A 144,179-nucleotide genomic window follows, 5' to 3' on the forward strand; every position below is an offset into this window, starting at 1 on the left:
AGTTCCAACTGACGTTGCTAGTCAGCAAACCATGTTTTAAGTAGCATGGCCTTAGATGACATTAAAACGTCACAAAATAACCCTTTTGCTTATTGCTAAGGTTTGAATAATTTTTCTCAACCCTCCACTCAGAGTCCCCAAGAGAGAACTAAGCCTCCAGATGAAGAAAAGCAAAGTAAGGCAGATAGCACTTCGCTCTTAGCTGAAGATGTGAGTTCAAAACTGAATGGAGGACTTTGATGAACACAGCCGGGTCATAGGGAGGAGTCATTTTTTCCCCCTATACTAGGTAGGTCTCAGCAGCATTGAACCAACAAAGCAGGCACTTGGCCATTTTTCCCCAAGTTCCTATCTGGATCTTTGGTTTTATTACAATGCAAAGAAAAGCCTATTCAAGCCACACCAGCCGGTGACAGAGAAGAAGAAACTAAAGAAAAGGAGAAAGCAAATTCCTTCTGAAATCAGGAACGACGCTGTCTAGGCTGCCTTCCCAGGAGGCCTGTTTGGTGTCGCAGTAAGAAGACAGCTTCTTAATGTGGGAGGAGAGAAGACAATCAGGCCTTCTCCCAAGGCAACAGTCCTGACCTTACAATAGTCCTTTCTTACCATTCTGGCTCCAGGAGATAAGGTTGCTAGATAAATTGCAGGACACTTGACCAAATCTGAATTTCAAATAAATAATAATTTTTAAAGTAAGTATGTCTCAGATATTGCGTGGGATATATTTATAATACAAAAAGATATATTCTTTTTTTTAAATCTGATTTAACTGGGTATCCTGTATTTTTTTTTTTTAATATTTTATTTACTTATTTGACAGAGAAAAAGAGCACAAGCAGGGGGAGCAGCAGGCAGAGGCAGGGGGAGAAGGAAAAGCAGGCTTCCTGCTGAGCAGGGAGCCCAACTCAGGGCTCGATCCCAGGACCCTGGGATCATGACCTGAGCCAAAGGCAGACACTTAGCCAACTTGGGTATTATAATAATAATACCCACTTTATGGCTATTGTGAGGACGAAGTGAGATAATAAAGTATTTCAAACATAGAAAGCATTTGATACACGTTAGTTCCTAACAGCTTCCCAGTTGTACAGAAGCTAAGTCTTAGAGAAAGTAATCTGCCAACACCAGACAGCAGGTGTTACGGCTGAATTGTGCTGCAACCCCCTCCCCCGACAATTTATAGTATGTCAAAGCCCTAACTCCCAGTACCTCAGAATGTGGCTGTTTTGGAAGATAGCGCCTTTAAAGAGGTCATTAAGTTGAAATGAGGCTGTGAGGATGGACCCTAACGCCATCTGACTGATGTCTTTTGTAAGACGAAATTTGGACACAAAGGGAGGCCAAACTGTGAGAAAATTAATTTCTATCATTTAAGCCACCCAGTGTGTGGTGTTTTGTTCTGATGGCCCAGCAAACGAATAGAGCAGCTAAGAGGCCACGGTGGGGTTCAAACCCAGGTGGTTGGGCACCAATGGTTAGGAGGTGCTTAGCCACTAGACAAGACCACTAAAATGTGAAGTCAGCATGGGTTCATCCCAACATCTAGAGCAGACTGTCAATTGTGACAGTAAGTCCATCTTTTTCGCCGTCCCCACCCTCCACCCACCACCATCTCCTCCAAGATTCACGTTCACTGTCCTGACTGAGTCTCTACTCTAGACCATTCTCTATTTCACCTCCCACCTCCCTTAATGGTCCTGGCTACTGCAGATCCCTTACTGATAACACCTGGAGTTATCTTCTGATGCTTCCTGGTGCACAGGGTAGGACTCCATTACCAGTGGCCATGCTGTCATCACAGCCTGATGCGGGGGTGCCGAGTGAATGTGTGAGGGACTGCATGGATGGCAGCCACCTGGCCCTCGCTCCCAGACCCACTCGTACCTGCATATCCTCGTGCCCAGCCTGCCATGCTGTGTCCACCAGTCCCCATCAGAGGGAAAGCTTTGTGATTGCCCTTTGTTTCTTGTTTCTCTGAGCTTTATGACGGAGTGAGTGTGTGTGTGTGATAGAGAGATTGGGAAAGAGAGGAAGAGAAAGAAAATTGGAGGGAGTGCCCATATTCTCAACCAGCTACTCACTTTTTTATAAGATCAAGTACTGTAACAGGTAACAACCGTGGGCTGTTTTTTTCCCCTGACCTTACCAATATAAATATGTCTAAAGGCTGTGCAGGAAACATTTCCCGTTAAAGTCGTAAATAAATGTCTCACCAGAATGTTGAATGCTTGAATTACAAACTCAAGTAAACACTGAGACTGGACTAGAACACGACGAAGTATTTACCTCCACCGGAGGAAAACGTGGTCTCCAAGAGAACAGCCCCTTGGGCTGCCAGCTGACCAGTTACTTGTCCAAAGCTCCTGTTAGGGGTTGAATTGTGTTCCCCCTCCCAAAACATGTAGAAGTCCTGACCCCTAGTGCCTGAGAATGTGGCCTGATTTGGAAATGGAGTTGTCATAGATATAATTAGTTAAAATGAGATGAGGTCACACAGGTGTAGGGTGGCTCCTGAATCCAATACAATTTGTATCTTTACATGAAGAAGAGAGACACGCACACAGAGTGAAGGCCACGTGACAACAGAAAAAGATAGGGAAGGATGCGGCTGCAAGCCAGGAGACACCAAGGATCGACGGCCACCGCCAAGAACCAGGAGAGGCGAGGAAGGATTCTACCCAGAGTCTTGGAGGGACCATGACCCTCCTGACACCTGGGTGTAGACTTCTAGCCTCCAGAACTACACGACAGTAAATTCTTTTTTAAACCACCCAGTTTGTGGTCCTTTATTACGACAACCGTAGGATATGAGGACAGGACCCCTTTACTTTCCTGGGCTTGTCTGAATCAAAACATCTTCAGTGGTTCTGTAAAATTTTACGAACAGTTCCATCACGGTTATCTGTTGCTGCGTAACAAACAAAACCTTAGTAGCTTACCACAACAATTTTGGATTTTATCTCAAGATTCTACTGACCAGAATTCAGCAAGGACAGAGAAGGACCGCTCATTGCTGCCTCATACTGTCTCAGTCTCATCTGGAGTGACTTCAATGGCTGGGGCAGGCATTGTGAGAGAGAACCTTGTCCTCCTCGCCTCCCCACTCACGGACTCCCTCCACGTTACCAGCCTGGACTTCGTCACAGCACGGTGGCTTTGGGCTCATTGAAACACCCTTAATACAGCTCGGGACTCCAAGAGAGAGTATTCTAAGAGACCAAGGTAGAAACTGTCAGTTCCCATAAAAGCTAAACCCCAGAACGGACACAGCATCATCGTCTACTGGTCCAGCAGTCACAGGCCACCCTCAAACTCAAGAGGAGGAGAAATAGACCTCCCTTAAAGAGAACTGTCAAAGGCTTGGTAACCGTCTCGAATCTGCATACATTCTCTGTTTTACGTCATTCTAAAGCACATATGGACACAAACACAGTTTCTTCTTCTGACAGTGGAGTGTAACCCACTGTGTCTGACTTCAGAAACCCAGGGGGGGTCTGATGTGAGCAGGTGTTGGATCTGAGGGACCTCAGGTCTTTCTAATGGACCACTGCTGTCCTCCACTGCTCGGAACTTCCCGCAGCGCCGGAAAGAATCAAAACGATCTAGAAAATCAAAATGCAAACACAAAAAGGAAACGAGAAGTTTTTCTTGCAAACTTGTAAATTACAAGGCGCGAGCAAGCTCAATGAACACTGCACAGAACCTGAGCTGGGTGGTTGGGGGGGACTGACACTTCTTGCTTGGAGGAGGCTCGTGGCATCCCACCCAAGAGGTGAGAAACCTTCCAAAGCAGGGTCTGTTGTTGATCTTCACCCTGTTCTTTGTAAACGGAGAGGAAAGGAATCAGAGGTGGGAAGCAAGGTCAGGAAGAAGGAGACCCTTCCTAATCAACACTCTTGCCCTCAGACTATAGGGTCGGGTACACTTGGGTTTGAAGCCCGGCTCGGCCCCTTTCTAGCTGTGTCACTTTGGCAGGTCACTTCACATCTCTAAGGTCACTTCACCTGCAAAATAGGGATACTGGTACTGGCCCAGTGAGGTTGTTACGAGCAATAGATTAGATCATGTTGGAAAATGCATGTAAAGCAAATAGCCCGGGGTTTGAGGTGGGGAAATAACACCTGTTTGTTGTGATGGTCATCGTTCTCATCTTCATCATTATTATCACTAGGGCCTCGTGATGAAAGACGAAATTCTAGAAAGGACTGACCATGGGAGTAGTGGGTCACCTTGGGGGTTGGAATTACAAGTGCTCTTTCTTTTTGAACTCTATCTAAAATGAACATGTATTTATTTTTCTAATCTGACATGAATAGAGAAGTTATTTCTCGCTTATCAATGCCCTTTTGGGGTTCCCTTTAGGGGACTTTCACACTGGTGAAAGCTCTCCTTCTACTTCCCGCCTCTCCCTCCCCAGAGATGGAACGGCTGTACAGGTTGCAAGCACCCATAATAGTGGGTCTTTGGCAACCCCTGGGAGTCTGGCAGCGGCAGAGAATAAAACACGCCCCGCCCATCCTGACACATTCCAGATTTGGCCACAGCCTCTCCAGACACCAGACAGAAATGTGGGCTCCAGACTGCCTTGGTGACTACCAAATGTAGAGCAAAAATACTTGAGTCCAACCACAGCCAACACTAGGGTGGGAGAATCGAGGTGCAAAATACAAAGGGGTGTCGACCATGCGTTTTCCCAGTGGCCCTGAGAGTGAGGGCCTCTTTACATTTACACCCTGGGGACCTCACTCACACCATCCTAGTGCCAGTCATGATCCCATCATCACCATGCCCAGGAGGCCAGGAGCCCAAGAAGCTCCCATCCACCCTCCCCAATGCCTGGAAGGTACAAAGAGTCTATCAGACAGTTCTTGTGATGCGGCAGGGTGCTGCCTAGACGCCCACCGAGAAATCTGTGGTCCAGAAACCTGGGGTTTTAGGCACTGGAGGAAGCAAGTCAGCCTCAGGCTCCAAACAGTGGAGACGCAGTGGTCAACTCTTGTCCAGCTCCTGGGCTTATGGTGCCCTCTGGCACAGTCAGTCTGTCCCCCAGACAAAGCACAGCATGCCTTTTCTCTACTCCTGGCGTTTTGCAGGGGACTCCTGGGTCCAAACCAAACAGATCTCTCTGCCAGGAGCTGAGCTCATCAGTTACGTTCTTCACGAAGGGGTGCTGGGCCCCAGTCAGTGCTGACCTTCCCTTCCTGTTTATCTGCAAGAACCTCTCCTCTCTCAACTACTCCAAGATCTGTGATAGTACTATTTCTTCCAGAGCATCACAGACCAAGCCCTGCCCCCGTTGCCACTCTCCTCTGCCCAGCAGGACAGCAGCCCTCTTCGGGAACCCTCAGGCCCCAGAGCAGTCCCTCTGGCTTCTTCTATGGTCTTTTTGGTTGACGGTGGTCAGTATCATTTTTAGTGTTGAAAGCAGCAGATGATTAATTTCTGCTAATGATTTTCCACCTTGCCTCCTAACTCCTTTCAGGAACCCCAACCACAATTTCAGCATTAAATGATTCATGCTTCACTTGTTTGCCTAAGGAATTGCCTGCCCATTTATCTCTGTGACTCTCTGAGACCTCTCTTTGTCCCACCTCGTTTCCCTCTCTTCTTCTCTGACCCTTCGTATTGCTGAGCCTTCTTTTCTGGCCTCCAGCACTGTCCATGTCCCTGCACCGCGTGCCATCCCCACCTCCTGGAGCCAAAAAAGACTGGTAATAATAAAAAGAAAGTCTAATGCCATCCTTGGCATGCTTCATGAATCCCTGTCAATAACTAGCAATTTAACAGGTGTCACTTTTACTAAAGATCACCGTCACCAATTCTGCTTCCCCCAGTCAGGTTCCCCGAATGGCTCTTGCTAAGTACACGCAAGATGGCGCCATGCCTCTTGTCATATGTGCTCAGCTTATTTCCCTTACTCAGCAATGAATGACACCTGGGTCTCAATAAAACAGGTGTGTCCTGAAGCTTCTGGTGTCACGGCCAAACTGCGAAGGAGTCCCCCACCGTTTCCACTGATCACCAGGGTCAGCTCTACACAATACGGGCCTTTGCTTGAGTTCACTGATGTTTGTCTCGCTAACCACGAAACAACCCAACACAGTCCTGCTTCCTCCTCCTTTGACAGCTGCCATGTTTGGGGAGCCAGCATTATGGTCTGAAAAGCCCTCTCGTTCTCCCACGCTCAGGCCCCCAGATGCACGTAGCCGAGCTAAGAAAGGTAGAGAATCTCCATTAGTAAAAGTTACAGGAGACAGTTAGCACCTGGAACCCATACACTTTACTCTGACTTCCGGGCCAGCCTGAGTCAAAGTACTTTTTTCCACTTGTTTGTGTTTGTCCATCAAGTGAAAGGAAACCCGACAAGTAATGGAGAACATGAGCCTATGGTCAAAGCCTCAAGGATTACTATCTACCCATGGCACGAGAAAAGGGGGTTGGTGACGTAGCATGTCCAAAATTGGCATCCCAGCAAAGACTATCAATGTCACTGCGAGACGGTCATCCTTGGTAATGTAAGGTTGGCGGTGTGCTTGCTTTAACTCCCAATCAAGATGAGCAGTTTCTAAATTACTTTCCCTGGTAAACAACCTGTGTCTGTGGGGAAAATTAAAGAGGATTTCTGTGAAAGAACGTGTGACTGTCCTGGGCAGGAAAGTACAGACAGACCATGCTTATACGACCCTGAATAAATGGTTCAAAAGGACCAAACCTGTTGGGAACAATGACTCAGTAGAATCCACTGATGTCAGACTCTGCCTGAAGCAGCCGAAGGAAGTGGGATCTTCCCCCCCAACTGTTTGATTCTGGCCCATGAAAAACATGACCCATTTCTCCTGTCTATGCCCTCTTCTTTAAGGTCTGCTTATTTGGCCCACTCTAGATGATTCAACATTTATGATTCTATCTGCTTGTTCCAAAGACATTCATGGAGTGCCTGGGCCATTTCCAGCAAGACGCCAGGCCCAGCAGAAATGCAGAGTGAAGAAACTAGTCTGCCCTCGCAGAGATAATAAAACAAACAGGGAGATATGCAAGTAGACAAGTAACTAAAAGGCAAGAAAGAAGGGTATCACTGCTATTAAAGAGATAGAAGAAAGAATAGAGAAAGCAGTTGACTCTGACGCGACGGTGTTTATTTTGACCGAAGTCATGTTAAAGTTAGTCGCCTACAAGGGCATTGTGCTTTTCCAAGAGGCGGTTATAATGTGCTGTGTTTCCCTAACTCATGTCCGTGTCCCATGGTGCCTTCATTTATGGTAAACTGGTGAACCTGTCCCTGGATTTTATTTGTAAAATACTGTGGAAAGACATTTCTCAGGCAGAGGAGGCTGTTTGGAACGGGGGGTAGGGTGTGATGGGAAGGGGCCTGGATGGTACTTGCTTGAGGAAACTGACTTAGTCTTCTTGGCTACTTTGGGGTTTCTCTGAAGTGGGAACAGTTGTCTGGATAGGGCCTGAATACAGATGAGGGACACCTCTCAAGAGCCTTTGTCTTCCTTAGTTGGTGAGAGTACTTACCCCCATGCCGATGGACACAAATCAAATGTCTGGAGCCAAAATTTATCAACAACACATTGTAAAGACAAAACTACCATGTCCCTACCGCTAAAGGATTCATCTGTAAAAGACACACTTCCCACTTGCAAATCCAGACGTGCCCATCACAACGGTGAATGAAAAGAGTCAAAAGGAAAAACAAGGCTTTCTACTCCTTTGACAAAAAAGAATACATGTTCCAGATAATAAAAAAGTAAAACTTTGCCAGAATATTGCTCCTGATATTAAATTAGTCCATGAATTTTGTCCACAAACCAAACATATTTTCTAAATCTGAGTTGTGTCAAAATGGGCCTGATTGAGTAACAGGCCACTTGAAAAGCATTTCTGAACACTGATAGTTGTACCATGTTTGCCGTTTGCAAAGTGTTTTTACATCGGTGGCCTCGCTTAATCCTCACAGCCATCCTATTAGGAGGTGAGAACAACTGTGACTCCCATTTGACACATGAGGAAGCTGAGGCTCGCAGAGGTAGCGATGCGGGCAGCAAACACGCGGGGTGGGGGGCGGGGGTGGATCTGCTAATGAGCCTCAGAATTAGCCCCGACACTCCAGCTCCAACGTCCTTCCCACTCCCCCATGCTCTCTCCTGGGACAAGTGCCACCTGCTTGGAGTCCCAGACAGCCCAAAGGGGCAAGCCATCTCTCAGCCCTCTCATTAATTCAATTATTTCTTCACTCATTTAACAAACCTTCACTGAGCGTCACTAGGCACGGGGAATAGAGTGGGGACATGACATACATACCGTCATCCTCATCCAGTGCAAAGTCCACCGGAGAAGACACAATGGTACCAACATCAACGATAGACTGTGGTTTGCTATAAGGTGGCAACCAGGGAGGCATGAATCTAACTCAGTGCCCTGTTATGTGTCCCATTCAACTGTCCCTGGGCTTTGCTGCCTTTTAGATAATATTAACAACCATTTACTAAATGCCTACTATGTGCCAGGCACTGTATTTGGCTTAGATCCGTTCTCTCAGTGAATTCTTGCTGTAACTTCTGCACGCAGGGTTAGGATTCCATTTCATGGAGGAGGACACTGGAGCTCAGAGCGGTTGAGTAGTTGACACTCGTGACGTATCGCCACGTAAAAAATTCTCCCAACATTTAGTGGCTTCCGACAACATTTATTATCTCACGGTTTCTATGAGTCAGGAATCACGGCATGGCTTAGCTAGGTCCTCTGGCTTAGGATTTCTTTCGAGACTGCAGTTGAGGTATTAGCAGGAACCACAGTCATGTCAAGGCTCCAGTGAAAAGAACCTGCTTTCAAGTTCACTCACGTGCTATCTGGAGGATTCAGTTCCTCGTGGGCTTTTGGGCTGAGGGCCCCAGTTCCACACGTTGGCTGGAAGTTACCTTCGGTCACAGGACCCTCTTCATGGCCGCTGGCTTCATCAGTCAGAGAGAGAGTGAACAAAACAGAAATCACAGCCTTTTACGACCTACTCTCCAAAGGGACATCCCAGGAACTTGGCCAGACTCTACTCAGTCAAGTCACCAGGTCCAGTCCACACACACAAAGAAGCTCCGGTTGCGCAAGAGAGTAAATATCAGGAGGCGGGGATCCCTGGAAGCCACCTTCCCTACTGGCCTATGCTGATGTGTAGTCTCTCCAGGACACAAATCTCTATCTGTCGGACTTATAAAATCCATGCTCAACGCAGCACCTGGCACAGCCTCACAGGTTTCCAGCAGGCACACGGGTCATCATGCTACTGGTTTCAAAGCATTAGTACACATGTGGTTTATTGCACTCAAGATATGGATAGGAAGATGATGGGGTTTTGGATAGAAGTGAGGTTCAGTGGAGTGAGGTCCGGAGCTGATGGCCAAGAAAGAATTCTTGAGACGTCTTTGATGCAAAATGGCGGTTTAGTAAAGCACAGAGACAGGACCCGTGGGCAGAAAGAGCTGCTGCATAGGGTTGTGAAGGGTGGGTGATTATATACTATGGGATTGGAGGAGGTAAGGGAAAAGGGAGGTTTCGAAAGAACTTTCATATGCTAAAGGGGACCTACAGGACACTGAGACCAGAGGCCTTGCCGGTGTCAAGTTAAGGTTGTTTACCCCTCTGGTAAGGCATTAACTTAAGATAGTTGGGAGATTCCTGGAGGAACCTTATACTCTGCCCGCTTCAAGTATCTGTCAATGGGCTGCAGGTTAGAAGGACATTTAATTGTATCTACATTTCCTTCTGGAAGTTGGGTTATTGATGGTAGCAATGCTTTGTTCTTGTAGATTGCTAAGACGTTTGTAAACTGGGGGAGACGCCTGAGGAACGTCACATATATCCCAGGGGGGCGGGGTTGTGAGATGTCAGCTTTGTCCTCAGCTTGCTTTCTGTTCCCTCATCAGAAGATATTTCAATTCTCATTTTATAAAGAAGAAAATTGAAATTCATAGAGTGCAAGTGACTCATGGATTTGTATAAGTCGTTATAATTTTTAGTGTTGATGTTTAATGACATTTTAGTGTCGGAGCTTAATGATTTTCCCCAGGTCACCCCAAATGGAGACCAGATATAGGTTTTCTGCCTCCAAATCCCAAGAAGCCCAAAGCCACAATTATCTGATTCTCTGATTTCCATCTGTTTTCTCCTTCTGTGAAGCCGTCATAGGCAGGTCCTGACCCCCATTCATCCATGTGAGGCAGTGTCCAATGATCTTACAGCCTCCGAAATCCCATCAGAGGGGTCCTCGGGCTCCCACGGGTTCCCTGATTGTAGCTGCAAAGCCACCATGAAATGCCCCCATGATGGTGAGATTGGAAGGGAGGCAAGAAGAGGAGCTCCGACAGCTTTGGGGTGGCCCCCCACATGCTGGGTGCGCATCTCACTGTCCCGCCCACAGGTCACAAGGTGGCTTTGAAAAGAGAAGTGGGAAAATGTCCACCCAGTACTCAAAGGGAACATTGCTCTTACTTTCATTCCTTTGCAGATAGCTTTGGGTCTTCTCCCTCTTCGGTCCCCAGTCCCATCCAGTCACTAAGGACACCCAGCTATCTTTCAGATCCACCTTCTATTGCCTGGTCAGCATACCAGCCTCCTCACTCACTCGTCTCTGCCCCAAAATCCATTCTCCATGGCATCCAGGGTGAGCTTTCTAAATTCAGATCTGATCTTGAAACTCTCCTCCTTCAAACTTTCAATGCATATCCACTGCTGTCTGCATAAGGTGATAACCTTATCCTAGAAGGCAAGGTCCTGCTGAGCAGGCCCCTCTCCTTTCTTTGCCAGCGTGAGCTGTCTGTGGTCTTCTGTATTCTTTCTGCTCCAGCCACACTGACTCGGCGTGGGGGGGGGGGTGTCATGCACTCTCTCATTTTCTGACTATTCCTGCCTGCCCACCACCCCCCCCCCTTTTTACCTGATCAAGATTTCCAACTCAACCCTCATATGCCCATTCTTCGTGGAAGCTCTCCTAGTGTTTCTAAGTCTGGACTGAGTATCCTTCCTTGTCATCCCATAGAATGCCTTGTGCCTGTCACATGTGTTGTTACTGTGTGATCAGTGCCAGAGGACAGAGCCTGGATTTGCCTTGTCTTCTGTATCCACTAAGGAGGCCAGCATAGCATCAGGACCCTGACAGTGACTTAAAACAAAACTTTGTTGAATGAGTGAGTGAATGAATGCAACCCCTGCTCCTATGTTCCCAGCATTAAAGGCTTCCATCAACCCACAGGTCACCGAGCTTCCTTTAGTCCTGTTGCCTCCAGGGAGATTGTCCAGTGCTTGGCAGGCTTCTCATGACTTGGGGCAACCTATTCATTCCGTTGTTCTACCAAGAAATATTTGTGCCAGGCATGTGCCGGGTGCTGGAACAGAACCAAAGATGAGTTAAGCACATAAAAGTCCAGACTAAAATGAGTTCGTAGTGTGGCGTCTGGAGCTTATGCTATTTCGGAGAGTTCCTTGGGGGAAGGATAGGCTCATGTTTATAAAGCACCTTCATAAAGACACCACCTTGGTGTTACTATTCTTCCGCAAATACATCTGGTCTGTAGTCACTATAACATTACTAGCCTATTCTAGAATATTACTATCATCTACTGTTCCATTTCATTTTATTGTCTAAGTTGCAGGGTATGTGGCCAGAAGGTAGCAATTCCCCTCTGAATTAATGACAGCATACACAAAAGCCACAACATTATTATTTGGAATTGTTTTTGAGACTGTAATCATTTTTGGAGTTACTGTTAAAAAGTAATATAGGTCAATAATATAGTCGGTAATATACTTTAACATTTTTATGACCCTTTCTCTATTCCCTTCTAGTTAAAACATAAAAAAATAAAAATCTTTCTCAGAGGCTTCAGGGTTCGTGAGCTTCTATCAGATTTTAAGCCGTCATCATTGGAGTTTGTTCAGTTAATTCTCCAGGTGGCCTCAACCCACAGGAGCAGAGGAAACACCCCAGCAGGATGAGACTGACTTTTCTCCTCGGGTAGATAAATTAATTTATTCATGTATTTATTTATTCTCTCACTAGTTTTAATACTAACAGTAACAATAATTATATAACACTGATTTAGTACTTAATATATGCCAGGCATTATATTAAATCCTTTCTATTTATTGCCTACAACAGCCTTAAAAAACTTAGTACTCTTGTTATCCCATTTCACAGATGAGGATGCTGAGATTGAACGAAGTCAGGTAAGTTATCCGAGGTCGCACATGTCCTAAGTGGCAGGGCAGGAATTCAACCTCAGGTCATTCTAACATCAGAACTCGCATTTTTAACCACTGCATGCTCCTCAAATCCCTTCAATTCTGGAATATCTGAGGTGACTTAGGAAAACACATTCAGTGCACACAATAACACATCAGTGAAGTAAAAAGAGATAAAGAGGAAATGTAAGGTAGCCTCAAATAAGATGAAGTTGAATGAACACCCAGAGTCCTGTGTACTTCAGAGAAGCGAGCAGCAAATGTAGCTCTCTGTTTGTCAAAGAGGGGAATGTGCTCGTTCACATGCGTCACTGTATTCATAAAATGAAAAGCAAACTAGGTGCTCAGGGGAAAAAAAAACCCTCTATCCTGGTACTGAGACTTACAGAAAATGTCTCACTGAGGCTCTTAAAAAGGGCCGTGTGATGTAATGATAGACAGACCGTCACCCTCAACAGCGGCCCTGCAGCAAATCTGGCCAGAGCTCTGGGAGGCCGTGTCCTAGATGCATTTATCACACGTCGCAGCCTGGTGAAATGGCTCCACATCAAAGCTCCGGTGAAAAGGGCCAAATCCACATTTTACAGCTTTCCAATGGCCCGGCTGACTCCCAGGAGACAGAGCTCCGTAAACACATTTTCTAACACGGAGGGTGCAGGATTTCCGTGGCACCGGCCAAAGCAGACCTGTGTCCTTGCATGGGGTGTCCGCGTATTGACACACTGCTCTGAAGAACGAGAAGCATTTCAGGGATGGGCACCTGGTACGTGTGCCCCCCCCCCCCCCAGTGCGGAGCCAGACACGGGAGAACCCTCAGAGCAGGGCTCAGATTCCCTCAGAAAATGACTCTGGGTGCATCAGGGCGATGTGGGTGATGGAGCCCCTAAAACCTTACTCCATAGAGCATGGCTGTGGTCGTTTCAGCCTGGAAAAAATTAATCAGCTGTTACCAAACTCCAGGCGCAGTCATTTAAAAAAAAATCAATAAATACGCCAGTTATAGTAGATCTAAAGTATCTAACTTTAAGCAACGTCGCTTCCTGGCAAACCCTCCAACATAAACCAATAACGAAACACATTGACTTGTGGTAGAGGGTGGCTAGGACAAGTTAGCTAGATGTTGGAAGATATTTGAGATATGGTCAATGGGTCTCAACTGTAACATCTTGAACAATTTTTTCCCCACCCGTTTTGAAGGAAGTTTCCAGAATCCAGGCCTGGTATGCTAGGGTCTTAGAGCCAATTTGGCCACCTGACAAGACATCATTCCTGGACCCAACCAAGGGTCTAGCAATGTTCTCAATGGGAGTATGGGTCAGGCTGTGCTGCTGTGCTGTGTGGTCTTGCATCCACTCAGTAAAATGTTTTACATCTGTATAAATATTGTACATATATAAATATATCATATTATATATATCATATTCTGTGTACTAGATTATCTGTTTCAATTCCTGTAGATTATATGTATCAATTACCGTACTAATGTCTTACAAAAGCAACGCAAAACACTCATTAAAATAGACATTGGGAGAGAGAAGATATCAAATAAATATAGACAGAAGTTCTCTGGAAGTTCTACTGTTTTCTTCCCATCCCCATTACATCATCTTTGGAGGCCTCCATCCTCCTCTTTGGAGGCCACCAACATATAGTAAGGAGCTAGGTAGGCCTTCTCTGGACCACTTCTTGGCACCTCAGGTAGGGGTCCCCTGGTTCAGCCCTAGCTCATCTCCCCAGCCTAATCCCTGCTAAGGTTCTCCACCCACACCCAATTCTCCTCCACACTGGCATGCACCCCACCAGCAGCCACCAACTGGAAGAGGCAAGGAACAGATTCTCCCCGAGAGCCTCTGGAGGAAACACAGCCCTGCACATACCTTGATTTCAGCCCAGGGATCCTGATTGCAGACTCCTGGCCTCCAGGACTATGAGAGAATACATTTCTGCTGTTTTAAGGTACCCAGTTGGTGGCGATTTGTTACAGCCGCCCCAGGAAACTAAGACAACCATTTTGGTCTTAGAGTTTTCGGGGAAGGAGACAGGAGCTAACAATAGAAATAAAGTTGGAGAGCGTGGGCTCAGCACCCAGTTCCTCTCCGGTCTTAAGTGTGTCCAAAACCTTGACTGCCACTTTCCAGGGAAATCAGCGTCTCCCCACCACTAGAAACCCACCAGAAACACACACTTCTTGGAGAGCTCCATTCCCCCAGATGGAAAATGAGTTTTTTTTTTTTTAAGAGAGAGGAGGGGGGAGGGGTAGAGGGAGCGAGAATCTCAAGCAGGTTTCACGCCTCAGCGCAGAGCCCAATGTGGGGATTGATCTCCCCATCCTAAGATCATAACCTGAGCCGAAATCAAGAATCCGATGCTTAACTGAGCCACTCAGGTGCCCCGGAAGATGAGTATTTCCTAAGATGACCACATCCCCACCACTCACCGAGGTCCAACAAAAAATAATTCTTTGTGAGGCTTCTCAGCTAGCTGACCCCGTCATGACCTCTTGCTTGTTATTATCATTAAATATAAGTTCTTACGGATGCCATCCTCATTTTCATTCTCAGCCCCACGCCTCCTTGGGGTTTAGCTCCCTAGGCCCAAACTCCTCTCTTTTGGTCTTTCTTTTGTCTTTCTGCAGTCTGCAGAATTCTAAAGATGTCCCCTCCAAAATGCCCATGTCCCCATCATTCAGTCAAGCACTAATGTAGGTACTGCTGTGAAGAGACTGCAGGTGGGATTCAGGGAAGTCAGCGGCCGACTTTAAGATAGCGAGAGTGGCCTGGGTCATCCGTGTGGAACCAACATCATCACTTCTGCCCCTAAAAGCAGAACAGTTAGAGAGATGGGGCAGAAGGGAAGGTCAGAGAGATTCGAGAAGATGTAGGCCACCATTGCTGGCCTTGAAAGGGTCCGTGAACCAAGGAATGTGAGTAGCCTCTAGAATCGGAGAAGGACTCCCAGCCAGCAAGGAATCTGCCCACAACCTAAATGAGCCTGGAAATAGATTCTCCCCTAGAGCTTCCAACAAGGAAACTGGCGCTCAGACTTGTGAGACTCGAAGCAAAGCCATGCTGAGCCCGGACTCCTGACCCACAGAAACCGTGAGATCATAAATGGGTGTTTTTTTTTAAGATGATAAATTTGTGACAATTTGTACAGCAGTGGTAGAAAACTAATACACTCTAGAACTCCTCCTTCTCTGCCCCTTTGTGGACCTCTCTTCCTCTACGTATCTCTTACACACTGATTCCCATGCTCATTCTCCCTGAGTAATATAATTGGTTCCAAGTCTTCGGTGTCTATCCATATTCTACTCAGTCCCTAAGCCGTAACTCGATGTCACATTTCTGTGCCTGGTGGCAAACGCACAGATGCAGCTATCTGCTAGATATCTCCTTTCTCGTGTCTCAGAGGCATCTGAAACCAATGCGTCCTCGGACCAGCTCATTCTATGCCCCTGCACCTGCTTCTCCTTCTGAGAGCCCTACAAGGCATGCTGTCATGGTCATCCAGCTACCGAAGTCTAAACCTTAGCCTCATCCTTGTCTCCTCCCTCTTTTTCGATGGTAAATCCAAGCCCCAAGTCCTATCTATTCCAACTGCTCATTTTCCCTAATCCATCTCCTTGTCTCCCTTTCTCAGTACAAGTCCCCTTTGTCTCTCATTCACGCTGCTGCAAGAGCCGCTTACTCACCTCCTTGTCTGCAGCGGTACTCCCCAGCCCCTTCCCCTAGCTGCACTCAAAAGATCACTCCTGCAATAAAAACTCTTATCTGTGGGCAGAATATAATAAAATGAATAGGACTGGTGACCGGGTTATCATTCTGAAGGACAGGGTCAAGGAAATCATCCATAACTAGGGTAAGAGATAAGGAAGGAGAAAAGGGCAAGGGAAAAAATCAGAGACGTGAAGGACCACTTCATGAGGTCCGAGATCACCTATGACTTTTGGGCAGGAGGGAATGCCCATCAACATATGTATGGATAAAGAAGATGTGGAATACACATACAATGGAATGCTATTCAGCCTTGAAAAGAAAGAAATCCTACCACGAGCTACAACATCTGATGAACCTCGAGGACGTTATGCTAAAAAGAAGTACAGCAGGATTCCCTCTGTATGAAGAATCTCAGTCAAACCTGTAGAAGCAGAGAGTAGAACAGTGATTACCAGGGGCGGGGGCGAGGGGAAGATGGAGAGTTGTTGCTTAATGGGTAAAATTTCAGTTATACAAGATGAACAAGTTCTCGAGACCTGCTGTACAATACAGTGTCTGTAGTTAACACTACACTTTAAAATACATTAAGAGTACAGATCCTATATTAAGTATTCTCACCACCAAAAAACTAAAACAAAAAACAATATAAGGCAAAAGAACACAAGGAAATTTTGGAGGTGATGGCTATGTTTAGTGCTTTGGTTGTGGTGATGGTATTGTGACTATATGCATATATTGAAACTCATCAATGTATATGCATTAAATATATGAAATTATTTGAATATCAGTTACACCTCAATAAAATTTTTAAAAATAAAAATTAAAAGGTGAGAGTGGGAAGTAATATTTTTTAAATAGGAAAAAATATCCCCAAGTTCCATAAAGGAATTTCCAAGTGCCCAAGAGTATTGATGAAAAGGACCCATGCCCTACGAGACTCTTGATCTTGGGGTCATGAGTTCAAGCCCCATGTTGGGCATCGGTCTTACTTTAAAAAAAGAAAAAGACCTGGGGCACCTGGGTGTCTTCAGTCCGTTAAGCCTCTGACTAAGGCTCAGGTCATGATATCAGGGTTCTGGGATGGAGCCCTGCCTTGGGCTCCCCACTCATCCGGGAGCCCTCTGCCCCTCGCCCCTGCTTGTGCTTTCTCTGTCTCTCTCTCAAATAAATAAAATCTTTAAAAGGAAAAGAAAAAGACCCACGCCCAAACACATCCTAATAAAATTTCTCATTGGTAACGTTGGATGCCTAAAGACAAAGGAGAAATATATTGAACTTTTTAATGGAAAATCATTTTAAATTTACAATCGTATACTCGGCCACACTAACTTAATGTGAGAAGGCAAAATGAAGATATTTTTCAGGTATATATACAGAAAGGTTTCCACTTCTCTCAGTTGTCTGTGATGTAGACTGAGCCATTATTTCAACTGGCCTCCCAGGACTCTGGAAAGTCAAGTTGCTTCTGACAGATCTGATCCAAGCAGAACAAAATAGTTCGTTCTACCACAACTGCTAAGTGAAGAAACCAAGAGAACTTGTAGTTAAATATAAATAAGTTGGTACACATTGTACAGTTGACCGAATTTCAAAACGTTGCTATCTCTGGGATAAATTACACTTTGATTCTTTGAATCATGAGATACATTTCAGAACACCAAGAGAAAGGCTGGTCAAAGGTTTTCACAGCCCTCTCTTTATTCACCATCAAATGTAATGCTTAGATGATATTTAAATCCTGCCCACATTGATTTCAGCCCTCTGCCCAAACAATGGAAACACTAGCTTTGCAAACAGTGCCAGAGCCCAGATCTGGGATTGCTTGCACAGTGCTCAAGGATGGAGTATGCTGGGAAGAGCCTCATGCCAAGCCCTGTAGGGAGTTTCCAGGTTATAATTCCAGCAAGCCAATTACAGAGCTATGGTGAAATTTACTTAAAACCACCACCCATGGGGAGACCCATGATGCACTCTGGCCATGGCCAAATCCCTTACAACTTTCTTCTGATACAACATAACAAAAGATCTACAGAACAAAAGAGCAAGGCATCAGGAGTCCCAAACAAAAGGCTTCAAGCTGGGCCTTGCAAATATTTTTTCTCCCTTTTCAAAGATATTGCAAGATAGGGCCGAAAGCCTGCCAGCCCGTACTGCTGAGAACCAAGGGTCACAATCGGCACCCCCTGTCTAGTCCAGGATTTGTTTTATTATTGGCTGTAGGCACAGTTATACCGAAGGCTACCTAAGCCACCTTAGGGACCCCCTAGGAGCTTTCCTGAAGGTGTAAACTCATGCTGACGTTCCAATTTAACTCTCACCGTACTGTCTTTTCTTGTGACAATTTCAAAGTCTTCTGATTTTATATAAGCATTTCCTGATTCTTATTTTCCAAAATGCCAGCATTCCTCATATCTTCCATATAAAATATTCTTACCAGTTTTAACACCTTCTTACTATATAGTGTCACCAGGTATTTAAATGATAATATTCTTCAAAACTTAAAAAAAAATCTTTATTTTCCACAAAACAACAAATTCGCTAACGCAGAAATAAAACCTATCAGAAATTCGCAATTAAAGAAAAGCGTCTCCAAGATAGGGAGAATAATAGTCCCCTAAATTCACCACTTCTTAATCCCCAGGATCTCTAAATATGTTCCTGGATGTGGCTAAAAGGACTTCACAAATGTGCTGAAGTGAATAATCCTGAGATGGGGCGATTGTCTTGGGTTATCCAGAGAGGCCCAGTGATGCGACCACGAGCAACCTGAGAAGAGGAAAACAGGCAGATATAATCGAAAGAGAAGGCAATCTGATGACAAAAGCAGATTGGAATGGTGTGCTTGGAAAATGAAGGATGAGCCGTAAACCAAGGAATACAGGCAGCCAGTGGAAGGTGAAAAAGGCAAAAAACCAGATTCTCCCCTCAGAGCCGATGGAAGGAACCAGCCACATCAACACCTTGGCTTTAGCCCGTGAAACTGATTGCATACTCCTGACCTCCAGAAACGCAGGAGGAAAAGAAGTGGTGTTTTAAGTCACTAGATTTGTGGTAATCCACCAGCATCCATAGGAAACTAAAGCCACCTCTCTCTCTCTCTCTCTCTCTCTCTCTCTCTCTCTCTTTCTCTCTCTCACACACACAAACACATACACACATAGATTTACTTGGAAATTTAAATACATTCAAAATAACTAATTAAAGAGTGATTACAAACTAGAAAGGAATGAGTGTACGACATATCGGAGGCTAAGAGATTTGGCCGCAGAAGTAGTAAAAGCAAAAATGAATAACCTCTTAGGTATTCATACAGCACAAAAAAGAAAAACTAAAAGTAAATGTAGTATTCAATTCTGGAATCAAAATAAACAACAGAAGAATAAACCCAAAGAAAGAAATCACTAATAGCCAAAAGGCAAACATAAATGCATTAGAATACAAAATAGCACAACATAATAAAAAATTATTATAAAAAAAAGAATACAAAATAGCAGCTTTAAACTCTAAAGCTAAAATTTGGTTCTTTAGAAAGATCAATAAAATAAACTTTGGCAACTCTTGTTAAGAAAAAAAGATAAAAGGCGTGCCTGGGTGGCACAGCGGTTAAGCGTCTGCCTTCAGCTCAGGGCGTGATCCCGGCGTTATGGGATCGAGCCCCACATCAGGAGCCCCTGCTATGAGCCTGCTTCTTCCTCTCCCTCTCCCCCTGCTTGTGTTCCCTCTCTCGCTGGCTGTCTCTATCTCTGTCAAATAAATAAATAAAATCTTAAAAAAAAAAAGGAAAGAAAAAAAGAGAAAAGACAATGTTGGAAATTCAAAAGAGATTATAACGACAGATACAGAAAAGATTATTTTAAAAAAACATGAGAAATATCCCATACAACTTCATACCAAAATTTCGAAAGTTTACACAAATTGCATATTTCTCTGTGAATATCTGTGACTCAAGAAGAGACAGGAAAAACTTAGTGGACCCATGACCAGTTAATAATGTTTTTTAAATGTCAAAAATTTTATCAGATGAGTTCAATGGCAAGTTGTACCAAGCACACTAATCAATCCTTTTCCAGAATTAACCAATTAGAAAATTTCATAAAAAGAGGATCCCATTCACTATAGCAGGATATAAAGTATTTAGGGGAAAAGTAACAGGAAATACTAAGAAAAAAATACGAAGAAAGCTTTGAGAGAAAAAAAAAAAGAAAGATACACACATTGAAGGATTTTGTCAAAGACCAGACTACTAGAAATCCCATCCAGGTGCAGCCTGGCCACCCAGGAACCAGAGGCTGTGCCAAGAACCAGCAGCCAGGAAGACAACAGTTTCTGGAACAGGCTGCAAAAGGGATGTCACCAGAGAGCACAGTGAAACCTCAGGGAAGTTGCACAGCAGCCCCGGAGCCCAGGAGCAGAGCCCGCGTGACCTACTTTTCCTTTTTTCTTTATTAAACAGAAACAAATGATTCTGTGTCCATTTAGTAGAGGGCTTCCCACCTGTGCCTGAGGCCTCCGTTGGCCTGGCAGGCCCCTGCTCTCAGGGCAGAACACCTGGACAGGTCCTGAAGCGACAGGATGAAGCTGAGGCACAGTTGGGTTTGGGGGTTCGGCACCCATCCCCCCAGAGCCACATCAGACAAGGGGGAGGGCCGGGGGAAGTCCTCCCTGGCGGTATCCAGCCACACACACCATCCGGCCACACTGGGATACTCTGGGGCCAGACAGACACCAACAACCTGGTCTGATTCTCTCTGATTTGTCTTTAGCGTCATTGTTGTTAAGTCTGGAGCCTCGTTTCGGTATCTCCACCATCTCCAGAATGTGGGTGCCAGGAGCCTCCGCTCTGTGTCTTCAAAGCCTCCCCCAGAAGAAGCTTCTTTGATCCCTATAAAGGACTTTAATTATACAAAGATCTGAATCATTTGATTAATTTTCAATATGCATAAAAGCTATTAACCTCCATCAAGCAAAACTACTTTTCAGGAGCCCAACCGGCCCCTCTCTTTGTCATTTACCACCCATCGTTTTATTAGCGCCATCTTTGGGGACTCCAACTCCAAGCTTTAAGGTAGGAGTTTTTAAAAATAAGTGCCTTTTCCACATTTCTTTGGCTGCCATACCAAGATCCAACCTCCCTAATTCCCCACAGCCTGGCCCTCTGGCCCTCCCGCATGCGCTGGGAGGGGGCCAGACCACAGCTGGGGAAGGTTGGCTCCAGACGCCCGACCTTGGCAGCTAGGGATGCTGCGTGCTATTCAGGAGGCCTGTATTATAATAGCCTCGGTGTTGGAGTAGAAGATGCCAGCAGTGGGCTGAACAAACAGTCGCTTATACGAGCAGGACCGCATGCTTGCTGCTATTAACTATTCGCTCGCTCCTCTGACCATCAGACCCTCCGGCCCCCGCTTGGGAGGAAAGAAGGGAATAACCTTCTCTTTCCTCTGGAGGATGACTTTGGTGGTACCCCAGACACCAGTGCCTCTTCCAGACTCTTGCTTTTCCTACCTAGAATCGAGGACTGCCACGGCCGTGTAAATAGAGCAACTGGTATTTATGGAGCTCCTACTATGTGTGTGCCGGACACGGTTTGCTCGTGGAATCCTCGCCACAACCCCAGGAGGTAGGTCCCATAGTATTCACATGTTATAGGTGAGGAAACCGAGTCCTAGAGTTTGTGCTAAGTCCCTTAGCTTATGTAACATCGCATCACCAGTGCTAGGGCCTGGAGCCCAGGCTGCTGACTCCAGTCCCGCCGTGTGTAGCAGCCACTCTATGCTTCTGAGTTCATGGAGTTTCATGGGTATCCCTTCACATCCCTACTCTCAAGACAGGCAAAGGGAAAGCAAAAGCTACCCTCCTATTGCTATTGAGAACCCTTACATTCCGGCCAAGGCACAAATTTGGGAGAGCCCTAGAGTAGACTGACTCTCTGAGCCAGAGACCAGAATTAGCAGGTTAGAATCAGGCAGAGTCTAGATGGGAACTCACAAGGACAGAGCCCTACAGAGGAGTATGAAACACTACCTGGGAGAATCCGGTGACCAGAAGAACATCACAACACTGGTACTTGAAACCGTACAAATAATTATGGTACTCTTAGCTAACTTTGTTTGAATATGTGCTAGATACCAGTACTGTGCTTTCCTGGTATTAGCTAATTTAACTCCTATCTAAAACAAACAAGTAAACCTTATCAGGGTAGGGCCATTAGTATCCCCAGTTTACAGAGGAGAGACTGAGGCTCCAAAAGTTCTTGGGGCAATTTCCCACAATCCCCTCACCAGTAAGTGGCAGAGCTAGGGTCAGAATCCGTGCTGAGGTTAAATCCTGCTCTAGCAGGCTCTGAGCTTTACAGAAGTTCATTCAATAACCTGGTACAGCTGCAGACTGCGTGCACTCTAGTTTCTAGAATGAGGGGAGCGCATCCCACATCAGGCCACCCACAGAGCATTCCTGCACCCAGTCCAGGAGGCCATGGTTTAAAGCAAAGATGATCAAGCCAGGAGCTCACTCAGAGGGAAGTAGTCAGGATGGCAAAGGAGCCTGAACCACATCCCACGAGGGAGTTAAAGGAGTTGGCAGTAGTTCCCTGAAGACGATACTCCTTCAATTTCTTCAAATACCAGAAGGGCTTGTTAGCGGAAAGGGAATGGGCCCCAGGGGTTGGATTTAACAGGTGGAAGTTACAGGGAGACTGCCTCCAGCTCAGGAGTCTGTCAGCTCTGGTGAACCCCAGGAGGGACAGGGATGGCCCTTCCTTGGAGGGGTTCTCACAGGCTGGACCACCACGTGGCAAAGTGTGGTCACGGAGGCCCCAAGCACCAGAAGAGCAGCTTGAACAAGATCCAGAAGCGTGCCCCACACATGCTGGTTCCCTAATCTTCGAGGACAGTCTGCCCCCGCCTCTCTACTCCCAGAGACAGCACTCACACTGACATTCAGGAATCCCCCTCAGAGGGCTGTGTGGGACAGGCTCTCCGTCGCGGGCCAAGTGGTCTTTAATTCCAGGCATTGGAACCTGTTGAATTAGGTGGGGTCATTCGCCGACTTGGCAATTCCTGTAACACAGGCTGCCCGATGGGCCAGGGGATGCACGGGCTGCTGTCGAAGGAAGTCGCCAGAAATATACGCTTTCTGTACAGTCGGAGCCCTCTCTCAGCCCTTCCTGCCCCTACCCCTGCCCCAGAGGATCAGAATGGGGCAAATGCCTGATGCAAGCAAAGACATCAGACGTCCCATCCTGGGACTCTGAGCTTGGGAAAGGACAGTAGTGGGCAGCATCCAAGTGGCCGACCCTGTACAGCATTAGCTTGAGAGCCTTCGGGTGGCCGTGTTCTACCAAGCGGCCAGAGGAGCACAGAAATCAGGCTCTATGAACAAAGGAAAACACACAACAAGAAGAATCTCCCAGGTGCGTGGGCCAAGTGCTATCCGAGGCAGCTGCTCCCCTGCCCCTGCATACAGACACCTGGGTATCCAATTACAAAATACTTTCCACAGTCACTACCAGAAGAATCCTGATGAAGATAACGACTGGCCAGGCTGGTGGCTTCACACAGAGGACTCGTGACAGAGAGCCTGTCCCGGCGCAGCCCTTCGAGGTCGGTTCCTGAACAATAGCGCGTAGACTGAGATAGGATCCTAGAATACTCATCTTGGGGCTTTTTCTTTCTCCCCTCACTTGCGGACCTGGAAGGAAACAGGAGGCCCTCAGTGGAGCAGAACTTCAAGTCTGTACCATGACAAAGATTAGAGAGCCCCATCCCCTCATGCAACACAGGCATCTCAAGGTCCTTGAGCTTGGGGCTCAAGGGACACAGAAAAGAAAACAATTAATATTCTGACTATTGTATTTCCAAATTAGAATCAAAAGAGAAATCCTGAGTGGAAGAGAACATAAATATAAGTTGATGTTATAATAAAGACTTGAAAGTAATGAATGGGGAGGGGGCAAACTCCCCTCCCCAGGAGACAAGGTGAAGGTCACCAGGGCTGGAAGAGAGGACTGCCATGGTGGGGTCATGACCTTGGGGGGCTCTGTGGCCAGAGACAAGAGGACTAGCCCTGGCACGGGATATAGGAATTGCTCTCGGAGAGGGAAGTCTGTGTTCAGAGGCGTCCGAGCCCATAATGAGCCGATAGAGTGTCTGCAGATCATCCTAACCCTTCCGGGGAGCAGCTCCCACGCAGAGGCCATGTCCCCCAGCACTGTGCAGCCAGGGTCTTCCTTCGACAGCAGTCCATGCCTCCCCTGGCTCATCTGGCGGCCTGTATTACAGGACTTGCCAAGTCCCTATCAGAACTGCCCCATACAGCCCCTCCGGTACCCAGGACCCTAAATGCTCTAATGTCCCTAAAACAGAAGGTGGCTTAGCCCTGCAGGAGCCACAGTGGTATGTAAGCCAAAGCCCCAGCACCTAGGCTGGGTGGTAAAGCCAGTGGGGAGCCCCACCCCCACCCACCTAACTCATCACGTTCCAGTGCCTGGAATTAAAGACCATTTGGTGTCCGTCTCCAGAGGATCACAAATGAGGGACCTTGAAATGTGTGGGCACCTGCCCATTTCTGAGTTTATGAGTAGTGTACAAAAATCAGTCACCTTTCTCAGTTTGCGGTGTAACGAGGCTGAGTGAAAGGAAAGGAGGGAAGGAGGAAGGGAACAGGGCTTATTTAAAGCCTACACAGCAGCAGAGGCTGTGCTGGGCCTGCACCCCTGACCCTGACCCCGCAGACGTGGCTTGCTCAGGTCACGTCAGCTCATGTCCCCAGTTTCCGTATTCTTGGGACCTCCTAGACTGCAGCCCTCGTCATCCCCGGGCACTTCATCTCACCATCCCATGCGGCTCTCCACACTTGCCTCCGCCTGCCCCTCCCCTCCTTCGGAACCTGCTTGCTGCCATTAACAGACCGGTCCCCTCAGAGCGCCCTCGGCCATGCCCCCTCTCCAAAGGACCTCATTTCCTGATTTGTCTGCTCAAATTGGGCTGCTGGTCTCCCTGTGCCCCAGGACACCCCAGGCCAGGGGGCAGCATCAGGAGCCCCGTGTTGCCTCTGGATGTTTTCGATTCCATTTCCCACACCTCAGAAAACTGTCTCCTTAAAGCTCACAGCCCTCGCTGGCCTTCCCTGTCACTACTGCCCGCCACTTCCCAGGACCCCCTCCGTCACTTACTCTGACCTGATTACCATCTACGCTCCATTCACAGCCTGTGCACCTTTCCCAGTGGTCTCAGCCGCCTGCGGTGATCGATCCATCTGAGTCCCACACCTCGCATTTCTGAATGACCTCCACATCGGCGGCCTCCGCCTCTGCTCCATTTCCACATATTCACCCCATGAGCACACCCCGGCCCACCCCGAGCTGCCCCTCCGCTCACACCTTCACCTCTCTCATGCTGCTCACGGAGGAGGGTAGACTGACGTTGCCTGGTTTGACCCAGGCCCCTTGGTGAAATTGTACGACCCCAGCTACTGGACATAGACGTGCAGTCTCTGAACACACAGTCATACAAAAGGGGACAGACTCCCAGGGTGGGTCTGCTGGGGAATTACAGTGTCTCAAACTCACCTAACGTCAGGAAGAACCAGTCACCCAGAGAGGACACCTTCAGATAGACGTTTGCAGCGCCATTGAGAAGCTCCTTCAATGTCTACAGTTGGCCTGAGCGTGACTCCCCTTGAGAATTTAAATAAATAGATAAATAAAAAGAAAGAAAGAAGAGAAAAGAAAAGAAAAGCTAACTTTCCATGAATGCATCTCACACTCTAACCACTTTTATATTTTACACGTATGGTATATAGCAACTAATTTAACTCTCATCATAATCCTTTGAACTTAACACTCTTATTGTCCCCATTTTACAAATAAGAAAACTGAGCCACAAAAAGGTGAAGTAATCTGCATACAGCTGTTAAGTGGCGGAACCAAGATGCGGACTCAGCAGCCAAACCCCAAAGCTCACACACTTGACTACTTCATTCCACAGCTGCTGTGCCCAAGGAAATGGCATCTGGGGTCACCTTAAGCTAAGATCAGCTCATACTTCTATCCATACCCTGGGGAAGTTCCAATGCCTTCCTCAAGTTCCCGAGACTTTACAAGGGGTCAAAGATCTCGTGGTCACCTCTGACACTAACTCTATGGCTCTACTACACTTGCCATAATTCCCACTCTCGACTCCCCATCTCATGAGACTCATTTCTCTCCACCCTGACGTAGAACCAAAGGAGAAACTCAGTCTTTCATTACCTAAGTGTTTTCAAATTGCAGGTCCCATCCATTGGAGGATTATCAAATCAATGTGGTAGGTCACAACCTGCATTTTTTTAATTAACTAGAAAACATCAGAGTTCATGGGAGGAATCCTAGCCATGCAAATGCCGCCACACATACCGTGCTCCATTGCTCCCGCCATTTGCAAGACTCCGTGGTGGGCATATGATGAATACACACAGTGGGGAGGAATGGATCATTTGCTCTTTTGCTCGTTGATGTCTCATTCTATTTCTCAGCTTATGATGGTCAATTTGACCATTACCATAATGGGAGGGTTAATTTGGTGCCCTTTTATTTTATATTATGATAATTTGTATTTCCCCTGTCAGCAAAATTGTAGGCATTCAACCAAGTGTTGGTTTGTTGAGAGATTAGCTAAATTACTCCATAATATCGCTGCCTCAGCAGCCATTCCGTGTGGCCAAGCGGCCTGCAGGGGCCACGAACTGACACCAGCCCCTCCAACGAGCGCAGGCCCTAGATAACAGTCCAGAGAGTCATGAGGAAATGTAAGTTCCTCATATGACCTTCCCGGCAGCCTTTGGATCAACAGTCTTGCCTGCCTCCCAGGGCCTTCCCCTTGTGCCCCCCTTAGATAAAACCCTCGCAGAGCCTACCAAAACCTTGCTCTTTTTCCTTTGAATTGACCAATCCAGGCTTAGCCCAGAAACCCTGAAGCATTCTACCCACGAACCCTAAGAGAGGCACGTGTCCCAGGTCTGGCCATTCTCCCTGGCTGCACCCTGCCTTGACCTCCCAGTGCGGTCCCTCCAGGTGCACCACGTACCTCCTCCAGGACCTGTGAGTAACGAACTTCTCTATTTCAATTTTCTCGTGGTCTTTCGTTAAACGAAACTGTGGCTCCCCATCAGGCACCCCGGGACTCTGCTTAGTAAGACTTAATTTAACGAAGTCACAACCAGTTACAAATTTGGAAGATCTTTTTTGGAGAGGATGCTATCAGATATGTTTTTTAGTTTCTCAACAATTATTACCTTTTTGTTGAAATAGAATTAATTGTCCTTAAAATGGATAAAGATAAAGGAATGATGAGAGAAAAAAATCCAGAGGCATGGGCACAAGTTCAACTCCTGAATTTGGAAGTTAAAAACTAACAATACTGAGCAAATGCTGACTCTAATCAATAAACTGGGACTTAATTTGAATTTCATTCTAGAAAGTAAAGAGCAACTGTAAGATTTTATAATGAAGATTATTTAAAATGTGGGCTTTATCTAATATGCAGAATTCTTTGAAAATGACCAAACCCAGTGTATTATTTTGTAATTATATATTTTTCTGTTTTTTAATTTAAATTCAGTTAGCCAAAGTATAATACATCACTAGTTTTTGATGCAATGTTCAATGTTTCATTAGTTGCATATAACACCCAGTAAGTCCATCAAGTCTTTTCAAGTAAGAGGGGGGGGAAGGACAAAAATTATTGACACAATTTCCGATTTGAGAGGTAGTTCAATGTATTGGTTATGAACTAAATTCTGGAGTTAGTTGTCTGGTTTTGAATGCAACATCCTCCTCTTACCGGTTGTGATACTTGGGGCAAGTAACTTTGTCTCTCTGTGGCCTCATTTCCTTATCTGTAAAATAAAAATAATAACAGTGATTAGTCCATGGTGGTGTTGTAAAGTTGATACACGTAAGGCCCATAGAAAAGAGTCTGTGCATAGGGAGTGCTATGTAACAATGTCTGCTTTGGGTATTCTTAGTTATTCTGCAGCAGTTAACAAGAAAACCTTCATCATATATATATATTATATAATACATATATAATGGCATATTGAGTGGCAAAAGAGAAAATGGAATTTGCAGCTCCTAAAAATATTATTCTTTCAGCACATGTGGATATGGTGTATGTAACTTTTAATAATTAATCAGCAAATAGAATGAAAGCTCTTCCTCTTAATGAAAACACAGTATCACTGTGCGGAACACAGTGAGGAGTATAGATTCCAAACCCAACAAGAGGCACAGACTGGAAGAGAAGCGATGTTTCATGTATGTCAGGTATGTGTGGTACATAATTCATGGGGGATTTGTTATATGGTTTCAACTGAATCTCACGTAACAATAAAATACAGCCACAAAACTAGAAATAGACATTACTGGTTAATGTGAATTACACTAAAGCATTATCACGAGATTAAAGGGCACAGGACAGTAAATACAGCTAGAAAACACAGTGCAGTTACTAGAAAATGTTTGGATGTTACTAATAACAGTGCTGTTTGAAATCTGGCTTATACATCTTGGGGCTTGGACATCTCAAAGATATTGTACCAAATCTCGTGGGTGAGTTGAAAAATGCAGGCTAAGTTGTTAATTTTTTTAAAGGAAGCTCGTTGAATAGCTGACTTTTTGGAATGTTTTATTCAGAGATTAGAGCTAATCACATCCAAAGGGTATTGGTTGTTACAAATGAAAGTGTCAAGCAGGGTATATGAACTCCAGAATGAGATTCACGGGGTTCTAATGAGAAGGAGTAGCATTTGGCAAGTTTTTCAAAGATGATGTTTGTTTTAAAAAATGGCGTATTTCACTGATATTTTTAGTATTCTTAACAAACTACCTTTGCTATTATTATTATCATCAGTTAGCCAACATATAGTACATCATTAAAGCAAACTACATTTGAAACCATAGTGGAAAATCAACGAGACACTCCACATATCCAAGGGTTTCAAAAGATATTATTTGCCCCGGAAGCAAGATGTAAGTAATTGCCCGATCTAGTAAATATTCCCACTATTGTTACGACGTATCAAGGAGAACATTACTCATGAAAACAGCCCAAGTGAAATAGAACTAGAGATATTGTTACAACTCCCTTCTGATTCAAACTTTTCATTTTTAACTTCCTAAAAGGGAAATTGGAACATTAAAGAAAAATACTTGGATTACAAATCTATTGTCTTTTCCAAACCCTGATTCAATAATTGAGCTTAACTTGGTGTTGTCCAGAGAATAAGTTATTACAGCTTACTCATTCACACTGAGGAATGTTTAGAAGACTCCGTGTTTATGTTCATCATTTTGGATTCAGACTAAATAAGAATTTCTTAAGTTAAATATAAAAAGCATATTGGTAATATTATCACTCACAGTAACTCATTCGGGTAAACTAAATTTTCAAACTTGACTACATTAAAAACAGAACACTTGGGATCAACAGTCCAGCAGATATGCTTGGAGTCTTGTCCATGTGTGTCCTGGGATGAATTTATGATCCTAGGCAAGCACAGACAGCTATCTCATCATATCATCTTTATTTGATATTGAAAGTAATGATATCATATCATTATTTGAAATTATAATTTTTATTATTAAAAATTGTTTCCATGTTGCATTTAAGAATTAATAATACCATATTTGATATTTAACTGTATGTTTTTACCTTATCACACAAAGTAAGGATAAGTCTTGCTTCATGGAATAACGCGCGCGTGTGTGTGTGTGTGTGTGTGTGTGTGTGTGTGTGTATGTAGTACCGGGTTGAATGAAAATGCCTACCAAAAAGATTAGTCAATACTCTCAACCCTCCCCTAAACCATCCATGAAAACAAGAATGTTGCCAATATCAAAAGGGGGGGGAGGGTCTGCTCAGCATGGGGAAGGGTTACATGGCCACAATGTGTAGCCATCAGTTTGAAACTGCGATTTAATCATCCTTGTTCTTAAATCATTCTAGCCACCCTGGTCCTCTACCATGCGCCGGCTCCTCTCTTCCCTTTGCTATCCCTTCTCCTCACCATTCCCTCAACCCACCTCCCCAAGTGCACCCAGAAACTCCCCATACATTTCACTCCAGCAAACTCCATCTCCAGCTCTCCTCAGCAACTCCCCGCCCCCCTAGCGGATCCCAAACCACTCAAGTTCTCAGCTAAGTAAACACAGGCCCACTTCCCTCGGGCAGATCTCGGCCCCATTACGTTCTCAGGCTCCAAACCCATCAGTCCATCCCACCTTCCTTCATCCCTGGGATTCTCAAGCAAATCTCCTTGAGGCCACTTTATCTTATCCTCAGGTCTACTTGGCCCATCTTTCTCCTCACAGCCTTGCTTCTCTGTCTCCTTTCCCACCAGGCCCTGCTACAATGTCTCTTCATAATCCTCAATCTCTTAAAAACGAATCTGCCTATAGGCAGAACCACCGTGAGAAATCTTCCTTCTTCCACTGAGACCTGAAACTCTCCCTTGGGAGCTGTTCCCTCCTTCACCTCCCCTAAAAATGGCTCTACAAGTCACACTTCCGGAGCACTTAGCTCTCCCTGGATGGCAAGTGCTTTACATAAATTATCCTCACCACAGCCCAGCAAGGCAGATTTGATTCGTTCCAGGGTTTTACTGGAAAGACAAATGAGGTTCATAGAGACAAAGTAACTTTCCCATTCATGCAGCTGTCCTTGGGGCAGCTGGACGGGAAAATATCACTGCCCTCGCTGACATCCACGCCCCCTCTCTGCACCACGCTTCCGCTGTGTTAAAGATTCCACCTTCCGCCACGACCACACCCAAGTGAAATTGGAGCAAAGCAGAAAACAGGAAGAAATCTAATCTTCTAAGAACTCTTGCGTTCCAGGAGGACAAGGATTTTGTTTATTCGTCATGTATGCCCAGAACCTTGAATCCTGAATGTAGCACATATGAAGGACTCAGAAATAATTGTGCAACAAATGGGTAAATGAAATTCAAATTCCTATCTCTGCCAGTTAATTTCTTAGCAATAAAAGCAACAGTAAGAGTGTTTGCATACAGCTCCCACATACACCCATTACCTGATTTGAGACTTGCACCACGCTCAGGAGTTTAGCATTGTTATCATTCCCATTTAAGGAGCACCCAGTCTTAGTCAGCTCAGGCTGTTGTAACAGAATACCGTAGACTGGATGGCTTAAACAACAGACATTTATTTATCACAATCTAGAGTCTGAGAAGTCCAAGGTCAAGATGCCAGCAAATTCAGTTGTTGGTGAAGACTCCCTTCCTGGCTTGGAGACTGTCTCCTTCTTACTGTGTCTTCACATGATGGAGAGAGAGAGGAAGCAAGTTGTCTGTCAGCTCGTCTCATAAGGGCACTAATCCCTGTATGGTGACTAACATAATATAATAAAAAATCATTATTAATTAAAAAAAATAAATAAAAAATAAAAAATAAAAATAAAAAAAATAAGGGCACTAATCCCATCATGGAGGCTGTATCCTTCTGACCTCCTCTAAACCTGATTGCTTCCCAAATACCAACAAATACCATCCCATTGGAGGTTAAGGCTTCAACATGTGAATTTGGGGGGAACATAAACATCCAGTCCGTGATACCCACTATGGAATACCAGGATATAAACTAGTGACGAGAGGAAGTATAGCCATGCTACCCACTCATTCATTCACCTAACAGCAAGTATTTACTCTGTGCCAGACACTGTTCTAGATTCTGGGAATTCAACAGTGACCAAGACGACGCCCCTGCCCTCGTGGATTTCAAAGAGTAGTGGAGAAGGCAGAAAATATATTTATAATACAGTACAAAAGAGAGATGGGTGTCATTCAAGTACAGTGGGGGTGAACTAGGGACGGGGATTAACGAGTACACTTACCGTGATAGCACAGGGTGATGTACAGAACTGCTGAATCACTATATCGTATACCTGAAACTAATATAACACTGTATGTTAGCTATACTGGAGTTCAAATTTTAAAAACTTACTTTAAAAAATAAATCATTAAAAATATTTAAAAATAGTAAAGTAGGAGAGAAGTGAGGGCTGTTACTTTATCTAGGGTGGTAGTAGTTAAGGAAGAGCCGGAACGACGTGAGCAGACAGGGAAGCCAAGGACATCCCCGGGTGACGGGGTCGAGGCGGGGGGAGCAGTGTGCTGGTGCGGGGAGGTATACTCAGCTCCCCTAAACCAGAGTCACGAGGAAGGATGGCTGCTGCACAGCCTAGTGGAGGGAAAGTTGTAACCGCTCTGCCCACTAGCCCACAGGATGACTTGGTCCGAACCAGAAAACCCTTCATTGTCACTTTACTATCAACTGCCAGAAAAGTAAATGAATAAATACACTATTCCGTGATGATCACCGACACCAATGCTACTTCCTGCAGCTGTGCCAAGCCTACCCTGGCCAACGGCAGGTGCGGTCCCGGGCTGGGAGTAAGACTGCGGAGAGCTCCGAGCAAGAGCTGTCAATCTGAGAGTCTTCAGCCTACTATGGTCTTGAAAGCCAAGGGCCTGGATGAGATGACCAGGGAGGCGAGTGTGCGGCTGGAGAAGAGAAGAGGTTCAAGACAGGGCCCACACGTGGTCCAGCACCCGGAGTTCTGGAAGAGAAGGATCCAGCAAGTGCGGTTGGGAAGGGATGGCCAGTGATGCAGGAGGGAACCCAGGAGGGGGCAGTATTGCTAAGTCAAGCGGAGGGGCCTCAAGAAGAAAGAAGCGGCCTGTCCCATGAGGCCCATGAGTTGAGATAAAGAGTGTGGGTTTCCGCTGGATTGGTCAGTGTAGACACCCAGAGTGTGGTGGAGTGCTGAGGAAGGAAACCTGGTGGGAGCCGATTAAAGAGAGAACAAGTGAAGAAGTGGACATAGCCGACAGCTCTTTGAAGGAGTTTTGCTCTAGAGGGGACCACAGAACGACACTGCGGCCTGAGTAGGAGTGGGGGGGGGGGGGGGGGGGTTAGGATACGAGGCGCTGTGCGCAATTCGGTGCTCAACGGAAGGCTAGGTGAGAGGAGTGGGGTACGTCCCTGGAAGGAGGGGAAGGAACTGACGAGGTGAACGAAGCTGCCAGGCAGAGAGCCTGCTCAGGTCCACGGTCGTGAGTTTAATACACAGCTCGTCACCCGGTCCTGTGCTCTCTGCAGGCAGCAGGCGGCTGCTTGGTACAGGCTCAGAGGTCGGGGAGGGGGATTTAAGCAGGCTTGGCATGTTGCCGGCAAGTACAAAGAAGGGACAGACAAAGGAAGGAGTCCGGTGGCGTGCAAGACGTCCGTGAGATCTCAGCTGAGTGAGGAGGGAAGAGAGGGCCCGGCAAAGGCCGGAGATGGATGGGAGGTCTTGGAGAGGCCCAAGGATTCCTGGAGTTGGGCCACTGGGGGGAAGGGGCTAGAATAGAACGCGAGGGTGATCAGGGAGCACTGCAGCGACGTGGAGGCCTGTGGGGAGGGACTGGCGAAGGCAAAGTCAAGGCTGCGGCCGCGGGGCTTGGACGGTGACAGGGACACAGGGCCAGACCCTGGCAACCCAGCAGCTGGGTGTTGGGCCATTCACCTACTGAAGGTAATGACAAGGCGGTGGTGGCGGGATCCAGGAGCTAAAACTGCCAGTAAATGAGGGGGTGGGAGGAGGAAGGGTAGCCGGCACGAAAGGGGAGCAGGAAAATGTAGGGCCCCTGGGAGTGTCTCAAGTGCTCCGGACGCCGGAGAGAGCGGGAACCGCAGTGAGAAGCAAGGGCGAGACCCGGCCAGCCTCCACGCCCAGGCTACGAGAAGGTAGGAGAGGAAAAAGACAGGAACATCTCCTGACAGACCTTCAGGGGATTTCAGCGGGGGCTCTGGGAAGAGGAAGAAAATGTCCAAAGAATCACTTTCGGCTCTGGGGTTTTGCTGATGACAGACAGTGAGTCTGAAGGGCATAGTGGGAGGGCTTGGGGGGCGGAGGAGGCTCCAAGCTGTAGTCAGACAAGGGGCTGTAAACGAGAGCAGAGGGAGAGGGAGGCAGAATGGTCGAGAATGCTGAGCTTCTCCTGGCTTCCGAGGTAAAGGGGCCAGGCTGTGGGGAGGGCATGAGGGGAAGGGAGTCCTAACGGACTAATCTGTAATTGCTGCATCTTTTGGAACTGGCCTCTGAGTGCTGAGCTGGGGAGCATCGAGGGAAAGGAAGTGAGGATCTCTCCAGAAGCATGGGTTGAAGCCAAAGTGCTTCGTTTCTAAACTGAATTATTCAGGAGATTTCCTTATTCTCAATTTCTCTTTGCCGACAGGGTCCGGACTCCCTGTCCTAGTTAGGCCAATGTGAGCCTCTGAGCATTCTGCTTCTCGGACCAGCATTCAAACTTGAGCTCATCTCTGCAGTGAAATGCACCTCCTCCGATCCCCCTAGAATAAACAGGCTATGGAAATAAACATACTGGGGACAGTTCTGATAGCATTCTGCCCAACCTTGCCCAACACTAAGGGCTTTTCACAGCCTGAGCCGTAAATAAAATACCTGAGATTTATTTTCAGTGAAAACACTCAGACGTCCCTCTGCAGTAGACAAACACATGGGAAGGAAAACATGAAATAGGGAAATATAACCCAAGCTAGAGGCCATCATATTAATCATCTTTTTTTTTTCCTGAAGAATCACAGAAAAAAACTGGACCTCCCAGGTCATGTCTTTTCATATCTCTCTGCCTGCACCAAGCCATTTTGCTCCCTGAAATGTGCTTCTTTGCCTTTTCTGCCTGAAAATTCCTTTCTGGGCTTCAAGACCCAGTTCAAATGCCACCTCCTCCTAGAAGCCCTCTTAGCGTCAGCCTCTCACTCCTTGGCCCAGTCAGTTCCTCCTTCATACTTTCCCACGTGACTCTGTGGTTTGCTACAATCAGCCCTCGTGTCTCCACCTCATCCTGCACTTGGCCAGCTCCTTCCTCTGGCTCACCCGGACCTAACCCTTCACCTCCTGCTCCCCACTGCTCACCACCTTTCCCTAGGGCTCACGTCTCCTTATCCTTCAGCTTTCTGCTTATAAATCACTCCTTCAGGGAGGCTGCCCTGGCCCCATATTTAGAGTACATCCTCCCTGTTATTCCTTCTTAGTTTGCTGCGTTTCCTCCAAGCTCTGGTCACAGTTGGCCCTCAGGACACGCTGCCCCCTCCCGATGAGCACACAGCTCCTGCAGACACTTCCCCTGTCTCACCAATGAGCCCCGAGTTAGACACCATCTAGATATGAGAAGAACTACTGTCAATCTATCTTTTGTTACCCGGACTGCATTTGTTTTAACCTGAAATTGTGTTTTAACTTTTCTTTTTTCAGCATGAACAACTAAAAAAAAAAAAAAAAAATCAGGTCATCCATCACTCACTGTTGAAAGTAAGCCCTGTGTTTTGAGTGCATTTCCAGCCTACTGTGGAGGTGGGGAGGATAGGTCAGAGAGAGCCACAGCTGCCCCCTTCAGCCAGAGCTGAGGAGGGAAAAGGAGCTATTTCTGACCGTCTCCCCCATCAGAACCCAGAGGAAGAGGTCCAGCTCGGAGCAAGAATTTCCCATTCTGTTCTCTGTGGAGCAGCCAGAAGGAACTTCTCAAAATGCCCATCTGATCAGGTCCCTTTCCTGCCTGTAAACCCCTCCAAAACCTTTACTGCCCATGAGATGAATTCCACACCTTTTAACGAAAACTGCAGGGTTGGGTCTCTGATCGTCTCTGTATTTGCAACCCATGCCTCTCCGCGTCTTTGAGGGCCCCCTAAATAGCAGTCCTCTTTCCCAACTATGTTCTGGACAATAAAGAGACAGGACAAAGGAGCAAGCAGATGGAGACCATTACGGCACCTGTGGTCATGATGAAAGCAGCTTGCAGGATGTCGCCAGAATCTGTGGCTGGTGTGCTTCCGGGCTCTGCGCCCCCAAATTAGGCAGACTTCCCTGGCCTGGGGGAGGCAGTGCTGATGGGCAGGCCAGCCATGGACAGAGCCTCTGCCTGTGGACCGGCGGAAGCCCAGGCTCACTGCGGGCAGCTCCCTCCCTAGAGCCAAGGAAGACACTGAGCTGCCCCTGCCTGCCACCGAAGTCATCCCTACTCCATCCCCAGGAAGGTAAGTGAGTGAGGCCCAGAAGGCCACAGCGAATGAAGTTCCCTCCCAGAAGGCCACAGCGAATGGGAGGAAACATCAGGAGAGGCAAGGCACAGCCTGCTTCACACAGCCCTCGCTCACTTCCCCACGCCGGCCAGGTTGTCTGCCTCCAGGTCCTCACACGCACCTCCCCTCCACCATACGCCCTTTGAACGTAGTGTTCCTGTGCTGGAATGTTCTTTGTGGCCCTCATGGCCCAGTTAACTCCGGCCATCCCTCAACTCTCAGCTGGCGCATCATGTCCCCAAGAAAGTCTTTCCTGCCTCCCCACCCCAAGACCTTGCCGCTCTCCTCCACAGGAGAGTTGTCATCTTACACGGTGTGCGTCGTTGAGCTTATCGGCAAGACTATTCATGTAACCACCTTCCTTCACAGGAGACTAGAAAAGCAACTCGTTAGCTTTTTCTATGGGAGTACAGGCAAGGGGTCTGGAAACGGATGCAAAACTGACCCATCCACACCTGCCACAACTACCTCAATTATCAGTCTGTCTTATTAGTAGTCACTGTGTGTGTCAGTCTCCCTCACAAACAAGGCAAAGGCAGAAATGCCTTCTCACTCATGCTTGTGTCTCCAATGTTCCCGGCACACAATAAGTAGGAGTTCAATAAATAAATGTTTTACAGAATTAAATGTCTCATTCCCCAGCTCCTGTGCCAGGGCTGACCCCTAGGAAAGAAACCATTCTGTCTTTCCGATGGGCCTCTTGCCCAGTCCCACAGCCCCACTGCTGACAGGAATTGCCAAACATGTGTAGGCTTCTGGGCTCGCAGTCTTCACAGAACCCTCCAGAAGTGCTGGAGTAGAGAAGAAGGCAGGATAGGATAAATTACAGGAGTGCCTTAAAAATTTCAGTACAACCCCAGTCTTTATTTAGCCTTGTTAGTAGAAAGAAAATAGATTTTGAGTGAAGAGACTCCATTTTCATCCAGTATTTTCCAATAACTAAGTAGGGTCTTAGGAAGTTGCTTCGTACACCGCCAGGCCACAAGATCATCATCTGTAGAATGATGACCATCCAGGCACAGGTCCTTAGGAGTCAGCTTCTTAAAACTGGAAGGGACACTAGTCCCTCCTTTTAAGAGATTAGAAAATTGGATGCTAGGGAGGAAGAGTGATTTACACAAGGTTTTCCAGCTAGAATGCCATGGAGTTGTCTGAACGAACGTCCACACGAACACAAGAGACATGATGACAAACTACATGATCGTGAACTCCACCACATTCTGCTGTGGCTGCTTGGCGTGGCTGCTGCTGACCGGAAGAGTCTCAAAATACCTCCAGGCTGAGGCATCGCTGGCATCCTCACTGACTCACCTCAAGGATGCCATTTTCTGGTACCCGAGAGCCAGATTGTGTTGAGCCACATGTGTCCCGAAAGAGTCTTCTCATTCTTATGTACGTCAACAACAGCAGACAGGCCAGCAACGCTGAGGTCAGAGAATCACAGAGACTTTAATTCGTCCTGGTGGGAAGTCTGGGCTCTTCACACCTGCACCGTTTCATGCCCCTCTCAGGTCTGGGCCAGTGGTGCCCGACCCCAGCGTGGCAGGAACCAAGACAGTATGACCCATTGAGAAAGCACAAAAGGTCCGAAAGCTACCCTGAGTTCGGCAATGCTTCTCAATAGATTTGTATTTTACTCAATAAAATGAATTATTCATATGTTTGCAAAACAGTAATTTTAAGAAGATGACTACTTATCAGCCATTTAGTCTAGAAGTCAATGCTTGCTGCTCATAGGTTGAGAACAACTGTTCTAAAAGTGAGCAGACAAAACAATCAATATGCCATTATTCGAGTGTTTCTCTAAAGATATGTGATGAAGACACCATGGTGTGGTGAAGGGAAGAGTGGGTAGGAATTAGGAGACCTGGTGAATATCCTCTGCCTACGTCTATATGGCATTGGGGGGTCACATTACCTCTCAAGGCCCTTGTGTCCTTCGTCTACAAGAAAGTGATTCTCAACACGACAGGCACATGGGACTCACCAAGGCCCCATAGCCAGCTGTTCTGATTCCATTGGTCTGGGTATGTCGTAGATATTGGGGTGTTTTTTATGCCCCTTAAATGACTGCAAGATGCAGTGATGTTGAGAACCACCACTGCAAGAGGAAAGGGTTGGACTAGATAAAGCCCAACAAATACTGACCATCTTCTGCCACCGCCCTCCTTTCATACACCCACTGCAGACATTGCTGTTGACAGGGGCGTCCCTTCTGCTGAGCCCAGATGTTGTCTCAATCTCTCCGCACGACATCCCACACAACCACCAGCAACAGTCCAAAGTTGGCACAAGGGATGTGATCTTTCGGCCATTCAGCGTCAGGTAAGTCGTAGGTCCCATCTCTAAAATTCTGTGATTCTGAGACTCCCGCTAGTCCTGAGATATGAAAAATGAGCATGGAGTTCACAAGTTACCTCCTGGACTAACTGATGTGACCCAGAGCTGGCTCTTCTTGTTTCCTGCCTGATGCCCACCCTGACTGTGGTAATGATACTGATGAATTAACTCACATTAGGGTAACCAGCCCCTGCTCATCCAGATACTTGGACAATAAATTGTGTTCTGTCTTCTGCGATTGAGGGCTCATATATTCATTGTGTTTGTCTTAACAAACCAACTCCAGCATGAGCTTCTAAGAGATGATAGTACAGACACTGGCTATTTGAATAGCAGAAAATCTAATCTAATAACAATGGGAAATAATAATTAACATAGTTACATTAAAGTATATTGGAAGTTACCTAATGGAATAGAACTTTCTAAGCTTGAAATATCATTTAAGTTTTTTTGCTTTGTTTATTTTGTTTCTGGGGAGGAGGGGTATGGACTGTAAATGATTTGCAGCTAAGCACATGAATAAAGAAAAGGCTTTACCGTGTTTGCAGCATGATACTTTGTCTTTCAGTGTTCCCATGGTATTAAATATGAAGAAAGTATGCCCATAATAAGTTATAACAAACAATATAATGGCAAAATGCAAATTAATTAATAAACGGTGCTTTCTGAAGCAATTTCTAAGCAATACCCCATAACACCCCATAACTTACAACTATGGTTTTACATCCTTAATTGAGTGATGAAAACTGTTGGCTTTCTCATTTTAAAAGTCCGCAGCCCTTCTATGGCAGAAGTTTCAAAAGCAGAGATTCTGAATGTCCAAGTTTCAGAGACACCTCAGGTGGTAACTTCAGACCCAGTCTCTTCCAGGTTTGATTTATTTTAAGGCAATAAAAACAGAACCAGTCAATACCCTCTCACTAGGGTACACCAAGAAAGCATCAAAATCACTCAGATGCACTTAAGACAGTAGTTCTCAACTTTGGCTGCACTTAATGAATTATCCGAGAAGGTTTACAAAGTATTGACGCTTAGGTCCCACACTGAAGATTCAGATCTAATTGGTCTTGAGGGCAGCCTGGGCATCAGAAGTTTCAAAGTCCCCACCAGTGAGTGGCTCTAGGCGCACCCAGCGTCAAGCACCAGGGTCTCAGGAAAACAACATCCTTACAAGAAAGGGTCAGGAATGGGGGGTGAGGGGAAGAAGGGTGGAGGAAGGGGGGGAGGAGGGAAGGAGGGGGAAGGGGGAGGGGAGGAGGAGAAGGGGGAGGGAGGAGGGCGGAGGGGGGAGGGGGCAGGGGGGAGGGGGCAGGGGAGGGGGCAGGGGAGGGGCGGGGCGGCCTCGCGAATGAGGACACGCTCTTTATTCCCTTGTCCTGGGCCATCCGTGCCCCCTCTTTGGCCAAACTCAGAGCTAGGAACCAGAAGGTAGGGAACTCTGGGAGAAAGAATGATAAACCCAGAGACAATGCTCTAAAAGTTACAAAAGCCTACACAGCACGTCAGAGAGGCAACCCCCTTCCACTCTTCCTTGGGACGTTCTGGCAGGAAGCCAAGGTGCTGGGTTATAGCACTCGGGGACTAAGCTCCAGAAAAAGCAATATTTGGATCCAGCTGGGTCAGAAATCCTTAAAGAGAGAAAGAGAGAGACTTCTAGTCTTCACTTGCGCCCTCCGCTAACGAGGGTCCCCAGGCGGGACAGAGAACCGATTCCTGTAGTGAGAACGGGCAGCCGCACTGAAACAATAAAGGCAAAAATCTGGAAACTGGTGACGGGCATGTTTGTTTATATTTTGCCCCTGGAACAGGGAGACCTTTGAATGTCTCCTCTGCTCAAAGCGTCTGTTTTCCACATGTCCCAACAGTGCGTAAAGGGAAAAAGAAAAAAGAAAACGGGATTTTAAGAAGTATGGGCCATAAAGCCCTGTTGGTCAAACAACCCCTTTGCCAGGTGCCAGACATTTACCTTTCATGTAGTCACGGCAGCTTGGAATGAAAAACACTGACCTATAAAGATCACTTTATGGTTAGCAGTCCCAGAGGCAACCTCTTTGGAATAATTTTGCCATCATCTGGGAACTGTGTTTTCCAGCCCAGCACTGAGTTAATTTAAAATAAATGACCAGTTCAATGTATTCGCGCTATAAAAGATGGGGAGTAATTTCCAGGGAAAGGTAGATGCTTAACGGAGCAGCGAAACATATACTGAGCTGACACCTGTTTTATACAAAAATTCTGGGCGTTAGACAAACGTATCATTAACTTGCAAATAGTTGTTGGGAGCCCCGTTTTTGCTCTATTAACAATCCTAGCTTGTGAAGGCCTTCGAGAGTTTTCTTGATTTGAAAATGCATCTAATGATCTGTAAAGGGCAAAAGAAAAATGCCGAAATCTACTACAAATAATAATTCCCATGTTCAACATGGGAAAATAACGACGTATCGGTAATCATTAGGCTTTGGGTTTATCTAGGCTCTTTCCCCAGGGAGGCTGCGTGATTCTACAGCGACGACGTACAGAATCGCCTTTGAATAAACAGTTGCCCCCTAAGATAGCTGTTGAACAAACAGTGGGAGGAGGGGGAGACGTCTCTGACCACCTACACATCTCCCCCTCCTGACTCTTCACTCGCTCTTCTCTTTTCCTATTTTTCTGACATCTCCTGTTAGGTCCCAGTTTCAGCCCAATACGGCAAAGATGACATTTCTTTACTAGCTTTCTCTAAATTGAGTCTTTCTTTCATGTAACAAATGTGTACTGGCTCTCATTACTGTCAGAGAAAACTCCAGAATGAGCTCCGATTGAGTTCAGACACTCACTTCAAAATTACCAACAATGCCAAGATGCCATTGGTGAGTCTGACGTTGACCCCTTTGGTGTCCTGAGAGCAATGAGATCTCATCGAGTTTCCCCGCTCACCCTGAAAGGCCACATCTCTCAGGCAATCCAGTACAGCCACATGCAAATCAATGTCATAGGACTTCGCATTGTCTTCCTTTGTTTGATTTGTCACCAACTTTTGTCATTTCTTTCTTTGTGACATTGGCAAAAATCCATCCTTGCTTCCAAATTCACCTCTACCTCCAGTCAGGAAGGTAGGTAGACCTGGACCCACCTGGCCATGCGGGAGGCCTGAGCGATCAATAACTTGATGATCCTTCAAACCAATATTCTTAAAATATTCGTTGAACATTTATTTAACGGAAGTAAAGAGAAACTCGTTTTCCATTAATAAAAATTGTATATTTCCTATGTTCAAAAATAGAGAGATTAGTCAGTATGATCTTCAGAACCCAAAAACTTCTCAGAAGACAACTGAACCGTGGAAAGGTGCAGGCAACAAAGAGACCACTCTGAAAGAAATTTCTTATTCCCAATAAACAGTGCCCTATCGTGTCTTGCTGAGTTTGGAAAGACCCAATCACTATGAATGCCAGTCAACGGCAGCTAGAACCTCAAGGTCGACGGCACAGACGCAACGTACAGGTGCACATTGCAAACATGTTTCCGGCTGGCCGCGAGGCCCGGGTCTTCAGTTTCTACTCTAGAGCTTGCCTTAAGTGGGAGCAGGATCAATCCCCTTTGGCCAGTTACGGAAGGCGTCACCTGGAAACCTGGCTTACCCTTGCATATGTTTCCAGGATGTTCTCCTTTACAGACTGGCACCCGGGGAGCTTCCCAGCTGACACCTCCAAAATCCGGCCCTGCCCCTGGGGCCGAGTTCTGTTCATCTGACATGTCAACTGTTAGTGGTTTTTCTTCACTCCCTTCCACTAGTGAATGAAAGTTCTGCCCCCACGGTGGCTCCCTTCAGATAAATTCTAACTAATCTGGAATCACCTTGTCCTGACCATCATTCGGTCTGAAATCCAAAATGGGCTTGCCTGTGCTTCCTACAGGGTGTGAAGACGGAGGCGACAAGGGAAACCGAGCTCCCTGAACCGCTGGAGCCGCCCGCACCCATGTGGCCTTTCTGTGGGTGTGCAGCCCAGGGTCCCAGAGCAGCAGGAAGTGGAAAGTGGCCGCTACTGAGGGCCGCCTGCTGGCTCGGCTGCACCCCCTTCCAGGCCGGGGCGGGGGGGGGGGGGCATGGTCTTTGCCACCGCAAGGAAGCAGGGGCAGCTAAAACCCTCCACTCCAACATGGAGAGAGAGAGAATGAAGCTGATAAGAGAATCATTTCATCCATCCTGTGTGTATCTTGAGAGAGGGAGAAATGAGCTCCTCCTGAGAGGGTGGGAAATCCATTAAGGGCCTCTCTGTGATGAGCCTACTTAGAAATAGGTCACTTGCCTCAGAAACACAGGCAGAGTTTGTGCTGCATGAATCCCCAAGAGCCGACATGCTGGCCGGAACAACGAGAAGAGAACTGAAACCAGCTCTTGCCTCTGACAGCTGACTGATCACCCGCGGGCAGCCGGCTTGAGCCTCCTTGGGTCTGTGTCCTCATTTGTAACGTGGGGAGGCACTTGGAAAAAAGATACGTATCACATGCCAACCCTGTTTTCCACAAGCCACCACATTTCATACGGGGCCTCGCTAAGTGAACTAAATTAAGTCTCTTTGAATCTAATCCGTCTGAGGAAAAATAATGCACCTTTTCATATGAAGAGAAATACCTAAGCTGGCAGTTCTCCTGAAAAGAAGAAAAAATATTTTCACAATATCAAAATGCCTTTGCAGGAAAACAGTGACAAAGGCCTCAACTTTCTTGTTTGTTGACTTAAAATCTCTATACCCAATTCACTGCCGTATCCCTCGTTACGGGAAGTTCTGAAACTGCCCAGATGTGAAGCGGGTAAAACACCATGTCTCCACCAGGTCGCCTTCTTCCCGCTTTACTCGGGCATTGGCCTCACGGCCACCACGCCCTGCGGCCCAGACACCCCTCCTCCGGAGAGCCCCGCTCCCACCTCCTTCCCCACCCCTCTGCAGTCAAGGAAGGACAGACAGCCATGCAGCCTGCCTCTGTCCGCCTCCCACCCGGCTGCCCTCCCGGGGCCCAACACTGCAAAGAGAATTTCCCATCTGAGCGGTCTGACCAGAAGACATCCACTGGGCCGTGTTTCCTAGTTGGGGGCCAGGGGGTGGGGAATATTTGCTGTGCCTTAAAAGAAGAGCCCTTACCTTTGTTCCCTCTCCCAGGGGCCCCACCTCTGACCCCGGTGTGCCCATGGGCCTGAGCACAGGCTGGCCCCTCAGAGCACACCAGCCGTCTCCCCTCTCTTCCGAGCCCGGAGACTGGGTAGATAAGGAGACTCTGGAATCGTTCTCTCATTGTGTATATGTGTGTGTGTATGTGTATGTGTGTATATGTGTGTGTGTGTGTGTGCATGTGCACGTGTGTGCATGTATGTGTGTATATATCTGTATCTTTGTGTATGTGGGTATGTATGAGTGGGTGTGTGTGTGTGTGTGTGTATGTGAATGTGCGTGCATGTTTGTGTAGGTATGTGTGCATTTGTGTATATGTATGTGTGTATGTATGTGTGGCTGGTGCATAATTGGCAGGCATTCCAGAAGTTTCCCTGTGTCCTGGTTGGGGGGCAGAGAGGTGAAGAGAAGTAAGGACTCTTGAGACTCCCAAGGGCAGGGACCTTGAGACTGGAGGCAGAAGCTGGCCACGGATGCCAGGATGTGACCTAGAGACAGGCAGGACCGGTGTCACCAGCAGTGGGTTCAGTGAAGACAGAAGCTGGTACATAGAGACAAGCGGTCCAAGATGCTTCAACCAAAGCCAGCAAAGACCTTGAAAACATGAGCCACCAAACAGCACACCCATATGCCAGGAGCCATCTTGGAGTGAAGGGGGAAAGAGAGAAATGGTGAAGACCCAAGCATTTACATGGAAGACACCGAGCTAGCTGGAAAGAGGCAGGTTACACTGGAAAAGACTGAGGTATCAGCACGTCATAAATCGGGAGGCATAAGCACCCTTGCCTCACCTCCCACCCGCTTCACCAGGCAGCGCGGTGTCAAGAGCAAGATCAGTTTACAGCAGGGCTTCCCGATCTTCTTCACACCAAGGCACACACAGAAAATGCTGATGCTGATGTGGGACATCGAGGAAAGCAAACAGGGCCACTGGCTAGGGGGCTCCCGTGCAGCCCTGCTGCCCCGTGTGGACGGTTTCAATATCCAGGCACTCCTGTAACTCACTCCTGTGCACAGAACACCTGTGAGAAGTCCCACGTCACAGATAAAGAACCTATGTGTTTCCCTGTACATAAAAGTAATCACTTCTAAAATAGTAGATCCCAGCTACAGCATAAGTGAATGAATGAATGAATGAAATGAATCAGCAAATTAACCTACATCTACCACTTTCTGACCGATTAACTTCAGTCAAGATACTTAGCTACCCAGTTCCCTTGGAAAAGTAGAGACAATAATCGCTCCCTTGAAAAATTGTGTGAGGATTACATGAGGCAAGGCGTGCATAGCCGTCAGAGCACTCGCTTTTTGGACCACTTCTCTCTATCCACTGTTACACAGGCCATCCCAGGAGGATTCAATTAGCTAGATGACAAAGCTGTTTTTTGTCCCTGCCCAGTAGGACCATCCCTTGGTAGACCCTGGGATCCACGATTGACTCGGAGTGTTTTGCTTAACTGTTGAGCTATAAATCTCTATCGGACCCCATATGTATACCCATACGTTAAATTGCTTCTTCTCTTGATTTATTCTTCCTTTGTCCCCCAACCCAGACCTTGCCCTCCTTGCCTTTACAGCCAACTGGTCCCCGTTTTCTCTCTCAGAAACTGCACCCCACTCTTTCTTTAGGGGGAGTACAGAGGAAAGAGCAGTAATGGTACCTCCTGGTTGAAGGTTGGCAGTCTGGGGAGAGGCTGGTGTCAGGACTCTGCAAGAGGAGTCCTGGCAGATTCAAGGGCGCCTCAGTGACCTAGAAAAATGGGACAATTTGAGGTTGGCAATTTGTTTCCTAAAAAGTTCCACGTCCCTCCCTGAAGATCGGTTACAGCGCCAAATAAATCAGCGAGTCCATCACCCCATCTCCTTGTGGGACATGTTTTTCCCCCACGATCTGTGAGCGATCTCATCAAATCAGCACTCGGAAAGCTCTGAGACTGAATACCCCCATGCCGTAGCTGTTAACGAGTAGCAGAAATATAATTAAGGCTTTTCATTTAACAATGAATCACCCAAAGCACTTGGGAAAGATGTGACATTTGCAAGAACATTTACATTTTTTGTGCTAAAATATTATTTTAAAACTTCACACTATATCACCAAATACAGTCCTGGGTGGAATTAACACCCCATCTCATGTAACTCGGTATCATATGTTTTGTTAAACCCTGTGCTCTTGAAATGTCGGAGTTTGCACTGGAATTGAGGCAAGAAAGGTGGCTCAGGAGGGGGAAACATGTGCATACGTCGACTATGTCTGCCGTGCGTACATGTCTAGTAACCCAGAGCCAGTGTGAGCGGATCAGATGTCGCGAGCAACTCGACTGGATGCATGACCCTGAGGGTGACACACAAGTCCTAAGAGGAACTGAGAGGCATAAAAGCTCGCCTACCCGACAAGAACACAGCCGAGGATCCTGACTAGTCCGTAAATTGCTTCTAATCTGCCCTTCCTGACAGCTCATTACTTTCTCTCCTAAACATGCAATGTGCCTTTTCTGGGGCCAAGGAAGAATAAAGCAAACCTTATGAAATATAGAGTTGAGCCACTCCTCCCCAGAGATATCCAGAAGGATCATTAGTCAGGGAGCCCATACAGAGACAAATGGTGGCCAGACTCGGGAAGAACCGGTCTGGGACTCAGTGTTTGGGCTAGAAGTTCTCATTGGCTTTCAACACCTTCCACATCTCTCTCTTTCCTTTGAATTTATGACGCCAGCAAAGCCACTGAGGCACATAATTCAGAAATCCAACTTTTTTTCCCTAGGAGACACTTTGAACATGTAAATATAACTAATGTCTTATTTTAAATAAATCCTTCCCGGTGAATTGTGCGAGAAGCACGGGGATTGTCTCCATTTTGGAATCTGGCATCACGCAGAGTGTGGCTCTTATGTCATACCCGGCAGGACGGAGTTTGTTCCTGATGCGTTTACGTCTCACACTCAGTCGGGGTTTCCAGCGTGACCAAGGGTGAGGCTCACCTGGTACACCTATGCTCCCGTGACCCCTCCAAACTGTTGGGCTTCCCTGTGCTCCATTCCATCTTGGCTCCATGGTAACTGGAATCAGATGACTTTTAACAAAAAAGTGGGCAATGAAATCATTACGTTGCAAGTGAGGTTTTCTGCTCAGTCCTCCTTCCTGGAGCCAAGCACCTATGAAAGATTTTTGCAATGGTGCTTAAGACTCTGGGGAACTACGTATTAGCTTGGCTAGGAATTCAGTTGTGTGTGGTAGAGACCCAGAATAACACTGGTTTAAACAAGATAGAAATATATTCCTCTCTCACCCATGAAAGTTGCTCTCAAGTGCTATCCGCCAGTGACTACATGAAGTCCTCATTCCAGCCAGCAGGAAGAGGGAGAGAGGAGAGGACACTCCTTTCATCTCAGCTTTATGACCTGGAAGTGTTACATATCACTGTTGCTTGTCTCTCGTGAGCCAGAACTTAGTTGATGTGGCTATGCCTGGCCGAAAAGGGGTCTTTCAGTCGTTCATCTGGGATCTCTTGCCTGAAGACATACTCGAAGGCTATCGTTACATCAACATCATTTCCCGCATACCAACTATGAAGCCAAAACAATTTGTGACTTTAGACCAGATTCTTCCCAGGGGCTGGTGTTCAGGAAGAATTACTCCCCTCATTCTGTGCCTCCAGGGAGCAGCATGGGCATAAAATTTGATGCCCCGTGTTTTTGGATCTGGATTTTTTTTTTTTTTTGATCCAAAGAAAAGTGTGTATACAGAATGGAGTGCATGAAGTAATGACCCAGATAATTCAAGGCAGAAAACATCAAGTTCTTGGAAACGAGACTTCTTGCTTTGGGCGGGGGTGTGGGAAGGAGGCTTGAACCAGGTCTGTCTCTGTGGGAGGAGTCTGATGTGTTGAGAAGTGCTAAATAAAAGTCTCTCTTTGGGCAGAAAAATCTATCTCAAGGAGCTGGGGCAGCTCCCCCGATCGCCTGATCAGCACTTCGTGTTGGGAAAAGGAAGCACTGGTTACCTTGTGGATTCTGAAGATACGGTGCGGTAACACGACGTCTAGGGACAAAAGGCAATGGTCTACTTGTCCAAAGTCACAATCCTGACATTAGCCTGCCGGAGTCACTATGCTGGGCCAATGAGCTATCTCTGTCATTCCCTGCAGTAAGGCAGCTGGCTGTTACTTCTAGATAATACCAGGATGAGGACGTTGAGTGATCGCACTTCTGAATCGTGAATTCAGGAAAAAAATAACTAAAAGGGAAATATTAGGTTTCTTGACTGCTGGATTTGTGTTTCCTGCCACAAATTATCTAAATTAGTGATTCCTACCACTCTCTACATTGGAATCACCAGAGGGAGTTTCTAAAATCCCAATGTTTGGTGCCAACCCCAGGGATTCTAATTCCGTTATCCTGAGGTGGGGCCAAAGGATGGGAATTTTTTAAGCTGCGCTGAGTGACTCTAATGTATAGCCAGGGTTGAGAACCCACAATCTAAGGAGCCTCCTCCCTGTGCTTTGAAGTGAGCCCTGATCCATTCCATTCATTACAGGATTGTGCAACCAAGATGAAATGACTTCAAATGGACTGTGCAAGGAGTGCCTCGGCCTTCAGTCATTGCAGCCAATTATCACACAGCCACAGCTCTGATGCTGAGCCCTGGACACAGGGGAGTACACTAAATGGAGGGGAAGAAAAATAACAAAAAAAGATTAGTTCAGGTCGTGCTCTTTTTATACAGGAATCCACTCAAAGCACCCCACAAAAGATATGGGTTTCCTATAACTCTACTTGAGGACCTGAAATGGACATGGAAAACGAGATGATCCCAAAGACCAGCTCCCCTGTCAGTCTTCCTCCTGGGCGTAATACTGAAGACCGCCGCCTAAAATGTCACCTCCACGATTGACCTTTCCCTCTGGTTTCTCACTCCCTCCCTGCAGTAACTCAACATTCTAGCACAGCTGGACCACTCTTTGTTCCCAGTGTCCCAACTTCTTCATTTCCCCCAATAGAGTGGGGTCTAGGTCTCCTCTTCACCCCACACATGGTCTCTTCAATACGACACATGTTGTCATCTACCTTATTTCATACTTGTATTCCAGACTGGTCCTCCCAATAGCATCATGGCATCTTGCAAAGAAGCGCCATGTCTCCCTCACCTCTGTCGCCCCTAACATGGTACTTCCCGGGTGATTCACCCTCAGCAAATATTTACTGAATAGGTATGAATTTCCAGAAACTTCTTCAGATGGTGCTTTCAGTGTGCTGGTCCCCAGAGAAAATACTTTATACTTTATCCCCTGCTTCCCTGAGAGCCTTCACAACTCACTCAGACTCTTTGACTAGAGATTCTTCTTAGGCTTAAACATGACAAGAGAAATCACTCTAGACATGCCACCTATTATTTATTTATTTATTTAAGTAACAGTCTAGTATCCCAAATGACTCTCTTCCAGCCACCTTGAGTCATTTGACATTTCAGAATAAAGTAAATATCCCTCTTAAGAAAGAAAAAAAAAAAACCTAAAGTCCCTCTTTAAAAACTTCAGGATTCTTAGGGAAGAAAAAACAAGGGAAAAAAGGGGGGGCAGGTGGGGTTCAGTGGTCGAAACTGAAAGAAAGTTCTTTCAATGACAGTAGAGCTTTTAAATGGTAAGGATAAGAAAAAATGCTTTCCAGATGCCAAGTCGTTTCTCTGCGAAACAAAACTCTCCATCTCCAGGGAGGCATGGGCCTTCTGCTTTGAGCTGCAACAAGGAGAGGGAAGAAGAGGCAAAGGATCTTACTGCTAAACACATTCCTGTTTTTTAAACTTTGAAGAGCCAGCCAAACACTGTGCCTGCTTGGGAAAGAGGAATGTAAACGGTGTGCAGAGTTTGTAAAGATTGATAGATTAATATTATTATCACTATGAAATGAATATAATTGATATTTACAGCTATATGACTCCTTACAATTTACAAAACTTTTCTTATGCACTGTCTCACTCAAGAGTCACAAGAACCCTGGGAAGACTAGGAATTATGATTCCCATTTTACAGAGCGTGAAACTGAGGTGCTGGCTGCTAACGAGGAGGAGGGACCACGTGTTTTTCCAACCACACCACATCCTGTGAAGGGGGAAGGCACGGCTGATGGATCCCTAGACATACACCTGCGCACTCAGGACCCGGGGAGCGCAGTGATTGAGAGCACAGGCTCTGGAGTCAGACAGGGGGGACCAGGATCCCAGCTCCACCGCTCCATAACTTTGGGCAGGGTACTTTCTGACGTCACCTGGTACAGGCTCCTAATTTGTAAAATGGACGTAATAATACCCACAGAGTTTTCCTCAGGATTAAATGAGCTTGTGAGGTGCTTAACACAGGGCCAGGCACAAGACAAACCCTTAGCGAATGGTAGTTATTAATATTAGTACAAGCTTCATATGTGAGCAATAGCACATCACACATTACAAAGTGCTCTATAATTATGGCTTCTAGTTAAATACACAGCCTAATGGAAAAAACATCTGGGATTTTTCTCTGGCTGAGAGTAAACACTAATTTCAAATGAAAAATCTGTGCTAAACCATTGTACCTCAAAGGGGACTCCAATATTTTTCAAAGATTATGTATTCCGTTACCAAAAGTACACACACTAATCAAAGTTGGGTTTTATTTATTTTAAAACACCCTGTGTTTTAAAATTTCCACCGATAAACCATGTCCACTAGATTACCCCGTATTTCACTGCATACTTCAATAATCTTTACACGTTAATCAACCACCTTGGCTTTGCCCCTCTGTATTTATTATGCCTGTATTTTATTATTTCCTTGGTAAGCCTTGTGCTTCAAAGGCTTTCTAGAACAACTCAATCACAAAAAATATGCTTCTGGGTGACACTTAAGATATAAGGTTTTTAACCCAGTGGTGAAATAATTTTAATTATAAAAACAAAACCATGAAATGGAATCTTAGCGACAGTTAAACAAATCTGTAATTATCCAGCCAGCTTGTAAATCCCTGCTCTCTTCCTTCTCATTCAGTTTGCAGACCTGGATGTCATCTCATTAAATCAACAGCTCAGATGTGCACACAAATGTCTTACACTAAATACACATTTCTCTTTCCACCTCTCTCACAACCGCTAAGCCTCTCTTACAGAGTGGCAACATCAAATTAAATCGGGGGGGGGAAAGTAAATAAGGAAATCAGGTAGCCAAAGCAAAAACAAGCAACTACGGCTGGTGCTTCAGGCCAACAGTCCCCAGGTGTCAAAAGGAGATTATGTGAATGTGAATGATGTGTGTGTGTGTGTGCGTGTGCGCGCGTGTGTGCATGCACGCAATTCAATCATTCCTCCCACTTACTAGACATATTTCCAGCAGTCGGCTGCGTGCCTAGCACAAACACGTCCTAATAAATGTTTATCAAATGAATCAATGAGTTGCAAATACTCCACTGAATCACATACTGTAATAGCCCTGGCATGATGCTATGATCTCACTTACTCAGCATCTCTATTTAAGAATTTGTTTTGGTAATTAAGTCTTAACAATTATACTCTGTTCAAGCCCCAAATACCATTCCGATTAGATAGCATGTGCTTCCTGTAGCGGCTTCCATATGTCATCCCTCCACGCTAATCTTCCCCCTGCCCCAAAGTTTGGCCAGGGTTTTTGCAAGACATGGGAACGTGTGTCACGCATGGAAGGAAAGCGGAGAAGACCGTGCCAAATGATGTGCCATGTGCCGACAAGAACAAACCAACACCCTCACTGCCCTCAAATCCACGACTCTGTGGACTGAGTTGTCCGTGATCCCTGGCTGTAAGCCCTCCTTCTCCCGAGCTGGACCGGGAGAAAGCGGCCCGGAGCCTGCGTCCTTGGGAATGGCTTGCAGGGGCAGGAAGTAATGCGGAGAGTTTGCTTCGGGGCGTCCTGATTGCCGAAGCTCCTGGGAGACCTGGATATCACTGTGGGGCTGGACTCTCGGTGAGGAAAGAAGGAACTGGTCCCAAAGACATTTAAAAATACATCTGCTGTTGGAAAGAGAAGCGGATCTAACATCTTTCTGGAGGAACTGACCCGCAGGTAAGTGGTCACTTCCCGTGTCTTGCCTGGGGACGCCTCGCGCTACTCCGCAGCGGGAGCTGATCCTTCCACCCCCGGAGAGGCTCACTCAGAAACCCAAAGCCATCCCGTCCTCCGCTGGCCCACTGCATGATCAGGCTTTTTACCTTTAATAATCTCTCATCCTCGCCATCTGGAATTGGCACCTGAGTAAGGTTGGGATCTTTAATACCTTCCTCTGAGTTGGTAAAATTGGATGAATTTCTTTGGGATTGAAATTAATTTGGGGAGAGCTGTTTGCTCTAATTACAAACTCAAACATCCCAGAATTTGTAATGAGCAAGGGAATTATGTGCCAAATCAAAGTGCTTCAGCCAGACTTCAGCCAGAGTCCTTTTGACTCCCTGAGAAGAACGGAAATGAGTCTTTTCTTCATTTTCAGAGAACAGATGGGTGTTTGTTCTTCACAAAGGACTCCGGTTCATATCAATTTATTAACAAGCATTTTTGGGGTAAATCCTATGTGCTCTGTTCTCTGCATGTAAACTAAGAGGCCTCATCCTCACCCTGACGGACACTGGGATGGGACCTGCACATGCAGGGGATGACAGGAAGGTGGGTCCGTGAGATAGGGGCCGCTGGCCACAGACTAACAGGCAGAGAAGGGGTGTGGCAGGTGGGTAAGGAGTTCCAGGATGAGGCTGGGTTGTAGGAGAGTTACTCTGGCAACAATAAATGGGATAGGTGAGAGGAGGAAGGGATGGAACCCGCAGTGGATAGCCAGGCATCGATGTGTCAAGAGAAGTGGCAATAAGATGAGAAGGTAAATATCTCCCCCAAGAGATATTTTAAAGAAATACAATACTTGAGACGTGACTAGATTACTGACAAGATAAAGGTGGACCTAAGAACAGCCTGAGTCAATGCAGGAAACGGAAGAGTTAGGAAGTGGGTGGGTTTGAAGGGTTCTGGCGGGTTCCAGCAAGCTCCTGAGAAGTGGCAGAGCCTCAGTGCACCCAGCCTGCCCACGGCTGCCTCACATTCTTGCCAGGCTCCAGGGCAGTTGGCCAGCTGTGTTCTTCTGAGGTGCTTTGCATAAGCGATGGCATCCAAAAGGGCAACAGAGTTAAGTCCAGTGCTTTGAGGAAACAGTTTTGCATGTACAGCCCCTGAGCTCCTCAATTTCCTCAGACCTTCCAGTTCATGCATTTTAAGATAGATTTCTCAGACCACATGGCACTCACCAGGAAGAGGGTAAGCAACGTGGTAAAGTCCTTGAAGGTGGTGTCAAAAGAAGAAAGGCTACTTATAAGGAGCTGCCATGTGAAAGAAAGAGTAGATTATTTTCTGTTGCTTTAGAGGGGCCAAACAAGGAAAAGAGGATCGAGCTGCAGGGGTTAGAGGCCGATTCATTATAGATTTTTTTTCTAGTTTCAACTTGCAGTCTCACCTCTCAGAATAAGGCATTCTCTGGGTATATTCAAATGATCGCAGAATTGTTGAGTTGGTAGGGACTATAAAGCCCAACTTCTTCATTTTACAGAAAACAAAATTTCAGCCTGGAAATACTACAAGCACACCACTGTTCTGGAGATGGGAGTGTGGGCTCCTGCACTGAGGAAGGTGTGGATTGAAATGATCCTAAAAGCCCCATCCAACTCATGAACCCATGTCTCACAAAACGTAGCCCAAAATAGAAACAGAGTGTCAGAGTGTCATGGCGGCTAACAACCTTGGCTTTAGTCTCAGAAGTGGTGTGGAATTCTGGCTCCGTCATAGACCAGCTGCATGACCCTGGACCACCTGACATCTATCTTGCTTCTTTATCTGCAAAATGGCACAAATACCTGTACTTACCTCAGAGGACCACTGTGAGTGCTAGATAAGAGAATGGAGGTTATGGGGTGCCTGGGTGGCACAGCGATTAAGTGTCTGCCTTCGGCTCAGGGCGTGATCCCGGCGTTGTGGGATCGAGCCCCACATCAGGCTCCTCTGCTATGAGCCTGTTTCTTCCTCTCCCACTCCCCCTGCTTATGTTCCCTCTCTCGCTGGCTGTCTCTATCTCTGTCAAATAAATAAATAAAATCTTAAAAAAAAAAAAAAGAGAGAATGTAGGTTAGTTATATTATCCTAGCCTGGCCCCAATACCTGACTTAGGTAGGTTTTGCATTGGGTACAAAATATAATTTATCTTATCATTGCTAGACTGAAAAATGCTGCACTAAATGTTAGGCTGATTTGCACGAACCCACTTACCACTCTGTGCAATTCCATCCTCTGAGAGCCTTTGGAGTTTCCTGAGATGCCAAGTTTCTCTTGAGGAAAGTGGTATCTTAATAGGTATTTATGGCTAATCATTCACTTATTGAGCAACCACAGTGTGCCACACCCAGAGCCACATACTGGAGATAGAAAAATGAATCAGACACAGGCCTTGTCCTCAGGAAACTCAACCTAGAGAAGAAGATGGAAGATAGATGGGTGCTTTTTTTCACAAAAGGACTCCAGTTCATGTCGACTCATTAATGAGTATTTTTGGGGTAAATAGTTGTGATAGGTTGAATTATGTCCCCCCCCCAAAGATATGTTGGAGGCCTAACCCCCAGTACTTCAGAATATGACCTTATTCAGGGGTGGGGTGTATAAGATGTAATCAAGTTAAAATGAGGTCACTGGGGTGATCCCTAATCCAATATGACTGGTGTCCTTATAAAAAAAACGGGGGGATTTGGACACAGAGTAAGATACATAGGGAGGACGCCATATGAAGATGAAGGCCAAGGTTGGGGTGATGCTTCTAAAAGACAAGGAATGCCAAAGATTGGCAGCAAACCACTAGAAGCTGAAAGACAGGCATGGCACAGATTCTCTCTCTTGGCCCCCAGAAGGAACCAGCCCTGTGGACACCTTGCTCCCAGACTTAGAGCCTCCAGAGCCGTGAGACAGGCATTTCTGGTAAGGTTTCAGCTTGTGGAACTTTGTTGCAGCCCTAGCAAACCAATGCAGTCCGCTGCGCTAAGTTCTCGGCCAGGCATTTGGGGAGATATAAAATAAGAGACGCAAAGAAAAGACACACGTGGTTGTCGTACGATGTCATGCTATAACAGCAGGATGACCAAGGTGTCCGAGTGGCACAGAATAGGAAGTGATGCACTCTTATTAGGGAGGGAAGAAAGCAAAAGCAGCTTTATAAAGGAGGTGGCATTTGAGCTAGCTCTCAAAGGATGAATATGATCTCATGAGGTGAAGAAATGGAGAAGGAACTTGAGGCCAGGGGAACAGCATGAGTGGAGGAAAGGGGAGTCCAGAGTGGCTAGACAGCGGGCAGGGGCATGGAAGGAGTGATTGAAGTTGAGATCATGCCGGTCTGCAGGGTGATGTCAACCCAGTGGAGGAATGTACTTTTATTCTGTCACCAATAGGGCATCATCAACAGTTGAAGAGGTTGTGTTACAATTTTAGAAACTAGAATTTCTTTTTTCCAATGTGCCTGCAAATTGACACTGGCCTCATGGTGAATTCAAGAGTCTTGCTCACACAGAGAACCCGTTAGCTGGGAAGACCATTAGATGGGTCTGGATCCCCAAATTCTTGGCCAAAGCTGAGAGAACAAACAAGATGCATTCCTAGTTCGGTGCTGGACACACAGTAGGAGCTTGTTAAACAGAAGCTGGGCTTCATTCATCCATGCAATAACAATTTCAGGAGCACCTACTCTACCCAGGCCTACTGTTCCAGGCACTGCGTGGTAAAGATGAGAAACAAAATCTTTGCCCTTCATTACAGCAAAAGGAAACATAAAATAAGCACATAACAAATAAACACAATTTCCAACAGAGCAATGAGGAAACTAGGATAAGTTAAATGGGATAGAGAATACCAGAAGGTTGGAAGGGTGCTGGTCAAGAAAGGTCTCTCTTAAAGAGGTGACATTTTTGCTGACGCCAGAATGATGTGAGTGAGTTGGCCATGCAAAGATCTAGGGGAGACTTCCAAGCAGAGAGGACATCATTCCCAGGTGGGAATGAGTTTGGAATTTTAAGAAGCAGAGAGAACGAGAGTATGGCTGGAGACAAAGGCCAGTGTATTTAGGCTCTCACAGGCCACCTGAAGAAGTTTGGAGTTTTATTCTGGCTGCAGCTAAGCCAGTGGGAGTGAGCCTTATAATGAGAGGACATATTTGGCATAATTTATCCTTAATACCGCAGGAGTAGAAGCAAGAAGCTGGGTTAGAAGGTATCACAATAGAGCAGGCGATGGATGGAGGTGACTTCTCCCAATAGAAGCCATGGAGATGGTGAAGAGTGATAGAATCGGGGATACATTTTCAAGGGAGAATCACAGGCTTGATGAAGGGTCGTTCATGGGCATAGTGTGTTCTAAAGATGATAACTGAGGCTGCGTAAGCAGTAAATTGTGTCCATCAAGGGGGGAGGTTGGGAAAGAGCAAGTTTGGTGGGAGGGGAGTAAGATCGGAAGTTCTGTTTTGAATGGTTTCATTTGGGGGTACCTAGCAGACATCCAAGTGGAGATTTCTACTATATGCATCCAGGATTAGGAAGCATCCTATTGTATCAATTCAGTAATAATCAGTCTTACCTGAGGGCCACAGAAAACGAATTTATTCTTGACTTTAGAGCCTTCATTATCCCACGTGCTGATGTTCTCAGTGCAATAAACACAAGCCCCTGGGGTCCTTGCCCTGCCTGCGCATTCCTGCCTCTCACGCACAGCCTTGTTCTCATTCCTCCTTCAAGTCATCGGAGTTGGATGACTACCCAGAAAGTCTCCCACTGCTGCCGTGTCGGAAACGCAGGCTCTCCGCCTAACAGCTGGGATTGAATTCTGGGTCAGCAGCAGATCATTTCTTGCTTTCAGAATTCAGAGAAAAGGGCTGTGGAGCAGGACCTGACCCAGGAGTGAATTCAGAAGCTCCTCCAGGCAGGCGGAGGGAAGTGAGTCATCACCGGCCATCAGAGATGAGGGACTCCCTGCAGCTGGACCCCTCCACAGCCTACCATGCCTCCTAGGGGAGCCAAGTGCCCTGGAAAGCAGAATGGAAAATTACACTCATAGGTTACCCTTTTTTTTTTTAAGTTTATGAAATTGACCTGTATGTCGTGGAAAATTCTGCGCACACAGGACAGGGACAACATAAAATTGGGCTTTGTCAGGCTAGAAGCAAGGAAAAATCATTAAGGAACAATGTCAAACCTGCACCGTGCACCCAGCTATTCCAGTAAACTGAGTCACTAATTCAACTCCCCTCTTTCTGAGTCCTTGTTTTCTCTTGCTTTCCTCTTCCTTCTTTCCTGTTCACTTGCATTAGGTTCAGTTTTTGTGTGTTTTTTTTCAGGAGAGGCTTGGTTTATGCACTTGATGAGTTACTGAAGTGTTTGCTGATGAGCCAATCGCATTCTCTCCTGTTGTGTCAGACTCTCTGCTGCTCAGTGACAGGAGGGATGAGCAGAGCTCCTTCAACTACTAGGAGTGGCCTCACGCACACCTGTTGGCTTTTGAGGGACTGATAAATAGCATCTCCGCTCCCCACTGGAGTTCTGAAACAGCTCAGAGGTAAACACAGGAACCTAGCAGATGAGGATGGAAATAATCACCTTCAACACAAATGAAAGGCTCTCTTGGAGGGCATGGCTTAGGTCTGCTGGCACTGTCACCCACCAGCAACAGCTGCAGCTGGGAAATGACAAACTTCTCCTTAGAGACCAACCCTTAGGATTTTCCTCTTAACCAGGAACAAATGAGACACCATCCCTGTTTAAAGGCTTATCAATCGAGTATAAGCCTCCTTCTCTTCTGGGGAAGAGTGACATAGGGCAGAGGGAGTAGGGTGTCCCTGCACACAGAAGGAACCATCAAGAGTGGAGAATATGTGTTCCCTCTCACAGTGCCCCTGCAAGAAGAGGCTCAGCAAGGTTGACTCCCAATCTCCTTCCCAAGAGAACGACAGTAAAGGCAGAATTGTAAGCATCAGTGGAGATGTTTATGGAAGTTTTTGGACAGTTGCCTCCTCCTGTGTTAAAACTAGTGCTCCTTTGACATCATCTCACTATTGTCATAAATTAAAAAAGAGTATATCATCAACCTCAGAAACTGCTCGGGAGGCACTAGAAGGCATTTAGAACTGAGCTTGATCATTTCTTCCCCCAACTCTCACCAGGTCTCAATGTCCTATGAGCTGAAGTCTTAACACTTTAGACTGGTATGACATAACCTGCTTTTTCCCCCAATATTCATTTTCTCCTTCTTACTTTTTTTTATACAACCCTCACCCGCCCCAAACCCCCCACTAAGTTTTAGCTGGGCACAAGACTGCTCAGCTAACGACTATATTTCCCAACTTCCCATATGGCTACTTTCTAGCCAGTGGGATACGAGGAAGTGCAATGTGAGCAACATCTGGATCACCTCGTTCAAAGAAAACTGGTTGCTCTTTGCCTCTTCTTTCTTCCTTCCCATGCGCCAGAACAGAGATGTGGTGGTGGTAAGCCAGCTTCAACCCAGCAGACAATATCTCAGGGGATAGCAGCATAACGAGATGAAAGGTACATGGGTCCTTAGATAACTTTGTGGAGTAGAGGCGATCACTTCTCTGGGCCACCTACCAGCTTAGACATTTACATGATTTAGAACTAAATCTTCTACCTTGATTTCTTGAAGTGACCAATATACCAATACTGGCACATGAGGATCTATGAATTCTACTCATTGTCATCCTGTCTCCCCGTCCAGCCCTACATGAACCTACAGACGTTCTCCTGAACCTGACACATGCATCCTTCCTCTGTGCCCTTGAGAAGTTTGTACTGGGAACGGCTTCTTCACCTCTTCTTCCTCTGTCCAGGCTTCCCCATACATCAAAGCCCAATTCACACTCATTTCATTTCACTCATTTAATAAATACTTATTAAATTCCTACTCTGTGTCAAGCATTGGGTAATTCTCACCTATAATTTAAGGGCAGTTATTGCAAAACATCAGTTATTACATACAACTGTCTCTCAGATAGCAAGTCCCCATTTGGACTTCCTGCTATGGGCCCCGTTCACCATATTGAATTCCTAGGCATCAACTGTATCCAAATTAGGGTTGAAAACATTTCTTGTGCAACAAAGAATTTGACTGGCCTTTGTTCCCAGTTCCTGGAAGGTAGCCTCTAAATCCTTAAAACTTCCCCAGTGAGAGGGGTGTAACAGTTTATGCTATCAAAGTGACTCATGGTGGGCCCCCAAACACCTTGTGCTAACAGGGTGACTCTGGACACGGGCCAGCCACGCCAGAAGGACCAACAGTGTGATCAGAGGTTTGATGCTTTGAGTTGTGTGATATCAGCCTGGCCTCTAGAGAAGGAAGGGAGCAGAAAGTTGAGTTCAATCATGTGGCTAATGATTCAATCAATTATGCCTACATGACGAAACCCTGATAAAAACTCCAGACACCGAATCTCAGATAAGCTTGGTGGACGATGCTCTGTGCATTTCCTACATTGATGTACTTACTGGGAGGGCGATACCTTCTGATTCCACAAGGAGAGGACATGCAAGCTTTTCCTTTGGGACCCTCCCAGATCTCACCCTATGGGTTTCTTCTTTTGGCTTGTTCTAATTTGTATCCTTTTTGCTATCATAAAACCATAGTCACAAGCATAGCATTTCCTGGGTTCTCTAAGTAGTTCTAGCAAATTATCAAACCTGAAGGGATAGCGGGAACCCCTAAATTTGTAGCCAGTTGACCAGAATTGACTGTCTGGAGTCCTTCTCTTAGCAAGTCTGAATGCCAAACACAACAGAGAAGAAAACAGACAGAGGCAAGGGTAGCAGGAAAACTCACTTCGAAGAAAAAAAGCAATGCAGCCATGAATAAACCAAACCACTGAGGTAGAGAGCAGAGTGAGTCAGCAACACTAGACAGTGAAAGCTCGGGCAGAAAGAGATGAAATGCTGAAGCTACAGGCGCCAGCCAAGGGAGCCAATAATGAGATAAGCCATTTCTACTAGTTGCACCTGATACCTAAAGTGAGAACGGTCTTGTGGAGGACTGTGCCTTTAACCTCTAAAGTTTAGATTCGGGTGTAGTTAGTGTCAGAAGTCGTGGTAGCGTTCTTCCTGCCTGGGCTGGAATCTGAATTACCTGACTGTGTGCTGCATTCATTCAACCAATCAGCAAAACCATCTGGAGTGCCAGCTACATGCCAGGCACTGAATTGGGGGCTGAGTAAAGCGTAGATGAATTAATTACAATCCCTGCCTTCAAGGAGCCTGCAATCTAGTAGAAAAGGAAATTATAATTGTATGATAACTATTCATAGAATCATGTACAATGTGTACCATCAAAGGGAGGATCAATTATAACATGTGGAGAGACAGCAGTGAAAAGAATTTCATAAAAGACGGGGGGCGCCTGGGTGGCTCAGTCGTTAAGCGTCTGCCTTCGGCTCAGGTCATGATCCCAGGACCCTGAGATCGGGCCCTGCATTGGGCTCCCTGTTCAGCGGGAAGCCTGCTTCTCCCTCTCCCACTCCCCCTGCTTGTGTTCCCTCTCTCATTATGTCTCTCTCTGTCAAATAAAATCTTTAAAAACAACAGAAGGGGGAATGACCCATGAGAGACTATGGATTCTGGGAAACAAACTGAGGGCTTCAGAGGGGAGGGGGGTGGGGGAATGGGATAGGCTGGTGATGGGTAGTAAGGAGGGCACGTACTGCATGGTGCACTGGGTGTTATAAGCAAGTAATGAATCATGGAACTTTACATCAGAAACCAGGGATGTACTGTATGGTGACTAACATAATACAATAAAAAATATTATTATTTAAAAAAAAGAAAGAAAGAAAGAATTTCATAAAAGAGGGGACCTCTTAGCTGGCTTCTGAAAGATGGATAAGCATTTGCCTCAGGGACAAAGGGAAAAGGGTGCCCTATCCCACAGGAAGTATATGTGCAAAGGGCCAGTGGTGTGAAGAAGGGCGTAGAAGTTCGTAGGTCTGGGGAGGTAGGAAGCAACTTTGTGTTCCATGCCAAGCAGCTTGAACTCTATCTTGAAAGTTTCCCAAAGTGCAGCCAAGGTCCCAACTAGAAGTGAATAATTTTCAACAAGTAAGCTATTTTGAGAATGACCCTAGTAAGTGATAAGAAGAACTTGCATAGACTTGCATTTTGAAAGACCATCTTCCCGTTTCTAGAAAAAGGTAATCTAGTTTATTCAGATCAACTTGCCAGCTGAAAGCACAGAAAAATGATGGATAAAATGTAAAAATACGAACAATTTAAAAGCACTGAAGACTTGAAAAGACATGAGGAACTTCCTGGCGAATTTTTGGATGAAATCCTATAACTAGAAGGTTAGGCCAAAAATGAGACCTACAAAACCACTTGTGAATTGAGGGCCTTTCCCAGTAAAACTAGTGTCTACACTCAGGTCACCAGCAGCAGACCCAGAGAGACAGGAGTCCGGCTCACACCCACTGAGGGGGGGGGATCTTAGGAAACATTTCCCACACTGAGCTAAGGCCATACTTTCAATGGGAGAGCAATCAGATCTCATCCTGCCCCTCTCCTCAGAACCTCTGGGAACATCACAAAGGGCTGTTTTGGTAAAAGACAAAAGGGGAGAGAAAAAAAAGAGGAAAAACATCTATTCTTGGGTATTCATGGCTAGAGCCAGACCTCTTACAAATGTACGTCTCATTCTACAGAGTCTGGATTGCGAGCCACTGCCTCTCAAAACCTGAACTTGTTCTGAGGTGTTTGACTGATAGCTCATCTCAGGAGGGGGCACATCCACCCTAGGCCTCAGAGAACCTCACCAATAATTCTACAAGACCAGTGACCACCAAACCGTCAAAGCTTACCAGGCACGCAAGAGAACAAGACAACCTGAACATAAACAGGAACCATCCAAAATCACAGACCACGGAAACAGACCCACACAGATTTTAGGTAACGGAATTATCAGACCCAAATTTGTTTTTTAAAAACTGACAAACATGAAAATATACGAACGGAAAAGGATGCCATAGGAAGTGATACAGCACATTTGGAAAAGAAATGAACTTCCAAAATAAAAGAAACACGAGAATGAAAAACATAATAACTCAACAGTTGTATTTGACTGCATATTGGATACATCAGAAAAGAAAATTAGTGAACTGAAAGAAATTCTGGACATCTTTCTGGGTCAAGTGAATCTCATTTTCTAGGATTTTAGGGCAAAATCGTTTCCTGTTCTTTCAATTGCATTATGGCAAATTTCCACCGGTTGGGCTGTTCTTTACAAAGCCTGTTGGATAATTATTACCTCCATTTCCTCATAGAAGCTGTGATTCTTGAAATGTTTAACGTGGCGGTTGATTGCACACATATCTTTGCTCGGCAGCTCAAAGAATGCCGCAGTTCATTTTCCTATTAAGTAGACAAGCAGTCTTGCCACTCCACCCGGAACTCTGAGAGAGTGGAAATTCGCCATCTCTGGCAGATGGAACTATCAGTCGGTGCTTGATGCATGCCTACTAGGTCGATTTGATCAGTTTTCCCTTTTCGATTAAAAGCCAGCCTTCTTTTGTTGTTCCATATCACCAGCATCCTGTGTCTGGGGTGTCGCACGGTTACAGAAGTCAATGACCCTCTTCCCGGCTCCATATGGCACCTGGAAGGCTCGGGAGATTTATCTGAAGTTTCCATAAGCAAAATCACAGTAAAGACCTTTTTGTCCTTTGTAAATTAAAACTCGACGACTCTTTCTTGGAGAGGGATTCAACCCTCTGAGAGCTGCCATGGAAACCTACTCACAAGAGACTTCAGCAAGTGCTCAGACATTTCCTTTCCGCCAACAGCAACATAGAATCCAGGCAAAGCAGTATTCACAGTATAAAAACGTTTATTAGCAGGGGACTGCCTGTGCATCTTGCCAGGGACAGGCCCCACTTTCTTTCTCTTTGAGGATGCCCAGCCGGAGCGTCCTGGGAGAAAGACGTCTGAGGGGCTTCACCACAAACCAGCTGTGAAGGCGGACCAAGGAGAACATGGGCCATGCCTGCGGGGTGGGAAAAAAACCTAAATGGTTTGAGAAGCCACCTGCTTCTGCCTCTCAGAGACATGGGGAGGCTCAGGTCAGATAGGGCAACCAGAGGACTCCAGGAAAAAACTCATCTCTGATTCGCCTTCTGGTCGTGGAACCTTCCATCGATGGCTGAGATTTTGGAGTTGTTTGCCCAAAACAAAAGAAAACAGTGGTTTTTCCATTTCAGAGGGAGAAGAAATTAATACAACTAGAGGGGGTGGGAAAGTCTCTTTGAAGAGGAAAGCAAAGCTGGGGCATCTTTTATATTCTCCCGGTTGTCCAGAATCCAAACCTCCTGGCTCTATGGATAGAACATCTAGAACTGTTGGAAAAATGAACAATTGTTAGTCCAACATTTTTACATTCTAGGAAAGGCACAGAGATGTAGCCATGTGGATGAGTGATAGTTAGTGACAAAACCAGACCCAGAACCCAGGCTTCTGGACATTGCCACCCACATTGACCACTTGCTGACCCCGTCTCACCCCCGGGTTCCCAGCACCCATCAGTCAGCAAGTTCTCCTGAGCCTCATTTTCCTGTTCTTTCTCTTGCCGGTGCTATGACAGGTGCACAAGCCCTCATCACCTTGACCCAAAACAAAACAAGAACAAGGTCAGGTTCTGTGTTAAGCCCCTGGCAAACATGCATTTCATCCTTATAACAAACTGTGAGGTGAGTGATAATGCCTGTCTTATACATGAAGGATCAGAGGCTCGGAGATTGAGAGAGGTCACACAAGCTGGCAAGCAACAGCCTCAGGACTCCAACCCCACATTTGTCTCACTCCAGGTCCGCTGAGCTTCTCATTATACTGCCTCCCAAGACTATGTCTGGGGCTTCCTGCTTGGACCCTCTGTGCTTATTCTCTTTCCATTTTAAACCTCCGGTACTCTGAAGCCAGATTAATCTTAAAACTTCCTTTTCATCATGTCACTTCCTTCCTCAAAAACCCAACACCTTATCTTGTCATTTGATAGTGTCCACCATCTAGTCCAACCAACATGTCCAGCTTTGTCTCCCAAGACCACCCCTTGCTGTTCTGTGGATGTGTTTGGGCATGCCTCGTTTTCCTCTTCATAGTGCCTGCCCCCGCCTTTTCCTCTCCCTTAAAACACCTACATCGATTCCTTTATTTCCTAATTGAATACCTACTAATTCCTCCACAAGATTTATTGCCAAGAGGCAGTATGCTCAGTGGGCAAAGCATGGATTTGAATCCTGACTCCACCAATTATTAGCTACATGACCTTGGGCAAGTTTCTCAACCTGCCTGTGCCTCAATTTCCCAAAACATAGAATGAGGATCCTTATGGCTCCTATTTTAAAGGTTGTTGAGAGAGTTAAATTACTTAATACACATAAAACACTCGGAACAGTGCATGGAACAGAGTAATAACTCAATCAACAGGAGCCAGCCCTAGCAGTATGTAATAGGTACCAAGCCCTGGGCTTGTTGCTGGGATACAGAAATGAACACATCAGAGTCAGCCCCTTTCCCCACTGTCCAGTAAGCAAGGTGGGTATGTCAGCCAGGAATCGCAACCTAAAGCTCTAAGTGCTAGAATAGAGGCAGGTACAGAGGGCTGGAGAAGGGTGTTAGGTCCTGGAGAGAGGGCGAGGTTTCAGCAAAGAAATGATGCTTCATCTCAAAAGTAGAGAAGTATCGGTTCTTCCTTGTGGCATGGGAATAAATATGGCACAATCATCCAGGGACTGCAGGGAGATCCAGTGGCTGGAACATGACGCCTATGGGCTGGAAATGAGGCAGGGAAGGTAAGTCGGAGCCAGATGTCATAGAGGCCTTATGCCATCCTGAGAAGTTTATTCTCAAGAATGTAAGCAGAAGCATGTCTACCCCAGAGCATAATGGTCTCAGGCCCTCCTCACCTGGCCTAACACTCTCATTGCATATTTTACGAATACAACAGCTATTTGCTGTCTCATGGTATTTCTAAGTACCAAGCAGCCCACACAAGCATTTCTGAGAAGCTTTACTATGCTGACCCACCCTCTTTGATGCTTCTTGTCCTAGGTTGATATGTTTTCTACCAGGTAACTCTGCCACCTTGGCTACAGCTGATTGGACCAAGGTTTAGCATCTGTCCTAAAGGCAATTACCTCTTGGTTGGCCAGTGCCCCGGGAGGGGGCCCGGAACCAAAGCTCGGCTCAGTGGTTGCATTTCATCCAGGATGCCGACTGTCCGGAGTCCTTCTCTTAGCAAGTCTGAATGCCAAACATAACAGAGAGGAAAACAGACAGAGGCAAGTGAAGTAGGAAAACTCACTTCGAAAAAAAAAAGCAATGCAGCCATGAATAAACCAAACCACTGAGGTAGAGAGCGGAGTGAGTCAGCAACACTAGACAGTGAAAGCTCGGGCAGAAAGAGATGAAATGCTGAAGCTAGAGACGCCAGCCAAGGGAGCCAATAATGAGATAAGCCACGTTCTGTCCCGAACCATGACCCACGTCCCAAATAGCATTCCCGGTTTTTTCCATGCCTGGTTGGCACTGCGGTGATTAAGACAATTTTCTGCTCTTCTCCATTCCCTGAGCATCTTCAAAATAAATCCCAGAACACTCTGAGCAAGTCTCCTCCTTGCAACCTGAATGAGCCCAGCGTGACAGGGACATGTCTTTCTGCTCAGCGAGATGGCATGTTCCATGACTGTGTTCTCATGGAACAGCTCGCGCATCGGCAGCAAAGCCAGAATGAGCACGACGTATGCAGACAGACTCCCGGGATTCTCATGAAGGGGATGCAGGCAGCCTGTAGGTGAGTGGTGAGACACGAGGCAGAAGTAGGAAAGGACTGGATACTCAGGGCCAACTATAGCAAGGAATTGGGGTTCTTATCCTGAGATTATAGGCCTTCCTTTAAGAGATTAGGAAAAAATTGTATGATCAGGTATGAGAATGTTGGGTAATATGTATCTTCATCCAATAAACACTTATCTCCAATGGAGATAGCTACACAGTATTTGAGACTCAAAGGAACTCTCTGTAATAAAAATGACCAGAAAGGAAATTCAACTTTCCAGAAATAGTCACCCAGCCAAAAATGTAAAACAAAGAAATTGAGACAAATGACATATTCCAGTGCCCCGACAAAGGAAGGCCCCCAAAAGAACACCCTCTCCAGCAATTCTTTTCCTGAGACCAAACACAGCACACACGGAACACTCACACACCTGTGAAAGAGACCCAGAGCTGGTGGGGGCTTTTCTGAATGTGTTTGCGAAATGGGACACTCATTTCTCTAGGAAAAACAATCTCTAAAGAGTGATTTAATGGAAAAGTCATCCTCGGAGTATCTGATCTACTGTAGCCTGGTCTGTTTCAGGATTGGCTGTTTCTGCTTCACATAGCCAGGCCCTGGAAGTGTCCAGAAAGACTCAGGCTGCCAGAGATGCCCCAGAGGCCCAGGACACACAGAGCTGCAATGAGAACTCGGGGTGGAATGACCTTCCGGTCCCCTCCGTCTGCCGGGGCCCAGCCTCCATCTGCCAAAGCAGTTTCCTCTGCTTCCCGCTCGCTGTGTGTTCCCAAGAACGGTACTGATGCTGCTGGCAACGCGAAGAACTGCGACTTCAGAAGGATGAGATCTCGGGCGCCCCCACCCTCCTCCTGTGTTCCCGCCCGCTGTTTGTAGAAGGGCTTCCCAAGGAGGAGAGGAAAGGCCTTCCCGCGTGGTGCCCTGCGCGCACCCCCGTGCGGTTCATCAAGGCTTTCCTGCGCAGCTCCCCCCATCTGTTCCCTGCCTTCACCCCAGACTTGGCAGGGAAGCGCATGCTGGTTTTCATTCTAACTCAAAGACGGTGAGGTTTTTCATGCCTGCCCAGGAGCCTGCGCAGGTTGTGGTTCAAAGGAGCATCGTGGGCTGAAACAGAGAAAAGCAGTGAGGCCGCCAAGCTACGCAGCATAACCAGCGTCTGTGACCGTGCGGCAAGCGGCCGCTAAGCCACGGAGCTCCGTTTCCTTCTTTTCTTTACAGGTTAAATACTGCCAAAGTTGATCCAATTCCAACCCAAACTTCTCTGTAACAAAATGATTGTTTTCTAAGCTCCGGCCAATGGCAAACTCATTTGGAGACATATTCAATACACTGAACGGCACTGTAACAAAAGCCCCCGAGCATGGGTAACTTGGCCTCAATTTTCCTCTTGTTCTCTATTCCCTTCTTCTGTTCCTCTTCTGTCTCAGCTCTTTCCAGTTTTTAGCCTTTGTTAAGGTCACTGTTTGGGTCTCATTTCTGCTTCCTTTTCTTCATGTCTTTTCGCCCTTTCCTGCTACCCTTAGTTTCCCTACTTTGATCCAGAAGGTTCCCTACTTTGCTACCAACTAATGAGTTATGGGGAAGAGGTAGGGAGCAATAGAGAAGGGTCGTGAGATACCTCTCCGAAGACTCATGGAGATGGTGAATTACTATCACATTAGCATTCAGAACTCTTTCAATCTTTTAAGAGTCAATATGGCTATACAAGAGTATACCAGCTCGAGAGCAATAAAAAAAAGCAGCCCCAGACATGCAGGAACGGGCCTGGTTCGATCAGGGGGCTTTGGTGCTGCTAGCAGCTGGCACTGGCGCACACAGCAAGGCCTTGTGGAATATCAACAATTTCACAGAACACCAATATCAGACAAGGCCACTCTACATGTGATTGGATCAAAGCCAGACCAGCCCATAATCATGTCTGAGTCCACACCAAAATATGAACATTATCCAAAGCACAAAAATGACCCAACACCCCCCACCCCTGCAAATGAGTGACCCCTCTTCTTTACCAATTACAGCTCCTGCTTTGATTCATTTATCCCAGCTTTTAAAGAAGAGTGGTTAAGAGACCCAAGCATAGAATTACCCCCACTTCCTAGAAGTATCCAATCCTGATTTCTTGAACCCGCTTAAAAGTCATCAGACACAAGCTAAAATCCTACTATAGATTCTTCCTAACACCTTTGAACTGAGTCTCCCCACACTTCCCCATGGTGTGTGTCTCCCTCAATACAAGCAGCCGACCCAACTTGTTCAACCCACAAGTGTATCAGAGAGCAAGGTGCACAGTCTGGTATAGATGAATCCCTTCATCTGCTCGAGGGGAGATTGCCACCCACCTGGAAAGCTCTCTACATGTCCCAGAATAATCCTACAGCATCCGTATGAGTGTGCTTCCTCTCCTACCACAGCCCACTTTCACTCCAGAACTAGCCCTTCTTCCTCCCTATGATTAAGTTTTCAAGTTTGGTTCAGGAACTCCAGCAGGCATTATTTTCCCTTTCACTGTTACTTTTAACTAACACAAGGGAGAAAGCTTAAAGCAAACAGAAAACTTACCAACCCATCAATACTAATGTCAGGAGACAGGACCAACACCTGCCATTTGAACACACCTAGACCTGAAGATAAGCACCAGGTTTCCAGGAACCTGTCCGGCCACACACTAGGCCCAAGTTCAATGTAACAATGAGTCTCGTTATAAAGCAGCTCTCTCCTGCTTTCAGACACTTGAGCGAAATAGCTGCTTCAGAAGGATACGTAATTGCCGGACACCAAATTAGCCACAAACCAAGGGTTGCTCTTAAATTATTCAAGATGTTGGAAAAATACATACACAAAACAGATCAATCAAAGAAATCAAAAACGTACCCTGCAGTTTTGAGACAATTACTTGAGAAACATTCTGCAATTGAACACCGACAATTATTTTTCTCACTGAGTGGTATCAGAAAACTTAGAAAAATTAAATATGGTATCATATCACCAACCACAGAGTAGAAGGCATCATCCCGAGCACCAGATCTCAGCAAACAGAATTACAAAGACTAATAGAATCACAGGATAAATGCAAAGCTGAGGAAATCACCATCTTTCAAATAAAACAATGATTATCTCCATGTGAGCTTATCTCTGACAGGGGCGCTGTACCCGATTCAAAGTTCCCACAGTGGCCAGAGTAGCACCTGGGAATGCCCGAGCGGAGGACTGGCTCCGCACCCCACCCACACCCCAGTTGCCCCACTTGTGGGACAGTTAAATCCAACAAAACAAAGCAACCGGGAGGTGTTGGGAGAAAATCTTGGCGTGCGAAGGACGTATTCTCTCTGTGTTCATTAAAAAATATATATTAATTGGGATAACTGAGCTGTTTTAACATATAAACCTCAAATTCCCAGGGACTTCATAGAATAAAGGTTGCTTTCTCTTTTAAGGAACATTCCAATGTGGGTGTTCCTGGACGAGTGGGTAGCTTTCTCCCCATGACAATTTCCTTCTGATGGCTCCACGCCCCTCCAGAGCACCAGATCCGGGCCTCCCTTAGCCTCTAGAACGCCTTTTAAAACTCCTGCTGCTCATGCTACACCCCAGACCAATTTAATTAGCATCTCTGGGGGTGGGGTCTGGGCAGTGGTAGTTTTTAAAGCTTTCCAGATGATTCCACTGAAGAGCAAGGTTGAAGCCACTTCAGGAGAGTTCCAGAGTCCACGGTGAGCTGGTGGAAGTGGACAGAGGTGGTGGTGAAGGCACACTCTCTCTCCAAAGCCCATCCTGAAATGCAGACAGGTCTCTGCCCACACTCCATCCCTAGGAACTTGCTACACAACCACGCACGTGTGCAAGGAGGGCTGGAAAATGCAATCCCTGCCTGGCTTGCCTCCTCCCAGCAACACCCCCACATCAGGAAGGGGAAAGGACATAGTTTTGGTGGCTAGCTAACCATCTTGATAGCATGGTGAGTATATGAGAGGGGCTAAGCAGAAGTAGAAGGGAAAAAGGAGAAACCAGGTGAAGGGTAGGAGGAGAGAGACGAAAATAAAACCATGACAGTTCCAAAGTCGGATGTCATGCAGCCCTCCTGCTGCATTTGTCGCGATTGCTCACCTGGGAATGCAAGCTCCACCCCCTGTCATCTTCCTGTCCATCCCGGGCTCACCACCTGCCTCTTGGGACCAGAGTTTGGTTTTGGGTTTTGGGTTTGGTTTTGTAGTTTTCCAAAAGCAGAACCCTTCTGATCAAATCACTATTTCTGAAGCCAATATTCAGTAGAAAACACTGGGAGGCATTCTCACGTCAAGATCATATTATATGACCATCTATGACCATTTCCTCTCCCCACCAAGTAACCAGTGTTGTTTCGGAGCATAGTAGGTACCTCCAGTCCACTTGCCTAGCCCACACTGAGAGTGAAGATCTGAAAATGTGGACAGTAAAATGGAGAACTTCAGCAGCCAAGAAGAATGCTTCGTGGAGCCCCACCAGCTGGGAGATAGAATGGCCTCTGTCCCAAAGAAGATTCATCTTCTGCTTGGCTCCAATGCGGAAGTTATTCTTTTTAACAAATTAAGCCAAGTGGGGAGCCCTTTCCCCAAGTCACAGTATAGCAGAAAACACAGGGATAGAACTCAGAGGCAGCAGGGCAGAGCCCAGCTGCTTAGAACAGAGCTGAGAGCAAGCCCCAGGGTGTGGGAAAGAGAGACCCTCCCCAGGTGCGGTCCGCAGGAAGCTGACGTTTTTGCTGAGCGCCTTGAGGGACATCAGCCCCCTTTAAATACCATTAATGTAGAGCCGAGCTGAAAATGAACTTGGAGCAAGGGCAGAAGGGAACAGAATTCTCTAACAAAGGCCAAACATAAGCGATCAACACTGTCATGGAGTGGTTGAGGACAGGAACAGCGCAGGCCCCCTGAGAAAGGGTCGGCAGGATGGAAATATGTAAGGCAAGGTGACTGCATCCGACCAGGTCTGAGATGGCTCCTGGTCACACTTTGCTAAGGGTTTCACCAGGAGGTTAGGAAGTAGAAATGGATCTCACAACACCGATGGGTGGTGTTCATGATCATGGTATAGGATGAAGAGTAGTTACCCCTTCAGTCATCTACATGTGTTCTGATTCCATAGTGGGAGTTCAGTCATTGCCTGCCTCCTGTCCCCTGCGTTAGCTTTAAATAGTATAGTGCAGCATAATGCCCCTCCAGGGATTAGTATGAACAGATAGCTAGCCAGGACATGCCCCACCAGTCTCATTCAGTTGAGATTCCAGTATCCAGAGTGAGGTATCCAGGTAAGCAGTTTCTTCCACAGGGAACACAGCTGTCAGCAGTATCCAAAACCAAAAAAAAATAGAGGGGGGTGGGGGACAAAAGTAGAAAAGAGGAGGGAGGGAAGGGAGAAAAAAAAAACCCTCTCAGTTCTGAGAGGGATTGTACAGCAGACTGAAAGTTATAGACCCGGGCTCAAAGAAAGCATAGGATCCAGTGCAGGCTCTGGTAAAAACTAATTTTTGTGACCTTGGACAAGCACCTTCTCATCTCTGGGCTTCAGTGTCCTCCCGTACAATGAGGGAGTTGAACTAGAAAATTGTAAGGCCACTTCCTGCGCTGCAATACTACCATTCAATGATGAAGATGATTACGGAAAAATGAATTTACCCAAAGAAAATTGCTATCTCATACGAGAAAACTTCCTATCAATCTCTAGTTCTTTCTAAATGATTTTGAAAAGGATTCCATTTAGAAACTCTGCAGGGCTCTGCTCTCCCCCCTCCCTTTCTGCTCCTGCTTCCCTTAGCCGTTGTGTTGTTCATTAAGGTTGCCATTAGATGAACAGCAGGAAAAAAAAAAGAAAACGAGCTAAAATGCAATCATTTGGCTTTCCTTACTTAATAAAGAGCAAATCACAAGCAACAACATGTTAGTTGGTACCAGTGGGCACTTAGTACATCCAAGAGGAAAAGGAGGAGGAAGGAAGTGTAAGCCTTGCTTTACACACGCGTGATTTGCTTCTGTCCTTGACCTGCAAGGAGAGCTCGCGTGTAATGACCGTCTTCCCTTGCTGTCTGCCAAGGAGACCCAGGAATGTGTGTAAGCATCAGGCTGGATGATTTCTTATGATAACTCAGATCCACTGTGTTTTCCATTAAAGTTCCAATCCTCTCATTCTTCCAAATGTGTACTCTCGTTCTATCTCTGCTCTTGCGTCACACGGCGCATAACAATTGCTTCACACGGCGCATAACAAGGCAGCAATGATCGTGTGAATCTATCTCACAAGTACCGAGCTCAGTCAGTCAACATAGGATTAAGCAAATAATCAAGGTCCTTGCCTTCACTTTCAGTTCAACAAACTATAACAAGAAAACAAACCAGATGACTATAGAATGAGAGAAGCATATTCTGGTAACCTCTGAGTGCATCCATTTCCTCACTAATAAAATAAGTATTGTACAACCCGTCCTCAAAGATACCTAATGGTGCTTTGTAAGTGCGTATACCTAGGTAAGGAATTACTTTACTTATTCCGTGATTTGCTGAACTCTGATCCCCTGCGGAGGGATTGTGCTGGGACCAGGAGTCTAGTTAAGAACAAATCAAACCACCTTGTTACAAAGCAGCCTCGGTAGCGTTATGGGTTGAATTGTGTGTCCCAAAAAAAGATACAATGCAGTTCTAATTCCCAGCACCTCAGAAGGTGACCTTATTTAGAAAGAGAATCCTTGAAAATGTAATTAGCAAAGAGAAGGTCATCGGGGTGGGCTGCAGTCCAGGGAGACTTCTGCCCTTGTAAAAAAAAAAAAAAAAAATGGACACAGACGTGCACACAGGGAGAACACCGTGTGAGGATAAAGGCAGAGATCAAGGAGGCTCCTCTAACAGCCAGGGACTGACAGCAAACCACGAGAAGCTGGCGAGAAGCCTGAAGCAGATTCTCGCGCCCAGCCCCCAGGAGGAAGCAACGCCGCCCACACCTTGGGGCTTCCAGCCTCCAGAGCTGTGAGACCACTCAAGTTCTGTTGCGTAGGGCACCCGGTCTGTGGTCCTTTGTTAGGACAGTCCTGGGAAGCTAATATACCTGGAAACCGAAACCAAGGACAGCAACGCCGAGCCTAGACTATTCTGCAGCGGGACCTCAGGTCATTCCTTGATGGGTGGATTCTAGGGCCCGAGGCTTTCTGCTGAGTGGAAAAAGTCTGAAAATTAGGACCATTTCCATTCAAATGCTCCTCATTTTCTTTCTCCTTTTAGCATTTGCTGGAATAGAAAAGTCGTAAAATGGATACAATGCCATTATTAACATCATTATCAACAATTCACGTACACAAATCTCGGTGAGAATTAGATTTTAATGTTTCCTTACAATGAGTGCTGGTGCCGACTACACCCAGCTCATTCACGGAGACAAAACTGGTTAAGCCTATGCGTGATTTATTTTTGCTCCTATGGAAAGTTGACACTTTATTCATTAAACTACTCCCTTTAACACATTTCTAAATCATTGCTTTCCACTCTGATCGGGCCTCGTTTTCATATTTGAGTTTCAGCTGGAATGGCTTTCATAATGAATTCTTTTTTTTTTTTTTTTTTTTTTTACCTGACAGGAGAAGTGAAAACCTCCCCCTACTGAACATTTAAAAGGGAAATGCAGGCCCTTTTTTGTCAGGCTGTTTATCATACCTTGCAAATACTCAAATCCATTTCCTTTGGAAAAGGTTTGTCTTTCTATGACAGGCATATAAAAAGGTTTTATTACAGTTTTCTATTCATTGGAGCTGCTCTGTCTGAAGAGAAAAAGGAATTCATTTTCTGAATTTTCCTTGAATGTCAGCTCCATGGTTCTCTTCCATTATCAGAGCTCTTAACCCGAGAAGAAGGGAAGGGAGGGAGAATTCAAGTTAATACACAATATCGAGCTCCATTATGGACTAACATGAATATCAAAAATCCCAAAATAAAATCTGAGTTCAAATGAAAGAGGTTCGTAAAGACAGAAAAAAGTCTCTATAGATATTTAATAGCGAGCAATCATTGGATATCCTTGCAACGTTCAACGCTGCAGGGCTTCCCAAATCTGGAAAATCACATCAGCACCATTTCCTCCGAACAGTCTGATCTGTCAGTTATGATAGACAGCAGGACTTCTCGGGCTTGGATGTGCATGTAAATCACCTGGGGATCTGGTTAAGATGCAGATTTGCATCTAGAAGACCTGGGCTGGGGCCTGGGACTCCGCATGGCCAACAAGTTCCCCAGATATGCAGGTGTCTTGGGTCAGGGACCACCCTTCCAGCAGCCAGGAGACAGAGCCCAAAGCAGTGTGGTCCAGGCGTGGATGTAAACGTTACTTCACTTTAACCCTCGGGCTGGATCTGTCTGAAAATCATCTTGAAATTCCGTGAGAGGCCAGGGTCCCGATTTTACGCTAGCTGTACCCCAGTCCTGGGATTCCCTGCAGTCTGGGAGTGTCTGATGGGCTGGCGGAGAGTACACGGCGGATACTGACCTCAGCCAGCCCCGCGGGGCTCCTGTCTGAAGCATCTGGAGAAGGCTGCAGATGACGTCAAAGATGCTGTCTGCAGGAGGGACTCCAGGAAGCTCAGAGACCACGCAGGGGAGAAGGGGCGTGTGCCATAACACTGGGCATAGCCTCACCTCTGCAGGGTCCGTGGCTTAGGTGCAGGAAAAAATGTAGACGGGCCCGGCACCACGGGCATGCTAAGGTTTACGACTGGGGAGCATTGGGAGATTGTACAATGGGAGCAGTGAGCTGCTGCCCTCAAAGCCCCGATGCCGACAAGATGGTCCCAAGTGGTAACACGGCTTGGGAGCTCCCACGAGGCAGCCCCAGCGGCTCCTAGCAATACCTTGGTGGAAGTTTGAATGGAAACCCAAGTCATTCCTCACACAGCTGTGGCATAAGCCAGGGCACTCGAGTTCTCCTATCCGTGTAAACTCAGGGGGCTTGAGGAAATTGGGATTACCATCGCTTCTAGGGGCTGGGGGCTCAGGGCAATGAATGAATGATGAATCATTGCAAGTCTATGTCTGGACCAGGAAAATAACTCAAATACAAACAGTAAGGCTTCAAACAGTAAGCCATGTTTACACCTTTTGGTCAAAGCCATCTCTCATTTCATAAGCCACTGAGATGGCCAATCCCCATAAAAATTAAGTATTGTGTAGGGATAAAAGAAATTGGGGGAAGGAGCCATCAGTTTAATATCGGTAGCATCGTTTGAGGAGCACTGTAAGTTCAAGAGAAGTCCAATAAAGGATCAGTGATAGAAATCAGCCCTCGTTCTATCCTGCTAGGCCAAAGACACATTCAATAAACTTCTGTCCCTGAACCTGGCCACACAGGTCCAAGGTGTGAGCATCTCTGTTGTCTTGAAATGCTGCTTTTAGCAACTTTTCTATTCCATCAGTGTCTCATCTCCCTTTGCTTGCCTGATAAAGCTGGAGACTAATATTGGTAAGTGGAAACAAGTGACGTAGAGGCACCTGAAATTCCCTCCTTCTGTGTCTTGTTTCTTTATTACCGCAATCACACAAACCAAAGACACTGTCTGCCCACCCCCCTTTACCCACAGGCGGCACCCAAAGGCTTCCCATTCCATAGCACCAGAGGGCTTGGGCTTCAGGCAGTGAGACTCTCAGAGCAGCAAGAGACAGCTATGGCTTGGGAATGAGTTGTGGTGGGAGGCAGGTCAGCAGGGTGGCACAGATGAGTGAGAGAAATGGCACGTTTTTGCATGGTGTATACATGCTCATAACCCGTTATGTGAGACCCTAGGTTCGCCGTTATGAAAACAGGTATGTGTCCCTCGCTAGTGCTTTTAGTCACTCTGATGGTCACCTGGAGCAGCTCAAGCCCAGCTGATGCTTCATTACCACCACCACCCCAACTCCATCACCCTAATTGTGACCTGTGCCTCAATTTCCTCTTCTGTAAAATGGGAATAGAACAGAACCAACCTCACAGGGTTGTCAAGAAAGTAAATGCATAAAGCATGGAAGAGACTTAGTGCAGTTCCTGGCATATAGTAGGTGCTCAATAAATGCTGCTATTGCAGTTTGTGCCCTGCCTTCTACTGCTAGGAGACAAGGTAGTGTCCTGGTTAGAGGCACAGTCCAAGGCCTGGATGCATAATCCTACCTCCACTACTAACCATTGGCAAGTTTTTTAACTCTGTTTCTCAGTTTTCTTACCTGTAAAATGGGGATGATTATAGCAGTGACTACCCCACAGTTGATCAAAGACTAAGTGGGATAATGCTGGAAAGCACTTAGCTCACAGGACCCAACAACACACAGTGAGTATTCAATGCATTTGGGCGCACTTTTACCATCCCATTCTTATGGTTACCTGACACCTTTATGGAGAAAGTCGCTTCGCTTTGAGCTTTGTGCCGGTGTTACAAAGCATCACGCTGACACAAGCAGCTCGGTACAAGTCTCTCCTGCGCTGGCACCATTCCCCGGGTCATGTGATTTCAAAGGATACTACTTATTAGTCCCAATCCCAATGGGGATGAAAAGTAAAGTCACTTTCTCCAACTGCGTATTTAGCTCATGCTCTTCCCCAGACGGAGAGCTGTTGTCAAGGGAGGAGATGCAGTTTTCTGAAGTCTTGATGAAATCTTCATTTAAGCCTTATACACACTGCGAAACATTTCTGAGGATTTGAATTTTCCCCACCTGCCAGCTCCCTCACAGCTTGTCTAAGGAATAAAGACATACACGTAGGTAAATAAAAGAATTTTCATAGAAAGATTCTGCCTCTTGCTTTTTGATATAAACAAAATTACTTTCCAGAATCCTCTAACAGACTGTACACAAGCCTTCTTTGAGATTCCCTTTCAGTTTGGCCTTGCCTGCTCCCTGAAGCCTCGGGGGAGCGGGGAGTAGGAGGGGTCCTTGAAAGTAGATCATTCTCTGAGAAAGCTGAATCCAATAAACATAGGCCAACAGCACAGAACCTCAAATCTTGTCTGAGATGCTTGCCTACTACAAGTTTTCAGCAATTGCAAAACTTTGAGTGGAAGAAGACCGAACACAAATGGCAGTCAAGGCCGGCTTGAGGCCATGTTTGCCTCTGGGACACTCTGCTCTTCCCCCACCCCTCTGCCAGCACTGCCTAGGGGGCATCTTCCCCCAGCACACTCCGGCCCCCAGGATATGCCTACACTACTATTCCTAGTACCTTCCAAATGCCCAGGATGCCTGGTAGGGAAGATCTCCCCGACCCTAGACTTGTGCCTCTTCCCTCCCTTTATCAAAGCTGACCCCTGCCAACTCCTACCTCATCAGACCCCTGCTCTCTTTTGTCAAAAATCAGTCAGAACCTAGCTGATACTAAAGCAGTAAAGGCCATTACTTAATGTGGTATGATTTAAAGCATACCACCTAGAATGTTCTCTGTCCCCCACACCAAAATTTTCGCCCATACAGCCCCCACAGTACCTGATACACCATCATTGGGGGTTTTGCTTCTTTGGGTTCAATCTTTACTGTTTCTATGAGTCTTCTGGTGAATAACAATAGAACTTTGCCTAGAAAAACAGCTCAAGTCAAAGCCAGGAATAGCCGGGCTTATAGAGAAGGGGCTAAAGACAAGGAAGTTGTAACAGAAAAGCAGTGGGAGAGAAATAGTCCTAGAATAGGGGATGCTTTTCTTTAAAAAGACAGCGGGGCGCGCCCAGGTGGCTCAATCCATTAAGCGTCTGACTCTTGATTTGGGCTCAGGTCCTGATCTCAGGGTCATGATCTCCGGGTTGGAAGATTAAACCCGGCCTGGAGCCCCTGAGTCAGGCTCCCTGCCCGCTTAGGAGGGAGTCTGCTTGAGATTCTCTCCCTCTCCCTCTGCCCCTACCCCCGCTCATTCTCATGCACTCTCTCTCTCAAGTAAATAAATAAATCTTTTTTAAAAATAATATAAATAAATAAATAGATAGATAGATAAATACATCAATAAATGGAGCAGAGCTGTTCCTCCTGCAAACAAGGGATGATATGATGGCCCTGGCTTATAGAGAAAGGAAAGGTAGAAAGGATTAGGAATAAATCTCATCATTGTACAGTCCTGCTCAGCTCCCGCAGGGCTGGACCTTAGCGGAATAACAATTGGATAAACTAGTCCTCATTTCGGTGTGTTTTCTGGCTACTGTGTTTGCTCCCACCGTCTGGCTTCCTGTCAGTTTCCCCTTCTCTTGCTCCACCCAGGGAACTTCTCCCTAACACCAATCAGAATGTGCACTTTACTCTGCAAATACTATCACTACGGGAATCTACAGCCACAAAGCAGCAAGGGACAGGGACCCGTGGAGAGGTGGGGACCCTTCAACAGGCCTCTCAACTCACTACATTGTTGCGACAGCTTGTTTCATTTCCTACAAGGCCGGTTTGGTTGGTTTTATTCTATTCGGGTCCCTTCGTTCATTCATCAAATACGTGTTGAGGACCCGCTCTGTGCCAGGCTCTGGAGATCCAAGAAAGAAAGCCACTATCCTGACTACAAGGACTCCATGTACTGGTAACCCAACACTCCAGAAACTCATAGCCCTGATTTCATAGTGTTGGCCAAATTCCGTGATACCTAAAAATATTGTCACTATAGTCAGTAGCAGGTTACCCACAGTAAACAACTGGCCCCCAGCTCTGCTGAACGTGTAAGCCAACTCTCCCCATTTGATACCAGTGGGTCCGGTACAACCACTGGGCCTCACGGGTGAGCAAGGGAGACAAGTCAGCCGTCAGAACACACAGGCAGCTACGGGGTGCAATGGAGCCACAAAGGGAAGAGACAAATCCTACCTGCAGAGGGTCAAGAGAAACAGAAAGGAAAGATCATGAACATCGGTCACTGAAGGAGAGAGTTTAATTTTTTCAGTGCCCCGCTAGACTGTAAGCTCAGACAGCTTTTTTTTTTTACTCTATCTTTCTTGTAATGTCTTTGAGTGGACTTTTCAGGATAGGACATTCGTACACATTACAGCTACTAACTGAGATTTTGAAGCAAAAGGGGATTCAAATAAGTAGCTAGCTTGCCCCTTTTTCCTGGTGACTGTACGAGCGGTGTCCAGATTTTACAAAAGGAAACCTTGCCATTGCTAAGTGCACCCTGAAAATGCATTTTATTATTTTGACTTCCGTTTTAATTAACTGTACATATGGCTGCTTGCTCATTAGGGTCATATGGCCCAGCTGGGGATGGAGCTTCCTGGCATCTGGGCTGCGTTAGCGTGTGCCTTTGGGATTTGGGTTTCTGACAAGAGGTTGTGAAGGAGAAATTCGGGAAAGGTTACAAACTCAGGTGCCAAAAGCAACTGCATCGGCTTCTCCAAAGTGAGAGCGGAAGAACAAAGTACCGTAGAAAAATGGTCCAAGGTAACAAATCAGATTTGCTGTGAAGCAGAGTTTGATCAAGGACCAGTCAAGCTCGCTGGAGTGCTGGCTGGGAGCGAAAGCGTCTGCTGGTTTTAAGACTTGGCAATTTCCAAAATAAGAACTCAATGACATACCACTAAATCCAATAGCAGAGAGTGCCCAGTGACCTGGAAAGTACCACTCCACAGAGATGCAAGTTTTGTTTGTGTTACTGCTAACTCTCCTTTTTTTAACACAAGACCCAAAAAACACTTAGTGGAAAACAGGTTTGGAACCCTAGCAGGCCACATGGCTTGCTGCCTTCCAAAGAGCCTTCCTTTCTGGAAAGTGTAGGTTTCCAAGTATTTATTTAAAATTGTCTACACGATTTAAAATTGTGTCTACCACTGCTGAAAACAACTAGTCTGTTTGATTATTTAGTTGAGGGGAAAATCCATCAATCCGTTATTGATATTTTGTCTATAAACAAATTGTTGATTCGCTAAATTTTCAGCTCACTGCTAAGACATCTGGAATGAAGGCTTCGCTCCAGAATATACATAAGAGATGGGAAAATATTTTAAAGGAATTCACAAAAGCCTCTAGCATCCTAAAACATGGATTAGAAAAGGCCAATCAAGTTCTCTTTGATTCCATTATGGAAAACGAGTAATTCTTTACCAGTGGCTACTAACCTCAGCCCTTTCCTTTCAATAAAAATCTTCATGTGAACTCTCTTAAATTCCAGTTTCCTACAACATAAATACATCATCAGGTTGCTCCAGGGGCCCCACAGACATTTTCCTAGGAGCAAAAGCACCGTGGTAACAAACATCCCATTTACAATATGTTTGAGCATAAAAAGTCGCTAGCGTGGAGACCCCCTAAAGCACCACAAATTTCCCTGAGTTCATGTATATGAGCATGTTCTCTACTAAGCAGCAACATTGACAATACATAGTGAGTCATATGTATTACTGCATTCTAATTACTTCCAAAAGTATTTGAAATGGTTTAGACAACAGACACATATATACTTTGCAATCATTAAAATAAGGATAAAATATCAAAAGCATGTACTTGAGAGGAGGAAGATTGTTATACCAGAAACCAAGGCTAGGGCGAGTTACTATAATTGAGTCCTAAATTTTGCTTGATTTTTCTAGTGGCAACTAGGAAATTTGGTGAATTATGTAATTCTCACTCGTTAAAACAGAAATAAAGTTTTTTTCCTTGGCATTGAAATCTAAGAGAAAATTATTACATGAATGTTTATATAAAGCACATAAAATAATACAGGACTTTTCAAACGATTTTCAAGATCCAAATACATTCTTCATGTGAATGTTTCTTGCATGTAACCTCCAGGGTATGATATTAAACCATAATTTTAGGCAGGCATATCTCTAGAGAAGTAAACTAATGTAGTCCAGGTATGTGATTTTTCTCATTCTGTCATTTGATGCAGAGATAGAGCCTGGAAAAATCTAGAACATTCGATGATTAGAAATTCTGTTAGGTCACTTTTATCAAATATAAAATACCATGGCTGTGCTTTTGAGAGGCAACTCAGGACTGAGCTCTCTTGAGGGTATCTACAGTTCTATTGGTGCCAGAAATCAGACCCATATGCTTTCAGTAATAGAAGTGCAGGGAGCAAAATGCCGTTTGTATGAAATTCAAAGAGCAGTGCAATGGATCTCAATCACGGTACCTGCCCTGCCTATGGCTGCTGTGAGCACCTTTGCTGAAGGGGTTATAGTTATATCACACATACCTGGCCAAAGCAAACTGGACTAGGGGCAGTCACTTGACTTAAAGGCCAAGAAGCCACACGCTGATTAGAAACTTATGACCTGGCTTGGCTTGAACACATGAACTTGTTCATTCTTAGTCTCTCCCTTCATCATTTAAGCCAAGAAATTCTGAGATTAGGGCAGTTAACTGTAAAACAGTAGTTTATTTATTTTTTTAAAAAAGATTTTATTTATTTATTTAACACAGAGAGAGAGAGAGACAGCCAGCAAGAGAGGGAACACAAGCATGGGGAGTGGGAGAGGAAGAAGCAGGCTCCCAGGGGAGGAGCCTGATGTGGGGCTCGATCCCAGGACTCTGGGATCAAGCCCTGAGCCAAAGACAGATGCCCAACGACTGAGCCACCCAGGCACCCCTAGAAACAGTAGTTTAAAGCATATAACATAAATAGAAGCCAGGATTCATGTTGCTCTGTGTATAAAACAAAGATGAAAAAGAGAAATCTCAAGGAAGCAGTAGATATGAGGAAGAGACGTGCAAGTATATGGAGATAAAGATGAGAAAACTGAGCAGAGAGAGGTTCAAGGTGCAAATCTGCAGAGGGCGCCGAGGCACGTCAGCGTCAAAGCTCTCGAGTTCAGACCATCCCACCTATTTCTGGTCCACGGGCTCTGTCTTTTCCAGCCAGGCCTTCAGTTTGTCTAGGTTTCCTGCGTGCATGCAGCTTTATGAAATAAATGGTGAATTACTGGAGGTAATACTCTAAGTCACTCTTTCTGCCCCCAAGAGGATAAATTAAAGCATATTGCTTCATCTGTGGAAAGCACCGTGGACCTCTGCCGCAGGTCGGTAGCAGGAGTTCAATGGGCCAGAGGCGGGTTGTCCTCAAGCAGCATCTTCCTAGTGGTCTGGACAAACTGAAGTCAGCTGAAGCCCCCGAGCTCTCACCGTGAAGCACAAAATAAACAACTTTGACCTGAGAGACATATTTAAGAACAAGCATTACCAGGGTTCTTTCCTGGGAGGGGAGGAGGGGGCTGCCTGTACACCTCCCTTGAATACAAATCTGATTTTAAGCAGCGTGGCTCCCTGGCCAGGGCCAGCTGGGATGGTGAGCTGCAGATGGGTGGGTCCTAGACCTATTGTAGCTTAGTCCTTCTAAATACTGAAAACTGTCAACCCGAAGCAGCAATTGTGATTTGGAAGAACTAACAGAAGCTAAAAAGAAAAAGAGAAAGGTGATTAAAGACATCTTCTGGGAACAGGCAGCCTGGGTGTGAATCCTGGCTCCCAGAAAATCTGCCAGACAGTGGAACTTTCAAGTTTGTGCCTTTGTTTCCTCAGTTGTAAAACGGGGTGATTAGAGGACCTTCCTCATGGAGTGGTTATGAATTTTAAATGAAATGACCCATGGAGCTCAGTGAGCCCGGGGCCTGGCACATAGACCCTCTATGGATGGGGGGGTGGGGCCTTGTTACTGTCCCTCTTCTGGGAGCCTTGTTTCTGATATTCCGGTCGCTTTACTCTCAGACACTATACTTAGGAGTCACCTTTGGGAAAGCACCAAATGAGCAGAATCGAAAGGCAAAACATACTTAGGGAAGGGGGATGCTATTGACACGGTGACAGGAGGCTCTTTGGGGATTAAAGGCATGGTTGTGAAAAAATAAGTTAAAGAGGTTGGTTAAGGATGAGAAGCCATCTTATGATTGTAAAGATTCAAATGTCCATTCAAATATCTTGCATACTGTAGGAAAATACCTATTTTAAGAATACAAGCGAAGGGGGCGCCTGGGTGGCACAGCGGTTAAGCGTCTGCCTTTGGCTCAGGGTGTGATCCTGGCGTTATGGGATCGAGCCCCACATCAGGCTCCTCCGCTATGAGCCTGCTTCTTCCTCTCCCACTCCCCCTGCTTGTGTTCCCTCTCTCGCTGGCTGTCTCAATCTCTGTCGAGTAAATAAATAAAATCTTTAAAAAAAAAAAAAGAATACGAGCGAAGACAGTAGCAAAACCATTTTAAAACCACCTTCTGCTCTTTTATTATTTTCATAGTCACTACAAGTGGGGCTAGTTTCTTGTAAGCTTGCCTCCATGGAACTTCTTTAACTTTCCAAATAAAGTCTCCAGTCCCAGCGCCCGGCGCCAACACCTTCGGTGACCCACCCCAATCCCTTATCCCCGGGCTTCTGACCCCAGCTTCCTGGATCTCTGGGCCAGCACACTTCTATAGAGCCAAAGGGCCACCTGCCCCACATGGCAGAGCGGAAGTGCCAGGAAGAAGTACCCTTGGGAGCAGCCTTCCACCAAAGCCCCTTGAGAGTCAGTGTATAAATACCCCCAGCGTTCTCATTCCCCAGAGAGATAGCTCAGAGGCCAGTGTTTTCCCCCACTTCTCAGATTCCCTACAGAATGAAGCCCCAGTTGCCCACAGTGGTGGCAGAGCTCATAACACATCCTGGTTGCTTACTGGCTATCTTGTCTCCTCGCCATCAACTTTCCACCTCCCCTCCCCATTCCCCCACTGAGGTACCCCTGCACCTCCCCAATCAACTGCTTGCCCTTGAATCCTTGTCTCGGGGTCTGTCTCTGGGGGAACCTAAACGAAGACAGCATCTCTGCAGAAATCTCTTCCTTATGAAGCAATCTGAAGTGTCCAAGAGAGCACTTAACCCGCTTTCTGCATCGATTTGTTTTTTCCTTCTTCCCCGTGGATTTGCCGTACTGCAGAGACGACGTCTGGGAAGGACCCCCAGCCTAAGAACGGGGAAGCCTCCAGTGGGTGGGTGATGAAAACAGCTACGCCGCTCTGCAAGAGGCAGCCTCACTTTCGCGTGGGGACGGCCCTCGGGGAGACAGACACAGACCTCGGTGGCTGCAGTCCGTCTTCGCTCTCCAGGACAAAGGGGCCAGATCGCCTCTGCCCGAGGAGCAGTGTCCCGTGATGAGGACTGCCAGGGAGTTAGGTCCTTGCTCTTCCCAAATTTCAGCAGGAACACAGAAGTTTTATTTTTAACTGTGCGGGAAGGCATTGCCATGGCAACATAACGACCTCCAAGAGCAATTTGATTGATTGATGATGTTGTGGGGAAGGAGGATTGACATGAAAGACAGTGGGGGAAAAAAATCATCCAGCTTCATCACCCTGGGCTGAGTTTATAGATCTCAGTTATTAGATACTAACAGTATATGATATCTGTTTATCTCCATGCAAAAGGAAGCACAGATATTTTTCTACTCTGGTCCCCAAAGCAAAATGATAAAGAAGGAAACTAGTGAATTGACCATCAGAGAAGTGAGCTGGTCTCATTAATTTGAGGGACAGGTGATAAATGCAGCTGGAAGAAGATAGCACTTGCCAGGAAGCCTAGGCAGAGCAGAGCATCTAGCCCTCGCCCCCCAGCAGGCACCGAGGGGAACATTCTGCTACTCCCTGCCCCTAACACATTTCACTTTCCCCCATCCTCTCCTTTCAATTCATCTTCCTCTTAGTGGTGGGGATAACACATTTGAAATAATCCTGTAGGTATTTTCCCTCCTAAAAAATTCGACATCTTTCCTTACAGCCCAGACACTGTCCTTGGCCCAGGGTAGGGCAAGGAGAATGCCAGCAGAGAAGAGGGAGGATGTGACCCAGGAGCAATTCCCATCAGACAGGAAAGGGGTGTGGAAAGACTTTCTGGTAGTGCAGGGAGAAAGTTCTAGAGCAGCAATTCTCAGAATGATCTGGATCTTCCTGTGGGTCCTCAAGATCCTTCCAGGGGGCCGTAAGATCAAAGCTATTTTCATGGGGGCACCTGGTGGTTGTTTCTGACTATGGGTTTCAGCTCAGGTCATGATCTCAGGGTTGTGAGATCGAGCCCCACATTGGGTTCCATGTTCAATGGGAGTCTGCTTGAGATTCTCTCTCTCCCTCTCCCCCTTTGCCCCCTCTTTGCTCACACTTGCTCTCTGTCTCTAAAATAAATAACTTTTTTTTACAAAAAAGCTATTTTCATGATCCTGCTAAGACACTGCTTGCCTTTTCACTCGTACTCTGTCATGAAAGTACAGTGGAATTTTCTAGAGGCTGCATAGCATACAAATCACGATAGTTTGAATGCCAAAGTATATACCTTCTATTAGACATATGCTTACATACACGTGTCCTCTATGAAACCAGATGTTGGAGAAATTTGAAAAAAAAAAAAGTAAAACTACCTTTCTTACTAATTTTTCTGGAAAATATGGTTATCCTTCATTTTTAAATGTTATTTGTATTAATCTGCAATTTATTGTTTATTGCTATTTTTAAATGGATTAATAAAATTTTTAATTCTATTTTAATTTCTAATACAATAAATATCACTAGATCCAGATCTTCCTCCACTTACAATATGCTTCTGTCCCAATAAGCCCATTGAAAGTTGAAAATAGTGTAAGTCGAAAATACATTTAATACCCCTAACCTACTGAACATCACAGCCTGAGAAGAGAACAGAGGAGGGAAACATCTTGAGAAGCTGAAGGAAACCCTCTGGGAAGATCGAACTCCAAGTCAACTACGTGTTTACTCACAAAGGACTATTTCATGCTGAAGAGTACCAAGTTACTAGATTTGGGCAAACTTATTTTTTTTCACATCAACTGAAATTGTTGGTCCTAGCAACATGAGATCAACCTGGGGGGTGAGGGGAGGTTAAGGTTGGTTTTTTTTTTCCCTAGTCCTCTCCTACTAAAAACAAGCAAACATAAAAAACCTTTCTCCTTGTTTATGTTTTCCTTCCACTTTCTCTTTCTCCATCCCTCCCCCGCTCATCCGTCTGCCTCCCATCTCCCTCTTCTATCACTCTTTTTCCTAGCTCTCTGCCCTGGCTGAGTTTCTGGTAACCTAAACCCGCTGACCCAGCAGTACTGAAAGCTGTTTCCAAGAGTCGCCCCTCACCGTGGGCACACTAGAGTTCCCCAGGAACTTTGCCCAGAGTTCATGTCACCCTCACAATAACCCTACAAGGTGGATTTATGCTTGCCAGTTTACTGCTGCTCGGAGTAATTAGGAAGTTTGTCCAGGATCATACAACTGGGTATGTATGTGTCAAGGCCAGGATTCGAATCGATGTGGTGTGCTTTGGACTCGTTTGTCCATGGCGTAGTTATGGGTCACCAGAGGCCTCCCTGGTGATCCCTCACACAATCTCCTTAATTCCTGTGATGCTCTCTCCAATCGGCCACTTATTACCACCCTTCAGCAGTCCACTTCAAAGAGCCTGTCATCTAGGGTCCTGACACCCTCCAGGTTACCCGCTTAAGCAGAGTGTCTCCAAAATCTCTCCAGGCTGTGGGCTCCACAGGAACTGCTGGAAATACCCATCCTTCACCCCTACAAACTGACAGTGCAGGCCACTCCCTCGGCTGCCACTTTTCTTTGCTCTGTCATCAGATCAGCTGGCCACCAGAGTCTTCCGGCCTTTAGGTTTTTCTCTGTGGGTCCAGCACCAGCATTTGAACCCCACAATCTCCAGAGCTGTCATGCCCCCACCAAGTCTTCCCTTCTACAAAGGCAATATCATCAGTGGCTTTAACAATTCTTATAAGATGTGCTTTCAAGATTGTATCAGTGAGCTATTGCTGTGTAACAAACCAAAACCTACTGGTTTAAGAAACAGGCATTTACTAGAGTTCATAAGTCTACAGGTCAGCTAGGTTACTCTACTTATCTGGGCTAGGCTTAGCTGATGTCTGCTGAGCTCATATATGTTTCTGCAGCCGAATGTCAGGTGGTCTAAGATAGTCTCCTCTCTGGTATGGCCGTTGGCTGCCTGGGATGACAGGCATGACTAGGCCGTGCGTTTCTGAGTGTTGAGCAGACTAGCCTGAGTTTGTTCACATGGCAGAGGCAGGATTCTAAGAGGAAGTGTGAAAATGTCCAAGATCTCCTGAAGTCTGGGCTCAGTTCCACCAGCATTTCTGCAATGTTCTATATAGGCCAAAGCCATTCACAAAGCTTGAGTCAAGGCATGGAGAAATAGACTTCACTTGCCGATGGGAGGAGCTGCATGGTCAAATTGCAAAATGTATAGAAACAGGGAAGAGGTTGAAAGAGATTGGGAACATTTTTGTAATTAACCTACCACACAGGCAATTTTCTACCCCGGTCTTCACAACAAGCTCTAGCTCATATGGAACTCAGTACTATTTCTATTACCCTAGATTAAGATTATGTAAGCAAAGCCACAAAGAAAAGTTTTGACTAACACTGATGTTACTGTTGACGAGCTTCCTTGTCCCTTTGCTCCTAGTGCTGCTAAGTCACCTGAACTCATGTAGCAGATTAGTTCAGACCCTTGCATAGATAAGAAGGGAAAAACAAACTCTACCCTCTTAGATTCAGTAGCTGGGGACAGCGAATTAACAAAAGGCAGATTAATAGGAGAAAAGGAACACATATTTTTTAATGTTGATTTTTAATTTTACATGAATGGGGGGTTCATAGAAAAAAAGTGAATATCCCCAAAAAGTAATTAGACACAGAAGCTTATATACACTTTAAACAAAGGGTGATAAATTGCAGAAAAGTGACTAGACAAAGGGCTCCTAGGAGTGGCAGATTGTGGAAAGGTAAATAAATATATAGGAAACTAGTAACAGATAAGATTTTTTTTAGTAAAGTTTGTTATGAAGACTTGAGTTGGTGCCCTCTCTCCTGAGAATTTTCTAGAGTGATTAAGAATAATTCTCCTGGGGTGCCTGGGTGGCACAGCGGTTAAGCGTCTGCCTTCGGCTCAGGGCGTGATCCCGGCGTTATGGGATAGAGCCCCACATCAGGCTCTTCCGCTATGAGCCTGCTTCTTCCTCTCCCACTCCCCCTGCTTGTGTTCCTTCTCTCGCTGGCTGTCTCTATCTCTGTCGAATAAATAAATAAAATCTTCAAAAAAAAAAAAAGAATAATTCTCCTCTTCCTAGTACAGAAGAGGGGGACTTTTTTTTTTTTTTTTTTTTTACAAATGGAACTTTATGTTACCTTTACAAAAGGGAAATGTATGTCCTGCTTTTAGACAGAAATGGGAAGGGCAGAGAGTTCCTCCTGAGTCTGATGTTTCTTAATTGCTTTCAGCTCTCAATATTCTTTATGCCAAAGTGGCATATCCCAGGCTGGAATATTCTGATCCCCTTCACATATACCCCTGCTAAATTTCATCTTGTCAGTTTAAGCTCATTTCTTCGTCCCCTGGAATCCTTTATCTATCTTGGTCGAGAAGCCTGAGAATGTAGTCCAGGGTGTTTCCTGCCAGAAAGTCCAGAAGATGTGGGTCTGATCAAACCAAAAGTTCTGGATCAACTCAGCAGCTCCATTCACACATACGAGGCCCCTCTGACCCAATCCAGCTCAGAGAGGAAGTAGAATCCAGAGCTGTGGTCTCTGCAGTTGGTGATGAGAGAATTATAGTCCCCATTAGAAAGACCCTCCTTATCCAGCACAAGCTAGAAGATCAAATACAGATGCGTGGGGCAAGTCAATCCAGCAGGCCCTGTGGACGTAAGCCTAAGACAATTCAGAAAGCAACGTAAGAGGAAAGAAAGGAAATCAAAGAGCAGGATAGTGAAGAAATAAATCAAAAGGAAGAATTCGGAAAAAGGAAGAGAAATTAGTCCATGGTAAAACTTTTGTGAAGGGGAAATAATGTTGGGATATGAGACCAGGGAAAGGAGTGAGACAAATCTCCAAAGCTTTTCCTGCCCGTTCTTTAGAGGGCAAAAACTATCGCCTACTTAGCAGATCACTTTAAAAGGCCCTCCTAGGGGCGCCTGGGTAGCGCAGTCGTTAAAGCGTCTGCCTTCGGCTCAGGGCGTGATCCCGGCGTTCCGGGATCGAGTCCCACATCGGGCTCCTCTGCTGGGAGCCTGCTTCTTCCTCTCCCACTCCCCCTGCTGTGTTCCCTCTCTCGCTGGCTGTCTCTCTCTCTGTTAAATAAATAAAATCTTAAAAAAAATAAAAATAAAAGGCCCTCCTAATTCCAGCCCCAGCAGGCAGGCATTTAAAGGGTAAGGCTGTCTGATTAACTGGGTGGCTGGGCAGCATCGGGAGCCATTTCCCTCTTTCTTCTAAGGAAACCAGTTACTATTCTAGCACCACAAAAATGCATCCTAAAGACCAATGGGCCAGACCACACGAAACTGAAATGGCTCCTCACAGGGAGACTTTGTAGAGACCAAAGCTGTTGGCGTGCATTGTAGGGGTCTCCCTGGTGGGAGAATATCAAGCATAGCTTGACATCACATTAATTCTGTTAGAAACCACGTCTACCACTGACCCCGAGCGAGCTGATGTGCTGAAATCCGAAGGCATTTCTCCCTGTGCGGCCTCAGCTCTCCCACATGGCAGATGTGGGTTTTCCTTTAAAGCTTTTCTTCAAGAGCCCTCTGACCAGAGAAAATGTATGCTCATCCATAGGCTGAACAATTATGAAAAAAAAAAAAAGACTGTGAAGGATGAAGGAATAGCTCAGAAAACCTAGAGTTTTACGCTTGTGTCACAGAGGCCGAACAGAATTGCGTGATGTAAAGAATCGAGTGTGTCTTCGCTTCCCGTGACTGCCGTAATAAATTACCACAAACTGGTGGCATAAAACTACAGGAATGTATTATCCCACAGCGCTGGAGGCCAGAAGTCTGAAATCAAGATGTCGGCAGGGCCGCGCTCCCTCTGAGACACGAAGTAGAATTCTTCCTCAACTCTTGTAGCTTCTGGTGGTTGCTGGAAATCCTTGGCGTCCCTCGGCTTGTGGGAGCATCACTCTGATCTCTGCCTCTCTCTTCACATGGCCTTCCTCTCTGTGTGCCTGTATGTCTGTCCAATTTCCCTCTTCTTATAAGGACATCAGTCATGTTGGATTTAGGGCTGACCCGAATCTCATAGGACCTCATCTTAAATCAATTATATCTGTAAAGACCTATTTCCATATAAGGTCACATTCACAGGTTCTGGCTGGACATGAATTTTTGAAGGACACTATTCAACCCAGTACAGGGGTGAGTCATGCCTTCCTCAGCTTTGTTAATTAAAGATAGAATAAGGGGGGACTGGGTGGCTCAGTCAGTTAAGCATCTGCCTTTGGCTCAGGTCATGATCCCAGGGTCCTGGGATCCAGCCCCTGCATCGGGCTTCCAGCTCAGTGGGGAGTCCGCTTCTCCCTTTCCCGCTGCCCCTTCCCCTGGCTTGTGCTCTCTCTCTCTCCCTCAAATAAATAAATAAAATCTTTAAAAAAAAAAAAGAAAGAAAGAAAGAAAGCAAAGAAAATAGGTTTAAATTGGAATGTGAACGAATGAAACATTTTAGCCAATAGCATAAGGAACCCACTGCACTGAACACTTTCGGAGAAATCAGAGAAGTCAAATTCTCCCTCGGTGGCCCTCAGCAGGCCTATGCCACACTCAGACACGGAAGAGGTTCACAAGTTAATAAGCTGAGGGGGAAACCTCTCTAACAATCAAGCATTCACACAAAATGCCTGAAACAGCAATGCGCACGGGGTGCCCCTCACGCGTTTGGACTGCGCCTAAGACTTAAAAAGCGAGACAGAGCATCACTTTCCCTCCAGCAACATGAAAAATCTGGATAAATTGAACAAGCATTGTGTTTTTGAGCCCATCGGGAAGCTGAGGTCTCGAGCAGCTACGTGGCGTGTAATCTAAGGGAAGGAAGCCGGTTCAAGGAGCCGGCATGTGAACGCTGGGTCGTCTGGGGCCCACGGAGGGCAGATGCCAGGCGCCTTACTAACCGGTAAGAATTTGGCTCAAATCGTTTTTGCTTTCTTTCGGTTTTATGGAGATATAATTACCACACAGCACTGCATACATTTAAAGTACACATCATTAAAAAAAATCATACGTCATAATGACTACATATTACAATATATGTAAGTATTGAATAGATCCTAAAATTTCTCATCACGAGGGGAAAAAAACCAAGTGTGGGTGTTTTTTTTTTTTAACTACATGAGGTGATGGGTGTTACTGTATTGTGGTTAAATCTTTCATAAGTTGCTAACAGCCAAATGTGAGCTTCATTGAGTGTATGGACTCCCGGGAAGCCGCAGCCGCGAGGGAGTGAGTCCCCGCTCACTGGCAGGCTCCTCCCTGCAGATGTCCACCAGGTGGCAGAAGAGAGCGACAACGAGGCCGGGACAAAACTGAAACTGCGGGACAGTTCTGCAGACAGACCTGCTACAGCTCTGACTCCGAAAACCATGGCAAGGTTTCACATACATTTCATATCTACCCCAAATTAAAGAAATAATTGAGTGGGGCGCCTGGGTGGCTCAGTCAGTTGGGCGTCTGCCTTCGACTTGAGTCATGATCTCTGGGTCTTGGGATGGAGCCCTAGGCCCCTGTCCAGCTCCCTGCTCGGCGGGGAGCCTGCTTCTCCCTCTCCTTCTGCCTCTCCCCCCACTCGTGCTCTCTCTCTCTCAAATAAATAAATAAAATCTTTAAAAAATAAAAATAAAAAAAAATTTAGTGAGATATGGGGGAAATCCAAGATAGAACACAAAAAGCGAAAAATGGACCTCACTTGTGTTACAAATATATAACCACACGGCAAGGGGTGGGGCAGAAGAAAACGAACCTGAGTAACTTTGAAAGCCAATATCTTGACTGGACACCGTAAGGCAAAAGAGAAAAGGAATGATACCAACATGCTGCGATCTGGTTGTCAAATGTGCTTCTCACAAAGGTATGAGTTAGCGGTCTGAACCACTTTATGGGTGTACTAGCAGTAACTATACCAAAGGTCGAGAAAGCTAGGTTTCTTACTGTGACAGAAAGTTACAAGGAGAAAGGCTAAAATGAACGCTCTGGTGTTGGGTTAGGAATCAGAGCTATCAGGATAAACTCACTGTTTTTAACGTCTATAGGGATGGTTACAGAAAGAGAAATGTATGGGGATGTGTGTGTTACAATACAGACCTGTTTTTTATAGCTCTGTGGGCTGGGGGTGGGGGCGGTGGGGGGAGGCGAGAAACAATGACACTCAGTAGCAAGGAGCTCACCTAGTGCCCAGATGTTTATTTTGAATTACCATTTTCCGATGAAAGGAACTTGGGTTCCTTAGAAACGTAAGTGAGTCTCGGACTTCGTCAGGAAAAGTACGCAAGATCAATATCTTGTGGCAGGAAGATAATGGCAATTGCTCAAAAAAGCATGGGAACTTGTCAAAAGGCACAAGAGCTGGCCCACAGGAGTCCCTAACAGCTAAAGATGGAACAATTTCAGCAACAAAACAATGACAGGATGAGGTTTTAATCAGTAGAATAAAATAAATACCGTGTGTCCAGACTGATCTAAATAAATAATCAAATAAATAAATAAATGGGAAGTAGGGACGACTGTTCCCCTACAAAATAGAATTCTATGAAAGTTGAGAAGAGGGAAATGAAAAAAATCCCTACTCAGTAAAAAATACAGTAAAAACTGCTGCATCCATGATCCATTTACAGATGCTAAAATTACTGGGTGAAATTTGAAGGGAACGGGCATATTTTCATAGTCTCGAAATATCTACCCAAGACATTTATGAACTGCAAAGGGAAAGACAGTTTTAGATTGAAAAAGCTCATCAGACACCACCTTAAAGTGGTCAAGGTTACCATCACCAGTAGCACGATTTACTGACATCACAAACCTCTTAATATGAAACACAGAGGACGCAATATCATTTTTTGGAAATTTTTATAAGAATGCACAACCTCATTCCTTTTTTTTTAAAGATTTTATTTATGTGAGAGAGAGAGGGAGAGAGAGAGAGCATGAGTGGGGGAAGGATCAGAGGGAGAGGGACAAGCAGACTCCACGCAGAGCACAGAGCCCAACACGGGGTTCAATCTCATGACCCCGAGATCATGACCTGATCCGAAACCAAGAGTTGGACGCCCAAACCAACTCAGCCACACAGGTGCCCCACAACCTAATTCTAATTGTGAGAAATCATCAGGCAAACCAAAGAAGGAACAGTCTACAAGATGACAGACCAAGAGACAAAGCTCTGAAATACAAGGGCAGTCTGAGGAACCATCATGGTTTATAGGAGGTGAAGAAAAAATAACCACAAAATGCAAAGTGGGATTCTAATTAGAATCCAGTATCAGAGAAAGGACATTAGTAGGAAAAGTAGTGAAATTCTGATAGGCTCTAATAAGATCTTTGAAACAAAACATTTTTTTAAAAACAGAATCCAATGAAAAATAAGGGCAAAATATTTGAACACTCACTCAAGTGAACTCACAAAAAGATGTTCCACATTATTCACCATTAAGGAAATGCAAATGAAAACCACAATGAAATATACACCTATTAGAGTAGCTAAAATCAAAAAGTGAACACTACCAAGTGCTAGTGAGGATGGAGGGGAACTGGACCTCTCTTACGTTGCAGGTGGGGATACACAGTGGTAATCAGGGGCGCCTGGGTGGCTCAGTCAGCGGAGCATCCAGCTCTTGGTCTCAGCTCAGGTCTCAATTTGAGCCTTGCATCAAGCCCCACCTTGGGCTGCATGCTGGGCATGGAGCCAACTTTAAAAAAAATAATAAAAAAGGTAATCATTTTGGAAAACAGTGGCAGTGTCTTATAAAGTTGAGTATACACTTACCATATGACCTAGGGATCCCACTCGTAGGTATTTACCAAAGAAAAATGTATGTTTATACAAAAACCTATTTGCAAATGTTTACAATAATCTTATTTGCACTAGCCCCGAATTAAAAGCAAACATAGTGTCCTTCAGGTAGTGAGAGGATAAACGAACTGTGGCACATGCACATCCCTGAGTTCCTGGGAATGGTTGTGAACACGGGTTCTCGGAGGATTTTTCAAAACTGACAGGAATCAATTACATACACACCTAGACCTTAGAGGATGAGAAAACACACATCTTGACTCTTCCCATGGAGTCACCTTTTTGGGCCCTTTGGGGTCCATTTTGAATGGGTTCCCAGAAGTCTCTCCTCTCTTGACCACCCTTCTGCCCCATCCCTGCCTCCACGTCTAGACTCCTCTCTTCCAACACCTGCAAGGTCAAGGCCAGGGAGACCTTCTTCTCTGGCTTCAAGAGGATAGTCAAGTGTCTTCACAGTCCCCTGTGGGACTGGGAGTGGGCTTCTAAGTTCCCTCAGAATAGAGCATCCAGAAGCGAAGCCAGCAATGTTGTTCATAGCATAACTTCCTGTATTCAATTAGACGTTTATTGAGTACTGACTGTGTGCCAAGCATTGGGGAGACAAAAACAAATTTAATAAAAACATTATATCTGTTAAAACAGACAAGATTCCTGTTCTAATAACATTTAAAAAGAAAAAATTGACAGGAATCATTATTCTCTACCTTGAGGGCCTGAGAGGAAGGAGACAAACTGAGGGGTTGCTTGCTCTTTCTTCGAATACGATGCCTGCTTATCTCCTTAGGACTCTTAATTTTTATTTTTGAGATTTCCAAAGTTCTTTCCAATTTTTAATTTTCTTTGAATAACCTGTAGAGGACTCTTGCAAATTATAAACCATATCAAACCTGTCTGAGTTAAGAATTTCTCTAATTTCTGGAAGGTATGAATAACTTTTAACGGTGACACCTCCAAGTTGGTAGGATTGGAAGGTGTGAGGTATAAAGAAGATTCAGTTCTCACTAAACACCCTGATATAACTTGATTTTTACCATGTGTGTATACTATTTTCAGAGTATGAATAATATTAAAAATTATTTTTAAGTTCTCTTCTTTTTGTGGCCCCAGGACAGGAAAAGCTGTCATTAGCCCTTTCTCCTAAACTAATAATTCATGAATAAAATCTCTCCAAAATGCCTGACTTTTAAAGAATTGGGGATGGAACAGAAATTACATTTCTAGAAAATTATCCTACAAAAGTAGTACAGTATCTCAATTTGGAATGTGGGCCGTGGAGTCAAACCTGAGTTTAAAACCCAGCTCTGCCACATTCTACCTACGTGACCCTGAGCAGGTTACTTACCCTCAGTTTCTACTAATTCCTGCCTCAAATACCTTCCTCATAGGCCTGTTAAGAGGATTAATTGAGATAATGTATAAAGTCTGGAGCCCAGAGCCTAGCACAAAGGAAGTACCTAATAAATTATGATAATTACTGTTATTAAAGAATTAATCACAGGAATGGCTAAGTCATTAGGGGAGTAGAGTTGTTAGTCCTTGGAAAAACGCAACTTCCTACCACTAAAACACTAGGTTAAAAAAATGTGATTTATCTCTACAATGAGATATGCAGTTATTCAAATGATGTTACAGAAGACTAAAGAATGGAAACAGGATATTCATTAAATATATGAATTCATGAAATAGTGCAAAAGCCAGTTAGAAAACAATACATGCAACACAGTCTTGAGTTTTAAACGACACTATCTATGTGAATACATGTGTTAAGAGAGAGAGCAAAAAACCAACAATAAGTGGTTCAGTCATTCATTCAATAGATCCAGCACCTACACTGTGCCAGGTCTAGAAATATAAAAGTGAACAAACAAACAAAATCACTGTCTTCGCAGAGCTTACCTTCCAGTGGGTGGAAACTGGTAATAAGTGAAATTTAAAAGTGAAATATATAATATATCTGATAGCAATAAGTACTATATGTAAAATAAGCAAGGAAGAGCGGGATGGGGAGTGGCCATTGTCGGAGGGAGACATTTGGTATTTCAATGAGAGTGTTCAGGAAAGTTCTCATTGATAAAATGACAGCTGATTTGTGGTGCCAAGTTGGTGAGGGAATGAGTCATAAAGACACCGGAGAGGAGAGCAGCTCAGATTGTAGGAAGAGCAAGTACCAAGGCTGGGAGCTTGGAGCAGGCTCGCCATGTCCAAGGACCAGCAATCGAGTTGTTATGAACAAAGTGGCATGAGCAAAGGGCCAAGGATAGAAGAAAGGGTGGGAGAGAAAGAAGTGGGAGAAGAAGCAGAGGCCAGATCTTGTAGGGCCTTGGGAGCCACAGTGAGAACTTTGGATTTAACTCTGGGTGAAATAACAAGCCACTGGATGGCTTTGAGCAAGAGTGGCACGATCTGACATATTATAACTAGCTCGTGAGGGCTAACGTGTTCAAAACAGATTGGAGGCATAGAAGTATGGATATCAGAAAAATACTGTAATAATACAGGAAAGAAATGATAGTGGTTTAGATCAAGGTGGGAATAGTAAAAATAGTGAGGAGTAGTCAGATTCTATATAGATTTTGAAGGTAGAGCCAACAGGATTTGCTGACAGATGGGACATAGCATAAAAAGGAAAGAGAAGTCAAGGATGAATCACAGGTGTTTGGACTGGGCCACTAGAAGGACAGAGTGACCATTTACTGAAGTGAGAAGACCACAAGAGGAGTAGATTTAGGGGAGGAGATCGGAAACTCATGTTGAAGATGCTGAAAGGCTGTTGAATAGATATGAGTCTGAAGTTCAGAGAAGGACTCCATCATCATCAGGCATGAAAAACATGTAAACTCACGAGACTGTATCAGAACCAATACATTCGATTGTTCAGGTTTTGCAAAGCACAGTTTTGATCATGTTGTGATTGTTGTGAATGGTGTCTCCTACAATTAGGCAATGCACATATAATGAGGCCATATGTGGTGGCCCTAGATACAATTACCTAGAGAGTGAGTATTCATAGAGAACAGATCTGAACACTAAACTCTGGGGGTCTCCAATACTTAGTAGCCAGAGAGATGAGGTAGAATGAGCCAAAAAGGCTGAGAAGAAGTGCCTAGTAAAGTAAAAGGAGAGCCAGGAGCTGTGGGGTCCCAGAAGTCAAGTGAAGAAAATGTTTCAAGAAAGAAGAAATAATCAGCTGTGAGTAGTTCTTCTGAAAAGTCAAAGAGGAGGGCTGAGGACTGATTATTGCCATTCTATCATTAGACCCAAGTAAGTAGAAGACTTACCCCAGGCTCTATACCTGCAGGGCCCCATGCCTTGGGATGCTTTCCTCAAATTCGTCTAGGTCTCCCTCCTGTGCTTGGGTCCAGCCAAGGCCATTAGCGCCATCTGGGCAAAGGGCCGCCAGGTCTGACCCTCTGACCCTAGTAACCACCAGAAGTGCCTTCCTTGACATTTTTGGTCTGCCTTCAATGCCTGCGCCATTGGCCGGGGCCAGCAGGACCATCTGGATGGAAAGCCCCGAGCCTGCACAGGACCAGCATAGACTCCAGTCTCTGTGTTTTCCCTCCGGGCCATTCTCCATTATCCTGCCCCACCTGTGGAATCCATCAGCTGCCCCAGAGAGCTCCAAGACCTATGCCTGTGGCGGAATTCTGGGGACCCATGACCGGGCCTCAGTTCCACAGACTCCTCCCACTCACCGGAGTGTATCCCTTTTGCAGGATTGTGCAAGATTTGGCCCCTCGGATGGTGCTGAGGTGCTGATTTTGGGTGACTCACATAGAATACAGGATGAGTTCAGGGGTCTGGGCTACCCATGGTTTATTGGGTACGTGTGGGCCTCTGTGAAGACCCCTGCCAGCCTGTGTTCTAGCTGCAGTCCCACCTCCATTTCACAGCAGGGAAGTAGTGACAGGCATCCTTTACCCTGGATGCCCCTGCCACTGGCACCGAGGACAGTCATCTCGTCTCTCTGTAGGCTCCATGTGTCAGGCAGTCCTCAGAGGGAACATGCCTCTCTCTCCCAGGGGTTTTTCAAGGCAGCTGCCCTGCCACACTGGTGGGCACTTCCAAGTGATGTCCTTCCTAGTCTCCAATCAATGTGGCAATGTCACGCACTCTCAAGTAGATCTTACATCATGTCAGATCGGGGCAGAAGTGCGGGTCTGGGGCGAATGAGGCCACTCTTCTCATTTTGCTCATGGGCCCCTCTCCGAGTCTCCCTCCCGCGTGGCAGTGTGTACAAGGCAGGAGTGGGGTCGACGTTGAGAGAGATCACACCCCAGGAATGCGGTGAGTACAACCTAATGCGGTGAGTGGTCAAGAGAAAACTGTGTTCTGCATTCATTCAATAAACTTCTGAGCGGTAAATCTAACATGACCAGAAAACAAGTATCGTTCACCTTTTCCTGCATGTTCTGGGTAAGACTTGCATTTGCAATGGTCTGCAGGGAAGCAGGAACAACCTTCGAGAGAGCCCTTGGAAGTGAGCATTGGCAGGCAGCATAATGGGTGATGCAGCTCTATGAGTAATAAGATAACCAGCATTAAATAAAAGGTATTAGGGAAATGCAGAGGCGAGAAAATCGATACTATCTTCATGCAAGCAGGCTCTCAAGAGCCATAGCGAAGTAATTACAGGCTTGCTCCCTGGTCTTACGATGGGAGATGTGAAATGAACCAGAGCCTCACACTGACAATCAAAACACAAAGAGATGGTCCCTGGATCCGAACGGGAAGAGAAAGGGTGTCTGGGCGCTGTGAAGTCTCTTTGTTTCTGCTGATGGGACAAGAAATAAATACATGAGAGCTTCTCTACCCATTATCCTAAATCTCCATCAACAAATCACCGTACCTCACATGGGCCCATGAATTTTGTAATACCTCTTTTAATGAGAAGTTTTATATAGACAGAGGTCCCCCCCAAAAAAAATTTTTTGTAACCACCTGAGTAGGTGAGAGCATGGGAACTTGTGCTAAAGTGGAGGTGTGATTCCTAGACGGAGCAGAGGCAGCTCAGCCACAGAGGGGGCCAGGCACGCAGATGCAATTCGGTGTGTAGCTATGGTGATGGAAACATCTGGAAATGTCCTCTCCTAATTGGGTCTATTTTCTTAGTGACAGGAAGCAAGCTGAGAGGATAGCGGAAGAGCCGTTGAAAAGAAAGAAAAGTCTGTGAAATAGCTCACTTAAGGAGCAGGAGCAGAAATGAGCCTGGAAAATGTAATGAGATTCCCCAGCGTCAGGAAAAGCCCACTTGAAGTTCATGGCCATGAACTGAAAGGGGCTCCAGTCATCATGATCAAGAGCTTTTCTCTAGCCATGGTCAGTTGAACAAACACAGAATCAGCAGAGAGTCGGATTTAAACAGGGTTTTGTCTAGAGAATATGATGAAGGAAGAAAAAGAAAGGAAATCAATAGTATATGCAAGGGGGTGATAGAATTTGGACCATAGCATCTAAGTAGGGTAAGGTGGGAGGTGAGGACACGAGGGGGTTCAAAAGACTTTGCAAAGAGGAAGGATCTGGGCACAGTGCATGCCAGTGGTGCTGGAGAAGTTTTGTCATTAGGATACTAGAGGGAGTCAAATGCAAAGAGAGAACATCAGAGTGCAATGCTTCAAACTGATTTGTAGATGTGCCATGGTTACTGGCAATGGTGAGGTCTAGGGCATGACCAAGAGCAAGGGTGGGGGACAAGATCATTGGAGGAGAGGAAGCCAAGGTGCTGAGAGGGGAGGGTACTAGAATAGTTATTTATGTGAATACTGAAAGCCTCTAAGATTTATAGCAGGACTGGCTATAGTCTTTATGGAAAGTGTGACATTGACCATACTTCAGGGATGAGGAACGGGGGGAGGTAGGGTTGCAAGATGTCTGCAGTGGGAAAAATACAAGTTACAATCTGACTGAGATTCAAAGCTAGGGTTTTCGGGGAGAAGACACAAGGAGAAGGATCTGGAAGTGGCAATGAAGAAAGAATGAGGAGGGCACCTGGGTGTCTCATGGGGCGCCTGGGTGGCTCAGTTGTTAAGCGTCTGCCTTCGTCTCAGGTCATGATCCCAGGGTCCTGGGATCGAGCCCCACGTCAGGTCCCTGCTCGGTGGGAAGCCTGCTTCTCCCTCTCCCACTCCCCCTGCTGGTGTTCCCTCTCTCACTGTGTCTCTCTCTGTCCAATAAATAAATAAAATCTTTAGGGGCGCCTGGGTGGCACAGCAGTTAAGCGTCTGCCTTTGGCTCAGGGCGTGATCCTGGCGTTGTGTGATGAAGCCCCACATCAGGCTCCTCTGCTATGAGCCTGCTTCTTCCTCTCCCACTCCCCCTGCTTGTGTTCCCTCTCTCGCTGGCTGTCTCTATCTCTGTCAAATAAATAAATAAAATCTTTAAAAATAAATAAATAAATAATAAAAATAATAATAAAAATAAATAAAATCTTTAAAAAAAAGAAAAGAATAAGGAGGACATCCAGTGCCTCTCTGTGCCCCGTGGTATGAAGGGTGTGTAAAAGAAAGCAGCCACTGTGTGAGAGGGATACGGAGGGGCCAGGGTTCAGTTATTAAAGCAAGAAGGTGAAGGGAAATTTCAGAAAAGCTGGAGATTTAAGGTTGATGACTGGGTGTATACGAGATTTGACAATTTGGGGTTAGGGGCAGGGACATTGAGTCAGAGAATGGGATGCAAAGAGCCTTAAGGGCGTTCGAGTCCTAGGGCGAGAGGGAGGACAAGGCAGACTGAGAGAAGTAGGTCTGGAAGGCTTCATCCTGCCGTCTGAAGACAGGGAAGAGGAGAGAAAGCCATGAGAGCTACAGGGGAGTGGGAGGAAGGGGTGTTTGCAGAGTCCTTGGGGACCCCATCTGCCTCTGGCCAGTGGAGGTGGAGACCACAGGGAGGGGAGGTCTTACCTGCCACATATGGATTGCTAGAGCTCTTCATGACTTGTGGTCGGGGAGATTATACATTGAAATTTTGTTCTTTTTGATCATCTGATTCTAAAATTTCTTTTTTTTTTTTTAGATTTTATTTATTTATTCGACAGAGACAGAGACAGCCAGCGAGAGAGGGAACACAGCAGGGGGACTGGGAGAGGAAGAAGCAGGCTCACAGCAGAGGAGCCTGATGTGGGGCTCGATCCCACAACGCCGGGATCACGCCCTGAGCCGAAGGCAGACGCTTAACCGCTGTGCCACCCAGGCACCCCTGATTCTAAAATTTCTATCATAAAAGCATATCCCATTTGTGATAAGGACTTTTTTTCTAATTGAGGGACCCTCCAGTTCCTTCACTTACTTTGTGACTTTGAATTAGTCATTTTTAAGATGTCAAGATTGTCTCCATTTGTTTACTAAAAATGAGAATGGAAGATTTGAATATTTCCTATATATGCAAATATAGGAGCGTGTTCCATCACTCACATAGAAAACGCTTTCACACATATGTGACTCTGCATTCCTGAAACACCACCAGTTTGACCTAGAACCGACTTTTACCCTGCTGTTACTAAAATATTTAACCCCTAGGAACGACAATTCTCTATCCAATTTTTAAGTTTCTGTTCTTTGTATTAACCCATGAAAGGCCAGATAATTGGCGCAGAATAAGATCACAGAAAACAACCAGGAGAAAGCTATGGCTTTAATTCAATCAATCTTAGGAAGAAGACTGTGGCAAGTCTCCCAGGTATCTATTTCCAGACGCTGAAAGGAGTTCATTTGTGAGAAACCAACAAAAGCCAATCCAAATTACGTCTAAAGCATTATGAGGTAGATTATTACTAATACCAGGAGAAGCTATTCATGCAGTCCCCGCCCCTGTTTAAACCAAAGACAGAACATTTCCTTCCCAGCTAATGGCAAGAAGGTACATTGTGTTGCCCGGGCCCCTTGTGAATTCCTTCCCATCAAGAGAACCCCAACAACACTCCCATAAAACCATTCCTGTATAACCAACAGACAATTCAACTCCCCAAATTGCAAGAAAGACTTTGAAATGAGTCTTTAAGAATAAAATGTGTTTCCTGAAGAAGAAATTGAAATGGCCGTTTGGAGCATTGAAAGCCTGTATTTATCCAAGGGAACAGAAACTTCTCTTGGAATTACTTTCCCCTAAAATGTTCAGTCTTGCTGTTACATAGAAAGAAAGAAAGAAAGAAAGAAAGAAAGAAAGAAAGAAAGAAAGAAAGACTCTCAGCCCGGTATTTATTGGCCTACCCAAGCATTTAACAATGACAGCAATGAGGTCTTGGCCTAGATTGGCCATCGGTGATCTGACAGTAGTCTCAGGCTGTGTGCCATCTTTAAAAAGACCAACCCGACTTAACTACAATTCCTCTCTGACCCAAAGCTCATTAACCTAGACTCTTTATCAGGTCTGTGTGTGCCTTATGTCTAATTTTAAAGGAGAGTTTTCTGGGTCAAGAGATTATTTCCAATATTTCCTCTTTGAAGTTGTCTAAAATTCACAAACAGATGTAGACAGCAGGAAGATCACTGGGGACAGGATACATGGCCATCTGTCTAATGAGATTTGGAGGCTCAGCTTTGCTGGATTGTTGATTCTAGCCCCCATCCAGTTGGCCAGAGGTTATTTCCACAATATGTTTCTATTCCCTTATTCAGTTAAATTTAAAAATATCAGAGCAAGGGGGCCCCTAATGCTTCCTCGGGAATAAGAGTGATGCAGATCTTCTCAGGAAGATTTTTTTCTTGTCCCAACGTAAAAAGTTTTTGTTGGCTCAGCTGACGCATTTTTTTTTCCTAGATGTTTCCCCTTAGAGCTCAATCGACTATTTACCCCACCCCTCATATTTGTACTTCAAATACTTGTGGACACTTTGCATAGTCCCTCCTCATTCCTGTTTGGCTGCATTGTACACATACCTACCCATTTCATTTCTCACTCTCCCTGCCACCTGTCCTGCCCATGTATATACGTGATAAATCAGTATGCAAGTAGTTGTGGTTCTCTCTGAAATTCCTTGTTATTTTTCAACAGTTTTTTACCATTTGGTGAGGTGGAGTTGCGTTGGCTTGCTATTACTGTGCAACAAACACCCATAATACCTTAGAGTTTAACATCAACCCTTATTTAACTGACACCTCTGGATTGTCTGGGAGTCAGCTGATCGAGGCTGGGCCCCACAAGGGTGGTTTGACTAGGATGGTTCAGCTGATCCCACAACGCCAGGATCAGCCCTGATCGGCTCTGCTCCACATGGCTTTTGTCTTCCTCCTAGGACCAGAGGGTTAACTCAGATGTGTTCTCCTCATAGCAGTGGCAGAATTACAAAAGGGAAAGTGGAAACACACAAGGCTTCTTAATAATGGGGAACTAACACACTATCACTTCCACCTCTTTGTATTGACCAAAGCAAATCACATGGCCCAACCTCAAGTCAAGGGACACAGAATATACTCCATCCTCTCAGTAGGGGAAACTACAAAGTCACATGGCAAATGGCATGGATCCAGGAAAGGGTAAAGAATCAGGACTAAAATGCAATCTACCACAGTGGCCAATGCATCTGAGCCAACACACGAGCTTCAGCCTAAAATCTGGTATATCTCATTGTTCCCTTAAGTACCATGAAATATCTACACAACTGACATTTTCAGCAGCACTGCTAATGTTCATCAGCGATTGTAAGGGCTTCAAGTTCAATAGAACTTGATTTATAAAGTGCTAGCAGAATGGAGATGGAAACTATTTAGGAGGAAAGCCTTAGGCCCTTCCAGAACCAAATCAGGATGATTGTTGGAGCACTGAAGAGCAATCAGTGTCATTCCAAACTCAGTTGATGAAATCATAATGACAGGCATTTTTTGAGAAGCATCTTCTATGTTCTAGGTCATTTATATGTAGTCTTTTATTGATGGCGTCACTATAAACCTTCAAGGTGTTGTTATCACCACTTTCAAAGTCTGAAATTGGCTCTCAAAGATTATGGAAATTGCCCAATATGACATGGTTTTTAAATGGAAAAGATGAGTTTCAAACTCATATTGGTTCTAATCCCACTATCTATATTATATCCAATACTTCCCATGAGATGGGGTTTAAGAATTCTCTTACTGCCTGTAATACAGATAGACAGACACACACACACACACACATACATATATACAAACTCACCGTGTAATGAAGTGAGGGGAAGAAATCTCCAAGAAATGTAGTTAAGTGAACAAAACAAGTCGCAAAACACATTCCACAATCCACTGTCTTTGGGGTTTTAAAAAAAGGCAAGGGGTGAAGATAGGAAGGAAGACAATAAAAATCTGTGTTGGTGTTTTCTTATCTGTGCACGCACAAACTCTAGAACAATGCACAGGAAACTAAGGATGGTGGTTACGTATGAGGGAGTGGAATGGAGACAAAGACGAGAGAGAGAATCTCATGGGTTATCTATTAATAAGATAAATAAAGATAAATAAGTAAATATTAGACCAGACTCACATTGCTGGAGATGAGACATAGGGTGAGATAAAGCTTTGAGGAGTTTTGCATAGCATCTACAAAGCCCCATTAAAAAGGCAGCAATTTGGAGGGCCATAGAGAGCTCCCAATGGCCCTCCGCCCACTATCAGACTATTATTTGAATAAGAAAAGGTATTGCATCGACAACCGCACCAAGAACAGTGCTCCAGCGACAGTGACCTAGAGTTATTCAAGGGAAAATTGATGTCCTCCCTCTGTGCTGGCAGATGTTGACCGGTCCTGGCTATATTTAGCCCAAATGGTGTAGCCATTTCATTTGCTGCCTTGAATCCCTTTGCAGTGCTCTGCGGCAGATTCTCAGTTCTCTTTCTCCCTCCTTTGGAATTCTTTTTGCTAGATGCCCTTGTTTGAATTTTCTTCATTGAACTATGATCATTTATTTATCAGTTCTTCCTATTTAGAGCTCCTTATTACCGATTCATTTGAACTATATCTCTTGAATCGGTGACTGTTTTTGCCATTTACAGATCATTGTTAAACACTGATTTAGTGTGGAGTTTGGCTATAAAATTAACTCAGGGCACCCGGATGGCTCAGTCAATTAAGCATCTGCCTTTGGCTTAGGTCATGATCCCAGGGTTCTGGGATCAAACCCCACATGGGGGTGGGGGGTGGTCCCTGCTCAGCAGGGAGCCTGTTTCTCCCTCTCCCCCTATTCTTGCTCTCTCTCTCTCTCTCACTCACTCACTCTTTCTCTCAAATAAAGTCTTTAAAAAATTAAGTGAACATTTCTAACACAGTATTTATATACATAAACATGCATATATCTAAAAACATATGTATATATGTATATATGAGTGTTTTCATTTAAAGTAGTAACTTCAGGAGGTTATGCCCATAAACATTTAGAAATATGATGACACTCTTGCCATGTTCATCTTTAAGACTCAGATCAGGGATGATCTCCCTCTGACAGCCTTTCCAGAATCCTCAGGTGTTTGTTTCCTATAGTCCCACAGCTTCTGATCAGGGTGGATTTTATTGCATTCTCCAAAGATGGCTGCAACAGCATCTCTCACCCACATCCCCATCCCATTCAACAACCTTGACATTTCTTCCATTAGAAGAGGCTCTATATTCCCTCTCCCTGAATCTGAGCAGGCTTGTGACTAAGAGCAGAAGAGATGTTATTGACTCTAGAGCTAAATCTTAAAAATGTTGCAGTTTCTTCTGGATTCTCCTTAGAATTCACTCTTGGAGCCTGGCCGTGAAGACCAAGCAGCCACAGGGAAAGGCCATGTGTAGGTGGTCTGGCTGACAATCCCAGCTACGGTCCCACACATCAGCCAGCATCAACTACAGACATATAAGTGGGCAAGCTTTCAGATGATTCTAGCCCTCAACTATCACTTCAGCCTCAGTCTTCAAGTCTCCCCAACTGACACCCCTCATTCAGTGCCAGACGTGAGGAAACTGAAACAGGACACCTCTGCCTGTCCAGAACTCCCGGCCCACGTAACGAAATGTTTGCTCTTTTATGCCACTAGCTTCAGGGTGGTTTGTGGTGCAGCTGTAGCAGCGGAAATAGATTTTGATACCTGGAAGTAAGGTGCTGCCGTAATGAAACCCCAAAATTAGAGCATTGACTGTTGGGACTAGTTGGTTGATGGAAACCTATAAGACTTTGAGGAGGCTGTTGGTGAGAGGTTAAAAGAACCTTATTAAAGGGGTGCCTGGGTGGCAGTCGTTAAGCATCTGCCTTCAGCTCAGGTCATGATCCCAGTGTTCTGGGATCGAGCCCCACATCAGGCTCCTCTGCTGGGAGCCTGCTTCTCCCTCTCCCACTCCCCCTGCTTGTGTTCCCTCTCTCACTGTCTCTCTCTGTGTCAAATAAATAAACAGAAATCTTTAAAAAAAGAAAAGAACCTAATTTAAAATGTCATTGAAGGGATGCCTGGGTGGCTCAGTCAGTTAAGCATCTGCCTTCAGCTTAGGTCATGATCCCAGGGTCCTGGGATCAAGCCCCACATCAGGCTCCTTGCTCAGGGGGGAGCCTGTTTCTCCCTCTCCCTCTGCCTGCTGCTCCCCCTAATTGTACTCGCTCTCTCTCTGACAATAAAATAAATAAAATCTTTTTTTTTTTAATGTCATTGGAAGCTGGAAGAAATGTAGAAGCAGAGAGTTTAGCAACACTGTCATAATCGTGTGGAAAACAGGGAATATACCTAATGAGCTCAATGATCTCGGTTAGTAGATTTTTAGTAACAATATCGAAGATGGCCCCTGGATTCCCTTTGCTTCAAATAATAAAATGTAAGAAAAGAAATTAATGAATGAATGTTAAATATTTAGGAGTCAGGACTACAAAACTGCTTCTCATTCCAAGTGTCTCCATCTAGCAAACAATCCTTAAATTAAGAAGGACCTAAGACCAAAGATCAAATCCAAGGCAGGATGCTGAGATCTTTTGTTAAAATCTCATAGAATCTTTCAAATAGACAACAGGCCTTTTAAAGATCTTAAAGGCATGCTTCACAGATTATCTCTATTAAAGAATATATCTTCTAAGAACTATAAGGACATTGTCCCATAGTCTCAAAGGAAGCGCAAGAGAGAGAGCTTATCTCAAAGAGTTTCATGGGAATGGCTTTTGTCCAGTGGAGTAGATACACAGGAAACCTGCAAAGTGTTTTAAAGAGTTAGATCAGATATGACTTAAAAAGACAGAGAAAGGAGGCTTCTGGCGTTTGAACTTCTATGAACAGGAAATCAGCTGAGAAAACCACTCAGTGGCAAACACTTGTGGTTTCTTATAGAAAAGGAGCACGGAGGATAGCTCAGAAGTTGGAACTAAGATCCAGGAGAACAACTCCCAAGCAGTCGGACTGAGCCTTAATTATAGAACAGATAACATGTGCCCAGATCAATTTCAAAATTGTTATGGACCAGTAACTGCTGCATGCTACTCATTTTTTTCCTTTTCACATAAAGTTCTGTAACAGTTATCTAATGTTTGTCCCACAAATGTATCTTGGATGGGAAAGGGGGGAGGTGGATAACTTGTCTCTTTAATTCACTTGTCTTCAGAGGAACCCCACAAAAGGAGCTGTGTCCACACTGGATCAGAGTTAACGATAAGACTGGGACTCCGAGCTGTTGCCATATGGGGATGAGGCCTGGAGGGGATGAGTGTATTTCATGTGGGAGGAATATGAATTATTGTGGACTGTGGCAGATAGGATTTTCCAATCCCACATGGTCTTACAATATGACTCTGACACTCCTCCCATTGAGAATGGTGTTTATGGTCCCTCTTCTTGAATCTGGAGTGAAGTGGGGCTTGTAAGTGATACCGTGTGACTTCCAAACCTAAGTTCTAAAGGCCATGCCGCTGTAGGCTGGTTCTCTTTGGATAGCTTGCTCTCGAAATCCAGACACCATGCTGTGAGGGAATTCAAGCAGCCACATGGAAGGGCCACATATAGGTGTTTGGCCTACCGCCCCCACTGAGGTCCCAGCCGACAGCCAGCATCAACCACAGGGTGTGTGATTACGTTACCCTTCCAGACCCCAACTGTTGAGTCACCCAGCCTTTCGGTCTGCCCGGCTGTAGCCCAGACACCACGGAGCAGAGATAAGCTATTGCTGCTATGCTCATTTGTGGATTCACAACCCACAAAAATCTGTGAGCGTAGCAAAATGGTGGTTGTTGTATGTCACTAAGACTGAGGTGGTATGTTATGCTGCAACAAAGCTGGGACACCTATGAAGTCACTGCCGAGCGCAGTAATCAAGCCTTAGCCTCCGGAGATATGCTTAGATTTCAGTCCCAGGTTCATCCTGGCCCGCTGTGTGATTGTGGGCAAGTCCCCTGGATAATTTTGAGGGCCTCACAGGTTGGTCATGAGGGATTTATGGGATAACACATGTAAAGTACAGTGCAAAATATATACACTGCACTTACTGTTGGAATTGTCTGGCTTTTATCTGTCCCTCCCATGAGACCATGAGCTCCTTGCCACCAGAAACTCTATCTTGTTCCTCTGTGTAGCTGGGTGCCTAGGCCAGTTCACTCAATACATCATTTTAAATCTCAAATAATAGAATGCATCCCAATGCATTTTGCTAAGTGGTAAAGTGTGACAAAAGTGGGCAGTATAATCATATCTAAATAACTCCATTCTAGATTCATATCCACAGCACTTAATATGTGGTCAAGAATGTTCATACAGACTGTCAAAAGTCATCTGCTTGGGGTGTCGGGGTGGCTCAGTGGGTTAAGCGTCTGTCTTCAGCTCAGGTCATGATCCCAGGGGCCTGGGATGGAGTCCCACATCAGGAGCAGGGAGCCTGCTTCTCCCTCTACCTGCTGCTCCCCCTACTTGTGCTCTTTCTCTCTCTCTTTCTCTCTGACAAATAAATAAATAAAATCTTTTTTTAAAAAAATCATATGAAGGTTCCACCAGTAAATAAAGATGTTCTCTTTCCCTCCAAAACCAGACATGACAACACAGTAATAAGATTGTACTTTTGCAAGCTTTAGAAACTCTTCCAAAATAAAAGTTAGAATGCTGTTTTTAACAATTTTGTATTAAATACCCGAAGGTGAAGAGACACTTATTTCCATGTATTACTTTACAGTCGAGCCTCATATTTTCATTCTTCTAAAGTGCTCCCTGTAACTATCATACATGGCCAAAAGGGAATACAAAGCTTTGGAAAGATACTTTACAACCTACGCCAGCAGCTTCGCAGAGAGGTAGAGAAGGCATTAAGGAAAAGGCAAGGAATATACTTTGAACAGCTTGTTGACTCATTTCATATGCAGAGAACGGTACTGTTACTGCTGTAAGTGGTGAATCCATCAAGGAAAGGATATTCAAAATATATTCTAAATTGCAGTTTATGGAGGAGGGAGGAGAGGGAGACTTCCAACAATTTGAGCAGGGTTTCTTCACACTGTTTTCATCTTGAAAACTATTTCTATAAAAGAAAGCCTAAATATTTTTTCAGTACTTTGAAGAAAAAATATTGTGACTAAATATAAAAAGGCTGGATTTCAGGCTCCCAAAAAACAATCCCTTCTCTCAGATAAAGTGGGTTTTAATGAGCAAATTTCCATTCATAAAGCGCTAGCCTCCAGATGATTCTGCAAAACTAGAAATAAATTTTTTAAATAGAATTTCCTCATCTTTCATTGAGTCAACAAACGTTTAGAGAATGGATGCTAATGGCAGGTACAACCCCGGTTGCTGGGAATGCGGTGATGAGTCCTGGAAACATCATCTCTGCCCTCAGAGACTTAATAATCTAATAGAAAAGATAAACTGAGTGGTAATTGCTCAACAGGATGAGTGTCGTGAAGGAAAAGCAGAGGTGGTAGGGGCTATATAGCCGGAAGACGTACTTGAGGCCGCAGAAGGATCTGAAAGACTTCCCCAAAAGGGGATATTCAGACTCAGATCGCAAGGATGGTGTATTCGTTTCCAGGGGCCGCCATAACAAAACTCCACAGGCTGGGTGACTTGAAAGGACAGCAATTAATTCTGTCACCGTTCTGGAGGCCAGAAGTCCAAAAATAAAGTGTCAGCAGAGCTGTGTTCCCTCTGAGACTCTGAGTAGACTCCTTCCTTGCCTCTTCCTAGCTTCTAGGGGGCCATCGGTCCCTGGGCCCCTTGACTTGCACCTGCATCACCCCAGTATCTGCCTCAGTTGTCACCTGGTTTTCACCCTGTGTGCCTCTCATGGCCTGCTTATATAGACAGCCATCACACTGGCTTAAGAGCTCACTCTACTCCAATATGTCCTCATCGCAACTAGTGACATCTACCATGACCCTGTTTCCAAATAAGGTCACTTTCTGAGGTACTGAGGAGGTCAGGACGTCAACATACTATTTGGGGGAACACAATTCACCCATAAGATGGTGAGGAGCGAACTAGGAGAAGACAAGCGAGGCGAGAGAGGGTAGGAAGGAAGGCAGCCACTGGAAGAACAGAAAGAAGACGGGGTGACTGATTACCCCATAGTCTTGCTTCTTCTCGGTTTGTCCTCGTGTACTGATCTTTTCTGATGACAGCTTATCAAGACTGTGATGATTATTACCTTGATCAGAATCCAGAGAGCAAGATACCAACCTGATGTTTCTCTGAATATGTTTCTGAGTTCCTCGTGGGAAAAAAAAAAATCCTTACAGATAGAACAGGGAAAGTTTACTGGACAATATTTCTCTCCATAGCTATTACTGAAACATGATTTAAAAAAGCCTCCCCTTCACTCCTTCAGGTCCTGGGGGATTTCGCATGCAGTGTAAAGTCTCAGAATCCAAGCCTCATTTGGGGAAAAAAAAAAGAAGAAGAAAGGAAGGAAGGAAGGAAGGAAGGAAGGAAGGAAGGAAGGAGGGACGAAAAACACCTCGATAGTCTCTTTCATGGTACAAAACTAGCTAGTTCCCAGACAGTGTATCTGCATGAACAACCACCCTTGTTTTTAAGACCAACCCACATCCCGATGCTGTGGTCATTTGCTTCCTTGACGCCCCATCAACTCCATAACCGACTCTTAGACCACAGATCAAGATGCAGTGCCGGGGGGGCGGTTCCTGCAAACCCATCAGCTGCTTACAGCCTTGAAAGTTGCAGCAGATCCCCAGGGCTAGGGAAACGGGAGCGTTGACACCGACCTTACTGAACAGTGCCAGAGTGTCAAAGAAATCACGGGCCACAGAGTACCTAAGAGCTGGATCCAATTCTTGGTCATGGTCCTGGCGACAGTGGGTGGGTGCATACGTGTATAAGCATTTTATTGTTACCCAGACCACAATTTACTTTGGAACAGGTTCTTCTAAGAAGTGACATGAGACACTGAGGACATCGTGTATTCTCAGGTTAGCTTTTCCTGGAATATTCCACACAAGTGGCTTGAAATCGATCATGTTCACAAACTTGACCCGACTTCCGGGAGCTCGGGCACAAAAGCAGTGCTTTGCTGTTGACACAAAGCTGAGCACCGAATTCTTCCTGCTGTGCCGGCTTGCTTCTACTTCAAAGCTTGGAGAGGGACACTCGTTCAGGCAAAACCGAGAGGCACGTTGCAATGTTTATTTCCACTAGAAACTTCTCCCACCCTGTCCACATCATTTGTGGAAGAAGCCAAAAGACACCCCCAGGTCGGTGCATTGTAAAGTAGGAGGTTCTCTGGAACGTCCCCTCACTGGTTAAGAGCGGGTCCAGGACAGCCACCGGACAGAGGAGCTAAGCAAGAGACATAGAGGGTAACTCGGAAGGACACATGGACTCCGCAGATGTGGGTTTTGTCATGACCCCGCCCACCTGGTACTGTTGGACTATAAGCAGATGACCTGCCGTGTTCGTGACTCAACTTCCCTTTCTTCACTTGCCCGTCACATGGGCCTGCTGTGTGTCACAGGGCTATGGAGAAGGGCGAACCGGTTCGGGATGGGAGAACACTTTGGAAATGGTAAAGGGCCATGTGCAGTCAAGCTCTGCTATCGGTCCCATTATTTCCAGGCATCTCTCTGACATCGGCCCCCCTCCCCTCTCTGTCACCATCAGTCTTTGCTCCCCCACTTGCCCAGCGCTCCCGTGCGTCCCAGACAAGCGGCAAGACAAGGGTCTACCTGCTTCGCGTCTCCCTCCCGCTGTGGGCCCTTCCCACCCCCAGCTGCGTATTGGGTCCCACAGCCACCACCCTGGCTGCACATTAGAACCACTGAGGTAGTTTTTTGAATTACCAGTGCCTGGGCCCCAGCCCAAAAGCTTTGATTTAATTGGTCTGGCCTGTCAGTTACTCATCGTTTTTAAAGCACTCCTGGTGATTCTAATTGGTAGCCTTGATTCTTGTTTTAATCACTATTTTAGAGGCTTACAAACTAAACTCCTAATAAAAATCAATAGCATTGACAATGTCACGGGCACCGTGCTAGGTATTTAAGTGCATCATCTCCTTCCATCCTCAGAAGGACCTTTAACCACCCGCCCCTGCAGAGAGGAACTGAGGCACATAGAGCTTCCCGGGCTCGCTCCCTGCCCTGGCTGCAAAACGATGGGGCAGCATTCAGACTCAGCTCTGTCCAGCTCCACACCCAAGCCAGGAGTCTGCCAGAATACTATCCTGCCCTCCTCTGAAGCCACCAAGTACTTCGTAAATGAGCTGGGAGGAAAACTGAAAAATCTGATTTTAACTGGGAGAAAGAGAGAAGATGAAGAAATTCTTCATGCCAGATGAACCTGAGAACACAAAAGCTTTCTGATGCAGCATTGTAAGACCATTTTTGTCTCTCCTATCCCAAACGTACGGTTGACCCTAGAATATATTAAAATTGGGAGATTAATTGTATTTTGTACTGTATTCCATAAAGCAGCATTATCTCATTCTCAGATTTCACAGTCCCAAGAAAGGTATCAGAGATGAAGTTTCCAGAAGGGAGAGGGCCTGAGGATCTCCAAATCTGTCTCCCTTTTAAGGGAGACACCCCTTTTCTCTCTCCTCCACCTCCCCACAAGCCATAGCAAGATGCAACGTGCAATGTGTTCAGACCATCCATAAGCTGTAGCTCTTTTTCCTGTGTTTGCTCAGAGCTGGTTCTCATGAAAATGCTGAAGTTCTGCAGTTTTCTATTTGTGCTCACAGAGCCCTGGCTAGGGGTGGGGGGGAGGTCTGAGTGTCCCCCTGAGGGTGAGGGGAAGCTAACCTGGAGGAAAAGAAGTAGGACTGAGCTGGGTCCTGGAGGCTCTCCACCAGCACTTAGCAGAGCAAATCAACTTTTATTTCCATGACCTATTAAACTCCATACACGCTGGGGTTTGAAGAATGGGCTGTCACTCTGTTGAAAAGAAAGTTTAAAAACCACTGTTCTACTTAATAAGTTGTGATTCAGACCTCATCCGAATTACCAATTTTCAAAGAATTGAATTACAACAAAATGTACTTCACCCTAAACCCGTATGGAGGCAATTTGGATGATTCAGAAAGTACTGTGAGATCTTGTTATGGAAGCAGTGGTCAGTAAAACATTCTGCTTAATGGAATGATGATAACAGCACTTACCGTTCTTGGCTCTCCCAATACCTGATAGGTACTCATAACAAACCCTCCAAGTTGCTCTAATGGAAAGTGAGGTGCTGCTTAGAAACCAGTCTGGAAGGACAAGGAAGCCTTACGATGTCTCCAGGGCTCAGCAGCCTCAGCCAGCCTTCCTGTCCTCTGCAAACGAGAGCAGAGGACCCAGGACCCTCGGTGGCAGCCTCAGCAGACGTTGCTACTTTGGAGTTTGCAAAATTGTTTTCCACGGTGTTTAAAGTGGGAATTTTTTAATGCCATTTTTTAAATGCCATTTTTGTCATTTTCTGATTTTAAGAGTCATGTTTCAAAAGGTAGCTGACTTGGGACTGCCTCTGCTCGCTGCTCAGATCTCTGAGACAGAGTGACAAACACCTGCCTTCTGATTAAAATTGGGGAGAAAAATAACTAGCGGGAGAAAAACGGAAATTACTATTTCAAGGAATTAATGTGCGGCAAGAAAATTGTTGTTTGCAGCGATGAGCTGAAGCTGTGTGCAGGGCACGAGTATTTTCACTCGAGCAAAAACTTCTGAAGACTATTATTTTTCGGGCTGCGTACGATCGTGTATGACACGGGCACGCTGCACTCCGCTTAATCGTTCTTCTACCGCTGACCTTTAAGATGGTTTCCAGTTTTGAGGGCTCATAAATAACATTGTGTTGAACATCTCTGAGCATAAATCATCGTCTACCCCGCAGATTATTTCCTCTGGATAAGTAACAAGAAGTAGCAACAGTACAGGGCTTCTCACTAAATTTTAATGAGATACCCCTTCGTCGTCTCCCCCTTCTTTTAGCTATTCCACATTCTTTTATTCTTGGTGACCTTTCTTTACTTGGTGCCTTTAGCAATTTCTGGATATGCCTCTGGGCTTCTGTCCTATTTTATTTTCAAAGATTCTTCTGGGGATTCTATTTTCATTCAGCCGTTTCGGGTGTCCTGGCCATTAGATTTGAGCTCTTAATCAGGAACGGTGCTCTCGGGTAGCTGATGTAATCTCCGAACCTCTTACATCCTATTATACCTCGCGAGCTATTCCCCAGGATCTTTCAGTACATAACTTGGATCTTACATTCTCCTCTTCTTCTAATACCCCTGAGTTTTCAAAGCATATATTAAAATAGGTAGAAAACAGCCTTTATAACACAAACCTGTACTTTCTGAACTTTATCTCTTTCCATGGGAAATCCCTTATGCTTGGAGAGGAAGTATAATTCTTTTAGATCAGAGTTTCACTGGGGAACGCGGCGGACCTGCTGGAATTTACACTCATTAGCATCCCAGTTGTAGTTAAACACCTTTCTATATTCAGTGCTTGAGCAAAAGGGGCCCACAGATCGATACCAGCCATCTCCCTATGGCTAAATTAAACGAAGCCAAATTTTAAAGTCTTTGGAAACACAAAGAGGTTTCAAACATCCAAGGTTTCGGATATATCCAAGTGTCTTCATTTCTTAATGATTTCACACTTTATTTTGGCACTCTCGGGCTCTGCAAACATCAGTTTGGGGGTTGTTTATCTGCTACAAAACTCTGATTGAAGGGTCAGCATCCTTTAGAAAGCTCCCAGGGACATAGCGCTCCCCCCCAGTGGCCTGGCTGCCACCATCCCCACCAGAGCCCCTCCCCACCCCATCCCACCTTCTCACAAAGCAGGGGCTGACTAAATGCAACGTCAGAGACAGCGGCCCAGGGTGGGCCCTAAGGAACCCCCTCAGCCTGGCATTCGGTGGAGAGAGTTCTAGATAAAATCGATATTTCTCTACTCTGTGATGGAAACTGCATAAAGAGTCTTCCCCGTGCATAAATATATCTGATAAGATTATGCAGATCATCCCACCAGGGGAATCTGGGGCAATTTAAAATGCAGGCTTTCTCTTCCTGCTACAAATCCTACAGCATCCATTCTAATGAGAAGATGAGTCTGACCAAGGCTGACATGTGGCCCGAATGCACACAGATGACCAGGGCAGTTGTTCAAATACTGAAACACTTCAGTATCGATGGGTAAACAACCGTGTTTCCATCATGCCCCACCCCTGACATCAGGCTCCTCCTGAGGGATCCCCCACCTCCCCGGGAGTCAGCAACGAAAGGGGTAACTGCCGGCACAGCATTGGAAGGCTCCAGCACCCCTGGGTGGGATCCATTCCCGCTGACGATCTGGTTCAGGAGGAATAAATATGTTAAATATCATATTCTTGAACCAAACTCACGTGTCAAGTGCTGCACACACCATGGAATCTATGTTTACTATAGTTCTAGTGAAATATTTTATTCTCATTTCAATCATTCAATAAATATTTATTAATATTTATAATATTATATATAATATATATTATAATAATATATATTAATATAAATTAATATAAAAAGGGCACAGTCCTGCCTCCAGCGAGCACACAATCTAGGGACGAAGACACATAACTAGATAATTTCAGTACCGTGGAGTAAATGCTGCACGCTCAGAGGAAAGGGCTCGGGCGGGTTTGCAGGGGGAGGCGAGGGTGAAGGTGAGGCCCGGGGGCAAGTCTACATCAGGCCACTTAATGGGGGTGGGCGCAGGTGTTGTGCTGGGAAGGATGACGCAAGCCACTTAACAAGGGGTGGGGAGGACCTAGAAGCAAAGAGAAGCAGGCAAGTTCAAGGAGCCACATGCAGTTCACTGGGACCGGTGGATGGAATGACAAGAAACAAAGCGGTGGGGTTGAGCTGAAGAAGGCTTTGGGGCTCCCATCTCACACTGGCCTTTAGGCTGGGGATGAACTGTAGTTGGCTATTTTCATCCCTGGCTACCTCAGACTACTTGTGGTCCCAAACTCTAGTCAAACTTGCCGAGTCTCTGCTGGCTGCTGGATCCCAAAGAAGGCTCTGGAAGTCTACCAAGATGCCCTGCCCACTCAAGCCTTCAGCCATGACCAAGACGCTGTACGGGGAGGAGTTGATACACAGCTGCGGTGGGCACAGGGTCCTCGCCAGCGCTCCTCGGGGGCACGGCACCCACGTGGCTCCTGGCTCTTGGTGGATATCTGTTGAATGGATCAATGAGCCAATGAATGGGGACTAAGCTGCCAGAACAGTTTCTAGATGGAGCTCTCAGCAAGTGCCTCCAAGGTGCCTGACTAAGTGATCATGACAATTCAATAGTCATTGCTTCCATTTAACAGTGGTACTTTTTAAAAATGTATTTATTTTTATTTAAGTTCAATTAACATATAACACATAATTAGTGTCAAAGGTAGAGGTCAGTGATTCGTTAGTCTTATATAATACCCAGTGCTCATTACATCACGTGCCTTCCTTAATGCCCATCACCAGTCACCCCATCCCCCAATCCCCCTCCCCTCCAGCCACCCTCAGTTGGTTTCCTATGATTAAGAGGCTCTTATGGTTTGGTGATATTTTTCATATACACATTTTAAAGGGAAAAGACCAGCCTTAGTGGGAAAACACCAAAAGTTAATTGTCTCCATTCTCCTTTCTTGTTGTTCAAAGCCTGGAATGTGTGATGAGCTTTAAAGTTTGAGAGGGAGGGATTCTGGAGAGCTCTTCCAACATTTCCCTCTTTCCCTCACCTCCTGCTTCTTGCCTCCTGACTCCTGTTGGCTCACTTTCTTCCTTTTTTTTTTTTAAGAGAGAGAGAGAGAGTACCTGCGAGCTTGGAGGGGTGGAGTGGGGGGGGGGCGAATGACAGAGGAGAGGGGCAAAGGGAGAGGGAGGGAGAGAATCTTAAGCAGGCTCCCTGCCCAGCATGGAACCCAATGCAGGGCTCAATCTCATGACCCTGAGATCATGACCTGAGCCAAAATCAAGAGTCAGACACTTAACTGACTAAGCCACTCAGGTGACCCTCCTCCTTATTCTTAAGTGGCTGGTGTCCTGAGATTACCAACTCATCCCCAGTTTTCCCTTGACTTTTGTGGTTTTAGCATTGAAAATCCCATATCCCTTGACACCATTTTCCTACAACCCAGTCCCAGGCAAAATGGGACAATTTGTCATCCTTCTAATAAGAGCTCCCCTTTAGGCTGGGAACCGTCTGAGGAGAGTGGAACACTTCGCTCACTTTCGTGGTAGTTATTAGTGGAGTGATTAGTTGCAGGAGGATTTCCAAAGCCTTGATTTGAGTCTAGAAAGCAGAGCACAAATCCGCCAGGTGAAGAAGGCAGGAAAAGGGCGTTCTAAGAAGGAATAGCACATACAAAGGCATGGAGTTCACTCCCTCTGAGTGCAGTAGAAGGCCAAAGAGCAGCAGGAGGACAGAAGTGGGGAAATAGAGAGATTTCTAATTCTGGAGACAGATTTTTTCAGTAACAAACTAGCAGATCACAGTCATATTCATATGCAAGTCACAGTTGCTGAAAAAGAAACCCTTTTGACTGCCAATTTAGATTAGCTGTGCTCTTGGTCCCATCCATTGCTGTGAATAATCAAGAGTTTGCAGAACTTCCCACTATTCCCAAGGGACAATATGGTCTGGCTCCAGTCCTACCTATTACACTCATCCTGTTAGTTCCTACTGTTAACACGGATACATAAGAAATCTGATGTGACTAAACCCCACCCCGGGCTGCATGATGTAGCAAAAGGCCAACTGATTCTTGACCTACCACTTGCGTGTAAACATCTGACTCCGAGCATCTTGCCTTCTCTCCGGGGACTCAAGCAGCTAAGTGGATGAAACACCTGAATATTATGCAGCAGAACTTGGATCCATTTCTTCTCTCTTCCAACTCTTTGCTCTAAGCAGCTGTTCTCCCTGCAGAAGCCTGACTTCAGCAGCAGAACAACGAGCCATCCTATATATAACTGTGCTCTTGACTACGAAACCGTGGCTTCCAGAACTATCCTGATAATCAAGTGACGAACACGAGTGGTTCTTTGTGTTACTACAGTTCACCAAAATAACTACCTACCACCTGCACCATATTGAATTGGGCTGTTTTTGTGTAGTGGGCACGGTTGGCTGCCTACCAAACACCCATTCTCCCCTCTTTTCTACCAGAACCATAATTTTGCTCAGGTGTAACACAGCCAAGCGCCTCAGGGAAGGTGACCCCTGCACCCACCCCCACCCCACCCTCGCTAGCGGCAATCCCGCTGAGGGTACTGCCTTTCCTTTGCAGTGATTGGCCAGTGACAGCTGAGGAGATGCAAGTCAGCTAGAGAACTTCTCTATTCTTTTTTTTTTTTAAGTTTTTATTTCAATTCCTGCTAGTTAACTGGAATTCTTAACAAAGAGCCACTAAAAGACTCTGTAGATTGTCCTTTTTAGAAGGCTGTGTTTCGGCCATTTTGCTGACAGCGTGAAGCTGTGGCCAATGCTGAGGATGGCAAGGCAAAGATGGAACGAACCAGACACCAGATTGTGAGTTTCTGGCCAGTGCTCACCCTATAGCACTCTACTCCTAGACGCTTTCGTGATGGATGATTTTTGGGTGGTGTTGGTGGTAGGAGGTCAAGGTCTTAGACTTTTTTCTTGGAATGAATTTTTCCCAGAAATTTTCACAGGATTCACACCCTTACTCACTTAGGTTTCTGCTGAAATGTTACCTCTTCGGAGAAGCCACATTACCTGAAAGAGAGACCCCTGCCTCCCCAACATTCCCCATCACCTTATTCTGCTGGTCTGATTCATGGCATGACCAACACCTTACACCGTTTTACACTTTTGTTTGTTTAATGTCACTCTTTCCCCCACTGGGATTTCAGCTCCATGGAGGCATTTTGTTCACTAAAAAATCTTCAATGAAAGAAGCTGGCACATACTAGGTACCCCCCAAAATATTTGTTTAATAAATCAGTTAGGCTTGAATCCTAACATCAAGAAATACTCAAATGGCAATATTATTTTTAGCCAAATAGGAATTTAATCCAAGGGTTTACCAGAAACTGAAACCAGGAACGTCAGGGTCATTGCTACATTCGACGTAGTTGCCTTTGGTTTTGAAGACAATGCATCGCGCATCCCTGAAACCTTGGACTGATATGCTCAAAAGCCAGTGACCATGAAAAGATAGGAAGAGATAAAGGAAAACCAAAACTCACTACTACTCGAAATGAGTGGCTTTGGCCATATGTTGTCAGTATGAAGAGCTTCCCTCACTCCTAGCCATCCCGCAGGGAAATTACAGAAACAAATGCAGTTGCAAAGCAATAAAGGGCACTATGAGGGGTCCAATTCCATTAAGTCATTCATTCGCTTCTTCATGTATCCCATTCACTCAGAAAACTTTCATCGTGTGCTACACACTCCGCAGCTCAAATCCTTTCTGGAATAAATAGTGTTTGCCTGGGAACCGAAAGAAAGTCATCCCCAGTCTGCTGACTTATTTTTCTTATTGCAGGGAGAGAGACAATGAAATTATCAAGCAGTCTCACCTCTACCTCCCAGCAAGTTGTTTTATTTTAAAAATTGATCTTTCCATCTTGAGGCCAGCGTATCTAAGTTACCTGAGTCGTGGGGGTGAGGGCAGGAGACATGCAGGCTTATTTCGGAGACGCGACCCCGTCCCTACTTAGGCAACATTTTCCCGGTTACAGTCTAATCCTCAGAATCCTATAAGACCCTTAGGATGCTAATGGACAAATGAATGGCTGCAGTGCATTAAATCTTTATATTTCTCCTTAGAGCGTGATCTGGGTGGCCACCAGTTCTTAGCTTTTCACATCATCTTCCCAAATAGATCACAATATGACAGAAACCACTTTGGAGCTAACAAGATGCCGACCACGGTTCCATGCATTTAGAAAAAGTCCGCTAATGACACCAGAGAAATTAGATGATTAACTTTTGCAATATTTTCCAAAGACCTTCAAGAAGGCCTAATACCTTGAAAGATATATGAGGAGAAAAGAAAGATTTGCCTGCTAAAATTTTGACGAAGAAACAACTAGAAGCTATCTCCGAACCCATCCAACAAGCCCCTTCTGTCTCATCCTCACCAAGGACTCCCTATATCCTTGGCATCTTGACTTCCTTCCAAGTATCTGTAGCACTTCCCTTCGTTCCCCAAGTGGGCCTGTTGTCCGTAGGAAGTTGTCAACGTGAGGCACTGGTTTCCTTGGGCTGTTGTAACAAGTTACAACAAACCGGGTGGCTTAGAACAGCAGAAATGTATTCTCTCAAGTCTTAAAGACCAGAGTATGAAATGAAAGTCAGTAGAGCCGCTTCTCTTTGGAGCCTCGAGGAGAGAATCCTTCCTTGCTTTTCTAGCTTCTGCTGGTTTCCAGCAATCCTGGGCCTTCCTTGGCTCAGAGCTGCATCTCTCCAGTTTCTGCCTGGTCCTCACATGGCTGTCCTCCCTCTGTGTATCTCTGTGTTCAAACCTCCTTCTCCTAGTTAGGGCCCATTCCAATCTAATGTGTGACCTCCTCTTAACTTGACTACATCTGTAAAGACCCTATTTCCAAATAAGGTCACGTTCACAGGTACCAAGGGCTAGGATGTCAACATATCATTTTGGAGAACACGGGTCAACCCACAAAAATACCCAAAATCTGAATCTTCTAATCTGAGAAAATGCCACCAAATGGCATTACGAACAGGAGCCAGCACTTAGACTCTCCGGGCCCCCCTGTGAAACTAAAAGAATCCCCGTTTTCCTCAAAAAACTTGTTGCAGGTTATAATGAAACAATTTTCTTCCTTCTTTCCCCCTTATTTCCTTCACTCCTTCCTTCCTTTTCTTCCCCTTCCCTCTCTCCTTCTTCTTTCCTTTATTTCTTCCCTTCCTCACTCTTTAGAAAGACTTACAAGTACCCAATATTGGTGCTATGGAAGATAGAAAGATAAAATGAGATCCCCACATTCAAAAAATCTGGACCTCGTAGGAAGACTCAGCTGTCCATAAAAATCGTAATGTGAGGCAGAACGGGGTAATCGCCATAACAAAGTCATAGGCACAGTGACACAAGAATACGGAGAAAATAGAGCAACTCCTGCTGGGGAGAATCAAGCAAGACGTAAGAGCTTGACCTTGAAAAGTGTCTAGATTTGGATTTTCAGAGATTGGAAAAAGAATTTCCAGTTGAGCTGCGTGAGCAAAGCTACAGAGACAAGAAAACAAAGGATGTATATACATTTCTCAGTGTGTCAAGGACCCTCACGTGTCATTGCTACCAACACATTTCAGAGGTTTCATGGAACAGAGATTGGAAGGAAAGGCACCAAAGAGCTCACCACCAAAGAGTGATCATCTCTGGGAGGCAAAAATTTCCTTCGTCTTTTTGTACCTTTTTCTAATTTCCTTCAAGCTCAGGCATTATTTTTAATTAGGAAGAAAAAATATTTTTTTCAGGAAAGATTTTCAAATCACCTCAAAATAGTCACCAACAGAAAAAAAAGAAATCATGTCTTTCCAGATACGAGATTATAATGGACTGAGCCGACTTCAGGGACGCAGCGAGGACAGGGAGGAAGAGAATGACCGAGAGAGAATGACCAGGGAGGAAGAGAATGGCTAGTTGGTCCAGCAGGGGGTTCCTGCCGATACCGGCATTTCCGTCTGTACTTGAATGTGGAGCGGAACCGGGGTTTTTCCTTTAGGTAAGCAACGTCTGCCCTCTGCTGGTGATTCAAAAGTTACCAAAGGCAAGCGTGTTCCTTTCCCATCCTTGTAAGACAAAGTGGTAAAGAGGTAGGTAAAAATCATCATTCGGATCTCAGAGGCATTCATCTTGCTCCTTCGGCCAGGTTTTCAATTGATTTAAGCATGCTTCCTCATCAGAGAGAACAATCCATTTGTTCACTTCCCCTTTGGGGCCAGTAGCAGAGCCTGACCTCAGGCTGACTCCGAAGCCTCTTGTCCCCAAGTCAGAGGAATCAATGGGCGGGAAGGCGGTTCGGTCCAGTCCGCAGGGTAGAAGGGAGCAGGGGGTGGGAGCAGTCTCCGTGCAGCGTCTGGGGGCGGGGTTTGCACAAATCACATGCCCTGAAGGAATCAGAGGCATCTCCTAAAGCGCTGATGATGTTTCTTTCCTGTTTGTTTGGGGTTTTTTTAGATTTTATTTACTTATTTGAGAGAGAGAGAGCAAGAGAGAGAGAACGAGTGGGGGGAGGGGTAGAGGGAGAAGCAGATTCCCTGCAGAACAGGGAGCCCGATGCTGGGCTCGATCCCAGGACCCTGGGATCATGACCTGAGCCCAAGGCGGACACTTGAGCCACCCAGGCGCCTGATTATTTTTTCTGAATTAGGCTGAATTGAGTGATAACTTTAAACCCCAGTTTCACGATTTCAGCCCTATAAGCTTTCCAGACTAATTCTTGGTTATGGGACTGTCTTGTGTGTTGTAGGACACTTAGCACCATCCCTCACCTCTGCTCACTAGATTCCAGTACATCCCCGGGCAAGTTGTGACCACCAAAATTATCTCCAGACATTGAGAAGGCCCCCAGGCACCCTGCAAAGAACGGGCACAAAATCGCCCCCTGCTGAGAACCGCCGCTTTAGATTAGACCCAGCTTCTTTTCAAAACCTGGGTGTATTTACCATCACTCATGTGTGCAGACAGCAAGGGTGGTGGGGACGGGGCACCAGGAGGTCAAGACTCTGCATCACCCTGGGCCAAGCCCCTTAACCTCCCAGGACTTGGTTTTAGCGATGTAATATACGGTCACCATTCATTTTTAATTTGCAAGACTGTATTTGTTTTGTTAACAAAACTCACTGAGTTAGGCTAGCAGGCCTGGAGTGAGGACGGCAGGGCAGACAAGTCAGAACACGACGTTCCTGGGCCGAGCATAAAGCACTAGACCGCGTGCTTCTGTGACCAAATGAATGATGACTCTTTGGAAGATGGCACTTTAAAAAAGACGAATAGAGGCCGACAACCCGATTCACATTTCTGAGATTCAAAAAACTCTGAAAACTTCTTTCTTTCTTTCTTTCTTTCTTTCTTTCTTTCTTTCTTTCTTTTCTTCCTTTCTTTGTAATGCATTTGGCATCAAAATCTATTTGGTGGCAAAACCTGCCCTGACATGAATGAGATTACTTCTAATCTTCGTTGGTCCTACTGAGTGTGAATATTCACATTTTTCTGCACAAATTTTAATGTGTTTGGTCAAGGGGTGCTTCCCCAGATTGTGCTGGGGCCATTAAATGATATATGACACCACTTTACTTCTATCCGCCAGAACAATCTGAAGGCCAGAAGACATATGGCTCCCAGGGTGTTGGATAAGGGACTGTGGACCTTGTATATGCAAATTAGCAGGGAAACAAGCAGCACAGGAGCTAACACTTTCCCACCAGAAGCATGAATTCTCAATTGGATCTTGTGCTGTGCCAGGCAAACCTGTGAGCTTCTATGAGATCAACGGGGAAAGATGTCTGTGTGAGACTGCATGTGGAAGTGCGAGTTTTGTCCCCGATCAGCAGAAGTCGCCCCCGTCCAGAGATACTGCGCACTGTTTTCATTCATCACTCAGGGAGGGAAGGACAAAAACTTTCCTCCAATGGGCTCCTGGTCACGGAGGTGGCCCAGGCTCCCTCTGCGGCCACCAGCCACTCGAAGCAGCCCCCTGCTGAAAATCGTGTTTGCCTCAGGTTCTGTGTGTCAGGGACCCACTTCGGCTCACCAAGATGGCCTGTCCTGCTCCATACTGTCTTCATGACCTTCCTGCCGAGCAACTTGGACCTAGATAAACATCTCCTCTGTCCTTGGGACCCAGGCTCTCCTCTAAGTGGTGCGGGAATTGAAGGGGATGCTTTCATCTGTTGTTCAATGTGCAAAGATTTTATAGGAGACACGGATTAATCTGCTCAGAAAATAAGAAAAGAAATTTATGGTAAATTCAGGTTTCACAACCTCTAAGAGGTTTTTCATTTTTAAAAATTTTAGTTAAGGGACACCTGGGTGGTGCAGTCAGTTAAGCGTCTGCTGTTGGCTCAGGTCATGATCCTGGGGTCCTGGGATGGAGCCCACGTTGGGCTCCCTGCTCAGCGCGGAGTCTGCTTCTGCCTCTGCCTCTCCCCTCTGCTCATGCTCTCTCTCAAATACATATATAAAATCTTTTTAAAAAAATTTTAGTTGAAACCAGAGCTCGCTGTCTCACTACCACCAACTTCAATCTCTCAGCCTTCAAAGGATTCATTGCCTTCTTGACTTGGTGCTTTGCTCTCATTTATTTATTTGAAAATATGCTGAATCCATATTCTGAGCTAGATGCTGTGCCAGGTGATGAGAAGATACACATGACGAAGCCTGGCCCCCACCTCAGAAATGTCATGGCCCAGTAGGGGAGACCATCCTGGACAACGCACTAACCCCAAACACCTTGTGAACAAAAGTTATTTTTCATTCCCCCTAAGTTTGTGGACGGAAAGTCTGTGGTCAGCAGCCTAGGGCCTGCAGGCAGCACACAGGCTTATAAATAAAGTTTTACTGGCACACCGCCGCACGCCTCTGCTGACACAGGGCCTGCCACCGCTTTCTCACCACAGCAGGAGAGGCGAGTTCGCTCTCAGCACACAACAGACGCGGGATGACACGCACAGCCGAAAACACTTACCATATGGCCCTTAGAGGAGAAGCTTCTCAGTGCCTGCCGTTAGGGGTAGGTGGAGGGCTTGCAGCGAGGAAAGCTGTGAGGGAGATAAAGGCAATTGCTGGCTCAAGCCCCTGAGAGGAACAGCAAGATGGCAGTGTTTAAGGAGGCTTTTGGCTCAGCTGTGTATCACACAAAATCCAATGTTAGGCTTAAACAGAATAAAGGTTTCATTTCTCCCCCATAAAAGAAGTCAAGAGCTTGACAGTCCAAGGTGGGCTTGGTGGCTCCATGATCATCCGGGACCTGGCTTCCTGTTCTTTCTGCTCCTCCTCCTCCTCCTTAGCAGGAGATCTTCTTCCTCCATGTTGTCTCCTGGTTCAACATGGCTACTGGAGCATCGGTAAGTACATCTGTGTTTCAGACAAACGAAGAAAGCATACAGCAAAAGAATCTACCCTGTTTCATTCAACTCCCTACGCTTCCATTTCCAACTCACTGGCCGCCCGTAGCTGCAAGGAGGATGGAAAGGTTGTCTCCCACAGCACTCTCTGTATGAACCCTTCACCGTGTTCCCACTGAGTCATAAAGAGAAAGGTATATAGATGTCACCATGTTCATAGCTAGGGTGCAAGAGCCTCGCGCTGAATTCCAAAATGGACATTCTGAACAATGCTCACACCAGAAATTGAAAAACCCCTTCCCTCTTCTTTTTTTTTTTTTTTTTAAAGATTTTATTTATTTATTTGACACAGAGAGGAGAGCCAGCGAGAGAGGGAACACAAGCAGGGGGAGTGGGAGAGGAAGAAGCAGGCTCATAGCAGAGGAGCCTGATGTGGGGCTCGATCCCATAACGTCAGGATCACGCCCTGAGCCGAAGGCAGACGCTTAACAACTGAGCCACCCAGGCGCCCCACCCCTTCCCTCTTCTTGCTAATAAAGTATTTGTTCATTCCTCAAATATTGTTGAGCCTCTGCTGTGTGCCCGACACTGTGCTTGCCATGGAAGCCTTCCAGTTTGCTTTTCTTTTCTTTTCTTTTCTTTTCTTTTCTTTTCTTTTCTTTTCTGTTCTTTTTTTTTTCATATTTGTCAATGTTCTTTCTTATTTCAGAAAACACTGGGATAGAAGGAAACTTTAAGATAGCATCTAAAACCGTGAATTATTTATGATTAATAGAGGTGAGTTTATTTTCTTTTATATAATATGAATGTATAACTGCTGCTAAATGATAATGTCTTTAGATAGTATGTCCAAATCGTATGGATTAAAGTGGCTTTGTGTATTGTGAATATAAAGAGAATTTAAGGCTTATAAAAGCACTCATACACTGTAACTGTTTAAGTTTTTCTCTCCCCCACCAGACTACTCCTTAAGAACTTCTTTGTATTTGCTGACTGCAGGTGCTTAATAAATGTTTGATGAGGAAATGAAAGAATGATCTTCCAACCTTCTGCTTGAGGTTTCTCTGCCTTTATAACTGAACTTAGTGACTGTTTCCTGTTCTCTTGAGACAAACGACAGAGATGCAGATAATACTTAGATATGGGCAAGGGTTTACAATTTTTTCAGTCTCTCACATACATTAAAAAATAATTTTAAAGTTAGATTAATCCAAAAAATACACCTTGGTGTGGTAGCGAGTTCCCCTTTCTAACTGGTCCACTAGACATTAGTCTTTATTTTTTTTTTTAAGATTTTATTTATTTGACAGAGAGAGAGGCACCGAGAGAGGAAACACAAGCAGGGGGAGTGGGAGAGGAAGAAGCAGGCCTCCCACTGAGCAGGGAGCTCGATGCGGGGCTTGATCCCAGAACTCTGGGATCATGACCTGAGCCGAAGGCAGACGCTTCATGACCGAGCCACCCAGGTGCCCCTAGATGTTAGTCTTTAAGTGCAGGGTTTGCGAGTATGCATTTTAGGTGGTAGAAGAAGCATCACTACCTGGTTCAACTGAAGAAAAACCAAGAGTTTATTTCTTTTTTTTTTTAAGATTTTATTTATTTATTGGACAGAGAGAGACAGCCAGCGAGAGAGGGAACACAGGCAGGGGGAGTGGGAGAGGAAGAAGCAGGCTCATAGCGGAGGAGCCCAATGTGGTGCTCGATCCCAGGACATTGGGATCACGCCCTGAGCCGAAGGCAGACGCTTAACAACTGAACCACCCAGGCGCCCCAAAGCCAAGAGCTTAAACAGCATCGAAGGCAATGCAAGTTGGGACTCAGTAAGATTTTGTGGAACATAAAGTATGTGAAGCAGCAGAATGCTTTCCTAAAAGAGGTACAAAATCACCGAAAAATGGTGCTGCCAAAGTTATTCCACTCGTGGAGGATGGGTTCCATAGCCCTGCAGAAAAACCTGCAGGAAAAATTTGGGGCCACCAGAGGGTGCTTCACCAACATCCAGAGGAACTGCCTCCAGGAGCTCCCTAGAGAGCGCTCCGATTTTGAAGACTGTTACGGCCAGTCTCAAAGCTCTCATGGTTGCTTTCCCAACCATGTCTCCATAAACCGTGCTCCATGGAAAAGCACTGTATCTTCAGCTCTAGATTTCCAGGTCAGAACACCCCTTCTTACAGGCAGAATCACGTGGGATCAGTGTTGCCTCGGACTGGAGTTCTATGTCAGCTATAACCCTTTTGCAGTGGTGGGACCTGTCCTATTCTTGCATCTGCTCATGAATATAGAAATTTACATATGGCTAATTTAAGTTTTCCACTTCTCTTAAGTACACGGATGATGAATAAATCAGAACAGTATGAGAATATATGAAGCCATAACGTTTAACTTAGCAATTAATAATTAAGATTAAGAGAACTGTTTGTCATTTAGAAACACCAGGATTAATCCTTTTAATTACCATCTGGATTTCTTTTAAATTATCTGATTTGTTTAATCCTTGTTTACTTTCATTTAAAAGCCCTCAAATTTCCCTAATTTAGCACACCAGATATTCAGCTAATCGCCTTAGTAGAAAATAAAGCAAAAGGTGAAGGAATTTAGCACTGGAAGCCCTCTAGTGGTGGAAAAGCATGGAGGTTGAGAGAGACCTACCACATTAGGCACCCATTACCTGCAGGACCCTGGGCAAGTCACTTCCTATCCCTCAATTTCATTTCCTTCCTTTGTAAAATGAGACAGTGTTGGAAAGCAGCAATGGATTTTACTTTTTATTTTTAAGTGAACCCATTCTTCTGTAATGAAGGATAATAGTCTGTCAATGTCCTGGCTCTAGGGAGATGGCACACGGGTTCCATTTGGTTTCACCCAAGCGCTAGAGGTTTTCCCTTCTTCACTGCACCCCGTCTGCAGGTCTCCAGAAACATGTCTCCCATCAGTCGTGGGGATGGGACTCATGTATGTGGGACGAGTATTCCGATTCAAGTTGTCCACAGAGTAAGAGTCAAGGGACCTGTCCCAAGTGTGCTCAGCTACATGTTTCAGAAGCTAAATAGCGGATTAAGTGAGGGATTTATTTCTTTCATTTAACAAGGAAACTGAGTAGCAGGTAAGCCAGCCCGAGTGTGGCTGCCCAAGGACTGGGCTCCCACAGCCCGGCTCTGCCGTCCTTAGCAAGTAGTCACAGAGTGTCTGGGGCATCTCCAGGCATCGTGTCTCCATTTCAGGCAGAAAAAGGAGGGAAAGGAGAGGGCAAAGGGCTCATGCCAGCTGAGTTTCTCCATTTTTATGAGTAAAGCAGTGGCTTTCTCAGAAGCCTCAACCAGTGGAACATGGAAGCCTTTCATTCACGTCTCATTGACCAGAAACTGTCCACATGACCTTAAAGGAAGCCTAGGAATTTTTTGATGAATACGTCACCACCCTGAACTAAACTGGAGATACAAAATCAAGGGGAAAGAGGTGAGTGGAAACTGAGGAGGCTACTAGCTGTATGTGCCACAGGAATGAGAAGGTATTGGAACAGAGATGGAGGTCCTCATGCTAGTCATTAGATGACACGCAGATGGCTGTCTAAGAGGGAGTCTGCACCACACACCAAGAAATCCATTGCCAAACTCCTCCTTGTGGAGGACACAGTGCTCCCTCCATGAAGACTTGGCTTCTTCTGACATCCGACATAGATGAGCCATTCATTGATGGCTTAGATGCTAGGGAACCTGGCAGGTTCTAGATGCTGACTCTGCACTAATCGGAATCAGGTAGACCCCACTGACCTCCCTTCCTATTCACTTCCTCCCCCATCTTTCCCTCTCTCCCATCTCTAAGAGTCTTTCTTTCCCAAGCCAGGAGTCTTCCCCTTTCTTCACTTCCCGAATCTCTATCCTACACACAAAAATTTGCCCTTTTGGAAACCCGGGTTTTCGACATTTATAACCCAAGAATGCCTTCCCTTTTCTGTCTCTCTGACTTCTCTGAGTCATTTTTCTCCTAAGGCAATGGACACAGAAAACCATGCTCACTGAATGGATCAAGGACTAAGGGTGCAAGGAAATACCAGAAACAAAAACAATTTAAATTTTAAAATATCATTCCTCTGCTCTTCATGTGAAATCTTACCCCAAAACCGAAAATGTAAAGGAGATAAAAACTAGAGCCAATAAGATTAAGGGGTGGATGGGACATGGGAGGGCCCCAGGGCTCTCCTCATAAGGCCTGAAAGAAGTCAATCAAGGAAAGTTTGAAATTTCACCAAACTGTAAGATCTCTTCCATCTTGAATGTTCTACAATTCGATTTTAAGGAGCAAACTTTCAGTCTATTTTCCCAAAAACTTGAGAATAGTCCCACATGATAAGTGTAACAGAGGAAGTAAACGATGATTAAGGTGGATGTGGTCCCAGCCTTTCCTTGACCCTGACCCTACCCCCTGGCCCGTTTCTGGCTTTCCAGCTTCCGCACGCTCCAAGCAGGGATTTGTAATGAGGAATCAACACAGAAGAATGAGAAACAAGAGACACCAGGTCAAAAAGTTAAACATAGAAATAATATATGAACCCCCCCCCAAAAAGAAAGAAGAAATAATATATGAGCCAGCAATTCCAACCTAAGAATATCCCCCAAAAGAATTGAAAAGAGATACTCGGATGCACACTTGTACGTTCATGTTCACAGCAGCACTATTCACATTAACCAAAGGTTAAAAAAAAAAAAAACACCAAATGTCCATCCACAGACGAATGGACAAGCAATTGTGGTATATACATACAACGGAATATTATTCATCTATCGAAAGGAATAAAGTACTGATACATGCTGGAGGAACCTTGAAAACAGCGTGATCGTTGGGAGAAACCAAACATAAAAGGCCACATATTGTGTGATGCCATTGATGTGAAATGTCAGAGTCCGTTAATCCGACGATACAGAAAGTGGGTGGATCGGTGGTTGCCAGGGGCCAGGGGAGCGGAGAATGGGGAGTGACTGCTTCATAGACACAGGCTTTTATTCGGGGAAGATGAAACGTTTTGGAGCTAGAAGCCGTGGCTACATAATCATATGAAGTTATTCAATTCCACTGAGTCGTTCACTTTAAAGTGGTTAATTTTATGTTTTGTGAATATCACCTCAACTCTTTTTTTAAATCCATTTTTAAATAAAGAAAAGGTAACACTAGAGAACATTTGCAGGGAGAGTGTTTGTGGGCGGTAGCTGACGGACGGGAGGGAATGCGGCTGGTGATTTATGTCCCTTCCCTTCCCCTGAGGTCCAAGGAGAGGACTCAAGCACTGCGCAGTGAGGAACACAAGCTCCGGAACCGGGCTGCCTGATTTTAAATCCCAGTCCTGTGACGCACTCACTGTGACTGGGGCCATGTCTCAGTTTGCTCATCTGTAACATGGAGACAATAACGCCTAGCTCCCAGGAGGTATTAAAAGGGTGAATGAATTAATCCATATAGACTGCTTAGAAGGGTGTAGGCCACCACAAGCCTTCAGTGAATGTGACCTCCGTTCTTCATCATTTTGGACTGATGGACCTGCTCCTTTGGCCAGACCGCTTCAGAAATGAGCCAGGTCATACTGTGCCTAATAAGTCATAGACCAGGGGCACCTGGGTGGCTCAGTTGTTAAGCATCTGCCTTCGGCTCAGGTCAGGATCCCAGAGTCCTGGGATCAAGCCCCGCATCGGGCTCCCTGCTCAGCAGGAAGCCTGCTTCTCCCTCTCCCACTCCCCCTGCTTGTGTTCCCTCTCTCTCTGTGTCTCTCTCTGTCAAATAAATAAAATTTTTTAATAAAATAAATAATAAGTCATAGACCAATGTTTCCCTATTCTGTGATTTCTTTTTCTAATGCAAACTGTAAATAACACCACCTCCAAAAAAAAAGGTTTCGTTTCCTAGGGCTGATGTAACAAAGTAGCACAGCCTGGTTGGCTTAGACCAACAGAAATTTATTCTCTCAGAGTTCTGGAGGCTAGAAGTTAGAAATCAAGGTGTTGGAAAGGCCATGTTCCCTCTAAAGCCTCTAGGGGATGATCTTTCCTCACTTCTCGCAGCTTCTGGTAGCCCCAGGCATTTCTTGGCTTGTGACAGCAGAACTCTGATCTCTGCCTGCGTCTTCACACCGCCAATTTCCTGTGGGTCTTCACATCGACTTCCCTCCCTACACGTGTCTGTGTCCAAATTCCCCTCTTCTTATAAGGGCACTGGACTGAGTGAGCCCTACTCCAGTATGACCTCATCTTAACTAATTACATCTGCAATGACCCTATTTTGAAATAAGGTCATTCTGATGTTCTGACAGAACTTCGATATGTATCCTGGGGTACACAATTCAACCCCTAACTAATCACTATTGCTCTCCTAATGTGTTCATAAGCTCCACTGCCACCCATCTGCGGTCCATCCCAGGCCAGTGAGCTGCTGGAACAACCTCGAGGGAGCAAAAAGCCTTCCTCCTGCACTCATACCTCACATTTGATACACTGCACTTTGTCCACACTCTAAATGATTGGTTCCTCCATTAGTCTGTGAATTCCCTAAGTATTGGGACTAGATCATACTCAACTCTGAAGCATAGAAAAGTTCCAGAAGAGTACCTAGAAAGCAAGATTCAAATGTCTAGGGCTCCGTAGCTCCCACCTGCGAGTGACCCCAGGCCCTCAGCTCTCCCTTCTCTGTCCCACCTCTTGTTTCTCCCACTTGGGCCCCCTTCTTTGCCTCCATCCAGGCTCTGCTCTGGACTGCCAGTAGCTACCCTGGCCACAGGCTGGAGGTAAGAGCTCTCTGCGATTCCTAAATGACGTGAACTGCCTCTGACCGCTGCAACCAAATCTGTGATGGCCTTCGGGTCTCGCCACCCTGCCTGACAAGGCCAGGACATGTAGGACCCCAGCCTTTCCCCTGATCACCCACAGTTCAGCCTAATGCCTGCATAAATCATAGTTGCTAAGCTTTATGGAGCACTTACAATATGCCAGGCAATCGTATTCCATTCTCTTCTCTTCCCACAGGTCAGCTCATTGACAGCTCACAATAATCCAATGTGGTAGAAACTATTGCTAACTCTACTTTACAAATGAGGAAACTGAGGCTTAGAGAAGTTAAATGTGTTGGCCACAGTCACAGCTAGTGAGTGTGGGGACCAGAACTTGACTCCAGGCAACCTGATAGCAGTTAAGACAAAAATATCCCAAACTCGGAAGTGCCTGCCTTTCCACTGTCATCCTGGAATGAGTTACAGACCCCCGCCAGAATAATCCTGTCCTCCAGGGGGTTTGCCCTAATGACTCACTCTTTTTTTTTATAATAATTTTTTATTATATTATGTTAGTCACCATACAGTATATCCCTAGTTTTTGTTTTTTAGAGAATATCCTTCACCCCTGGGGGCAGGGAAGGATTTCCTTTTTTTTTTTTTTTTAATATTCATTTATTTGACAGAGAGAGAGACAGCCAGCGAGAGAGGGAACACAAGCAGGGGCAGTGGGACAGGAAGAAGCAGGCTCCCAGAAGAGGAGGCTGATGCGGGGTTCGATCCCAGAACGCCAGGATCATGCCCTGAGCCGAAGGCAGACGCTTAACGACTGTGCCACCCAGGCGCCCCACATCCCTAGTTTTTGATATAAAGTTCCATGATTCATTACTTGCGTATAACACCCAGTGCACCATGCAATATGTGCCCTCCTTACTACCCTAATGACTCACTCTTTACTTTTGATTAGGGTCTTCTCCAACTTCATGAGAGTGGATGTTAACTTGTACTAAGCTGAGAGTGACTCAAACGATCCCTGGCTTGCAGCAATGCGAGGGAGTTTCTCCCCAGTGGAAAAGCTCACTCCAAAGGTGACAGTTCTATTGTCCCCTAGGAGATTAGCCGGTTTCCAGCTAATTCGGCAATCTTCTTCAAGCATTCTTGCTTTCAGTGACTATAAATCCTCCTGTCTCAACTGTAATCCTTTGAACCAGGTTTACCATCCTGCCAGTTCCCTCATTAATGAGTTAATTAAATCTGTGACATGTGTCCATTCTATATTTATATGAGAGTTACGTTTTCAAGGTACTGAAATTTTTACCTGGCACACCAAAGCCCATAAGCTTCACTGCTATACTAGAATGAATGACTGAATGTATGAGTTAAATCAGAAGATACACGCTGAACCTTAAAAAATTTAAAAAACCAAATATTAAATAATACAAAATAAATTTTTAAAAAAGGATATATGTGGATGATGTTTAAGAAGGGTGTACATGGGGCGCCTGGGTGGCGCAGTCGTTAAGCATCTGCCTTCAGCTCAGGGCGTGATCCCGACGTTCTGGGATCGAGCCCCACATCAGGCTCCTCTGCTAGGAGCCTGCTTCTTCCTCTCCCACTCCCCCTGCTTGTGTTCCCTCTCTCCCTGGCTGTCTCTGTCTCTGTCAAATAAATAAATAAAATCTTTAAAAAAAAAAAAAAAGAAGGGTGTACAAACCACAATGAGAACCCACCAGTCCCTGAAAGAGTAATGAGTAAACTGGCACAGAAGAGTATTATTATAAGAACTAGGATGATCGGTAGGGGAAGAAAGGGATAAAGAAAGGGGGGGGGTAATCAGAAGGGGGAATGAAACATGAGAGACTATGGACTATGAGAAACAAACTGAGGACTTCAGAGGGGAGGGGGGTGGGGGAATGGGATAGACCGGTGATGGGTAGTAAGGAGGGCACGTATTGCATGGTGCACTGGGTGTTATACACAACTAATGAATCATCGAGCCTTACATCGGAAACCGGGGATGTACTGTATGGTGACTAACATAATATAATAAAAAATCATTTAAAAAAAAAAAAAAAGAAGAGTATTATTAGCCTCTATGCTAATTCTCCACAAAAACTGAATCTAGCGTAGCACAGCAGAAGCTGCTCTGGGATTCCTAGCTGTTGGTTGCTTTGGGAATTTGGTGAAAGTGAGACAGACCTTTGAGACCAAGATTGGAACTTACCGAAGAGACAGTCGCTCCCCCAGGAGATTGAACTGTGTGTCTCTCAAAGGATGTACCCTTCTGGGGATTCTGAAAAGAGAAAACAATTAACATTTTTGCCAATAGCCTGGTTCAGCAGAAACCAAGTATCCCAATTTGAGACTGCTAATAGAAGTTAATAAATGAAATAACTACAACACAGTGCATCATATTGTTGCTTGGAATATAGAAGGCGCTTAATAAATATTTAACAAGTCAAAAGCTTGCTCCCCAATGCAGAGAAATCACTTCTGCAAAAAATAAAACCAAGTTGAACCAATTCCATTGGAGATATCTTTCAGAGCTATTAAAGTTATTTTCTTTATTTGGGGAAGGATTATGACACACATACTTAGTTCCAAGTCACTGCTAATAACTTGCTAATAGTGCTAATGGAGTTCTTAATTATATGGGAAAGACCATGAATGACCTATTTTTCAAGTGTTCAAAAATGGAAACATACATTAAAAACCCATTGCATCTTTCTGTGTTTCTTTTCTGGGGTGGTTATGGGTATTTATGGTTTCTGTTTGTGGAAGGATTTCACCAGTGCACCATTGGATAAGGGAGAGTCGGGGCAGTTTTAAGGGATGACATCATAAAATATTGATAGGCTTCCTGAAATGAGTCATGACTTAGGAACATACTTATTAATTGATTCAAGGCATTCTTCTAAGCGGTAGGGATACAGCAATAAACAAAACGCACAACATGTCTTGTCATCTTGGAGTTCAGGTGCTAGTAGGGAAAAACAAGACAGGAAAAAACAGAACAGAAATGTACATAGTAAGATAGAGGGTGACACATGCTATAGAGAAAAGCAGCACAAGAACAGGGAGGAGGGAATTCCAGGTGGGGATTGGGGAAGGAGCTTGCGATTTTAAATAGGATGGTCAAGGATGGCCTCACCAAGTACGGTCAAAGACATGAGAGAGCACGTGATAAGGTATCTGGGGAAAGAGCATTCTAGGAAAATAGCAAGGACAGCAAGCGTCCGGAGGCAAGAGCACACCTGGTGCGTCTGAGGGACAGTAAGAAAGTCCCTGGGGCAACTGGTGTCAGGGAGGGCAAAGTAGCAGGAGCCCGGGACAGAGTGGGAGGGTAGATCGGGTAGGATTTGGGATAGAGAACTGATCTGACCCACTGAGGTCTTCCCAGGATCACCTGGCTGCTGGATCGAGAACAGGTGGAGAGGGGGCAGGGCAAAACAGGAAGATGAATTAAGAGCTGCTGCTTTGTGGCTGGAAACTGCTCTTCCTAACTGCCTTCACCTCCAAAGCTCAGGCCACTTGAAAAGGTGTCCAGCTGCCTTGCAGTGTCACCTTGCCGTGATCAGTTTTAATCCCCGCTCTGTGAGAAAATCAAAAAAGGTGAGAAGAGAAAATGGAGCTGGACGTGACGGTTATAGTTTCCCAGGAAATAAGAAAAAAAATAAAATTGCATTCTGCGTCTTTGACAGGTAGGGAAATTGAGTGGACGCAAGTCTTCTTAGGAAGAAAAAAGGCTAATGTTGGTAAGTTAAAAATAACAGTGCAATACCGAGTGTGCTGGAATAATTAGCCTTGAAAAGGGGTTGCCCCAGTGATCTCATTACATTTCCTCAGATGACTTTCCCAAGCAGTGGCAGGTGAGTAATAGGAAACTGCTGGATGGCCAGGCACAAGGTCTCATTTTTAAAAACCTATAATTTAATGTTGAAATAAATGGCAGAACCCAAAAACATCAAGAACAATTAGAAGATAGTTCAAGAAAATGACATGCACTGGTGTCCTGTAAATAGCTCTCTTGGGATGAACCACCATTCCGTCCTTTGCTGCAAGTCAAGCCTATGAGCCATTGGTCACCTTGGACACCTGCCAAATGCATATGGGTGGAGTTTCCTGTACATTAAAATTGTACGATGCCACTGAGTTTGTATATCTTTTCACCGTTCAGTTTAGATGCAGAAGGTTTGCAGAGTTGTTTTCTGAACTGCACTTGCGGAAGCCAAGACCCACTGCGGCGAAAGCTAATGCTTTGTTGCAGGTCAGTGCTTTTTTCGCCCTGCCTGCTGACTTGCATGCGCTGAAACCAAAACCAATTATTCTCCAAGATCAAAACCTTCAGATGCCTCAAGAGCAGTTTTAATTTAGTTTTAGAATTATGGGCTGGCTTTCTCCCTCACTTGTTAGTGTCAGATAGAGCCCAATTAAAACCATTGCCAAGTAATGGAAAGTTACTTAAATCTTTCTCTTATGACTGTTGCCTGTTTCCAACCATCATGAGCATTTTCTGGCTGGCCACAAACACATTTCTTTTTAAATGGAATGCCCCATGGCTCATTTTGAGCTATTTTTCTCACCCCCTTTATTGACCTCTAGCCCTTTCTCTCATTCCCTTGGAAGCCTGAACCTCAATTATATAAATACATTAAAAATAAAAACTGATCCCTTCCGAATGAGGTTATATCATTGAATTTATTCTCAGATCACATCAGGACTTAAACAATTCTTGTTTGCTCTGTAATATGATTAGAATTCCAGTGCGGCCAAGCTTCAGCTTCTTGGCATTCATAGTGGTCAGAGAGGAGCACTCAAGTTGTACTATTCCTTCCTCATCCCAGCTGATTCAAGCTTTGGTCCTGCCTATGCCTCAGGATAAACCATCCTGCCGTCTCTTAGCAGGTGGGCTGAACGCTACCCATTTAGCAGCTACAAGCAGCACCAAATGGGATACTCCTCCCTGCCCATAACATCATCTAACCCCACATCTCAACCTCAACCGACACTTCAGTGTTATCCAAGAATCTTTCTAGTGTGTCCATTCATCAATTCAATTTTTTTACTGAGCACCTACTATGTACAAAGCATTGGGTCAAACACAAGAGAGTCAATGTCTACAGACATCTCCATCTTCTGTTTCTCCTGCAGCTATTTCTAACCTACACTGTTCTCCTGGAGCCTCCAGGCCCAACACCTCTCTCATTCCTTTTGGCAGTGACCTATCCAATTTTCAAGAAGGACTCCCTCAACTTTCCATGCCATCCTGACATCTAAACGCGTATCAGCCCCTTATCTGTCCTTCCTTCCCTTCTTCCTGCCTCAGTAGAAAAGGTATGACATGGTTCCATCAGTTTCTATTTCCTTAGGGGTCTTGCTTCATCAACTTCCCCTCTCCTTCATCTTTATTTTCATCCTTGCTAGTGGTTTTTTGTCTCTGTCTCTCCATAGCCATGCTTCTAGAAAAAGGAATCTACACATTCTATTACCACTTCGTCATCTCAGCAATAACATTAACATCATTGGTTACCAAATATGAAGCTATGCCCTAGGTTCCTCCATATGCGATCGAAGACCCACTGGATATATCACCAGTTGGATGGCCCAAGACACCTCAATCCTCATGTGCCTGAAACTGAACTCATCGACTTGCCAACACAATAAGAGTTTGGGGTCCCACCTCCACCACTTACTGGCCAAATGACTCTGGGCAAGTTATTGAACCATTTTGTCTTTCTATTCTCAAGAACTGTGAAAAGTCTGAGCTGTTATCTACTAACTTGCAAACCAGCAAGTTCGTCTGCCGTAGCTCCACGGATACTGGGAGAAGATATGAAACCCGTGGGTCCGAGATGAAGGACAGTTTATTACTGACAACAATCGCAGTAGCCAGAGTATCAGCACATATTGCTCTGATTCCTGGAACCCCGTTTCCCACAGGGAGACACATAAAGGGCCAGACGGCATCTGCACATGCAGCCTTGTTACAGGAAAGCAACTCTGAGTTTAGGGAAACCGCTTTTTGCTCCAAAGGGAGACAGTACATCTCCCAAGGTCGTTTGCTTAGATGTTCAGTAAAATGCAGGGACGTTATAGCAGCTAACTCGCCAGGCTGTCAGGAATGCTGTGTTTAAAAGATAATAAAGCTTTTAGGATAATTCTAGGCACAGAGTAAGCCCTCATATTATTTCATAGCCCTATCTCTCAATAGTTCAGTGGCTGAGGGCGTGCTATTCACCTCTGTAAGCCCATGGCAAGTGCAGTATGTCACACACAGTAGTTGCAAGATGTCTGCTAATATTGGCTGTCAAATAGCTGAAGATCTTGAAATATCACATGTACTATTGTGCCATTCAGGCTCGACTAAATGCTATGATGGTAGAAATCCTAAATACGGACTCATCTTAGGCCCAACAAGTAAATTATGATGTTAATGCTAATTGTGGAAGCTGTCAAGTTAACACGAGTTGTGTAGAAAAAAAATCACCTAATATACTGCTCTTTAGAAGATTTAATAATGTCTAAAGGCTTGTTTTATGTTCCATGGAAAATACTGTTATTCCTTTAAATAAGGAGATTAACGGGGGCAACTTCAACAACAACAACAAAAATGCCTTTGCTCTTTTAATTAGTTTGACCTACAGCACAGTGAAGCTCCAATGAATCCCCTCAAAGTTCACTGGCTATTGTATTTTAACATGGAACTTATCTAGTAAATAAAGATTTACTGAGTATATTCTTTGTGCCAAGCCCTACCCTAGGTGTTAGGGATATCGTATGCAGAAGAAAAGGCCAACACCTTTCCAGTCCTGGAGGATTCACATTCAGGAGGGAAGAGAAGCACCAAAAACTCAAATACAGAAATGCTGAAGGAGTTGAGGGGATACCAATAAATAGTGTTCTGAGCCAATTAAGAAATAAGATAAAAGCATCTGCATGTGGAGACCAAAATATCACTTTCAATACTGACACAGCTGACACAGAGAGCCTGCATGAGATGGAGGAGCCAAGTGAGCTTTCAATGCCCAGAGCCCCTGGCGACTTATCCACAGAAGCCACGGAAGTGCTGGGTGACCACAGGTGGAACTCCCCACACCACAAGCCCTTACTGTTTCCTACAGGGCTCCAAATGGGAACAAGTATTCTCTGCAGTCAAGCAGATCCCAAAAAAGAAAAGGCAGTAGAAGGATCTCTGTAATTCACGTCCAGTTCCTCCTCAGATTCAGTCCTCAGACAACCTGCCTCCCATTTGTAGGGAGGAGAAAGGAGTGAAGCAAAAGGCCAGGAGTGTTGGGGGAAATGCCTTCCACCTGAAAATCAGAAGAGCAGAGAAAAAACGTTCCCCTTTAACAATGAATCAGATACTTTCAGGAACAAGTAAAACTATGGAGAACATAACAGAGGGCAATATAAGAAAGGGCGGTACGGGGAGAACCTTCTCTATCTGGGGTGTTCAGGGAAGGCCTCTCCAAGCAGTGGCATTTGAGTTGGACTCAGCCAACTGGGAGGACAGTCTAAGCAGAAGGAATGGCAAGGGCAAAGGCTCTGGAGATGGGAATAAATTGGGTGGGACCGGGGACAGAAAGAAGGCCAGGGAGTGCACCTGGGTGGCTCAGTTGGTTGAACGTCTGACTCTTGGTTTCAGCTCAGGTCATGATCTCAGGGTCCTGGGATCAAGCCCCGAGTTGGGCTCTGCACTCAGCTCAGAATCTGCTCAAGATTCTCTCTCCCCCTCTGCCCCTCCCCCTGCTCACATGTGTGCTCTCTCCCTCTCAATAAATAGAAAAGCAAAGCAAAGAGAATGAGAAAGAAAAAAAGAAGGCCAATGAGACTAGAGCGGTGAGGTAAGCTGAATAACGAATAATGCCCTCCACCAGAGATGCCCATATCCTGATCCGTGGGACCTGTGAATACATTATCTTAATGGCAAAAGGGACTTTGCAGGTGTGAGTAATTGAAGGTTCTTGAAATGGGGAGAGTATCCTGAATGATCCAGCTGGGCCCAACGTAATCACAAGAGTTCTTAGAAGAGGGAGGCAGAAGGGTGAGAGAGACAGAGAATGGAAGATGCTACGCTGCTCGCTTTGAAGATGGAATCAAGGGCCAAGGAGTATACATGGCCTCCGGAAGCTAGAAAAGGCACAGAAACAGATTCTTACTTGGAGCTTCCCGCAAGCACCTGGCCTTACCAACACCTTGATGTTAGGACTTCCGACCGCCAAACCTGTAAGAGAACGATGTGTATTATTTAGGCCATGAAAGCTTGTGGTAATTTGTTCCAGCAGCAAGAGAAAACTAATAAAGGCCACATGAGCAAGAGGGTGAGGAGGTGAGACCCAAGAGTGTGTTAAGGGCACAATTATGTAGACCCCCGTAGGTCAGAAGAGAGCATGGCTTTTGTTGTGGTTGCTATGGGAAGTCATGGGAGTGTTAAGTAGAAGAGTGATATTTTCCAGCCTGTGTTCTGGCTGCTGTGTGGACAAAGAGTGAAGGCCGGAAGACTAGTTGAGAGGCTGTTGCGATAGACTAGAGGTCTTGAACCAGGGTTGCGACACTGGAGAGCAGGAAAGGTGCATTGGCTGAATTGTGAGGGAAAAGAAGAGAATCCAGGAGGCTGCCTCCTTGCCTCCACGTCCACCTTACCTCACGCAGGCTCTGACGCCCCACCTCGGGTCACTGGCCCCTCCTCCCGCCGCAAGATCGCTGACCTGCTCAACCCCGCCTCATGGCTTTGGTTCTGCTTCTGAAAACGCTCAGTATTGTTTCAAAGTCGTTTTTAAAAATATTCTGTGAAAAGGCAGATGTCCCTTTTAAGAAGTGTTCTTTATAAACCTTGTGGATGAGTGGACGTAGCTCAAACGATGAGTGAAGTGCTCTCCCATGAAAACAGCAGTACGTGAGAAGCTCGAGACGCAGCAGTGGCTAAGGACCGAAACGTTTCCCTCTTTTTAGAGGAAGTGGAAATTGAATTCACGTCGCTCAGAACGAGCTTTTGTCGTTGTCGAGTAAGCATGAGGCTCATCGTCTACTATCTCTTTTTCTGCTTTGAAGAGATGTAGGGGAGTGGGCGGGGGAGGCAGCGACCTTCCAAGGCAACAAGGAAGCTGGAAGGATCAACGGAGGCTCAGCTTTGCTACCTGGGTAATGCCACATCCAGATGAGAACGCAGGTGCCTGGGAGAAGCAGAGGAGCCGCAGAATGGCCTGAGTCCCAGAAGTGGGAACCTTTCTCAGGAGGGCTCTGCCTCCAAGACAAGCCTTCAGAGTGAATAATAAAGATGAAGCCTGGCTATGTTACCATATTTAAATTCAACTAATTAACATATAGTGTATTATTATTTTCAGGGGTACTTTAAATCAGAAGATATTAAAGACTGAGCTCAACTATTAGGAAAATTACCAAATTGTACACAGGCATTTTCTTTCTTATGATGGATATATGATGTGTAAACAGAAGATCAGTAAGCATTTCTGCTTTCGGCCATGATGGACGAGGTTACACTCAATCAACTCTTTCACCAAGAGCAACTAGAAAAGTTGGAGAGAATTCACCACGCATTTGTTTGAAGGCATTCAAAAGCTACCAAATCAGTGAGGAATTGAGAGCCCACAATCCTTAGTTTATGTTCCTTCCAGAGGCAGATTCCAAGAGAATGATTTGAGTCTAAGGAGGTGATTAGAGGGAAAATGATTAGGGTAGTGGGGAAGTGAGACAAGGAACGGAAGGCAGCCAAAGAAAGAGCTGGTTGTCACACTGGTTGCCACTGTGATTACCCAAAGCCCGAAACCACAGGGAAGATCTGGAATACCTCACGTCTCCGAGTTCTGTCACCCAAACAGTAAGAGTACTGGGGTATGTATACTCCAACTGTACTTTATCCGGCTTTCATGACCATAATACCAAAAACCAACGACAATATTACAAGAAAGAAATTATAGACCAACCTCTCTTATGAACATATATACCAAAATCCAATACAAATTATCAGCAACCGCATCTAGCTATAAGAGGGTAATATATCACATCCAAGCTGGGTTTATTCCAAGAATACAAGACTGGTTTATATTTGAAAATGAGTCAGTGTAATTCATCCCATGAATAGAATAAAGGAGAAAATTATATAACTGTTTATATAAAATGTTATTTAATATTCACTTTGGATATTTATTAAACATATTTTTATTTTTTAAAAGTGCAAAAAGGGAAGAATACATATTAATTTCCACTCAGCTAATTGCCTGGCTTATTTTAAATCTTATGGTTAGGCAAAATGACCAGGGTTAGAAGAAAGCCTTAATTATAGGATCAAGTGTTAAAGGGCCTGGAGGAAGCTCTTGAATGGGCATATCTATATCAAGAGTAATGATGATGAGCATAGAGGCAACTGTTTATATCTTATAAACCAGTGAGGCAAAACTAATCCTTCAGAGGTGGCAGATTGGAAAAGATTGAGAGAAGGCAAGACTCATGCCAAATGTAGGTACACTTTTGATATAGGTTAAAATAGTGCTATGTGTACATAAAGTCAGAGGATATAACCGTAAAGGCAGCATACAGAAGCATGAATCAGAAGATAAACCAAATATCAGTCCAGAGCTGGAGAGATGGCTGGCATAAGTAATGGTCTGAGTGAAGCCTTAGATGATAACCTAGGAAGAGGGAGGGAAGTGGAAAGTGAGTTGCTATTCCAGAAAAGCCAACTACATAGGTAGAAATTCAACAGCAAAGAAGCGAGTCTAAAAGAACCCCAGCTCTAGCTGATGGCCTGCAGGTAAAGGGCCATACAGGTGGCCACACCTACAGGGAGAGGTCTAGGAGGCAGACACTGGTGTTGGAAAGATCCAGCACTCCTCACACATTCAATGGTGTTTACTGAGGGTCTGCCACGTTGCAAGCACATTCCTTTCCCTCAATAAGGGCAACATCTGGTGGGGAGAGGCAGGCAAAGAAAAACAACCAATGTGACATAATAAGGTAAATGCAAAGTTAGAGCAACACAAAATGTATTTTATGAACACGAAAAGAGGCACCCACAGCAATATAGAACTGCACTACCCAATATGGTAGCCACGAAGCACATGTGGCTACTTAAATTTATACTAATTAAAATTAACTAAAATTTAAAATTCAGTTCCTTAGTCCTACTAGCCACATGTCCAGGGCTCAAAAGCCATATGTGGCTAATGGCTGCCATATGAGACAGTGTGAAGACAGAATACTTCCACTGTGGCAGAATGTTCTACTGGAGAGCACTAAATTCTAAGAATTCAGAGAGGGCTTTTTGAGTGCATAGTTAAGTCTTTAAAAATGAAAAGAAGTTACGTAGGTTAAAAAAAAGTGCACATAGCAAAAAATAAGAAATGAATCTGTGGCTAAAATTAACAACACCAGAAACAACAGGTGTTGGCGAGAATGCAGAGGAAGGGGAACCCTCCTGCATTGTTGGTGGGAATGCAAACTGGTGCAGCCACTGTGGAGAACCCTTAAACTTTTGAGTTTCCTCAAAAAGTTCAAAATAGAACTACCCTATGACCTGACAATTGCACTACTAGGTATTTACCCAAAGGACAAAAAATCCAGATTCAAAGAGATACATACACCCCAATGTTTATAGCAGCATTACCAACAATAGCTAAGCTATGGAAAGAGCCCATATGTCCATCAACCGATGAATGGTTAAAGAAGTTGTGGTATGTATATATAATGGAATATTACTCAGCCATCAAACAGAATGAAATCTTACCATTTGCAACAGTGTGGATGGATCTAGAGTGAAATAAGTGACTTATTTTCTTCAGAAAAATACACCATATGATCTCACTCCTGTGGAATTTAAGAAAGAAAACAGATGAACATATGAGGAGAAAAGAAAAAAAAAGGAGGGAACGAAACAAACCATAAAAGACTCTCAATGATAGAGAACAAACTGAGGGGTGATGGAGGGAGGTGGGTGGGGGATGGGCTAGATGGGGGATGGGCATTAAGGAGGGCACTTGCTGTGATGAGCACTGGGTGCAGTATGTAAGTGATGAGTCACTGAATTTTACTCCAATATTGCACTGTACACTCACTAACAAAAATTTAAATTAAAAAAAAAGAAATGAATCTGGAAACAGGCAGGTGCAGCCGATCATTTGGCCCCAAATGCCACATCAATCAGCTTAGATTCTATCCCATATGTAGGATGGCCTCAACTCGACTCTTAGTTCCACTCCGTCAGACACACAGAGAAATGCAGGCTTTTGCGCTGCGGACGATGTAGTCCACAAGCAGGGAGAGAGGGTTCAAGACCGGCATCCAGATCCTTTTGTTGCTTCTGGGTTCCCCGACCTCTGTAGTGACCGGGGTCCCTTGTCCCTCTGGTTGCTGCCTGCACTGATGATAACAGTGCTGGAGCCAGCTCAGAGTGGCCGTCAAGAGCCAAGCACACACCTCTTCTCTCCGCTCTGTGTTCAGAAACATCACGCACATAGTTTGCAATCAGTCATAGTAGGAGTATTCACACCGCAGAAATCAGCAAATACTATGAATTGGTTTGTTGTTTTTTTTTTTTTTCCCTGAGAATGAATTTACCAGCCTGCCACTGTTGCATACTTCTGCAAGCAGACTCCTTCCTGGTCTGGCCTCGCCGTTCTGTGAGACTCCCGGGCTGCTTCAGCCTCCCCTCCATCTGCACCTGTTGTTGGGGGAGGTCCTGGAGACGATGTGACCACCAGGTTGACTGGATCTAGACCCTGGCAATCAGAGCTCCTCACCCCTTCCCCTGTCCTTGGAATGTGCATTCCGCATGCC

Source organism: Ursus maritimus, unplaced genomic scaffold (assembly GCF_017311325.1).
Source record: "Ursus maritimus isolate PB19 unplaced genomic scaffold, ASM1731132v1 scaffold_9, whole genome shotgun sequence".
NCBI classification, from domain to species: domain Eukaryota; kingdom Metazoa; phylum Chordata; class Mammalia; order Carnivora; family Ursidae; genus Ursus; species Ursus maritimus.